This window comes from Schistocerca gregaria, chromosome X, assembly GCF_023897955.1.
Source record: "Schistocerca gregaria isolate iqSchGreg1 chromosome X, iqSchGreg1.2, whole genome shotgun sequence".
Lineage (NCBI taxonomy): Eukaryota > Metazoa > Arthropoda > Insecta > Orthoptera > Acrididae > Schistocerca > Schistocerca gregaria.
The window spans coordinates 559,181,459-559,325,637 of record NC_064931.1 but is presented as its reverse complement, the minus strand read 5'-3'; the positions used below and the strand labels follow the sequence as shown (position 1 = coordinate 559,325,637).

At 38.9% G+C, this 144,179-nt stretch overlaps 2 protein-coding genes across 2 annotated transcripts; one reads left to right on the top strand and one right to left on the bottom strand.

Annotated features, from left to right (window-relative positions):
- Positions 1-29,224: 29,224 nt before the first annotated feature.
- Positions 29,225-30,180, bottom strand: LOC126298199 (cytadherence high molecular weight protein 3-like). Its single transcript, XM_049989506.1, has 3 exons — positions 30,065-30,180; positions 29,938-30,002; positions 29,225-29,721 (listed from the first exon to the last, which is right to left on the bottom strand). The coding sequence occupies exons 1-3, from the start codon at positions 30,178-30,180 to the stop codon at positions 29,225-29,227; spliced, it is 678 nt and encodes a 225-aa protein (XP_049845463.1).
- Positions 30,181-103,526: 73,346 nt separating this feature from the next.
- Positions 103,527-122,629, top strand: LOC126298829 (protein CDV3 homolog). Its single transcript, XM_049990306.1, has 5 exons — positions 103,527-103,963; positions 114,120-114,351; positions 119,676-119,765; positions 121,321-121,423; positions 122,064-122,629. The coding sequence occupies exons 1-5, from the start codon at positions 103,778-103,780 to the stop codon at positions 122,206-122,208; spliced, it is 756 nt and encodes a 251-aa protein (XP_049846263.1). The 5' UTR covers positions 103,527-103,777; the 3' UTR covers positions 122,209-122,629.
- Positions 122,630-144,179: the final 21,550 nt, after the last annotated feature.

The following is a 144,179-nucleotide window of genomic DNA, read 5'->3' as shown; positions in this document are numbered from 1 at the left end:
TACAGTTTTTGTGGTATTTAGTCCGAGGCTGGATTAATGCAGCTCTCCATATTACATCTTCAACTCTACCTGCTTGGCTTCAAGCCAATGTGCAACTACCTTTCCTATTCAGATATACGCCACACTCCTATTACTGCTTCCTGTCAAGGAAACAGAAAGAAGATCAAGTTATTTTTACACCTCTCTCGTTACATAATCAGTTTCTTAGTCACTGATGCCCTGAGTGCCTCTGCTCGCATATTAAATACTTACCATCATTCCCCCACTTGCAATACCAGAGAGGCTATGCTGTCATCTTGGCTCTGCTTTGCCTAACACTAAGTCTTTCATGTGTTCGTAGATTTTCCCTGCGAATGAGGTGCTTGAAGGTCTCTCGGGCATCATCAGGTTACTCCTGTTGACTGACGTCCTAGGCCGGCGGGTGGTGTGGTATATATGCTTGTCGCCTCTCCTCTCCACTAACTCCACGTATGGACCGAGGGATGTGCAGGCCGCGTTCTTGGGGGTAGCTTGCGCTGACGAAATGACTGATGGGCGTCAGTACGCGTGCCACCTTCGGCGGGTGTAGTGCCCCATTTCCGCTGCTCCTGCAGAATTTTTATTGCTGGAATCCAGAAAATTCGTAAAACAACGACCAGTCAACCCGGCTGCATGCCCGAGAGACCTTCAAGCACTAAGTCTTTCCTCAGTTACTCCATTTTAGCCAAACAACTCTGGAACGAATTATGCTGTAACCTGTGTCGAAGGCAAAAGCACTCCACATTCAAGTGGGCAGTAAAGCGTTATTTATTCATCTACATGCATTATGTAAATTTCTCCTCTCAAATAAATATCTTTTGGAGAAGAGTTCAAGTTTGAGAAAACAAAATTTGTTCTACATTTTCACCAATTCAGATTTCAGTAAAGATTGACTGTCAGAAGTGAGTTCATTTCAGTTTCTCTCATTCAAAGAACAAAATTCCCAGCTGAAATACTTAAAACAGGATAATGGGTTGTGGAACTGAAGCAAGTTATCCTCCTAGACTACTTGACCAATTTTAACTAAACTTGGTATGCATATCATTTACTGTCTTGATAGAATTGCTGTGGGGGGTATGAAGCACCTACCTATCAAAAGGGTGGTGATGAGTTGAAAAAGAAGTGTAGCCCACGCAGCATGAATGCTGAGACATTATTCATCCAGTATTTTGGAGTGACAGCACGTATTGTCTTAACCATATATTTTACACATAATAGCAAACCTATATGAAACAGCCATTAAAGGTATTCTATGCTGCAAATGTAAAGTTGTTTACCACTATAATTGTGTAAATGCAAACACTAAACAAAAGATCTGGATATGCAGTGAATGTATAAAAATCAACTCTAAAGTGTGCAAGGAAGAAATAATTCCAATGTTGTTAGAAGAGTTAGTGAATATGAAATCCTAGGTGCGAGAAACACTTAGAACCAGCCTAAAAACAAGGTAAAAAATCTGTTTTCTCAGCAATTAAAGCAGACGATTACAAACAATCGTTTTAGTGCCTTACTGGGTGAAATTAGTAAACAGAAAGGTCGTCCCCAGTGACGTAAGAAGACAATCATACTAAAAATACGACAAAAAGACCTCTAAATAGTCAGCCTACAAAAAAATCTATTGCTTTCGGACAGTCACGGCAGAAAATGCGCATTCTTGCTAAATTACTTAGTAAAACCTAAGTACTGTGCAGCTACAGTTTGTAAACCATGTGTGCCTTGGGAATGTAGTGGAAGGGCATTGGAACTAACTAGGGACCTCAAACATGACGATGCAGTTACTATTCTTGCAGGAACGAACGACAGATGTAAGAAAACCAACTTTTTCCGTGATTTAGATAAGGTGATCTCAAAACTTGATAACACAAACTTATTAGTGTGTACCATTCCTTACTGTTACGATATATCATAAATCAACAACACAGTGTATAATTTTAGAAGAATTATAGTGAACATATCATCAATGTTTGCTAATTTGAAGGTAATTGACACCAATTCGTTTTTGCAAAGAAGTGACTACACTAAAGATGGGCTACACCTAAACAGCACTGAGAAGTTCAAACTATGCAAAAATATTGCATCAGTAATAACAAAACGTCGAACCGGACTGAAATACTAAAAACTCTCTCAACCTGCTGTGCCAGAAAAGGCGCTTCTTGTGCTGCAGAAGGTGCTCCATACCAGTCTATCAAGAAAAAATATAAGACTGCTGAGGACACGCAAATATATGCATCTCAGCCTAATATTGCTAAATTTAGAGATAAAAGCTTACTTCCTCTACACATGGTAAAGACTTTTTCATGGCCTAAGAAGAACAATAATATAAATTCAATGTCATCTGATGCTTCATCCAATGGACGTTAAGAACTTCAAAGTATTTCTGCTGCTGTGTATGGATGAGAAAAACTACACCACGAGTCTCAACAAGAGTAAGACGAGTTCCAAAGACAAGGAGTAATTTTTTATGGCTGGAACCTTCACAACCACAGAGACATGAGTGGAAAAACTGTTGGTTGTGACATTGGTCACACCAGGGATAAATCAGTTCTAAGTGAAAAAGTTAAATGTTGTGTGTACATACAAAGGGACCCACAACATGACAGTGAAGGTAGTTCTAACAATGTCATTATCTTTCAACGAAATGTCAGAGGTCTCAAAAATTAATTAGACTTCGTATCTGTAGATCTAGGTGATATGCATTTTGTTCATCATTCACGTTTTATGCCTTACTGGGCATCATATGACAAATGGAATTGAAGAACTGCAACTTGAGAGGTATAATTTAGCTGCTTATTATTATAGAACAAGTAGAGAGAAAGGTGGTGATGTAATTTATATTGACAAAAATTACTTATATAATTTTATATCTAAACAAATATTCTTCAGATCAACATTTTGAAGCCTGTGGGATTGAAATAACTGCAGAGAACCTGTCACTTACAGTGTTTACAATTTATAGAGCTCCAGCAGGGAATTTTTTTTTATTTTTATGAAGAAGTTAGAAACGCTTTTGGGCAAACTTTTCCCTAGTTTTAGAAATTTAATAGCTGCTGGGGACTTTAATGTCAATATCTTAACTGATAGTTATAATACGACGGACCTGATACATTTAATGAATTCTTACAACTTGGCTGCTATGGTTAACTTCCCCACTAGAGTTACAGAAAACTACAAAAGTCTGATAGACAACTATTTCATTAGCAAGAACAGAATCAACAAACCAAGTATAAGCCAAGTCATAAACTGTCTTTCTGATCATAATTGCCAATTGCTTAATGTAAATAACAGGAGTTTGTGCAGCAAAGTCTCCCACACCAACCAGTCCTTTAGATGTATTAAACAATGGAACTCTTTCCAACTTTAATTAAAATTTGTTACATTTGAATTCGGCCCCAGTTTATAGGATAAGTGATGTAAATGATAAATTCAACATTTTCTTAAAGGAATTTATTATTACTCTGTTTGAATTCTCTTTTTCAAAAGTAACTGTCAGGAAGAACAGTGAGGCTACTTCTAGTAAACCATGGATTACAGAAGGAATAAAAATTTATTGCAGGACTAAGAGGGTATTGCATGCCTCATTAATATCGTCAAATTATTTCCTTAAAATATCTTATTATAAACTGTACTGCAAAGTTTTAAAAAAGGTGATAAATCCAAAAGTTTATATATTAAATCTGAATTGATAAATACAAAAAAAACAAAATTAAAACCATTTGGAAGGTCATAAAGAGAACCGCTGGCAAAAAAGAATGATAACACCATAGAGATAAACCATAATGACAAGGTTGTACATAATCCTGTAGCAATTTCTAACATATTTAACAGTCATTTCATAACTGCAGCAGATCACATTGGTTGTAAGGGTTAATTGAATATGACCATAAATTTACTACAAACAGTTGATCACAACATGCATGACAAAAATTCTATAGCTCCAGTCACCACTAGTGAAGACAAAAATATAATCAAATTCTTAAAAAACAAAAACTCTACAGGTTTGACAACATTTCTTCAAAACCCATAATGCACTGTAGTGATTATATATGTCAAGTTCTGTGCCACATTTTTAATAAATCTTTGCAGCAAGGTATTGTCCTAAAGAAAGTGAAGATTGCTATTGTGGAACCACTTTTTAAGGGTGGTGACAAAACTAATTTAATCAACTACCATGCAATATCTCTGCTAAGTTGCTTCTCAAAAATATTAGAGAAAGTAATGTACAAAAGAATTGCAGAGCACCTCACCATTCATAACATTCTCAACAAAAATCAGTTTGCTTCCAAAAATCAGATCAACATAGCAGGCTATATTTTCTCTCACGAATGAAATTCTTGAGTCACTAAATAACAAAATGTCACCTATAGGAATTTTCTGTGACTTGTCAAAGGTCTTTGACTGTGTTGACCACAACAGTCTCTTAAAGAAGGCCAATTTTTATGGTTTGAATGGTAACAGGTAGATGGATTGAACCATGTCTACACAACAGGAAGCAGAGGGTAATAAAATTGTTTTGATGGCTGTCCTGTCTCATCTGACAGGGCACATTAAAGTGGTGAGTGCCACAAGGATCAATTTTTGGGCATTTACTGTTTCTTGTCATTGTCAATGATCTGCCACTCTGTACAAACACTGAGAGAAAATTTATTCTTTTGCTGATGACATTACTTTTATTCCTGAAAGGCAGTCTATCACTGAACTAGTAAATAAATGCAATACTGTACTTATAGATGTCCTACTCTGGTTTAAGTTTAATGGATTAACACTAAATATTCAAAAAAACGCAACATGTTGAATTTCATGCATCACTGCAAGAAAATGAAGCAATCAACTTATGCTGTTACTGTCAAAACATACTACAGTGTGGCACCTCCAGGTTTCTGGACATTGTAATTGATGACAAGTTGAACTGGTCTGGACATATTCTAGATCTTCATAAAAGACTAAGTGTAGCAACTTTTGCTCTGCGTGTAATTACCCAAGTTGGTGATATGGAAGCTATCATAGCAACCTACTGTGGCTGTTTTCACCCCATCATGTCAAATGGTGTAATTTTTTGGGGTAATCAATCTTTAGCCAAAAAGATCTTTACTGCACAAAAGAGAGCAATTAGAATCATGAAAGGTTTTCATCCAAGATGTTCTTCCAGAAACCTGTTCCATAAGCCACAAATATTAACCATCACATGACACTACTTATTTTATTTGATGATTTTTGTCTTGAGTAACCATTCTCTTTTTACATCCAATAATGGATACATTGATCACAATACTAGGTCTAAAAATGATTTACACAGAGATCTAAAATAGCTAAGTATTATACAAAAATGAGTTCATTATTCTGCTACAAAACTCTTCGACTCTCTTCCATCTGATATCAAAGTCCACATTAATTCACCATCCACATTTGAATGTAAGAAAGAAAAAGTCCTTCGACTCTCTGGGAGAGTACCTGCATACTAGGCCAATCAGTGACTGTCTCTGTAATTTTTATTGTATTTCCTATTTTTCTGTTTATATTATGTTAGTTGTAATTCGTCTTTGCTGCCAAGATGATGAATTTATGAACTTTCTATTTTCTGTACTAAAAGTTATTTTTTGAGAAGTTTTGTCTTGTTTATTTGAAATTTATCTATTTCATTTTAGTTCACCCTTTAAACTTATATCAACAGATTGATACATTCTTGTCATTGTAATAACATTTGTAGTATATCTATAAAAATGTAGACCTGATTCATTACACATCCTTGTGATTCATCATTATATGGATTCATGGAATGTGAAATAAATAAATAAAATTATATTGCTGATAATCCCTACAAAATGATGAGAGGAAGAAAGCTGATTGGTTATTGCATTTTCACTGTTCATGCAATAGAATTGCTGCATCACACATGACGTTTTAATTAACTACTTCTTTGCTACTAACTACTTTTTGGCATAGTTTGCGGATAGTATTCACATAGACCACTTAATGTACCAAAAAAATTACATCATTGTATGACACTTAGTTCAGAAGATTCAATATCATAAACACTGAATGTGTAAAGCACTACCATGACACGCATAATTTTTTTATTTGTTGCTTCATTCCTAATGTAAAGGGTCTATGGATTGCGCACAGCCGTACGGTATGTAATATGCGCTCGCCACCCGTCGTGTCTGGAATGCTGACAAATTGCTTGGTCATTACACGTGTGTCCAGCCAGAGTGTGATGCAGCGAGTACGCCACCGGCCTCCGTCGGCAGAGCGCATTATTAACTAGCGCGGCCTTGGGCGCGAATATGTCTCTTTTCTTAGCCTTTCGAGCTGACCGAAGTGACCAAACGGTTCTAGGCGCTAAAGTCTGGAACTGCGCGACCGCTACGGTCGCAGGTTCGAATCCTGCCTTGGGCATGGATGTGTGTGATGTCCTTAGGTTACTTAGGTTTAAGTAGTTATAAGTTCTAGGGGACTGATGACCTCTGAAGTTAAGTCCCATAGTGCTCAGAGCCATTTGAACCATTTTTGAGCCTTTCGATACCACCATAATTAGCAGCTGTTAGGATGTCAGACACAGTGATGTTGGGTGCGCGTAGTGTGCGTGTTTTATAATCAGCTTTGTTAATATAACTGTTTAAACTTACTTCTCAGTGTTCGTACATTGCCGTACCTCAAGGACGCATCGCTTACAAATCCTGGAAAAATATTCGTGTAACCATCATCCAGGGCAACAACACAGACTACCCTCTTATTGAAGCGATGTCACCATGGGGATAGTTATGGAAAATCTACAGTCCTGAAGAGGTGCAGAACAACGTGAACTTCGAGCAGCAGCAGCATGAATATCTTCTGACTACGCGGGGACATCCAACGCTGGAATTCAGGTTGGCCTACTCCAGTTTGGCTAGAATACGAAAGGCAGTGATGGATTTTTATTTTACATTTGAGTGTCTCATTGGCGTTAAATTATACGAAATGTCGCAATCCAGTCAGAGTAACGTTGTCGATCTACAAACTGTTATTAATGAACTGCATGAAGAGATTCGGCAGTTAAAAGTAGAAAGAAGCAAGCTTAACATTCCGAAAGACTTGTCAAATGATAGTTCATGCAGTGCAGATACAACTGCAATAAAGAATTTTACATTATTGCCATCAGTACAAGTCTTTAGCGGGAAACCCGAAGATGATGTGGAAGTTTTTTTTTCGTAAACCCGAAGATGCAGCCCTGTTAGGATCATGGACAGATTCCGATAAGCTAGTGGTTGCCAAATTAAGAATTCAGGGAGCAACACAAGATTTCATTAGAGCGGATTCTAATTGTGTGAAAACAGAACATTATAATGAGTTTAGAACGATTGTTGTTCAGAGATCTAAACGTAAAAACGCGATCAGATTTCACAGAGAGCAGGTTCACAGTTTGCGAATGCAACGAGACGAATTTGTCGAGCAGTTCGTCGTGAGAATTCGAATCATCGACGCTCAAACGTACGAGTTAGTAGAAGGTGAGAATGGAAATCGTATTCAGTTGTTCGAAGATGACCAGAGAGCCTTGGACACATTCATTCATAGGTTACACGGAGAGGAAGTAAGCAAAGCTGTTCGATTGGCGCGATGTAAAACGGTTCAGGAAGCAGTAGAATCAGCTGTTGGTTTCGTTGAATCACTAAGACGGACCGAACGAGATACAGAAACAAGAACGCAGAGTTTTCAACACAACAGTACAATGCCACAGATGCAATAAGCTGCATCACAAGCTTAAGGATTGTAAAGAGAATCGAATCTGTTATCGTTGCGGCGTGCAGGGTCATGTTTCGAGAGAATGTCGCAACAAGCAGAAAGGTAATTCGAACAACAGACAATCTGCCAGATCTTTAAACGAGTACAGGGACGTACGGGCCACCACTCCGTCCGCCCCTTGCCTGAAACAGTGATTCCTGTTACTTCCAGCGAAAATCAGACCGAAACTGACTTCGTGATAGGTGATGTATATCGCGTGGGAAACATTAAAATATTTATTGACACAGGAGCACAGACCTCATTAATGTGGTGTTGCATCGATAAATGGGATAAACTGAAACCGCCGCCATTAAAAGTGCGAGGGTTAAACGGAGGAAAGCTACGTAACTGTGGAGAATTTGCATAGAATTAATTACTGGCCAAGGCCAAGATGAAGGTGAAAATAAAGATAAATACATAGCAAGGGAGCAAGTAGTTTCAAATAACGAAACGCGTTATGATAGTGTAGAAAGAAAGATCAGACTAAGCCGTAGTAACTACAACCTAGGACATCGTTCTTCAGATCGTAATGTCGAGCCTAAGTAATAATGACGTAATACACATTCCAGATGAGGAAACAAATGCTGCTGTTATAAACACAGATTTTTGTAACAGTAACGCAAAATTGTAAAGAGGAGACGAAGTTAATAATGAACTGAAGCGCAAGATTTGGGAAAAGAAAGAACATTTGACAGTTGATGAACAGAAAATTTTAGCGCCTGTTTTGCTGGAGTATGCAAATTTACCTGTCACCCATTTAGTTCAGCATCGTACACTTACAGGGAGTGCTGCCCCAATCACGCAGAAGCCTTACCGAATACCATTTAATTATAGTGAGTTGTTAGAAGACATGGTTAAATAACAATTAGAAGCCACAATGATAAAACTAAGAGCCCCTTCAGACTCACCGTGATGTTCACCTGGTGTAATTGTAAAAAAGAAATCATTTTCTGGAGAACCACAGTTCCGTTTTTGTGTTGATTACCGATCTTTGAATGCTGTGACCACACCCGACATTTACCCCTTACCAAAATTAGTGGAAACCTAGGATTACTTGGGCAGATGTCGAATTTTTCAGTATGTGATTTAAGAAGTGGTTATCACCAGTTAAGAGTGCATCCAGATGATCAAGCAAAAACTTCATTTGTAACAGCAACAGGAGTATACAAATATCTTCGTATGCCATTTGGACTTCGTAATGCTCCAGCTACATTTCAGCGCCTGATGGATTCAATTTTACGAGGGCTCACCCGAACACAAGCACTTTTTTACCTTGATGATGTAATAATTTTTGGTGAAAACATGAAGCAGCGTACTGAGAGACTACAAGCTGTTTTGAGCGTATAAGAAGCGCAACCCTGTCTTTACCAATAGATAAACGACATTTTACACAAAGTAAAGTTAACTATATTGGTCATGTTACAACGTGTGAAGGTGTTTGACCTGATCCAAAAATAATTGAAGATGTAAAGAATTTTCCTGAACCACAGAATTTCAAAGAACTACAATCATTCTTGGGATCGTAAAATTTCTACAGACGATTTATAGCCAGTTACTCGAATATAGCACGTCCAATGACACAGCAACTGAAGAAAGGAGCCACATTTAATTGGTAAACAGAATGCAAATGGCAATGGAAGGACTTAAAACTGCTCTAATCCCAGCCCCAGTGTTAGCTTATCCGGATTTCAGTAAACCTTTTATTCTTTCAACAGATTCATCCAATTTTGCCATAGGTGCAACCTTGTCTCAAGAAGTTGATGGTCATGAACATCCAATCTCATTTGATTCCAGACAATTAAACGAAACAGAATGTAATTATGCTACTACTGAGAAGGAGCTTTGTGCTTTGATTTTTGGTGTAACACGTAACAGGTGTTTCTTAACAGGAAGAGAATTTACGGTTATTACAGATCATGCCGCACTTAAATGGTTATTGAGCTTAAAGGATCCAAGTTCCATATTAAAAAGATGGGCATACACACTGAGTGAGTGCCTATTTAAGTATATTCAACATGTGAATGCTCATGCAATGAGTCGAAAAGTCAATGTTTGTGTTATAATAAGTCTAGAAGAAGAGTTAAAGGCAGCTCAAGAGGAAGATCAACAATGCAAATTATGGAAAAATGGTGAACGTTTTGTCGAAATAGATGGATTATTGTACTAAATCACTAGTAAAGGAAAATGTCTAGTTATTCCAGAAAGCATGATAGGGCAAATCATGAGAGACAACATGATTCTTTATTATCAGGGCATTGCAGTAAAAAAGCAACAAACATTAAAATAGCTAAAATGTTTTGGTGGCCAAGCCGCAAAGCTGACGTTTTCGGGTTTGTTTCAAAATGTGATTCCTGTAACAGACGGAATAATGCAGGAAAAAGTAGAGCACCACTGCTAGAACTGCCAGAGACAAGTGAACCATTTGAACGAGTAGGACTAGATGTCATAGGACTGTTGCCTAAGACTAAAGATGGAAACAAATACATATTGGTAATGTTAGATCATTTCTCTAGATACCTTCTCATGATACAGCTATAGTTTTTGTAAAAGAATGGAAACTTAAGTTTGGATCACCGTTAAGTATAATTAGTGATCAAGGAACGAATTTTATGACTGAATTACTTAAACAGACTTGTAAGCTCATACAAATAACTCAGTTAAGGACTACACCAATGTATCCTGAAGGAAATGGAAGAGTAGATCAAGTTCACAGAACAATTATTATAATGGTTAGCCATCATGTGAGCAGCAAACACGACAATTAGGGTGTCTGTTTACCGTACTTGGTAAGTTATTACAATGCCAAAATGCACTCTTCAACTGGCCTACGTCCATATGAGATCGTCTATGGAAGAAGAATGCATTCGCCTTTGGACTTTGCACGATCGACTGCCGGAATCAGCAATGAACACATAAGGAATCTAGCACGCAAGCTAAAGGAAGCATGGAGGGGACTGAAACAGCGAAATCATCAATCCTTTCTTCAGCAAGCAAGACAACACGACCGCCAAGTGGCAGTGCCACAGCATCGAGGTGGAGATCTTGTGTATCTGAGCAACGTGGTGTTAAAGAAGAGTCAAGTCAAAAAGTTTAAGAAGCTTTGGAAAGGACCATATCTAATCTTGGAGGTGTTGTCGCCAGCCACTCTGAAGCTCCAACTACCCTTTCGTTCGATTGTCGTTCATGTCAATCCTGTAAAGCCATTTCTGGGTAGATTTCCTGTAGTATCGTAAGATGACGAGGACTGACCAAGAGGCAGACCTGCTGTTCTCAAACTCAGGAAAAGAGAATCGTGAGCTTGCAGTCCAGACTTCGAGGCCGAGGCATTGGCACGTTCAGAGCGATCCTGTTCCCAGACACCCCTAACAATCTGCGTAAACGTATGTAGTGTGTGAGAGTGCAATGCGTGTGTTTATTTCAGCTATGTGCTTATGTGAATGTGTTGTGAAAATTTAGTACTGAAGCTACTGCATGTGAGTGCAGAGGTGAAACTAAACCTTTCATTCCACAGGTTACCACAAGAAACTCATTTATTTTATGTTTATTGTTAACTCTAGTATTTAGAACTAATTAACCATGTTATTTTTATGCTAATGTTTGTTGTGATAGCGTATTCTACTAATGCTGTAGTAATAGTACCACAGAGTACGAGTGTTTTGTTTGAACCACGATCAGGCATGTTAGTTTCAACAACTACCCCAAAACCTGTCCTCAAGTACAATGTGAGTGACATCAAGCAACAGTTCAGTTCTGTAAAGAAGCAGATTGATCTAATTCGTTCTGTTAAGGGGAAAGAATCAATTATGGAAATGGGTACATCTTGGTATAATACCTGGATCACAACTTAAAAGGAAGTAGAGTCTACATTTGCTAATTATGAACGAGAGCTTTACTGTTTTTTAAAGCTTTTGGCACACAAAACTTTAATTAGGCGTAAAAGTCCCTGGCTTGATTTTTGAGGGAGGGAGTGTCCTTAACTAGTCGAGATCTACTGGAACTTAAAGGGAAAGTATTAGCTCTTGAACAACAGTCTGGTACAGATACAACTAACCTGTCTAATGAAATTATCATATTGAAGAATATACAAAGAACCATTAGTAACCACACGGTTCTCATTGAACAGATTGTAAAGCAATTTATCTCACATTTCCACGTAATTCGCAATGAAACGAACGCAAATATCCAAGGAGAAGGGTTAAATGCTGTGAGTGCACACTTAGATCTAAACACTCTTTTGTTAAGGATGACTGATAGTATATCAAATGCTAGAATTGATGTCCTTAACTTAAGAACAGCCTTAGAAAGTAGTTCAAATGATTGTTTGAGCAGTATACAACTATATCGAGAACAATTTTTACAGATCCTACTATCAATTGAACGAAAGCTAGATGAAACATATACTATGATTTACCCTGTTAACTCTTACAATTTGTACAATTACTATAAGTTAACCACTGTGTCCGTGTGCGTTTGTTTTTCTGTCATTCTGTGCAACAGATTAATATGAGATGTACCCTTTACATTGTGGCTCCTGCAAGATGCAATTTCCACCCCCACACTGCTACAGAAGTCAGACGCTCCTAGCGTCTAAGGAGAAATGCCTGAAAAACTTTCAGCAATAAATATATTCTGGAGTTGTCCACTGTAAGGAAATGAGACAAAAAGTCACAAAATTTCTTACGTAACTAGTGGGATCCCTGGGTACTGGAGTAGTGCTAGTTAGTGTAAGAAAAACATGAAGCTTACAAAAATTATTATTTATTTTGCAATACTTCTGAGAAATCACAATGGCACTTTTAGTTATGAACTGAACACGTTACTTCCCGGTTCTTTTCGGAATGTGAAGTTACCTCTCAAGGACAGGATTCGCTAATGAAGTTTCTGTACAAAGTTTAAGATTGCTATTGATTTGGCAGAATGGCTGAGAGGCGCACCTACTCAACTTGAATAATTATCCGTTAGAATGTTGCTAGGTACGGTCGAGGCTGTCGCATGTGAAATGCACTGAAGTGTACTGTTGTGGAGGAAATATGGGGCATGCAAGAGCTGTAGTGCACAATACCATAAGCTGCAATGACTGCTGTCTGCCACTCTCGCTGCTGACAAATAATATAACTCTCATTCTATCTGGATTGGCCTTCGCCAATCAAACTCTCCCTACGCCTTGATGAAGTTAAGGAGTCCTATTCGCCCCTAGTCTAACTATTGGCGTGGTACACCAGTCAGATAATCAGTCCACCACGATGCCACTCAAAAATTCGTTCGCAGGCGTTTAGCTATAACTCTGTCCATTCACATTGCACAATAAGTGTGGCGGCCAACACAGTGAACAACGCTTAATCGCAAGGACTCAATACAGAGTCGCATTCGATTCGGTCTTTACAGAGATGCTCCCCCAGTGAAGTACTGAGGAGAGACTTGTTCCTCGCTCTTTGAGTACACGTACGAGCGCTCACGCTCTTGTTACGTATTCTCGCTCCAAGAGCGATAACAGAACGGCCCCTCTCCATGCAGGACGTGAAGTGGTATATCTTTCGGTCTCTTCCATTACTCCTTCAGCTCAAGGCGTCAGGAATATCGCCTGCCAATCAGCATTGCTCTTCTAAAACGGGAGAATGACGTTTCGTTTAAGGCGACCAATCCGGAAATCTGTAGTATTGGCGTATGGCGTTTGCTGTCTCCCTGTGAAAATCTCTGACACTGCGTGCTATATGTAAAGGAAGCGTAGGCTGGCCACCCCCACACAATGTAGCGGAATTTGCTTTTAAGCCGAAGACGGGCTGTCTGCTCTACGGGCGGTCACTGGCCGACGTAGATGGGTTGGGACCGGCCTCCTGGCGTGCAGTTGCCTCTCTTGAACTAAAAGCTCCTGCGACCGTCGTGTCTGGAATGTATGTGTGTACACCAACCTTGAGTATTTCAACCACAGTGCCCTTACTTGTTATTTGCATATTGTTTACATGAATTCATACAACATTGACTTTATCTTATCGAGTTTGGGCTCGAATGAAGCATCTTGATGTGCGGAATATGATTGTGAGGGCGGAATATGTAAGCAATGATGGTCAGGAGACCACGACGTCTTACATCACCACACACTCTTTAATGGATGAAGATGAATTAACTGTTATGTTTCTATACCTTTTGCTAGATCAAAGCATAATTTTGAAATCTATAAGATTTATAATTGCCCTGTGAAATGGAGACAGGCAGGTATTCATGTAAAGTATGTACTGAATGATTATCTACTGATCAGTAGGGATCAAAAATATTTTGTGACCCTAAATGAAGCGCTTATTTCAATACTGGTACAAGTCCATTTTTGTTCATTCTGAGATACAGTGTCCTAAAGTTAAAAGAGCGTTGAAAAATCTGTAGTTGAGATACCAAAAATATTCAAGTATATATTCAAGTGCATATATTTGAATATTTTTGGTACCTCAACTGCAGCGCTCCCTTAACTTTAGGACTCTGTATCTCAGAATGAACAAAAATGGACTTGTACCACTACTGAAATAAGCCCTTCAAATGAAGATGATTTGCATATATGTAAACTTTGTCATATGTTAATTTGCCCTGAATTTGCAGTATTCTTAGATAGTTGAGTGTACAGCTGTGAGAAAGAATTGTTTATTAATCATCCACCAAGAGATGATTGCCCTAGAATTTTAACGCGTCTTTATCGTGCCTTTCTTAAATGATGTTCTGAAGGTATAATTTTCTTATTTAACTCCACCCTTGATGTCAGATTTACATATAAAAATTATGATACACCTGAGCTACCCTTTACACTCAAATTGAATAACAGTGGATTAATCTTAAATGCCATGCATTGTGATTTATCATTTGAACTGTTTGATATGCCTAGTGTATTGCCAACTACATTTCATGCAACTGGACATTTGCCATTAACAAGGATGTTATCTGTTTATTACAATGATTCAGACATATTAACATACAGAAAGCATTCCTTATCAAGTTTTCCTGAAGACAATGATTTTATTAAGGACACCCAAGAAAATGTAATCTCTTCCCATAATGAGTTAAACTTCTTTGAAACAGCAAATAGAATTAAGTCCCTAGATTAATCCAGTAATGTTAATGCATACTTTATTGTCAGTATTGTGTTTTTATTGCTTTTATTAATTTGTATTTTGTCAATAGCATTTGTCATGTATGAAATGTTTGTCCTGTACCGAACGTTACTGTGCCTGCAAATGAAATATATGTTGCAATGTCTTCTGATGCCACAAATGGCGAAATAGATTCATAACGCCCAAGAGGTCGTCTTAAGCCACCTATGGTTGCTAATTTTCTCTGGGGAGAGTGATGTAAGGGTCTACAGACTGCGAGCAGCCATACGGTATGTAACACGCCACGTACTCGCCAGCCGACCTGTCTGCAATGCTGACAATTTGCTTGGTCAGTACACGTGTGTCCGGCCAGAGTACGCCACTGGCTGCCATCTACAGCGCACAGTATTAACTATCGCGGCCTTGGGCGCGAATGTGTCTCTTTTCTTAGCTCACCATGGAGCCTTTCGATATGACCGTAATTAGCCGTTGTTAGGATGTCAGAAACAGTAATGATGGGTGCGCGTAGCGTGCGTGTTTTACAATCAGATTTGTTAATAAAACTGTTTAAACTTACTTCTCGGTGTTCAAGTATTGCTGTATCTCAAGGACCCACAGCTTACAAACTCTGACAAAATATTTGTGTAACCATCATCTGGGACAACAACACAGACTACTCCCTTATACTAATAACTCTGTTGACAAAAAATTTTGTGAACAGTAGGCACATATGCACTGGAAGTACATGCAAAATTATAACGTTGTACAGGGTATTCAGAAGGAGATATGACGTCAAAAACATTAAGATGCATTAAAATGAAATTGCAGGATGCAATTTGCTCAACATCTAGGTGAGAAATGTGCACAAATACACATGAAATATGTTAAAATGTGGGAAATACATTTCACATGTGCATATGCGAGTTAGTCATGGGATAGAAGTTCGTCATAAGCCTCTGGAATCATTTCAATCATTTGCTACACCTATTAGTCACAACCTGAAAAGAAATACTGCTGGGAGAAGAACCACCAGCCTCCTGTTGAGGTATGTGTGATAATGTGGAGAGAAAAGGGAGGATGAAAATATGGACAGCCAGAGAGGAACAAGGAGGAGACAGACACAGATAGGAGCAGGAGATAGAGATAGGGTTGGGGGAAATAGACAGACAGTGGGGAGAAGCAGTGATGGACAGAGAGAGGGGAGAGGCAGAGGCAGAGGCAGGCAGAGAGACAGATAAGAAGGAGCTGAATAGATAGAGGGGGAGGAGGGTGTGGATAGAGAACAGAAGAGAAGGAGATGGACAGAGAGAGGAGCGCAGGAGATGGACACAGAAAGGAAAAGGGATGAGATGGACAGGGAGAGGAGGGGAAGAATAGGAGGAGATTGACAAGGACTGGGTAAAGGAGCAGATGGACAGAAGGGTGGCGGGGGGGGGGGGGGGGGAGGGCAGGAGGAGCAGATTGGTGGAGGGAGAGGCAGGAGGAGATGTTCAGAGAGTGCAGAGGTGGAGGAGGCAGGCAGAGAGAGGCGTTGGTGGAGATAGACAGAGACAGGGGAAGGAGGAGTTGGACTAATGGAATAAATACATACATGGGCAACGTCTAGTATGTCATGAACAGTTGTAAGCTTACTGGCCTCGTTCTGCACCTAGAAACTAACATATTTTTCACAGCCCTGATAGTCCAAATGGTTTCACAATTTAAACGGTCAAGTGGTACAAGATACGAAATGTGCGACAGTTTTATAAAGACATCTCAGTTTGGAAACCATAGAAATTCATTACAAACAAATCACATACATCGTCTCTCACCCTCCTTCCCTCCTACTCGAATAAACCTTCAGATGGACATAGGCTACATATATTTTAATGTATATGGTATATAAGCATATCTATAATACTATATAAAGAGGAAACAGCGAAACTTTCGAAACGTTTTTGACAAATTTACTTCATATTTTTACGCAATAGTCTAGGGAACATACAGACACACACAGGCTATATATTTTAATATATGTATCAGGTGTCCCTCCTACAAGTCGTCAGGTGCATTTTCTCTCGTGTTTCAACAGGTGTTTGCAGTTTTGTTTTTGCATTAGGCAGCTGGAATCTTCTCAAATAGTTACTGCTGATCATGTCTTTCATGCGACGTCCAGTGTCAAATGAAAGTATCATTTTGTTTCCCATTACTACCAAAATGATTTTTAAAGTGGAATTTTTGTGCCCATTCGATACAGTGAACCCACATTAGTCTGGTGTGATAAATGATTCATCGATGTGTAGAAAGAGTGAATTGTGGAGAATAAACAGCATTGTGATGGACCTCTTTTTTTATTGTAGTGCAGCAACTTGATGTGGCATGGACTCAACAAGTGGCTCTAAGTCCTCTGCAGAAATGTTGAACCATGCTGCCACTATAGCTGTCCATAACTGCGAAAATGTTGCAGTGCAGGATTTTGTGCATGAATTGACCTCACAATTGTGTCGCACCCATGTTGAATGCGTGGCCAGATCATTTGCTTGACTTGTCCAGAATGTCCTTCAAACCAGTCGTGAGCAGTTGTGTCCTGGTTACATGGCGTTTTGTCATCCATAAGAATTTCATGTTGTTTAGGAACATGAACTCCATGAATGGCTACAAATGGTCTCCAAGTAGCAGAACATAACCATTTCCAGTCAAACATTAGGTCAGTTGGATCAGAGGATCTATTCCATTCCATGTAAGCACTGCCACACCATTATGGAGTCTGTTGGCACTGACAATTCTATCAAACGTCACTGCTCTCACTGTCAGTCATTAAGTGAAGGCCATCAGCCGCTGTGTTGTTCATGGTGAGAGGTAATGCCTAAAATTTGATATTCTCTGCACACTCTTGATACTGTGGATCTCGGAATGGAATGTCCCATGCGTCTAGCTCCAAGTACCATTCCGCGTTCAGAGTCTGTTAATTCCTGTCTTGCAGCCATAATTCCACCGGAAATCTCTTCACATGAACCACCTGAATACAAATGACAGCTTCGCCAATTGTACTGCCCTTGTATACCTTGTGTATGCAATACTACCAGGAAAACATCGTTACCAATGACCTAAAAAAGTTCATGGACGATTTACTTCAATTTTTTCATGATACTCTAATAAAGAATCATACAGACATAGCCTGTATTTTTTTAATACACACAATACATAAATATATGTATAATATACTATGGGAAAACTTCTTTACGAGAAATCTTGAAAAGTTTTTGACCGATTCACATCAGATTGTTACACAACACTAATGAACATTGAGCTGTAAATAGGTTATATATATTTTTAATATACGAATGAACCATGAACCATGGACCTTGCCGTTGGTGGAGAGGCTTGCTTGCCTCAGCAATACAGATAGCCGTACCATAGGTGCGACCACAACAGAAGGGTACCTGTTGAGAGGCAAGTCATACGTGTGGTTCCTGAAGAGGGGCAGCAGCCTTTTCAGGAGTTGCAGGGGCAACACTCTGGATGGTTGACTGATCTGGACTTGCAACAATAACCAAAACGTCCTCTCTGTGCTGGTACTGCAAACGGTTAAAAGCAAGGGGAAACTACAGCCGTAATTTTTCCCGAGGGCATGCAGCTTTACTGTATGGTTATATAATGCTGGCGTCCTCTTTGGTAAAATATTTAGGAGGTAAAATAGTCCCCATTCGGATCTCCGGGCGGGGACTACTCAGGAGGACATCGTTATCAGAAGAAAGAAAACTGGCATTCTACGGATCGGAGCGTGGAATGTCAGATCCTGTAATTGGGCAGGTAAGTTCGAAAATTTAAAAAGGGAAATGGATAGGTTAAAGTTAGATATAATGGGAATTAATTAAGTTCGGTGGTAGGAGCAACAAGACTTCTGGTCAGGTGAAGACAGGGTTATAAATACAAAATCCAATAGGGGTAATGCAGGAGAAGGTATAATAGTGAATAAAAAAATAGGAGTGTGGGTAAGCTACTACAAACAACATAGGGGACGCATTATTGTGGCCAAGATAGGCATGAAGCCCACGCCTACCACAGTAGTACAAGTTTATATGCCAACTAGCTCTGCAGATGATGAAGAGATTAATGAAATGTATGATGAGATAAAAGACATTATTCAGATAGTGAAGGGAGACGAAAATTTAATAGTCATGGGTGACTGCAATTCGACAGTAGGAAAAGGAAAAGAAAGAAACGTAGTAGGTGAATATGGATGGGGGTATGAAACGAAAGAGGAAACCGACTGGTAGAATTTTGCACAGAGCATAACTTAATCACAGCTAACACTTGGTTCAAGACTCATAACAGAAGTTTGTATACGTGGAAGAGGCCCAGAGACACACGAAGGTTTCAGATAGATTATATGATGGTAAGACAGAGATTTAGGAACCAGGTTTTAAATTGTAAGACATTTCCAGGGGCAGATGTGGACTCTGACCACAATCTATTGGCTATGAATTGTAGATTAAAACTGAAGAAACTGTTAAAAGTTAGGTATTTAAGGAGATGGGATCTCGATAAACTGACTAAACCAGAGGTTGTAGAGAGTTTCAGAGAGAGCATTAGTGAACGATTGACAGGAATGGGGGAAAGAAATATAGTAGAAGAAGAATGGATAGCTTTGAGGGATGAAATAGTGAAGGCAGCAGATGACCAAGTAGGTAAAAAGACGAATGTAGTAGACATCCTTGGGCAACAGAAGATATATTGAATTTAGTTGATGCAAGGAGAAAATATAAAAACGCAGTAAATGAAGCAGGCAAAAAGGAATACAAACGTCTCAAAAATGAGAGCAACAGGAAGGGCAAAATGGCTAAGCTGGGGTGGCTAGAGGACAAATGTAAGGACAAGGAGGCGTATCTCACTAGGGGTAAGATAGATACTGCCTACAGGAAAATTAAAGAGACTTTTGACGAAAAGTCTTGTATTAGTACCAAGAGCTCAGATGGAAACCCAGTTCTAAGCAAAGAAGAGAAAGCAGAAAGGTGGAAGGAGTATATAGAGGGTCTGTACAAGGGTGATGTTCTTGAAGACAATATTATGGAAATGGAAGAGGATGTAGATGAAGATGAAATGGGAAATATGATACTGCGTGAAGACTTTGACAGAGCACTGAAAGACCTAAACCGAAACAAGGCTCCAGGAGTAGACAACATTCCATTAGAACTATTGATAGCCTTGGGAGAGTCAGCCCTGACAAAACTCTACCATGTATGAGACAGGCGAAATACCCTCAAACTTCATGAAGAATATACTAATTCCAATCCCAAAGAAAGCAGGTGTTGACAGATGTGAAAATTACCGAACCATCAGTATAATAAGCCACGGCTGAAAAGTACTAACACAAATTCTTTACAGACGAATGGGAAAACTAGTAGAAGCCGACCTCAGGGAAGATCAGTTTGGATTCCGTAGAAATACTGGAACACGTGAGGCAATACTGACCTTACGCCTTATCTTAGAAGAAAGATTAAGGAAAGGCAAATTTGTAGGCTTAGAGAAAGCTTTTGACAATGTTGACTGGAATACTCTCTTTCAAATTCTAAAGGTGGCAGGGGTAAAATACAGGGAGCGAAAGGCTATTTACAATTTGTACAGAAACCAGATGGCAGTTATTAGAGTCGAGGGACATGAAAGGGAAGCAGTGAGACAGGGTTGTAGCCTCTTCCCAATGTTATTCAATCTGCATATTGAGCAAGCAGTAAAGGAAACAAAAGAAACATTTGGAGTAGGAATTAAAGTCCAGGGAGAAAAAATAAAAATTTTGAGCTTCGCCGATGACATTGTAATCCTGTCAGAGACAGCAAAGGACCTGGAAGAGCAGTTGAACAGAATGGAGAGTGTCTTGAAAGGAGAATATAAGATGAACATCAATAAAAGCAAAACGAAGATAATGGTGTGTAGTCGAATTAAATCGAATGATGCTGGGGGTATTAGATTAGGAAATTAGACGCTTAAAGTAGTAAAGGAGTTTTGCTATTTGGGGAGCAAAGTAATTGATGATGGTCGAACTAGAGAGGATATAAAATTTAGACTGGCAATGGCAAGGATAGAGTTTCTGAAGAAGAGAAGTTTGTTAACGTCCAGTATAGACTTAAGCTTCAGGAAGTCGTTTCTGAAAGTATTTGTATGGAGTGTGGCCATGTATAGAAGTGAAACGTGGACGATAAATAGTTTGAACAAGAAGAGGATAGAAGCTTTCGAAATGTGGTGCTACAGAATAATGTTGAAGATTAGATGGGTAGATCACGTAACTAATGAGGAAGTATTGAATCGGATTGGGGAGAGGAGAAGTTTGTGGCACAACTTGACCAGAAGAAGGGATCGGTTGGTAGGACATGTTCTGAGGCATCAAGGGATCACCAATTTAGTATTGGAGGGCAGCATGGAGGGTAAAAATCGTAGAGGGAGACCAAGAGATGACTACACTAAGCAGATTCAGAAGGATGTAGGTTGCAGTAGGTACTGGGAGATGAAGAAGCTTGCACAGGATAGAGTAGCATGGAGAGCTGCATCAAACAAGTCTCTGGACTGAAGACCACAACAACAACACGAATATACATGTCATACACATAAGGAGTCATTGGTGCTAAAATTCTTGAAATGTTGTTGGACAATTTACTTTAAATTTTAAATGATACTGTAATAGACAAATGGATGGACATATGTTCATATTTTTGCAACTGATATGTACAGATTCTGTGTAAAACAGATTCTGATAAAGAAAATCCTTTGCTGTGTTCTGCTGCGAAAATATGCAGTTTTATTTTCTTTTTCACAGCCAGACAAATTGTTTCTCCTGTATAAAATCTTTCTCATTTGATATATTTTTTAAAAATTGTACACACAACAATGTGTTCTTTTTTCCTTGATGCAATCAGTTTTCACAGACAAGAGAAAATTTGTGAATATGCCATATCGGCTTATAATGAGATCAGTATTATAGAATACAATTTTTCAGTAGCAATAAATTAGGCTCAAGGTCAGACAGAGAAGGGAAGAGGAGAGTGACATGGAGAGAAGAATATGGGCATAGAGAGGGGGGAGACATGCACATAGAGAAGGGGTGGAGGAGATGGACTGAGAGAGGTGAGAGACAGGGACAGGAGGAGATGAATCAAGAGAGTGTGAGGAGAAGACAGACAGAGAGAGGGAGGAGAAGGAAATTCCCATACATATTTAGCAATTGCAAAGCATTGCTGATTTTGCTAATATACAAATAATTTTAGTAAGATAATAGAATAGTGACAAATTGCAAAGTAACTGGAACACCAGTATTTTCATTTTAGGCCTAGTATATTCCTTGAATGTAAGTAATGTAGATCCCCCACCCCCATATAGAGAGGTACTGATTAGCAGCTGATGTCGAACTGTATCAGAAATGTGAGCTGCACTAGAGTTAGACAGCTACAGTATGCACAGTTAGATATATATTTTGTTAAATGCCTAAATATAGTAAAATAACCATAACCCAGCAAAGTATATCTTGTTATGTTTGTTTTTAGCTATTATTCTACACACAGTACAATGGTCACATTGATGGTGTGAAACTTCGCCAAAACATGAATGGCTGATAAAAGAGAGAATCTGTGTTTGTTAAAGACAGAATCCTCCTCAAAAGCATCATCCTCTATCGTTGGCATAGCCTACTTCTCCACATATTGCAGCTACCTTTCTTCTGTCCGACAGGAAACCAGTATTCCTGACATTCTGTGAACTAGCTGCACTTTTCATATTCCTTTCTATTTCTGTTTTCTTCCTTTCATTCCATCTGTAGATCTTAAGCCGTTATTTCTCACTCCTCCTCTGAGAAGTCAGTTTCTTCTTTTCATTGTTCCTTCTGTACTGCTCACACACATTCGACAGGAATATGATGTGGAAATTGCTTAACACAATGTTAATAAGACAGACATTGTTGAATTCTGAATAAGTATTCGTTGTTGTGGTCTTCAGTCTTAAGACTGGTTTGATGCAGCTCTCCATGCTACTGTATCTTGTGCAATCCTCTTCATATCCGAATAGCTACTACAATTTGTATCCTTCTGAATCTGTATTCATCTCTTGGTCTCCTCTATGGTTTTCACCCTCCACACTTCACTCCAGTACTAAATTGGTGATCCCTTTATATTTCAGAATGTGTACTACCAAGCGATCCCTTCTTCTACGTATTTAAGTTGTACGACATAATTTTTATTTTGCCCTCCCCAGTCCCATTGAGTACCTCCTCACCTCGTCATTAGTCATGTGAGCTACACACCTGATCTTAAGTATTCATCTACAGCACAACATTTCAAAAGCTCTTGTTCTCTTCTTCTCTTAACTGTTTATCATCTATGTTTCAATCCCAAACATGACTACAATCCACAGAAAAGACTTCCTATCACTTAAGTCTGTATTCTATGTTAACATTTTTTCTTCCTAAGAAACACTTTCCTTGCCACTGCCAGTCTACATTTTAATTCGTTTCTGCTACAGCCATCATCAGTTATTTTGTTTCTCAAATAGCAAAATTCATATACTACTTGAAGAGTTTCATTTCCTGATGTAATTCCCTCAGCATCACTTGATTCCATTCTCTTTATTTTGCTTTTGTTGATGTTCATCTTATATCATCCTTTCAAGACAGCTGCTCTTGCAAGTCCTTTCCTTTGTCTGACATAATTACAATGTCATTGTTAAACACCAAAGTTTTTATTCCTTCTCCCTGAACTTTAATGCCTACTCCAAGTTTTTCTTTGGTTTGTCTTTACTAAACGCTCAATGTAGCGATTGAATAACATACTACAACAATGTCTCACTCTCTTATCAACCATTGCTTCCTTTTCATATTCTTTGAATTCAATTCATTTCAGATCAATTTATTATCATCCATTTTATCACATACATGGTATAGGAATTGTCATACAGAAAGACAGAGAGAGAGTGAACATGATTTATATTTTTAACAATTAAGGGAAATAACACTTTCTTAATTACACTTTAACATTTACTTAATTACACTTTATGTATTTTGTCTTCTATTTACATGAAAGTTGAAAAAATAAGGTTTATACAGAAAAATCAAAAGATGAGCACATATTGTTTAGATAGCAAAGAGATTCATCAACATTATAGAAACTTTGACCTAATAGTAGCCACTTTAATTCTTTTTTAAATATATGTAAGTTTTTTTTTTCCTTTGGTAAGGTATTGAACATTGTTTTGGGTAGATACATCACGCTATTTTGCTACAGGTCTTTTAAATGTATGTTTCTATGAAAATCATGCCTGTTTCTGGTTTGATAATTGTGTACTTCACTGTTTAGAGAAGGGAATTCTTGATTAGACTTCAGGAAACATATTTATTCATAGATGAATAAACTAGGGAAGGTCAAAATTGTCAATGTCTTAAAGAATACCCTACATGGATCTCTGTAGACAATAAGCTTCAGAATACGAACAGCTTGCTTTTGGAGCTACAAAGAACTTTTTCTGAAACCTGTATTCCCCCAAAATATAATACCATATCTTAGATTACTATGTATGTAAGTGTAGTAGCCACATAGTACTGTTTCAAAATTGCAGTTTTATTTAAGTTTTATGAGTATATTACAGTATATCCACAGGACATTTCATTTTTCGGCTTATAAACTGCATTTCTTACTTCTGAATGCTTAACTGGGTACAAAAACATTATCTTTTCACTTGTGGGAACTTTTGATTTACTACCTTTTGAGTTCCCCAGATTCTTGATAAGATTTTGAGCAGTGTTAATGTAGTAGTCATTGAACATATTGGCAATGCATAGAGGGCCTTCAACAACTTTTCCTCCCTTTTTTTGGTAAGATTATTGTTTGTCACTTTGACTTTACCAATGATGTGGCTTATGATATTCCAAACTGATCTGGTTTTAATGCCGCCTTTTCTGATAATTAAAGCATTGACATCTTTGATATTCGGGAATCCAGCCATATATCCGCGTCGTTCTCGCACGATATTTCAACAGCGTGCTTCGCTGTCTTCTTCAGATACTACCTGAGACTGGTCCTTGGGTCGATCGAGTCCAGTATTTATGCGTGAGAAGAGCTGGGTGTTCCCTAATCGTTCCGCGCCGAGTCGAGCGTTCCGTCTGTGGTCCGCGCCCGCCAGACTCGGCTTCAATGGACCCCTCCAGTCGCGGATGTTCCGACTGCCGTCCGCGCCCGTTTTGGCCATCCTCAAAGGTTGTGGTCGTCATCTGAGGTGTGTCAGACCCGATCTGAGATGTCGTATAATTGTTACTATGATTTCCACTTCTGCTTCGTGCTGGGCGCTCCATAATCGGTCCGCGCCGCGTAGTGTATTCCATCTGTGGTCCGCGTCCGCCAGACGGGGCTACGCACACTGACTTGTACCTACAAGCCAGCAGTTGCCATCATCCGCCAAAGAATAATGGCTGGCTCAAAACACTGGTCCACAGAGCACAAACTCTGTCAGATCCCGATAGTCTGGCCGCAGAAATAGAACACTTACGATCAGTGTTCAGCAGGAATGGGTACTCCTCTATAGATATACAGAAGGCATTTCAACCTGCCAATCAGCCAAAGGATCCAGAAGAAGAACCAGAAGAGGCAAAGAAATGGCATACCTGCCATACACTGGACCTATCTCTGCCAAAATCAGCAGGATTCTCCAGAAATATGACATCAAGAGCACATTTTGCCCACCCACCAAAATTGGGACTATGCTGAGGAATGTAAAAGATGACCTGGGGCTACACAAGCCAGGTATTTACAACATACCATGCCAGTGTGGGATGTTGTACATTGGCCAGACCACCAGAACTGTGGACATCAGGTGTAATGAACACCAGAGACACACCAGAGTCAGACAGGCAACCAAATCAGCCATAGCAGAGCATTGTCTGGTACTTGGTCATTCAATTGATTACAATGACACCAAGATTGTGACATAGACCTCAAGATTTTGGGACAGTGTCATTAAAGAAGCCATTCAGATTAAGGCCACAGGTAATCTAATCAACCGTGACTCGGGATGCCAAATCAGCGCTGCTGGGAATCCAGCGCTTGAGCTTGTGAAAACTCAATGCAGGACACTCTGGGATTCTACAAGAAATAGAAGTGGAGACTGAGAGAACAGCTGTGAGACAAGGTGTCGAACATTAGAGACCAGATTTGACACACCCCAGATCATGAACTCGACTTCAAAAGACGGCCAGGCCAGGCGTGGAAGGCGGTGGAAACACCGGCGACCAGAGAGGGACAATGTAGCCGCATCTGACGGGAGCGGACCACAGGCGGAACACACGACGCGGCGAGAACCGATTATAGAGCGCCCAGCACTGGGCTGGCGGACTGAGCGCGCAGGCACGTTGCACACGAGGTAGCAGAAGCCGGCGCGCAAGCACCTCCACACGCTGACGCAACCGACATGGCCGGACGCAGGAAGGGAAGCAAGATTGTGGCCGCGCTTGAATTCCTGGCTGAAGTGATCGGCAAGGACCACGGAAACAGACGGCGCCCCAAGAAGAAACAGCGCACTGAACAGCAATGCTTTGAGTGCCAAAGGATGGGGCACATTGCAAAATTGTGCAGGGGCACTTTAGTGTGTCTGAAGTGCGCTGAAGCACACGACACACGGAACTGCACCAAGCCTCGCAGCGTGGCTGCTAAGTGCCTGAATTTCGGCGGTGCCCGCAAACTCGCGCAGCTGCGCCTCCTGATTTAGGTTTTCCGTGATTTCCCTAACTCGCTCCAGGCAAATGACGGAATAGTGCCTTTGAAAGGGCACGGCCGACTTCCTTCCCCATCCTTCCCTAATCCAATGAGGCTGATGACCTCGCAGTTTGCTCCCTTCCCCCAAACAACCCCCTCCCCTCCAACCCCATAATGTTTTGGCTGTTGGGTGTATGTTTTTAGAGTTTGGTAGACCTTAGTACCTAGGGCTTTTATTCTATGGGTTTTGATAGTATTAGTTAACTCTGTCTCTAGACCAGCAGACTTAACATCTATTTTTGTAATTAAATCAGCAAACTTTGTTTCTTCTCCATATTTAAGTTTCCCTCAGACATTTAAACGATTTCTATATAATCGTATCTCTTGTGACTACTGGCAAACCACAACAACATGAATACATTTATACTTAAATGTAGGCAACTACTAACAGCACCAGGCGACATCGGAAGGCGCCAGACCGCCGAGAAGTCGAAGACGCCACAGTGGAAGAATGTGGCTCACGAGAGGACAGCAGCAGAGAAGAACCGCACGCATAGATCGAAACCGCGCTGAAAGAAGCGGAAACGCGCTTCAAGATCGCGCTGCATGCGGAGATGGAAGCTGCCTGCCTCATGCTACGGGAGGGTCCGCAGCTTGTGGTCGTGCGGTAGCGTTCTCACTTCCCGCGCCCGGGTTGGATTTCCGGCGGGGTCACGGATTTTCTCTGCCTCGTGATGACTGAGTGTTGTGTGATGTTAGGTTTAAGTAGTTCTAGGTTCTAGGGGAATGATGACCATAGATGTTAAGTCACATAGTGCTCAGAGCCATTTGAACCGTTTGCTACGGGAGGCATTCGAGAGCAGGCCGCGAACGGCAGCAGCGGCGACGCAAACGAAATCACAACCGTTTGCTGCAGGCGACCAAGCTGTGCAAACAAACCGCGCCACGCTGATCGACAAAGAAGTGATGACGAGAGAAATTATTACAGATAGCAGATATATAGTTAACCTCGAGGCGGTGGAAGAAGCGTGCAAAAATCCTGCAGAGCGATGTAGGGATCAACGCAGCTGCCTGGAGTGCCGTGCGGAAAGGGAGAGACAAGAAGGAGATGCTCGCCTCCAGGAAGAAGAGGAGAAACGACGGCGAAGACAAGGATGCTATTCCAACTACCGGCGCTACAACCGATACTGACTGGCAGAGGGTGCAATGAACGAGAAGAAACAAGATGAAACAACAAACAACAACCAAAGGTGGCAACACCAGCATCTCTGGCTGGGTTTTTGCAGGTTTTCCTCAGGCCGTGAGGTGAATACTGGAGCTGCACCCCGAACTTCCTGCAAATAAATTCCGATATGGGAGGTATAAGTACCCCCCCCCCCCCACATTCCCATTAGTACATATGCAAACGAATAAAATAAAATAACCAGATGGTGTCCCATGAACACCCTCGTCCGAAAAAGAGCAAGGCACACTCTAGTAAGGCTAAGTAAGTGCTAAAAAAAAGAGCCAAGTACCAGTCTCAGGTAGCACCTGTAGATGACAGCGAGGCACACTGTTGAAATATAGTGCCAGAACGACGCGAATATCCTGCTGGATTCCCGAATATCCAAGATGTCAACAGATTGTGCGGAAAGCATGAACAATTACAATTAAATCATTGTTCAGTTTGTTTGCTACATTTTCTTAGACTTTTCTGTAGCATCTAAGATATGGCTTTAATGATGCATTATGCTGTGAATGCCAACCCAGATTTCTAAGACTGTCTGCAGATTTCTTAATTCCCACAGTTAACCATGAATTAGATTTGAGAGAGTTTTTTACTTTTCTAAGGGGGAAAGTGACATTGAAGGAGTATTTATAATCAGAGAAAAATGACTCATATTTAGAGTCTACAGCTTTGTTTGGGTTTCTGTCTCATTCAACACTATGCAATATGCTATGAAAATTCCAAGAGCTACTTTCATTAATGTATCTTGTTTCTATGTAGTTTCCACTGCTATGTTTTTTTCCTAACTATATTTTTTAGTAAGATCTGGATTGCCATGTGGTCAGAGAAACCAGTATCTGCTACTTCAGCCTTATAACTACAGGTCTCTTTGTTAATAAACACCAGATCAATTGTCTCACACCCGTCTCCATACCTGGTGGTATCAGTTGCTGTGGCTTCTAAATTATATGAGGTGAAGAGATTTAGCAATTGATCTTTGTGTGCATTATCATTAGCTCTAAAACTGATGTTGAAATCACCAAGTACAACGGCTGACTTTGACCTAAGTCTCAATTCATTCATTAGATCGTCAAGATTTTTTAAAAACAAAGGAATATTCCCAGAAGGTGACCTACATGTGCAGGTAATTACCAAACCACAGTCAGTCAGTTCACAGACACAGAATTCAAATTTTTTTCTATACACTTTACATTGCTTAACTTTACTTCTTTAGAATTACGATTGTCTCTAACATAAATACATACACCTCCACATCTGTATTTTTCTCCGCAAAAACGTCTTATGAATTTAAATTTGGGAAGGGCTGCTGTACATTTTTGAGAGTTTTGTAACCAGTTTCCACTGACACATACAACAGATATTTGTTTAAAACGTATTACATAAACCTTGTACATTTTGATATAGGACTGAAAACTGATTATGAGACGCAACATTAGATAAATTATTACTTATCTCAACGCTGCTTTCTTGGAGCTCTTAGACACTAAAAAATCCTTGAGGTGATTTGGCTGCCTCACACTTCTTCTAATTGGTAGCCAAGAAATTATTGCCGCTGTTGGCTCTGATGAAGTGGTTATTGAAGCTGGTTGTGCTGTTGGTTGGGCTTCTGGTATTGTTGCTAAGACTGTTGTAATAGTTCCTCGAGCACTCATTGTTGATACTATTGGTGGTGCTGCAGATGAAGCTGATTGTGATGTTTGTTGGGCTTCTGCTGTTACTGGACTAATTGGTAGCCCATAAATTGTTGCTGCTGCTGTTGTTGGTTCTGGTGAAGTGGTTACTGAAGCTGGTTGTGGTGTTGGTTTGGCTTCTGCTGTTTTTACTAAGACGGTTGTGGTGGTTCCTTGATTACTCATTGCTGACACTTTTGGTGGTACTGTAGATGAAGCTGGTTGTAGTGTTGGTTGGGATTCTGCTGTTTGTGCTGTTACTGTACTGGGTACTGCTGCTCATGTTGGAGTACCCACTATAACAACGATCTCTTTATTCTTTTTTTATCTAGCAATTGTACAATTTTATGTCCAAGGAGTGACTTTCCACTTGCATGCAAACGCAAACCATGTTCAGTAAAGTCTTCTCTCTGTAAGAAATCAACAAATAAGTAATGTTGAGGAATGTTTTACATATTTTTTAACTGTCTGTTTGCCTTAGCAATTTCTACATTCACGCAAGAACTTTCTATCAGGTCGTGTGTGTGGAATTCCAACGACAACTACTGATGCATTCCTGTTGAAAGTCAGGGTTTCTTTCAAGTTATTTGTGGCTTTAATTAATTCATTTTTATATACGTCATTGGCACACTAATTATTACAGAACATCGATTGGAATTAGGCGTTTTTGCATCTTTTATGTTTCTTGTTACTTCAGCCATTGGTGAATCTGGTTTTACAAGAAGAGGTAGCATTTATTCCATGTTCAATATGTAAAATCCTCGCTAGGCCATGTCCATGACTGTCTGTATGTGTATTCACTGTGATTTTAGTACTTTGCGATTTTAGGCCTGTTGTTTTGTCTTTCTGCACATATTTGTTTACATTGTTTACACTCATTTCTGTACATATTTCTTCGTCAAGCACATTGAATCGATTATATTCTCAAACTCATGACTGATTTCGTGAATAATCGTGTTTGAAATATGTGTTACACTTTTCATGGCTTTTTAAGTACATGTAAATACTGCTCACACGTCTACATATCATGTTGAAGAGAAGTCGACACACTTTAACTCATTTCAGCGGCGTACATTTCTACTGCAGATTGACAGCAACCGCCACATCACAGCATGTACGTACTCCACACTCACAAAACGAGTTAAGAAAATTTGTAACACCAAAGCACCCTGTGTGATACCATTTTTGAAAAATGGAAGATATCCTTATTCCGTTTTCAACTATTTGGCTACATAATACACACTTTACCGACGTTGCAAAACTAATTTTCACTAGGCGATTCATCAACACTTTTGTATTCGACGCCATCTGCAAACGTTTAATATCTTTATTTCTGCTGTATATCACCCTTACACTATACATATTTTAATGTTGATTCTCTAGAGGTATCTGATTATATGTAAGATATGCTTTGAAACTCCTAATCTTGATATGTGAAATAAGGGAATAAATATATAAATAATGAATTATTTGTGTTGTATCCATTTGATTTGGAAGCTTTGAAGCAGGAATGGACCAAAGATGGCTGGGATGAGGCTCAGATTGGTCATCACACTGTTGAGAGGAACCTGGGTACTTAATCACCCTCAGTTTAATCGAGTATTGTATAAAATGTTAAAGGTGTCTGAGAATGCAGCTGTGGAGGAAGATGAGGTTCACACCAGAACACAGCCATCTGAACGGCGCAAATTGGAGATAGAGTAGCTGGGAATCTTGTATTTTCATGTATTTTATTGCATTCCTGACACACTGTCAACTACCTGCACTTTAGGTAGCCCTTTCTGTTTCTGTTTTCCTCCTTCCATGCCATCTGCAAATCTTAAATTGTTATTTCTCACTCCTCCTCTGACAAGTAGCTTCTTCTCTTCATTCTTCATTATGTACTGCTGACACACACTTGATGGGAATATAATGTGGAAATTGCTTAACACATTGTTAATAAAATGGACCTTTTTTAAATTCTATGTAAACTTTTGTGAATACACAATCATTATTATTATTATTTTTGTTGTCCTCAGTCTGGAGACTCATTGGATGCAGTGCTCCATGCTAGTCTGTCCTGTGCTAGCCTCTTCATCTCTGCAGCTTTACAGTCTTGTTTCTTCTCGGGCAAAATCCCGAAACTTGGCTCCGAATCAGTTCTGTTGGGTTCATATTGTATAGGTTTAGTAACAAAAGTAAAAATGCAGCATTTTTATTATGTGCTCGGTGCTGTGAAAATGATATGATTGTTTTTCATGTTTCTACGATGCTTATCTACCTCTGTGGTATAAAACAATGGACATAAATAAAGAGGATTTGGTTTCTCATTTTTACCCTTAAAAATTAAAATGTTATGTTTTCTTAATTTAAGCAACTTTTGTAACGATGATTAGCTTTGTAATAACGAGATGTAGGTATTTCAAACTGAACGACGAAAAAAGATACTGGTACTGTGCTGGCTGAATTGATAAATCAAACTGTATTATATACAGACGCTGTGAAAACTTCAAAGCCGATTATCTACGTAAATTTATGAAAAACAATAAGAGTTGTCTATTTTTCGGCACTTTTAAACCGTATTCCACACGCGTGTTTCGCTATGGTACAGAATGCATCCTTACCGATTTTCATACTGCTCATTAACAGCGCGATAATCAGAGCACAACGCTGCAGAATTGCAGTGGCTGTGACTGTATACGATTCTTGAAATAAAAACTACGTAGCTAAAGCGTGATTAAGAAAAACGTTGATGGCTGTTAACACATTTGGGTATCTTAAGTTTCATGTAACGTAACTTAGTAATAATATATCAAATACATATGTAGGACATCCTTCCAAGAACATAACAGCATCAGTGTACGTGTGCTACGGCTTCTGACCAATCATCGCGTTTGTGTTTATTTACAGCAGGTTTATTCTAATGATGAACGGATTATAGCTACGTTTGTTCGTACGATGTCCATAACGGGTCGTTCTGTGGTAATTTATCCTCGCAACAACATTTGCGGTTCGTGTAATGTGATTTATTACAGAATTACATTCTGGAAACATCCCACAGGCTGTGGCTAAGCCATGTCTCCGCTATATCCTTTCTTTCAGGAGTTCTATTTCTGCAAGGTTCGCAGAACAGCTTCTCTAAAGTTTGGAAGGTAGGAGACGAGATACTGGCAGAAGTAAAGCTGTGAGTACCGCGCGTGAGTCGTGCTACGGTAGCTCAGATGGTAGAGCACTTGCCCGCGAAAGGCAAAGGTCCCGAGTTCGAGTCTCGGTCGGGCACACAGTTTTAATCTTCCAGGAAGTTTCATATCAGCGCACACTCCGCTGCAGAGTGAAAATCTCATTCTGGAAACATCCCCCAGGCTGTGGCTAAGCCATGTCTCCGCTATATCGTTTCTTTCAGGAGTGCTAGTTCTGCAAGGTTCGCAGAAGAGCTTCTGTAAAGTTTGGAAGGTAGGAGACGGATACTGGCAGAAGTAAAGCTGTGAGTACGGGGCGTGAGTCGTGCTTCGGTAGCTCAGATGGTAGAGCACTTGCCCGCGAAAGGCAAAGGTCCCGAGTTCGAGTCTCGGTCGGGCACACAGTTGTAATCTTGCAGGAAGATTCATATCAGCGCACACTCCGCTGCAGGGTGAAAATCTCATTCTGGAAACATCCCCCAGGCTGTGGCTAAGCCATGTCTCCGCTATATCGTTTCTTTCAGGAGTGCTAGTTCTGCAAGGTTCGCAGAAGAGCTTCTGTAAAGTTTGGAAGGTAGGAGACGGATACTGGCAGAAGTAAAGCTGTGAGTACGGGGCGTGAGTCGTGCTTCGGTAGCTCAGATGGTAGAGCACTTGCCCGCGAAAGGCAAAGGTCCCGAGTTCGAGTCTCGGTCGGGCACACAGTTGTAATCTTGCAGGAAGATTCATATCAGCGCACACTCCGCTGCAGGGTGAAAATCTCATTCTGGAAACATCCCCCAGGCTGTGGCTAAGCCATGTCTCCGCTATATCCTTTCTTTCAGGAGTGCTAGTTCTGCAAGGTTCGCAGAAGAGCTTCTGTAAAGTTTGGAAGGTAGGAGACGGATACTGACAGAAGTAAAGCTGTGAGTACCGGCCGTGAGTCGTCCTTCGGTAGCTCAGATGGTAGAGCACTTGCCCGCGAAAGGCAAAGGTCCCGAGTTCGAGTCTCGGTCGGGCACACAGTTTTAATCTGCCAGGAAGTTTCATGATTTATTACGTCTGTTAGAAATTTCATTGTGCATCAATTTTTCTTCTCGTTTTATCTGAATGTCATCATCTTGTTCTAATGCTGATTACAAGATGGTAACGGTTTTCTCCGGAATTCTAGCACGCCTATAGCGGCCGAATTTCTCATTTGCAACCCACTTGGTAGAGCATATGACCTATTAAAATACTGACCTGGCTTCAAAATAAATTAATGATTTTTGAATGACAGGTTTTTCGCCTTTGAATAATACCTTTACTTAAAAAGCAGCGTAAATGTATGTAGCGGTACACTAGTATGGGAACTTGTATTGCAGACCTGTTCAAATGCAAGAAAAGTTTGTAACTTGATAGAATTTAATGTTATTACCTCCTGTGTTTCACAAAATATTAAATTGTTGTAATGGCTAGTTCATAGTTTCTCGCGTATCCCTTGCACTAGTGCCACGAGTCAAATTCGAGAAAGGTAGATACCGTATCGAACTCATCGACGTATCGGGATATCTCGAGTTAATTTGAACATAAGTATTGTTTGATATGCCCTACCCTTCGGAATTGTTCAAAATCAATTTTGTGAAACCTCAGTAGCCAAAGCTACATCTGTAAATGTAAGAAGAATCCGATATTAACCTATTAAACAAAGTAAAAACGACCACAGCAGCAATAGTTTAACATGCAAATTTAAAATGATGCCGTATTTTTCGTTTGACGAATTTGGGAAAAAACCTCGTCTTATTAACGTGTAAATACGCTACACGATGGGGTTGCATTGTTTATGTCTTTATTTTCTGTGCTAAATCCTTTGTTCTTTCATCTTCTGTCTATAAATCTATCAATGTCATCTTTTTCTATTCATACCACCCTCTAACATTTGAAAAATAGTGTTAGCAATTTGATTTTTGTTGTGTGAATCCTTTTTCATTCAGTAACATTATCAATAGTTCCAATACGTTGTTTTTTGAACAAACATTTGTGTGGTCACATAAAGATTAGCTGATATTTCTACCATTTATATGATAACAAGCACTGGTGTTTGTTTTCGTTTCTGTATGTACATCCACATTTTATATGAGCACTTGAAATGTTCCATATTGCACTTACCAGTTAGCTATGTAAAGAATTTTTCGGTCACCTTTATTTCTTGGTTTTATTTGTCTTTGTATGTGCTGTAGTACATTGGCAGGATGACGTTTTTTTCATAATTGAAGACTCTGTCATCAGTAGAACTTCTTTTGTGCTAGCTGTAACGTTATTCCAGAAGGACGGGCTTCAATATAACTACATCCACGTCCTCTTCTTCAGATATGTAGCCTATATATTGCGTTTCGTATGTACAATTCGACACTCTTCAATTACAGTCCATTTACAGACTCTTATGGTGAATGCTAGTCTTTACAATCCCATCAACACTCTTCCAATTCTAGCTAACGAATGACTGTTTGTAAGACGCCTGAGAGTGTAAACTATTAAGTATAACTGGTTCTTCTCGCTTTGTATACTGCTCAGAGTCACATAAACACAACGACAAGGGTTAAAAATTTTACGACTGTGTGCCTAAACCTAATGTACCTGGTTTTCCTGTGATTGACGTTCTCCTGTTTTCCTCGCTGCCAGCTAAATATTTGATTCAGTAACGTTACTTAATTGTTGCATATTGGGGAAACCCACAATAATGTCCAAGTTTATCTGACAAGATTCAAATATATTCTGCTAAACAAATGCTTTAAATTTTGGGCTGCGCTCCTCTCAACTAATATTTCAAATGACTGATATAATCGTTCATCTGCACTTCAGCCATGTAGTCAGCTGAAGCAGAGCACAGTCAGTTGTTGTCACATTAACCCTTAACTCACGAGGTGTGGTCTCTCTGACTGCGCGAAAATGTTGGAACTCATCCTCCTAGGCCAGTTTTGGTGGAATGTTTCTATACTCCCACTATCCTCCTTAAATTGTCAAGCCTACGATGTTTTGTTGGTTGCGTTATCGCCTTGTGTGTTTATTGTTGACACATGTTATTGATAGGTGTTGGAGTCTCCTAGAACGTGCCTCGTGAACTACGTACCTTTTTTCTTCAGTACGCTACCATATAGCTCAAAATGCGTTCACACTAATTTGTCAATTTTAACTTTCCTGTGTGTGTGTGTGTGTGTGTGTGAGAGAGAGTGTGTCTGTGTGTCCAACTTTTAATGTTTACACAAATAATTTTTTCAGTACATGTGTTACTTGTCCTGTAACCATCCTGATGTGCTTGATCATTATTTGCGTGACAAGACACAAGTTTTTGGAATTATTATTCTCAAATAAATCATCATTATTGAACCATAACACTGACACAAATGGCTCACTTCCATGGGAAGAATTTTAATTACTTTTAAAAACAATAGTAAACTGTCTTCTACAGCCACAGCGTCAACACTGCAGGATATATATGCCACTGCAGCGAAGCCACCATTCCCTTACAAACATCCTCTGTGCTCTCCAGAGCATGATACTACAATATACTCACATGCTGACTTCATTTATCATGACATCATAACTTGCTCACTGTTGTCCTAATCTTCTGGCCCACAGCACAGTTCAGAGCTGGGACGACAATGGCACAGAATAGCAGACAAAGTAGCAGGATACACTACATACTGAATGACTGCCCTTGTTGTCCCTCTTGCATGTACTCTGCGTCCATACAAATTCAGCCACATACACAAAAGAAACTAACAACTTCAGTAATGAGAAAACACTTGCCAACGTTCTAGCCATCACTTGTTGATTAGAGAAAGACATGGGGAAACGTCACTTTCCCAAAGTGATATGTTAAACCACATATTCCCCCATCGATACGAATGTTGTCATTAACACTTTATCACTTAACTAAACAAGATGTATTCTTAACTGTTAACAACTTGTATTTTTCTTACAACTGTGAATAGCGACAACATCCCCTTCTCATGTGATATTCACTTTCTGTTTCATGAATGTACCCAACATTTTATTAACTTCGGTCTGTGTGCTACCCCTAGTATATGTTATATGGAAATATAAAGGAACAGAACCAACAACTTTTGTTTGGATATCATCTGAGCTTGTGTCCGCCCCCGGTAGCTGAGTGGTCAGCGTGACACACTGTCAATCCTAAGGGCCCGGGTTTGATTCCTGGCTGGGTCGGAGATTTTCTCCGCTCAGGGACTGGGTGTTGTGTTGTCCTAATCATCATCATTTCATCCTCATCGACGCGCAGGTCGCCGAAGTGGCGTCAACTCGAAAGACCTGCACCAAGCAAATGGTCTATCTGGCTGGAGGCCCTAGCCACACGACATTTCATGTGAGCTTGTAATAAAACTATAGCCTGTACGCCATACCTCTTACTCACTCTGCAATACCTTTCAGAAAGCCAGGTTACAGGGTAGATTTGCTACTCCATCTAAGTTAAGCTGAGCTCTCTACCCAGCCATGTTGACTGAAATAGTTCAAAAAAGAATACTAATTCCCTTGGTATAAATGGTTAATAAATAAGTATTTTAGTTTTTATTCAAAAAACTTACAGTACGGTAAAAAACCACATGAAAGTGTACTTGCATACTATGCCCTCACAATGCATTCTAGAAAACCAGGTTCTTCTTGTTGTTAAACTCTGTCTTCTCCAGACCATCTTTAAGATACACTAAAGCACAGAAAGGCGGGAATGTAATATCTTATTTTGGTACAGCCCTGTCATTAAACCAGAGGAGTGGCATATTCACTGAATTAGCATCTTTTCCTTGCCTTGAGCACTATAATTATTTACTCATTATTCATTTATTTAAAATGATATATAAAATGGACAACAAACTTCAGACAGATTCATCTACTTTGCAGCTTTGGAGTAAGCCTCAAAACCAATGATATCCTCCCTCTGTAGGCATTTTCAAATACATCTTATTACGCAGACACAGGCTTCTTACGCCACCATTTACTATTTACAGCGATAGTGACCTTGTATATATTCTCTTACTCCAATTTTTGGTATGGGTCATCCTGCCTTGGGTACATCCAGAATAATAATCACACAAATTTATATATACTTGGGTACAGAGTCCTTTTTAACATTACAAACTTCCAATTCTAATATAGTTACAATACATTATGAATGACTCACTCCTCACGCCTGTAGACTCAGTCCCTGATTGCTGAGCATACTCATCAGATATGTTGTGTGAACTCCTCAGTATGTGAGACTTTTTTCACATTATGATGTTGATTTTGCTGCACATATCCATGTTTATATTACATCTGTGTCTATGTTAGATGTTAGCTCACCAATTTCCATATAGACACATTTTCCTTTTCTATTCCTTCCCCACATTCAGTGTGATGTCGCTAACATTCAAAATCATCAGAAAACATTTGCTTACAGCAATGTGCTCTTTTTCCACAGTCTCATAGCTTACATGTTTGTCATAGTTAACTTATATATAAAAGGAAACTTTTGCGTTTGTGTCATCACTGAAACTGTCGAATTATCGGTAAAATACACTCCTGGAAATTGAAATAAGAACACCGTGAATTCATTGTCCCAGGAAGGGGAAACTTTATTGACACATTCCTGGGGTCAGATACATCACATGATCACACTGACAGAACCACAGGCACATAGACACAGGCAACAGAGCATGCACAATGTCGGCACTAGTATAGTGTATATCCACCTTTCGCAGCAATGCAGGCTGCTATTCTCCCATGGAGACGATTGTAGAGATGCTGGATGTAGTCCTGTGGAACGGCTTGCCATGCCATTTCCACCTGGCGCCTCAGTTGGACCAGCGTTCGTGCTGGACGTGCAGACCGCGTGAGACGACGCTTCATCCAGTCCCAAACATGCTCAATGGGGGACAGATCCGGAGATCTTGTTGGCCAGGGTAGTTGACTTACACCTTCTAGAGCACGTTTGGTGGCACGGGATACATGCGGACGTGCATTGTTCTGTTGGAACAGCAAGTTCCCTTGCCGGTCTAGGAATGGTAGAACGATGGGTTCGATGACGGTTTGGATGTACCGTGCACTATTCAGTGTCCCCTCGACGATCACCAGAGGTGTACGGCCAGTGTAGGAGATCGCTCCCCACACCATAATGCCGGGTGTTGGGCCTGTGTGGCTCGGTCGTATGCAGTCCTGATTGTGGTGCTCACCTGCACGGCGCCAAACACGCATACGACCATCATTGGCACCAAGGCAGAAGCGACTCTCATCGCTGAAGACGACACGTCTCCATTCGTCCCTCCATTCACGCCTGTCGCGACACCACTGGAGGCGGGCTGCACGATGTTGGGGCGTGAGCGGTAGACGGCCTAACGGTGTGCGGGACCATAGCCCAGCTTCATGGAGACGGTTGCGAATGGTCCTCGCCGATACCCCAGGAGCAACAGTGTCCCTAATTTGCTGGGAAGTGGCGGTGCGGTCCCCTACGGCACTGCGTAGGATCCTACGGTCTTGGCGTGCATCCGTGCGTCGCTGCGGTCCGGTCCCAGGTCGACGGGCACGTGTACCTTCCGCCCACCATTGGCGACAACATCGATGTACTGTGGAGACCTCACGCCCCACGTGTTGAGCAATTCGGCAGTACGTCCACCCGGCCTCCCGTATGCCCACTATACGCCTTCGCTCAAAGTCCGTCAACTACACATACGGTTCACGTCCACGCTGTCGCGGCATGCTACCAGTGTTAAAGACTGCGATGGAGCTCCGTATGCCACGGCAAACTGGCTGACACTGACGGCGGCGGTGCACAAATGCTGCGCAGCTAGCGCCATTCGACGGCCAACACCGTGGTTCCTGGTGTGTCCGCTGTGCCGTGCGTGTGATCATTGCTTGTACAGGCCTCTCGCAGTGTTCGGAGCAAGTATGGTGGGTCTGACACACCGGTGTCAATGTGTTCTTTTTTCCATTTCCAGGAGTGTAGAAAATCTTAATTTGCAGTTAACTTGGTATTAGTATTGATAACATACTTTTTTTGTTCTCATCCATTGTTAACGTAGCATGACTATGAACAGTAACTATGTTAATTATATTAGTTATGGTATTTATTATTTTTCGCAACAAATGCATAATTCTATTTCTAAGTTTGATTGTGGGTGGCAGTTTACTTATATGCCATGCCTGACCCGTTTACCATGGAGAGAGACGAAAGTTGGTTAACTTACCATTACACCACACCTTCACTTTAAAGAGAATAGGGTCTTTTGCAGTTCCTTGTAAAGTGATAACAACATATAGAACAAGTTCTATAGAGATAAGAAATATTAACTACAACACCTTAAACAATCGTCAAATGAATAAAGTAAGGTTTAAACATACATCTGCTTTTGAGCATCGTATCACCACCGTTTAATCGAAAATTTATTAATATATGCTATTTAAACTCGCCACAAATAGCTTCACCATTTCATTCTTTTTATCCCTTCAGGACAATATTACTGCTGACCAGGTATTTGTCCACTATGAGTTTCACTAATTCCAGAAAATGCCTGCGTAAGAGGGCATGCATCACCACTTCATCATCAGAATATCTTAGATAGGAAAGTCGAAGGAAAACTCATTTATAGAAAACAGGATAGGAGGAAGAAAAGAACTACTATATTGAAGACTGGAGTATAATTTAATATAGTAGCTAACTCTGAGCCCAATGGCAGTTACCACACTTAGCCCTTAAAGAACGTACTAGCTTGCTAAAATGTTGAATGAAAACTCCTTCAGCCAAATAAATTTGCAGTTGTTATTTTGTTTGAGCAACCAGTTTCTGCACTACATTACACCATCTTCAGGCCCCTTCTCTGGCACATAGGAAGAATCACAACTCTGGCCTAGTCAAAGTAAAGACCAGCATTCAGTGACTGGTACCTGTACATTTTTAATACAGTGATCCCTTTGATCGTCATTTGCCAACTGGACCAGAGTTGTGATTCTTCCATCACACCTGACACGGGACTTCAAGATGGCGTAATGTAGCACTGAAACTGTTTGCTCAAATAAAATAACAACTGGAAATTTAGATGGGTGAAAGCATTTTGATTCGACATTTTATACTGAACAGCCGAGGCCCCACAATGATCTGGACTTCCAGATGTTCTGTTGAGGTTAATGGCACTTAACTATCATTCCTCAGTGCCAGTGGCGTCGGAAGTGTACCCCCAGGATGCACTTGTGGATACATCAGTTGACCCACACATCTCAATTTGCTTAATATATGCAGAAGGTCATCACACACCACTTCAAAGATGTCTTTTCATGTTCTTTTAACTTCACTTAAATGTTGAAAAGTTCTGTTTAACTTAATATAAAGTTTAAATAAAAATGTTTATTTACCACTATTCATAAGTAGCTACTGTACTACCTATTAAACTTAATTACCCATTCATGCTTAGTTTTATGAATGTATCAGTGTAAAATTGTATGTATATACTAGCCACTCCAGAAAGCTAAACACCTAAGTAAAACACATATACGAGTACTCATTCTTATAATGGTGACTAATTCCTGTTGTATATGTACCCTTTCATTTCAGCCGAAACTGAGTGTTCAGATTTAGTAGTCTTTCCCCTCTCAATTGATTAAGGGGACATTATATGTCATATGCTGCCATCATTAAATTATCGAATTTTGTGACACATTACTTTGGAAACTTTTTAAGACACAGACTTACAATTTTCCATAATTATTGAATGCATCTTTCTAGATACACTGAACTAGAATTTCAATTGCTCGCTTTTCTGAGAGAATTTTTAAATAAATGAACATAAAAACAGAGTAACTTAAGATATTTTAATTATTATAGGTCCATATGTGTTGAATCTCACACTTGGTGCGCTGTGAAAATTTCATGTCTCTACCATCAGAACATTTCTGAAAATTGGTCATTTATTGAAAAAATGTAGTTCCTAGATAATGAGGTTTAAAACTTTTTTATTACAAATTCTTATACAAACTTAAATTTCTGCGTCTTTTATGCACTAGAATTGCCCTGGCCCATAGTCTGTGTCTTCTTCAGTGTCACAACAGCCTAGTGCTTGTCTCCTTTCCTTCTTGCTTCTTTTTTCATTTGCTGAGGAGCTAACACTGCTTCACATACACGAAGCTCATCCAGTTCCTGCAGTCCTTTAGCTATGTTCTGTCCAAATCTTACCCCTAACTTCTACAAAACCTGAAGTCGTTTATAGGTCCCACCATGAAAAGTTATTACCAACATTAGACACTGCTTCCTATAGAGCCATAAGGCCAACAAGTATATTTTTAGGTACACGTCACAACACATCATTATTCAAGGACTCATTCACATTCTGGGTATTCCCATGTAAACAGTTCTTTAGTAGTTCAGTATTTGTCAAATCTCTATAAATCGGTTTGATTGCCTCCATTACTGCCAAAGGAAGAGAATGTTTATGTGCAAATTCATGCAGGATGACAGAAAATTAAGCTTGCCTACATTTACACCAAGTGGCGAAGGCTGACACAAAGGATGACATGACCTTTCATCGGTTGATATTCGATTAAAGATAGTGCTCTAGACAGCTGTTTTCATCTTCTCTAAATTGTCACAGTTATCTCTAACGACAATCGCATACTACTCCTGTAATTAATCAATTACTTTGTCCGTTAGTCATCCAGCACATTTTATTGTCTTGCCATCAGAGAGTTTTGTGTTATCCAGCTTGGTTTTAAGGTTTATTCCTAATGCAGTAGGCACAAAACAAAGCAACTCACAGCCTTATAGACTGTATAACTCCCCAGATATCCCTGCTCAACTGTGGCAGTATATGTGTAGCCGCAAAATTAGACAGTCACAAGTCAACATTCAAAATATTATTTGAGGGTATCACAATTGTCTGATTTTAATGTATTATATACCAAAACGTTCAGGAAAGTTTAAAGTACATTATGGAATACAAAACAGAAAATATCAAATTTCAACGAATTTCACATACAATGTCCCCTGCAACACCTCACAAAGGAAGGGTATTGGAGGCTACGTTGTTTTCAGCTAATATTTGTATCACAAGTAGCATACAAATCAAGATCACAAGTTAAGAAAGATAAAAATCTAGACAATGCTTTAGCAACTGTTGACCAAACGCCATTAAATATTTATCCCAACAATTGTAATCTTGTATTAAAATCGGATAATCATTTCCAAATATATTTATTCGATACAACATCTGGCAAAACAGGTATATTAACAGCTAATACAACCTCTAATTGAAGTTTTAAGTCAGATTTTATTTCTTGATCTGATTCCAAAGAACATTTGAACACAACAAAATAAAAACTATAGTCTAACATTGGTTATAGAGAATTTCACACTATACGAGTCCAGTGTCCAACAACCAGGGTTATTTGCTGCAAACAAGTCTTCCATGTCAGAAGATTCATTCAGGTTACTGCAGACCAACAAGTGTTCAGAGACCTGCCTCACTCCACATTCACAACATTCATACTCCACATCTTCACAATAGACTTGCACCTTGTTACCTCTGTTCGCAACCTTTTGAGGGTTTTCTATGTCCTGTTGTGGAGATGGCAGCCTCATGGTTGCTCTCTTCCCCCAAACAATCCTCTCCCCTCCAACCCCATAATGTTTTGGCTGTTGGGTTTATGTTTTTAGAGTTTGGTAGACCTTAGTACCCAGGGATTTTATTCTATGGGTTTTGATAGTATTAGTTAACTCTGTCTCTAGACCAGCAGACTTCACATCTATTTTTGTACTTAAATCAGCAAACTTTGTTTCTTACTCCATATAAGTTTCCCTCAGACATTTAAACGATTTCTATATAATCGCATCTCTTGTGACTACTGGCAAACCACAACAACATGAATACATTTATACTTAAATGTAGGCAACTACTAACAGTACCAGTAGGCATACACCTTCTGCAAACAAAACTCGTTTTTTGGATTGTCAAAGCACTTATAATACCACAACACAAATGGTTCAAATGGCTCTGAGCACTATGGGACCTAACTTTTGAGGTCATCAGTCCTCTAGAACTTAGAAATAGTTAAACCTAACTAACCTAAGGACATCACACACATCCATGTCCTAGGCAGGATTCCAACCTGTGACCATATCGGTCGCGCTGTCCCAGATTGCTGCGCCTAGAACCGCTCGGCCACTACAGCTGGCGTCGCAACACACCACCATAGCAACCAACTACTAATAAAATTTAATTTGAAGAGAGTGCAGCATACCAAATCACATATTTAGCTTTCGGTATTACAATGCTGACACATAGCTAGAACGATGTGAAACACTAATTACTGCACAGGAGTCACGTATGTGGTTGCAGCTGCTACTGGTATAGACAGACGAGCCAGATGTCAACCAGCTGTCAGCCCCCTGGATGTAGACAATGTACTGCTGACACAGGTGATGTCCTCAGCCACTGGAGTCGATGATCTTCCAGCTATCGGACTTTAAGAGTGTTGTTGTTGTTGCGGTCTTCAGTCCAGAGACTGGTTTGATACAGCTCTCCATGCTACTCTGTCATGTGCAAGCTTCTTCATCTCCCAGTACCTACTGCAACCTTCATCCTTCTGAATCTGATTAGTGTATTCATCTCTTGGTCTCCCCCTACGATTTTTACCCCCCACACTGCCCTCCAAAACTAAATTGGTGATCCCTTGATCCCTCAGAATATGTCCTACTAACCGATCCCTTCTTTTAGTCAAGTAGTGCCACAAAATTCTCTTCTCCCCAATTTTATTCAATACCTCCTCATTAGTTATGTGATCTACCCATCTAATCTTCAGCATTCTTCTGTAGCACCACATTTCAAAATCTTCTAATCTCTTCTTGTCTAAAATATTTACTGTCCACATTTCACTTCCATACATGGCTACACTCCATACAAATACTTTCAGAAACGACTTCCTGACACTTAAATCTATACTCGATGTTAACAATCTTCTCTTCTTCAGAAGCACTTTCCTTTCCATTGCCAGTCTACATTTTATATCCTCTCTACTTCGACCGTCATGAGTTATTTTACTCCCCAAGTAGCAAAACGCATTTACTACTGTAAGCGTCTCATTTCATAATCTAATTCCCGCAGCACCATCCGATTTAATTCTACTACATTCCATTATCCTTGTTTTGCTTTTGTTGATATTCATCTTATATCCTCCTTTCAAGACGCTGTCCATTCCGTTCAGCTGCTCTTCCAGGTCCTTTGCTGTCTCTGACAGAATTACAGTTTCATCGGCGAAGCTCAAAGAATTTATTTCTTCTCCGGGGATTTTAATTCCTACTCCGAATTTATTTTTTGTTTCCTTTACTGCTTGCTCAATATACAGATTGAATAACACAGAAAAAAATTCTTTTGTTAGTCCGCGCAACCACTCATGCACCGCATGGCGTACCTCTTTATCAGAACGGAACTTCTTTCCCCCCATTGCGTCTTTGAGTGGTCCAAACATGTGGAATTCACTTGGGGCAAGGTCTGGTGAGTATGGTGGATGAGGAAGACACTCAACATGCAGGTCTGTGATTGTTGCAACTGTTGTACAGGTAGTGTGGGGCCTTGCATTGTTATGTTGCAAAAGGACACCTGCTTACAGCAATCCATGTCGCTTTGATTTGATTGCAGGCAGCAGATGATTTTTTTAGGAGATCTGCGTATGATGCACTGGTGACAGTGGTCTCTCTAGGAATGTAATGTTCCAAAATGACGCTTGTTTCGCCCCAAACGAGAGTCAGCATAACCTTCCCTGCTGATGGTTCTGTTCGAAACTTCTTTCTTTTTGGTGATACGGAATGGCGCCATACCTTACTCGCTCTCTTCGTTTCCATTTGGTGGAAGTGAACGCAGGTTTCGTCCCCAGTAACGATTCTTGTAAGGAAGCGATCGCCTTCTCGTTCAAAGCGCCGAAGAAGTTCTACACAAGCATCAACACGGGCGCGAAATTTCGATTTGTTATTACAAATTTAATGTTTTCACCCTCGTACTAATTCAGCATTTAACATATTTTTCATTTGTTGTGCCAAAAGGTTTTCCTGCATTTAGAAGTTTCTCTTTTAAACTGAAATCCTTCAACATATTGTAGTAGTGAAATGATGGGACATGATCTAGTTACTCTGCTGCTTTCTTAGTGTTACTGAGTGCTGGTAAAATTATATATGCAGTGAATAACGTTGAGAATAACAAATTACCTTATTCAAAGAGTAGTTTGTTTTGGTCAGTTATTAGTTTACAAAAGTATTTTATTTTGACTGAAACAAATATGAAAAAAATAACCTGATCAGTTTCATACACTGTGCTATGATTCGTCATGCAAACCGAAGGACATAAAGGGTGGCTAAAATAAAACTAGACTGGAAAATGGTGAGCCCAGTTCCATCCATTTGTTTGTGGGTGATGTTAGTCTGATATGGGATTTAATATTCCATGCTACTAAACTTTTTTGAGCTTGTTTTTTTTTTTTGCCTTGACAGTGAGCTATTTTAATGCCATTAGATATTGGCTATGGAGTTGTTTCCATTCTGAAATTGATAGTTCATTGTGTTGTCCATGATTTGAAAGGTAATTTTTGTGTGTTGCATTTGGGATTATGTAAGTATCTTACAATGGAAGATATTAGTCGTTCGCTGATTGCTGCTGTGGGTGGCAATATGGCGTCTACCAGTAAATTTCTGCCATTAGATGGCCTTTTGGCAAAATGTGCGAAGTCTCAGCAGTGTGTAGATTTTATGAAATTGAGCAAAATCTCTGCTTATCAAACCAGGGATCAGCGCATGGTATGATGTTTTCTGTGGGTTTCATAATGGCTATTTATGTTTTTTGGTGTGTGTGTGTGTGTGTGTGTGTGTGTGTGTGTGTTGTGTGTGTGTGTGTGTGTGCACCAGCCTAAATTTATTAACTGATGTACTGTAGCAAGTGCGTTTTTATTTATGTTTGGTCTTTATTGTTATAAGTGTTGTCTCCTTCTTTACATTCATAATTTTCTTTGAGATGGGGTATTGCTATTTATGTTGGAGTAGTTTCTTTATGATTTTGTGGTTTATGTTGGTAATCGTCCATGTTTAGTAGCTTATAGTGGTAGGTATCGTAGAATTTGTCATAGTTATTTTAATCTTGTTAGGTTTCCATAATAGTTCCATTAATTGTGAGTTCTTGGTATCACTGTCGTCATTTGAGCTATGTAGATCAAATGAAACATTAGATTTCAGTTGTTTGTTTCCTTTTTTGTATTTTTTGTTTGGTTTACTCTCGATATTTCGTATTAATTTTCGGTTTTGCTTGTTTTGGAATGGTGATGTTATTCTTATTGTTTTGTATTTAGCTACCCCCCACCTTAAGCCCTCTACATTTTGTGGATTCCTGTTAGTTTCATCTTACAGATGAAGTGAAATATTTCACATCATTTACATCGTTGTTCAGGAGTGAATTTAATGACATTATGGTCGCCATATTGTATTTGCTGAAAATTGGAGTGTTCACCATCTTGATGATGTCATGGGCCAAAACAGATGTGTCGAATCAGAATTGTTGGTATTGCCCGAATGTTTGAGGCTGAAACAGAATATATTGTCTTCTTTAGTGAAATTAACTGCATGTCAAAGTATATGCTGGAAATGTCTACTGTTCATGCCAAATGCCTGTCTCAGTACATTTTTAGTTTACTCACCCTGCAGTAATTAGGTGTTGTTGCCACTTCAGTTTTGCCCCACCTGTTGTACTTCTGTTCCATGCTATGTTACACTATAGCAAATTAAATGTACAAAGACTTGCATATTGGAATAAAATCATAATTTGTGACAAAGAGTTTTTTTGTTTTGTTTTGTTATGAAAGTAATAGTCATGGCAGCAACACTGACAACAATAGACTAAAATTAAATATGCTAATCCAGTCTCATATGTTCTTAGTATATGTGCATTATTACAGAGTGCTGTTTTGCCAGTGTACACATAGTACCAGTATAGTGCCAGTGGCACTCAAACACATAGATACTGCCTGAATCCCTTACAAATTTAAAGCAAAAACACAAATACAGTTAAGTTTAGTGAAAGATATAATTTCTATATACTTGAATTGAAATGATTGTTTCTGTGATCCTTGATGAACTACAGTAAGCTGCATAACTTGCAACAAAGATATACAGGGTGTACATAAATTCAGGGAACACTTTCAATTATTTATTGCACAAGAACTAAACACGTACAGATGTCATACATATTGCATTTTGAAGAGAAACTCTGAAAGTTTTTTTACAAACATTCGATATGTGAACTATGAGTACTCCCGTCAGATGTCAATACGGCAATCTAATTATTCCCATACCCGTCCCAGCATGACATCATTGACTGTAGCAGTCGCTTCTCATATTCTCTCCCAGAGCTCTGCTACATCGCGTAGTAGAGGCGGTACATATATCAGATCTTTAATGTTTCCCCACAGAAAAAAGTCACACTGAGTGAAATCTGGTGATCGGTGAAGCCATTTCATGAAACAGCTGTTCCCTTCTGTAGCACGGCCGATCGATCGATGCGGCAGCTCCGTGTTCAGGTACTCACGAACTTCACGATGAAAATGGGATGGAGACCCATCCTGCTGAAAGATGAACAGAGAGTCCGATTGCATTTGAGGCATCAGCCATTGCTGCAACATGTCCAAGTAGAAATATCCAGTAGGAATCTCATAAGGGCTCCACATTCACTTCACTCACACTAGGATGTCCACTTCTCATTTGTTGTGCCAGTGGTAAATGGCCTCCCTTGTTGGGGGTTTCTTACCGACTTGGTTCTAATCACCCACTGAACAGCTGCAGCATGTTTGTTTTGATCGAACTCCAACACAGAAAGCTCGCTCCACTCCTGAACTCGCCATGTTTGCGACTAGCACTGACTATCGGCAAATTACCAAACTATGCTGTGCCAGTATACATGAAAAAAACTTTCAGGGTTTCTCTTCAAAATGACATGTGTATGATATCTGACCAATGTTTGGTTCTTGTGCAATAAATATTTGAAAATGTTCCTGGACTTTATGTACACCCTGTATTGTGGTAACTGTTGAGTCGTTTACTGTCCCCCAGGATTTGTCCTGACAGAATTACATAATCATTGAAACATTTTTATAGATAATAGTATTTTTAGTGATATGTTTCTAGTTTTATTAACGGTAGAAATGTCATATGTAAAATAGCAGAAGATGTGACATTCTGAAGAATCTTAGATGACATGATGGATTCTATCCATTCTGAGGAGAGACTGTACCTTCTTACTTGGAAGGATCTCCATAGTATGAATAGAGAATTTGGAATTGATACTAGTACTAGTGATGAAACAGGTGTAACCATTATTTTAGAAAACATGAGACTGCAGTCTAATGCACAAAAATGTGGACAATTTATGAAATGAAAATGTAATGATAATGTTGGTGGTGGTTTTGCAAAGCAAATTGATGTGCACAAATTATTAGTGACAACATTGTTATTTATCAGCAGAGTTTGGGAATGGTATCCCAGTAGCATTTTGTACTTTAAACAAAAGAAAATAGGGCTCTAATGGCACAATTTTTAGATCTGACAAAGAGAAAGCAGAGGTAATAAAACCAACTGTCTTTTTTTCGGATGACACAAACACTTTTCGATGCACATGGGCATGTGTAGTGGGCATGGCAGAAAATAATTTGCTGTCTGCATAGCACGTTGACTTCAGCTGGAGGAACAGTTTAAGGAAGGTGTGTAGCGGCTCAAATAAGCAAACCCAGATACATATAGTCTTGCATAAAGTGCTATAAGAACAAGATGTAGAAAAATTTGGTGAGCTGCTAGAGTTATTCGAGAGAGAACAACAAGAGGATGAAGACACAAGAGAATTTGGAGTACAATTCTCAAATCATTATGGGGCCAGGCCTCAACACTGGGCTTATGGTTATTCTGACAATTTAAACATTGACACAACGATGCACCTGGAAGACATTCATCGAGCACTGAAGTGTTGTTAACTTGCTGACAAGACTAATAATAGACTGTAAAAGTTGCTGGTGATACTTGTGAAGTTAACAAATTATAATTGTTTTGAAAGGATTGTGAAACTCATCAAGGGTGGTCATTCTAATATAATACAACAAATTTAAGAAAGGCCATACTGAATCGAAAACATCGACAAATACCAGATTATGCCCAATAGTGATGGCAAACAATTTTATGTGAAACCCCATTCGATAACTAGAATCATGTACACTATCCCTCTACAAACCCAGGAATGGGTTTTCTTGTTTCACTTGTGACATATGCATTCACAGTTTCTCCTTCTGTCGCCTGTACAATTTAATCAACTTGAATATATGTAACCATATTTGTGTCACAACGATGATATGTGCATTACATTCCACTAAAATGACCAAATAGATGGAAACCACTTTGATGGAAGAGGCATCTGCCATTTTCTCCTCGAAGAAAAGAAACTGCAAGAAGGAAACTGCTTCTCAGGGCACACAATTAAAAGCTAAATTGAAGGTCCTACTAAGTCATATAGATTCATTGGATATGGAAAGAGTAAGTATAGTGGAAAAAGAAGTTGTCTGTTCGTTATCACTCATTAACTTTGCCTTCAATGGGGAAGGCCCATGTTGTCGCAGAAACGAAAAGGTGAAAGTACAACCAATACCTGATGCAGCAACGAAAAGGTGAAAGTACAACCAATACCTGGTAAGCATAATATCCATTCAAAGAGCATTTTTGGAAAACCTACTTTTACCGAGATGTCGAATGTTGCAGGTGAACTGAAGCAGTATGAAAGCGAAGTGTTGACTATGCATGTTGGTTTTGATAACACGTACTTTGATAATGAACTTGATCTTTCGTGTGCTCCGTGATTTACAGACCTACTGCGGAAACTCGCCATGTAAAAAACGAGTAACACATCAAGTTTAGTACCTCTATGGTGATGCTAAAATTGAAGTGTTGTTAATAAAGAAATTAATTCAGTGGGTATCTGTTTCTTTTGATTCCTTTATCTTATTGCATGTAGTTAAAAAATGTAATTGAAATATTCAGTTGATAATTTCAACATGAACTGGACTATGTGTGCAGTCGCTTCTAATGGCTTTAGTGCTTTTCGTGGGCAAAGTACACTGTGTTATCAAAAGTATCCAGACACCCCCAAAAACATAAGTTTTTCATATTTGGTGCATTGTGCTGCCACCTACTGCCAGGTACTCCATATCAGCGACCTCAGTAGTCATTAGACATCGTGAGAGAGCAGAATGGAGTGCTCAGCGAAACTCACGGACTTCAAACGTGGTCAGATGATTGGGTGTCACTTGAGTCGTACGTTTGTACGCGTCATTTCCACACTCCTAAACATCCCTAGGTCCTTTGTTTCGAATGTGATAATGAACTGGAAAAGTGAAGGGACACGTACAGCACAAAAGCGTACAGTCTGACCTCGTCTGTTGACTGACAAAGACCACCGACAGTTGAAGAGGGTTGTAATGTGTAATAGGCAGACATCTATCCAGACCATCACACAGGAATTCGAAACTGCATCAGGATCCACTGAAAGTACTATGAAAATTAGGCGGGAGGTAAGAAAACTTGGATTTCATGGTCGAGCGGCTGCTCACAAGCCACACATCACGCCGATAAATGACAAACGTCGCCTCGCTTGGTGTAAGGAACGAAAACATTGGACGATTGAACAGTGGAGAAACGTTGTGTGGAGTGACGAATCGCGATACACAATGTGGCGATTCGATGGTAGGGTATTGGTACGGCGAATGCCCGGTGAACGTCATCTGCCAGCATGTGTAGTGCCAACAGTAAAATTCGGAGGTTGTGGTGTTATAGTGTCGTCGTTTTCATGGAGGGGGCCTGCATCCCTTGTTGTTTTGCGTGGCACTATCAGAGCACAGGCCTACATTGACGTTTCAATCACTTTCTTGCTTCCCACTGTTGAAGAGCAATTCGGGGTGGCGATTGCATCTTTCAACGAGATCGAGCACCTGTTCACAATGCACAGCCTTTGGCGGAGTGGTTACACGATAATAATATCCCAGTAATGGGCTGGCCTGCACAGAGTCCCGATCTGAATCCTACATAACACCTTTGGGAAGTTTTGGAACGCCGACTTCGTGCCAGGCCTCACCGACCGACATCGATACCTCTCCTCAGTGCAGCACTCCGTGAACAATGGTCTGCCATTTCCCAAGAAACCTTCCAGGACCTGGCTGAACGTATGCCTGTGAGAGTGGGAGCTGCCATCAAGGCTAAGGGTGGTCCAACACCATACTGAATTCCAGCATTACCGACGGAGAGCGCCACGAACTTTTAAGTAATTTTCAGCCAGGCGTCTGGATACTTTTTATCACATAGTGTATGAGCGTTCATCAATGTCCCCAGTATACATATTTACTAGTCAGTTGTAGCAAAAGAAATCACTGACTCAAAAAGCCACATTTGTTTGACAGATATAATTAAAAATTACTTATTCATGTGAAGTTTAACTTTTTAGAGTACCGTATTCCCTAAGATTTCATTTTGCTGGCTTTCTTGACCTTAATTTCCTACACTGACATGACAAAAGTCATGGGGTAGCAACATGCACATATACAGAAGGCGGTAGTGTCGTGTGTTCAAGGTATAAGAGGGCAGCGCATTGCTGGATCTGTCACTTGCACTCAGGTGGTTCATGTGAATAGGTTTCTGACGTGAGTATGGTTACACATGTAAAAAGATTTCGGACGTGATGATGACCACACAACAGAAATTAACAGACTTTGAACGTGGAATGGTAGTTTCAGCAAGACATGTTTGATATTACATTTTGGAAATCACTAGGGAATTAATATTCTGATTTCCATAGTGTCAAGAGTGTGCTGAAAATACCAAATTTCAGACAGTACCTCTCACTGTGGCAACCCAGTGGTCGACAACGTTCACTTAATGATCGAGATCAGTGATGTTTGTGTAGAGTTGTCAGTGCTAACAAACAAGCAACACTGTATAAAATAGCTGCAGAAATCAATGTCGTTTGTACGGCAAATGGTTTGGTGCCCCAGTTCGCCCGACGTAAATCCCATCGAGCATTTATGGGACACATTTGAGAGATCAGTTCACGCACAAAATAGTGCACCAGCAACACATCTGCGTGCTCTAAATGGCTGTAGAGGCAGTAGGGCTCAATATCTCTGCAGGGGACTTCCAATGACTTGTCGAGTCCACACTATAGCGAGTTACTGCACTACAGTGAGCAAAAAGATGTCCAACACAATATGTTTAATACATTGATTGACATATGCCTAGTGGCAGATCGTCCATCACCATGCCAGACACATAGCGTTAGTCTGATAGTTGCTTAACACGCTAACTACCACAAGGCCGCTGCCGACCACAGCAGAGCTGTCTGTTTGGCTGCAGACAACTTTGCGCCAGTCGTGGGGTTGATTCACAGAAGTGGGCAGTATAAGACTTGGTCCCAAATTTTTGTTGTTGAAACAATTAAAATTAAATTTCTTAAGTTTGCTGGAACCATTTTATAAATTCTACCCGTATTTCCTCAGTACGATTTCAAAATTTTACATTGAAATGGCACTGAATTGTACATAATATATTTTATAAAATAGAACAGATAATTAAAAACTGACATGGAAACATATTTGTTGAAACCCTTCAGAATCAAACCTGATACTTGTAAGAAGTAGGGCAAGGCCAGTATCAGGACAATTGTCTACATTCATGGGCAAGCATACATTTAGGGGAAAAGCTATTGCCCTCTTTTGATTGACAGGTCCTTAACCTAATGTTCTTCTAAGAGGACTATGAATACCTGGGAATAATCCGTCCTTTTAATAGACAATTCCATTACCTCTTGTTCCCCCACTCATTCCCCTCCTCCTCCTCCTCCTCCTCCTCCTCCTCCTCCTCCTCCTCCTCCTCCTCCTCCTCCTACCACTCCCTCTCTTCTTCCCCAACCCCTCCTCATACCCCTCCCCCTCCTCCTCCCTCATCCCACTGGAAAGTCCCATTGCCAGTGCAAGCACATTTTATATTTCAATTTGATTGACTAATTTATTAAATTGATCGATTAATTAACCTCTCTCCCTCAGAGGCAACCCCCCAGTCCTAGCCCTCAACTCCCCCACATGGAAACTGGCAGGAAAAAGGCAGTCTGTTGGCAAATCGATTGCAGTGTGTGGAATATTGTTTAAACAACTTAGACAGTGTGTGGAATATTGTTCATTTAAGCAATTTATGGCTTACAAGCCGGTGGATGAAATATGGTTTATTTATTTAGTTAAGTAATTTGTCAGGAAATCGATTGTGTATGTGGAATTTTGTTCAAACAATTTAGAAAATGTTTTATGTATTGTTTATTAAAACAATTTACGTGATAGAAGGCAGTGTTCAGTATGTAGTTTATTTATTAACTTAAATAATTTGTCCAGAAATTGACTGCTGAGTATGGATTTATTTAAACAACTTACAGGATACAAGGTGGTGTGTGGAATAGAGTTTATTTAACGAATTTGTCATGAAATAGATTGCAGTATAGAATATTTAAACAATTGCAGTTCATTTTTGTTCTCAATGCTGAGTAGGCTCAGTTTATATTTGCTGTCGGAGTCAGGCACGTTAAAGGTCTTAGTTTTTATTTTCCTCACCTTTTGAAGCACACTGATGTCTAAGCACACACAGAAAAATTTGAACAATTACATATCTAAACGTTCATGGTATATTTCGAACCTCACGGTCACTCTCTGCAAGTGGACAAATTACTAGAAGCTCAGTGGCACACTATTTCGTACAGGTCGAGAAACATAGAGCAGTCATATTGCACTGACAGTTAAACCCTCCAAAAGAGGTCTGCAGATCACGAATGGAATGAAGCACGGTATAGTAGCCACTGTTTGGGGACTCCTGTGTGTATGTCTGTCATCAGGGCACCGCCACGGAGGACAAAACCACCCAATGACCCAATTACAGATCACATTACTGAATATCACAGACCGTGGACCACATATCGGCCTCCTTAGATCTTACAGCCCCCAAAGAAAGCATCAAGTGGCGGCATTCCATTGACCAGGAAATTCCAGACTCGCTTCCTGTCTCTGTCTTTCTCTAGAGGTCACATCCAGAAACATGTAGATGGAATTTTCCTTATCTCCTCAGAATACAGTGTTCCTGTAGGCTAATGCTGGAGAAAAATGGAGAGCTGACGCAATTTCGATATCAAAAACAGAGTGAAAATAAGCCATTTGCACTGCCCTATCAAATTAATTGTTTAGCAATTTACGGAAGCCAAATAAATCGCTTAAAATACTACCTCCACCTTACGATGATCCTTCTTCGTAATAAAACATATTTTGAACGTTTGAGTATCACACACAAACAATATGGAAATATGTTAATAGAGTTTCCACCACAAATAGATCGAAAAATTAAATATATCAGAGGTTTTGTACACACAAGCATTTGAGACAACAAACACCCTCCTCGACAACGACATTCCTCTAAATGTACCTGGTCGAAAAAAATCCTACCGATCACATTAATTACTGATCGTGAGGCGATCGCCATCGCCGTCTATAGGGTAGCCACCGTCTGCACTGGCCATGAGAGTGCTCACAACCATGCAGGCTATGCCCACCTGTACTGAACGCATAGCTGCACACAGTACAAGTATCGGAAGTAATAAATTGATCAATCGGGAATGTGACATCCTAAATGGGTTCTTAAAAGTTCTATAGAATTCTAAATTGGTTCTCTCCATTACATTCTGAAGGAGGAAGGAGGTTCTACTGTGTGACAGAATAGAGACAACAGCAAATACCACTGCAAGGCAGAGTCCACTGTGACTAATTAGAAGCACTAAACATGACACACTTAAACCACGATCCAGTCCTTGGCAATAAGTTGTCATCGCCAGATGTCAGAGATCACCATCAATCGGGAATCTAATGTCGCGATTGAGTTTTTCAAGCACTATAAAATTCCTTAATTGGTTCTCTCCACAACATTCAGAAAGAGGAATGTCTGCTGCATGATCGGATAGGCCAATAGCGAATACCACTGCAAGATGGAGTCCACTGCAGTGTATTGAGAAGCACTTAAATGACACACTAAAACCACAATCCACTCCACAGCAGTAGTTGTCATGGCTAGATGTTGGAGACAATTGAAAATACTACCACATACCGTGTGCTCATGTCCTGAGGTTCACATATAGTGCACCTATCCTCTCATACATCACTATCGACAACGTTCAAAGGTCGGTGAAAATTACCACCACGATCGCAACCGCGGTCATGGACACACGTGTATGCCAGAGTGAACCACACCTGGCTATAGAGGGTGTTTCGGGATGCTTGGAGTGGTAGGAACTCGGATGTTATCAATACATCTACTGCAAACACGCATAATTTTGAATATTCTCTCACGCAGCACACACACGTCCTCTTCTGTCACACTCACCCACCTCACTGGTCACTTCGCCAGCCCTTGCTGCTGAGAGCAAGATTAGACAGGTCGGTGCATACGTTGTACACGTCATAGGCTGAGCTCGTCCGTTGCTTCCGGTCGTTGGAGCCTTGTGACCGCCCTTGCACCCAGCCGTGGCTCACTGCGAAACAAGCAGCTGTAGCTGGGCTGTATACAGTAGTTCTAAACAATTCCACCCCGGCGTAGACCCACCAGTTTCAAACATCTGCTTTACACAATTCGAGGCAGCCGTGTTGTTGGCCACACACCTCAGATTTCTCAAGATAAATTTAGATTCCTCCCTTTTGTGTGAGTTATTTTTGAAGATACAAGAAAGCAGACCACGCACGCGTTTTCACATCGCTAAAGTATTGTTAATTGTGAAAATCCTGTACTGGACTATGGCATCTACATCTACATCTTTACTCCGCAAGCTACCTGACTGTGTGTGGCGGAGGGTACCTTGAGTACCTCTATCGGTTCTCTCTTCTACTCCAGTCTCGTATTGTTTGTTGAAAGAATGATTGTCGGTATGCTTCTCTGTGGGCTCTAATCTATCTGATTTTATCCTCATGGTCTCATCGCGAGATATAAGTAGGAGGGAGCAATATACTGCTTGACTCTTCGGTGAAGATATGTTCTCGAAACTTTAACAAAAGCCCGTACCGAGCGTCTCTCCTGCAGAGTCTTCCACTGGAGTTTATCTATCATCTCCGTAACGCTTTCGCGATTACTGAATGATCCTGTAACGAAGCGCGCTGCTCTCCGTTGGATCTTCTCTATCTCTTCTATCAACCCTATCTGGTACGGATCCCACACTGCTGAGCAGTATTCAAGCAGTGGACGAACAAGCGTACTGTAACCAACATCCTTTGTTTTCGGATTGCATTTCCTTAGGATTCTTTCAATGAATCTCACTCTGGCATCTGCTTTAGCCACGATCAACTTTATATGATCATTTCATTTCAAATCACTCCTAATGCGTACTCCCAGATAATTTATGGAATTAACTGCTTCCACTTGCTGACCTGCTATTTTGTAGTTAAAGAATAAGGGATCTATCTTTCTATGCATTCGCAGCACATTACACTAGTCTACATTGAGATTCAATTGCCATTCCCTGCACCATGCGTCAATTCGCTGCAGATCCTCCTGCATTTCAGTACAATTTTCCATTGTTATAACTTCTCGATACACCACAGCATCATCTGCAAAAAGCCTCAGTGAACTTCGATGTCATCCACAAGGCCATTTATGTATATTGTGAATAGCAACGGTCCTATGACACTCCCCTGTAGCACACCTGAAATCACTCTTACTTCGGAAGACTTCTCTCCATTGAGAATGACATGCTGCGTTCCTGTATTCCCTGTGTTATCTCATCAGGTAGAAAAATATCTTTTCTTATCGATCAAGTCCGGCATCACCGGACTAGTACATTAAAGTCATTTTTGACTCATGATGGAATGTTAAGGTCTACCACTGTCGCAGGATACCTCCTAGTTTTCGGACTCTCTCTTAAGGTAGCAGCACAGACAAGTTGTAAATATAAGTTTTATACTACGTATCACTTTATAAATTCGGTAATACGTCTGATTTTATTACAATGGTCGTCTCTCCCTGAGTAGGTGAGAGATTCAAATATCATGTCACTGACACCAAATTGATACGCTAATTAATTTAATTGGTCACAAGAGTCACTTCGCATGGCGAGTAATTTTCCTTTTTCAGTAGTAGGAAATACACACACCAGGTAGTTAAAATGGGAATCCGTGAAGGGAAGACAAATGATCTTTTCGAGGAACACTATTGAGAACCGCGATTTGAAACTGACCACAGAAGGATTCTACCGCTGCAGCATTCATTTTGCGTAAGGACCGCGCTATAAAGAACACGATTACAATGACGAGGTTACCGTCGTTCTGCACAAAATGTGGTCTAGGTTCTACAGGCACACACAAGGGTCGTTGATAGTGTTACGCTTACTGGTAGAAGCGCTGTCTGCGAATTGGAATCAAGTCTTTCCACTCACATTCGGTTCCTATGGAGATGTCTTTGATTGATTACAGCCACTAGTGAATGATATTCGTGCCACTCTCTTATCCCCAAACGAGTCACCTTTTTCGAACCTATCTGCTTCTGCAAGACTCGATCGTGACTTTAGACTGTCCCTCTGCATCTTGTTTCTGCCCCGCATCCCTGCAGCTTTGTGCATGTGATTTTCCCACTTTAAGTCGAAACTGAACAGAAGTTGGAGAGCGTTATCATTATCTGAAACAGATTGGCCTGAGTTAATGTGAGGGGACTGTCTTTTTTGACTACTCGATGGAAATGGAACATGTTATCGTAGCTCCACATATGGTGCACGATGTGGAAGATCAGCACCTAAATGAAGCTTTTTCCTGCAACACGAGGTGGTATAAAGCACAGAACGGGAACTGGAAGAAGGACTGGAAGAAGGACGTGGGTTTCGCTGCTACTACATCGGTGTGTGTCTCCAAACTATATACAGGTACTGCACTCTGAAGGAGATCTGCGTCCCTCAGGGTGCATTCGCGTCTGTCACCCAAACATTCCACCCGCGTTATTTTATACCATCCAGTATGTTTCATCAAAATATATGAGGTATTAGAGATAAAGTTAGTGAACTGCTTCTAGATGTCGACTATGAAATTATTGGTATATTGCAACACCACTTAAATACTTTGACAGTTCAGGGGCTTCCTTTACCAGGGTACTGATTAGCTCGTAGTTTTTCAAGGCTTCCTCGTAGAGTGGGGGTGTGACCATGTATGTAAAAAACAGTATTTCATCTGCGTCCATAGACATATCACCGCATTGCACTGAACAGATATCTGAACATTGTGCAGGGGCAGTTGAATTTAGTGAAACTAAACTTCTAATTGTTTTCTATATGGGTCTCCCAACTCTGACTTCAGCTCATTTCGGCTCAAGCTACAGATGGTTTGAGATTCATTTCATAGTAAGTACCAGAAATTAGTTATACATGGGAACTTCAATATTAATTTTGTATATGAATGTGCAAGATAAACGATGTTGGTAGATCTCCTTAATTCATATGATCTGATGTAGACTGTATTTTTCCCAACCAGGGTGCAGGGGAACAGTAGCGCAGCCATAGACAATATTTTTATTCATTCTTCATTACTAGATGGGTATTTTGTTAGTAAAAGGGTGAATGGCTTTTCAGACCATGATGCACAAATTTTAACATTAAAAGTCTTTTGTACTCAAACAAATGTTACATATAATTACAAACTGTATAGAACAGTTAACCCAATGGCAGTAGACAGTGTTTTAAACCTCGTCAGGGAACAAGAGTGGCAGGATGTTTACAGTGCCAATTATGTAGATGACAAATATAATGCTTACCTTTATGCATTTCTAATGCTCTTTGAGAGTTGCTTTCCATTAGAACGTTCTGAACGGAGTACTAACAGTAAAAGGCAGCCTGGGTGGCTGTCTAGTGAGATAAGGATATCACGTACAACAAAGTGGGAATTATATCAAAATGTTAGAAGTAGTCACAATCAAGCTACAGTAGCCCATTACAAACAGTACTTTAAGGTGCTTAAAACGTTATCAGGAAGGCAAAGAGTATGTGTCACGCAAATAGAATAGCTAATTCACAAGATAAAATTAAAATCATATGGTCAGTTGCGAAGGAAGTGTCTGCTCAGCAGCACAAGTTCGATGATATAAAGTCAGTTCGTAGTAAAAAAATTTCTGTTACTGATAAGTCAGATATATGTACAGTATTTAACAATAATTTTCTGAGCATTGATAGTAAATTAAATAAAAATTTAGTTTCTACAGGAAATCTTATACCTCTCTTGGCAAATGCCTTTCTGAGATTGATGTGTGAAATGTTCTCCTGCGATACAGATAAGGGGAAGACTGAGTCAATAATTAAATCAGTGAAGAACAAGGACTCTCATCGATATGATGGAATGCCTAGCAGAATATTAAAGTACTGTGCTGCACATGCTAGTCCTGTATTTAGCCACATTCGTAATTTTTCCGTTAGGAGTGGTCAGTTTCCTGAACGATGAAAGTATTCAGTAGTAAGGCGCTTTATAAAAAGGGAGAAAGAGACAATGTAGACAATTTTAGACCTGAAACTTCCTGGCAGATTAAAATTGTGTGCCAGACCGAGACTCGAACTCGGGACCTTTGCCTTTTGCAGGCAAGTGCTATACCAACTGAGCTACCCAAGCACGACTCACGCCCCGTCCTCACAACTCTAATTCCTCCAGTACCTCGCCTCCTACCTTCCAAACTTTACAGAAGCTCTCCTGCGAACCTTGCAGAACTAGCACTCCTGAAAGAAAGGATAATGTGGAGACATGGCTTAGCCACAGCTTGGGGGTTGTTTCTAGAATGAAATTTAATTCTAATTTTAGACCTGTTTCTATGCCATCAGCGTTTGCTCAAGTTATTCAAAATGCTGTGTATGTAAGGATAATTGACCATTTCATATCACATAATTTGCTGTCAATGTACAGTTCGGCTTTAGAATTCGTTTAACAACTGTAAATGCTATATTCTCTTTTCTCTGTGAGGTACTGGATGCGTTAAACAAAAGGTTTTGAACGTTAGGTATATTTTTTTATTTAACTAAGGCGTTTGATTGTGTTGTTCACAAAACATTGCTTTAGAAGTTGGTCCATTACAGAATACGGGGAGTAGCTCACATTTGGTTCACCTCTTTCTTTAACAACAGACAGCAAAAGGTCGTCATTCACAGTGTTGAGAATGGCTGTGCTGTGGGGTCTGAGTTGGGTATGGTCAAATGGGGGGTGCACCAGAGATCAGTGTTGGGGCCACTCCTGTTCCTTATTTATATAAATGATATGCCCTCTAGTATCATGGGTAACTCTAAAATATTTATGTTTGCCAATGATACCAGCTTGCTAGTAAAGTATGTTGTGTGCAACACTGGCTTGGTTTCAAATAGTGCACTTCATGTCATAATTTCATGGCTTGTAGCAAATAAACAACACTACATCAAGTAGTGACTAGTAAGACTCAGTTTTTACAGTTTCTAACACACAATTCAACAAAACCCGACGTTTTAATTTCACAGATTGGGAATATGATTAGTGTAACTGAAAATTTCAAATTTGTAGGTGTTCTCATAGATAGTAAACTGTCGTGGAAAGCCACATTCGGGATCTTGCTCAAAGACTTAATGCTGCCATTTCTATTATTTAAATGTTATCTGAAGTAAGTGATCGTTCGATAGGAATATTAGCCTACTTTGCTTATTTTCATTTGCTTAAGTCGTATGGCATTATATTTTGTGATAACTCTCGCCATTCTAAAAGGATATTTTTGGCTCAGAAATGAGTGATTTGTGCAATAAGTGCTGTAAGTTCACGAACATCTTGTCGATCCCTGTCCACTAGTCTAGGTATTTTGACATTGGCCTGTCAATATATATATATTCTTTATGGTCATTTCTTGTTAATAATATCAGCTTATTCCCAAGAATAAGCAGCTTTGACTCAGTTAATACTCGGCAGAAATCCAGTCTGCATTTGGATCAGACTTCCTTAACTCTTGTACAGAAAGGTGTGCAGTATACTGCTGCATCCATTTTCAATAAGCTACGACAAGAATTCAAAAATCTTAGCAGTAATTCACACTCTTTCAAATCGAAACTGAAGAGTTTCCTCATGTATCACTACTTCTGTTCTGTTAAGGAATTCCTTGAAAAATTAAGCTGGTTCTTATGTCATATTGTCCAATATCTTTACTTAAACTTATAGATATACTTTTTTGGGATCATAAACATTCTATTTTTTTCTATTATTACTTTTATGTTGTAATTTCATGTACTGACACATTACATGATCTTGTAGATTTACTTCTCTATTTGGTCCTATGGGACTCGACATGTGAATAAATAAATACATAAACATAAAAAACTATGAACTATGAAAGCTCTGCTATCTTCATCTGACAGAGAACTTGATATAAATGTCGAAAAAAAAGTACCGTCTGTGTGCTGGCATCGAGACTATATGGTGATCCTATTAATTTATACAGGTATTAATCCATTGGAGCAGGTGGCCAGTGACTGAAGTTGCTTACAGAGACCAGTGTAAAGTTTCATTGCCTTTACTGAAGGAGGACCATGTCCCACAGACTATCAGTCGTAAGAGACGGTTCCTGTTTTGTTGTCTGATATATTGTTGTTTTTTTCTGCTGTAACACCTCCAAACAGTGTATTACTACAGCTTTGTAGACCACCATACGTTTTGTTTTTTCCACGATGACTTTCAGATCTGTGTCAGGCTCTAAACTGACATTAACACATTTTGATCGATTGGCTCTCACAGAAAACTGGACATTGTGCAGTGTGAATTACACAACACAACACACACACTGCATGACTGAAATAAAATACAGTCACAATATAGGGAAACTGGATGAGTTTTCTGGCATTGTGAAGCATTTCCAAACAGCTGTCCAAAGGAGTCTGATTTCTTCATTTAAACTCATATTTCACAGTGACAGGGCAGCAGATGGCTCAGTGTTCTATTTCGACAGATTCCTAATATTGCAGTCTTATATGCGATCACTGTTTCGGTGCTATCCATCTGCAGAAGGTGATGCCCTTCCACCAAGACTCTTTCTCTATCTCAAACAAGTGATGTCAGTCAATTATTATGTGGTAATCAACAACGTACCAGTGGGTGGATGGGATGAAAACGACACCATGAATGTACTGCAATAAGCATTACAGTTGATACTATAATTCATTTTAGGAATTTTACCAGTTTTTCAGTGCGGACCAGAGATGCAGCAGTTTGCTTCCCAGTTTCTGTATCATCGCTGAACCACCCCTCCACTATTTTGCTAGTATCGTATACTAGATTGCGAATATAGATAGATGACTGTGCAGTACGTCCATTCATATTTAATTCTCGATCATATTATACACCAAAGTATACCAGACAACAATGTAGATATATCTAACACCTCGATCATAGGGTGTAATTTACAATTACGACTGCCCATCTTTCCCTGTACAGATGGAAGTCACACAGAATTATCGCATTCTTGGGATAATCACTGATTTCATTTGCAGCTGACCAGAAGCAGACCGATTTATTTCATATCTCGTAAAGGAACAGAGCATGCCAAGTCCATAACTGCCGTTCAGCGAACACTGTTCTGCACCAGTCATGCTCATGGCACTCATCCAAGTGCGCAAGATCTCTCCAGATGCATGTCAAGGAGATTAGCGCCTGTTATTGGTGTATAGTAGATATAAGAGTGGTTATGAAGAATAAACGCGTGGCTTATGCATGATGGAGCTCCAGACGAACGGAGTTTGAAGCATTTTACGTAAATCAACTGCGCTATCAATTCAGAAGTATTGTTCTAGTGTCTGAAGTCAGTACCAAGAAGGTATTGGTAAGGGGAAATGATCGTGGAACGTGCATTCCTAAGGCTACACGGTTCTTCACTTAAAAAACACGCTATAATGCTGGAGCGGTGCGGCTTCCGACCTACTAGTCGTGCGGAATGCAGCGCTGTTACTAATCCAATGTAGCAAATATATCCTCATTCTTCATGCGAGTTTCTTTACGATAAACTATGGTGACAAACTGTGAAGCGATAAAACTACTACTTTCCACACCAAAGAAAACTTCGATTCTTTGTAGCACAAACGCTAAATGATTTCCAGAGATGTACGACACCTGCTGTTTTCTAAGTTCATGCCAAATTGCGCTTCAGAAATTATGATGTGTTCACAGCACCCCTAGGAAATGATCGTCGACAGCCGAAAATGCATACAAAAATAAACAGTCATATATCACAAGGAAATAAATACTAAGATCAGTAGCCACAGGAGATGTGACAGTCTTACTGTAGTTTACCACCGTCTCTGGTAACCTTCCTCCTGCACACAGAAGTCATGGTCCGAAATTAGGCTGTATTGCTCATGTGCGAGATAATATTGCCATTTCGCCTTGACGTCACGTCTCTACAATGCCTCCTCTCTCCACTATTAGGATGTGTATGTGTAGCTTCAGTCTACTCTCCTCCTCCAGATCATGCAATTTTTTTTATTTTGCTCACTACTCTTTTCACGGTATTTGTCTTCGATTTTATGTATTCTCAGTCAGTTTCCGTAATTTTACTAGGTTTTCGCGATTTTACATATTTTATGGTATTTCCCTGTTTTTTACGTATCTCACACAAATTTTTCGTGATTATACCAGGTTTTTCTCGAATTTTACCGATTTTATGTCATCTTCCATATTTTGCCACAGTTTTCGATATGTATATGGTCATGTTGCTACATACCCATGTGCTGTCTGATTTTCTACGAGAATATCTATGCTTCTTGTATACAAACTTACTTAAAAATCCTGAGACTTGTCCTCTCCCCGATGTTCCACTGGCATATGTTTAGGACAGGACGGAGCTGAAAAGTATAGTAACTGTGGTTTCGTACCTATATAAAACTGAAGACTCGATTTACATCCAATGTGGCAGAAAAATGGGCTACTTCTCATACATCTTCATTCGCTCATTCGTCTAGAGAAGTGTACTGGACCAGGTTTTCCATCGATGGACACGTTTCATCACATATGATTTGAAAGTCCGCTGATGACTGAGGTTTGGAGAGGTTTGCTGTTAACCATCGAAGATAGATAGTGCTCTAAGTCGCACACAGGAAACACAATTGTATGTGAGTCGATTGCAGGTTGTACCAAACAACTGATGCGCGTCTAGAGAATAACGGAAAAAATGGTTAAATGTATGATAAATGACGTGCAGAAACATCTCCCTGTTTCCCTCTCAATCGATCACTCCATCTACTTCCTATCGTCCTTGTAAGTTTAGAGGATATCCAGGAAAGCATCAAAGACGGCAGTCCACGTGCATGTATCGCTATTACCTCTATAGGCATACAGTAGAATGTTGCCATACAGTAACTGTTTGTTAGCTGACGCCACAAGGTTGTGACTGGCGTAGAGTACAGAGAAGTACATTCTAAATACTGTTTGTTAGGGTTTAAAACACCTAAACAGTCCTGCACAGGGCCAACACATGATTCATTCTGTAGCTGTATACTGCAATCACTCTAGCCAGTAATATGACGTCTTTAGTTTTTATAAAAATTAATAAGACGATTGCCGATAACTTTGGGGTCACGCCTGGGCTTGTGATCTGATATATATAAATTTATTACTCTACATTTAGCGATCATCCGAGTTAAGCATTCTGTTCCATCCGTCTTATCGCTATCGACAAAGAATGACTGTTTCCCTGGTTCCCGTGCTTTCATGTCAATGTTTTCTCGTATTCCTCTTGCTGTGGCATACTCGTTCCTATGTACAATAACTTTCCTGCACATAGCAAAAGACATGCAAGTACCCCCCTCAACATCCCATATTTTCATTGTATTTTCCCTCAATTATGCGTATTTTTCGTCATATTCCGTAATTTTGTCGGTTTTATGTCACTTCTACAAATACGATCTTGACATCACTTCTCGCTCCATATTGCAAAATACTTGTAAATGTTGTATAGCTGTCAACATCTAGCGCAAATGTACTATCTTTCTGGTCGGACAACTTAGTATAGCACTGTACTCGAATGCATCCAGTCACCTCCAACCACATATTCTACAGTTGCGGTGAGTTTGCTCAGTTTCATGTATGTCTGTGTCTGTGCATGTGTCGCAGATGGCTTCCATGACCAGGTCCTCCCGCTGGTGGATCCAACTTCAAACACAGAACACATCTCTGGACGTACCTTCAAGCCCTAGCCCAGATGTGACATGTTTTGGATATGCCTCTGAACATTGCTCTGGATACAACATGTGGCAGATCGACCTTTACCCTGTCCTAGATGTGGTATGTTGTGGATCTGCATCCCAACATCACTTCAAATGTAACGCACAGTGGATCCACTTCAAATCTATCCTGGACGATCCTCATTGTGGATTCGCAGCCCACCATCGCTCAAGATATAATGCATGGCTGATTAACACTTAAACACTAACTTAGGTCTATTCTGCATCATGGGAGCTGATGGTGGAATGTTTGGGTGACAGATGTGAATGCATCCAGAAGGACGCAGATCTCTTTCAGAGTGCAATACCTATATGTAGTTTGGAGACACACACCAATGTAGTAGCAACGTCCTCGTTCTTCTTCCAGTCCTTCTACCAGTTTCTGTACTGTCTTTTATACCACCTTGTTTTGCAGGAAAATGCTTCGTTTTGGTGATGACCTTACACATCATACATCATTGGTGGTGCCACAACATGTTCCCATTTCCGTCGAGTGATCAAAAAAGACAGTGCCCTCACATTAACTGAGGTCAACCTGTTTCTCCACAGTTTGCAAATGTTGATAGATATAGCACTCACCGATTCCTGTTCAGTTCCGACTTAAAGTGGGACGGTCACATGCAAAAAGCTGCAGGGATGGTGGGGCAGAGACTGAGAAATAGTTACAAGATGCAGAGGGACAGTCTAAAGACACGTTGGAGTCTTGCAGAAGCAGATAGGTTCGATAAAGATGAATCGTTTGGGGCTCGAATACCATTCACTAGTGGCTGTAATCAATCAAAGACATCTCCATAGGATACGATGCCAATACGTGGTTGAATGGAAAGACTTGATTCCAATTCGCAGACAGAATTTCTATCAGAAAGCGTAACACTAAATCAGTCACTGTTGTATATACCTGTAGAACCTAGACCGCTTTTTCTGCAGGGTGACAGTAACATAGTCGTTGTGGTCGTGTTTTTTATAGCGCAGTCCTTACGCGAAATGAATCTCCAGCAGTAGAATCTTTCCGTGGTCAGTTTCAAATCTCGGTTCTCAATAGTGTTACTCAAAAGGATCATCGTCTCCCTTCCACGGATTCCCATTTCAACTACTGGGTGTGTGTATTTCCTACTACTGAACAGGAAAAATTACTCGCCATGCAAAGTGACTCTCGTAATCAATTAAATTAATTAGCTTATCAATTTGATATCAGTGATAAGATATTTGAATCTGTCACCCACTCAGGGAGAGACGACCATTGTAATAAAATCAAATGTATTACCGAATTTATAAAGTGATACATAGTAATACATAATATTTACAACTTGTCTGTGCTGTTACCTTAAGAGAGAGTCCGAAAACGTGGAGGTGTCCTGCGACAGTAGTAGATCTTAACATTCCATCATGAGCCAAAAATGAGTTTAATATTCTAGTCCTGTGATGCTGGACGTGACAGATATGAAAGGATATTTTTCTACCTGATGAGAGAATACTTACACAGAACATAGCCTATGCCACAGTCCTGTGCAGGATTTTCACAAGTAACACTACTTTAGCGATGTGAAAACGCGTGCGTGGTCTGCTTTCTTCTATCTTCAAAAATAACTCATAAAAAAGGTGGAAATCTAAATTTAGCTTGAGAAATCTGAGGTGTGTGGCCAACAACAGCGCTGCCTCGAATTGGGTTAAGCGGATGTTTGAAACTGGTGGGTATTTGTCGGGGTGGAATTGTTTAGAACTGCAGCTGCTTGTTTCACAGTGAGCCACGGCTGGGTGCAAGGGCGGTCACAAGGCTTCAACGACCGGAAGCGACGGAAGAGCTCAGCCTATGACGTGTACAACGTATGCACCGACCTGTCTAATCTTGCTCTCAGCAGCAAGAGCTGGTGAAGTGACCAGTGTGGTGGGTGAGTGTGACAGAAGAGGACGTGTGTGTGTTGCATGATAGAATATTCAAAATGATGAGTGTTTGCAGTAAATGTATTGATAACATCCGAGTTCCTACCACTCCAAGCATCCCGAAACACCCTCTATAGCCAGGTGTGGTTCACTCTGGCATACACGCGTGTCCATGACCGCGGTTGCGATCGTGGTGGTAATTTTCACCGACCTTTGAACGTTGTAGATTGTGATGTATGAGGGGATAAGTGCATTGTGTGTGAACCTCAGGACATGAGCACACGGTATGTGCTGGTGTTTTCAATTGTCTCCAACATCTAGCCATGACAACTACTGCTGTGGAGTGGATTGTGGTTTTAGTGTGTCATTTAAGTGCTTCTCAATACACTGCAGTGGACTCCATCTTGCAGTGGTATTCACTATTGGCCTATCCGATCATGCAGCAGACATTCCTCTTTCTGAATGTAGTGGAGAGAACCAATTAAGGAATTTTATAGTGCTTGAAAAACTCAATCGCGACATTAGATTCCCGATTGATGGTGATCTCTGACATCTGGCGATGACAACTTATTGCTAGGGACTTGATTGTGGTTTAAGTGTGTCATGTTTAGTGCTTCTAATTAGTCACAGTGGACTCTGCCTTGCAATGGTATTTGGTGTTGTCTCTATTCTGTCACACAGTAGAACCTCCTCCCTCCTTCAGAATGTAGTGAAGAGAACCAATTTAGAATCTATAGAACTTTTAAGAACCCATTTAGGATGTCAAATTCCCGATTGACCAATTTATTGCTTCCAATATTTGTATTGTGTGTAGCTATGTGTTCAGTACAGGTCGGCATAGCCAGCATGGGTGTGGGCACTCTAATGGCCAGTGCAGACGGAGGCTACCCTGTAGACGGCGATGGCGATCGCCTCACGATCAGTAGTTAATGTGATCGGTAGGATTTTTTTCGACCAGGTACATTTAGAGGAATGTCGTTGTCGAGGAGGGTGTTTGAGCTCTCAAATGCTTGTGTGTACAAAACCTCTGATATATTTACTGTTGTGATCTATTTGTGGTGGAAACTCCATTACCCAATTGGCATATTGTTTGTGTGTGATACTCAAACGTTCAAAATATGTTTTATTACGAAGAAGGATCATCATAAGGTGGAGGTAGTATTTTAAGCGATTTATTTGACTTCTGTAGATTGTTAAACAATTAATTTGATAGGGTTGTGCAAATGGCTTTTTTCAATCTATTTTTGATATCGAAATTGCATCAGTTCTCCATTTTTCTCCAACGTTAGCCCACAGGAACACTGTATTCTGAGGAGAGAAGGGAAATTCCATCTGCATGTTTCTGGATGTGACCTCTTGAGAAAGATAGAGACAGGAAGCGGTACTGGAATTTCCTGGTCAATAGAACGCCGCCGCTTGATGCTTTCTTTGGGGGCTGTAAGATCTAAGAAGGCCGATATGTTGTCCATGGTTGGTGATGTTTAGTAATGTGATCTGTAATTGGGCCCTTGGGTGGTTTGGACCTTCGTGGCGGTGCCCTGATGGCAGACATACGCACAGGAGTCCCCAAACAGTGGTTACTATACTGCACTTCATTCGATTCATGGTCTGCAGACCTCTTTTGCAGGGTTTAAGTGTCAGTGCAATATGGCTGCTGTATGTTTATCGACCTGTAAAAAATAGTTTGCCGCTGAGATTCTAGTAATTTGTCCATCTGCAGAAAGTGACCTTGAGGTTCGAAATATGCCATTAGCTTTTATATAGGTAATTGTTCAAATTTTTCCGTCTGTGCTTAGACACCAGTGTGCTTCCAAAGGTGAGGAAAATAAAAACCTAGAGCCTATACATCCCTGACTATGACAGGAAATAAAAACTAAGTATACTCAGAATTTCCATGTGTGATCAGAATTAAAAAATGTCACCATTGTTTAAATATTCCATACACTCAATCGATTTCCTGAAAAATTCCTTAACTAAGTAAATAAGTTATATTCCATACACCACTTTGTATCCCATACATTATTTAAATAAACAGTATTCTACTCACTTTCTGAATTGTTGAAACAATATTCCATCCATAGCAATCGATTGCCCGCTAAATGGATAAACAACTGAGTCTTTTTCTTGCCAATTTCCAGGTGGGGGATGTGAGGGGTATGGCAGGGGGTTTCCCAGAGGATGAGGGGTAATTAATTGATCGATTTAATAAATTTATCAATCAAATTAATATGAAAAGTGTGCTTGTATTAGCGAGGAGATTTCTCTGAGGGATTGTGGAGGAGGAGGGGGAGGGGAGGAGGATGGAGTGGGGGGGTGGGTGGCGTGGGTGCACAATAGATTAAGAACATATCAGTCAAAAGGATGAATTATCCTACAGAGTCATAATCCTCTTAGCAGAACAGTAAGTTAAAGTCTTGTCAATCCAAAGAGAATAATAAATTGGCCCCTGAATGTATGCTTGACCCTGAACGTAGGCAGCCTGCCTAACAAATTGTCCTGATATTGCCTTTGCCCCGCTACTGTTGTATTGACACAAACAAGTTAACCCATCTGAATGGTACGCTAGGTTATACAAGCATTAGCTGTGGTTATAGAATAAGTAATTTATTCAGAAAACTGTTTGTAGAAATTTTATTATAAAATGTACTATAGTTAAGAAAAATATGCAGAGCATAGATAAGATAAACTTGTACAGGCAAGAACTGGTTTCACTCAGATATATCGACAATGAACTGTAGTGTTATATTGACATATTTCGTGCAGTTTACTTGATCCCAACAATTGTCTGAGGTGCAAATGTCTGGGAAAGGACAGATTATATTCAACCTGTAATGCAGGGGTGGGCAAATGCGCAGGTGCCCATGAGTGCCCACACTGCTTGCCCATGGGGCTGGCAGCCAGCAATTCCTCCTCCACCTGTCTGCTAACATCACCCCTTTGTTACCAGCTCACCTGTGGCGAGGTGTCCCTGACCTGAACTTAACGCTTTTCAGTAAGACTGAATATATTAAGTTAATAGATGTTTTATAAAAAAAAGCGTATGCTCTTTGCTAATTATTTTCAATGTTGTATTTGTGACCAGGAAATTAAGTCGACGAGAATGACACTTTATCCTCGTCTTTTTAGTGTCATAACCGATTTCCCCCAACCGGGTTCTCCACCAATGAGATCCACAGAATTTAGAAAAAAATGTTCAAATGTGTGTGAAATCTTATAGGACTTAACTGCTGAGGTCATCAGTCACTAAGCTTACACACTATTTAACCTAAACCACCCGAAGGACAAACACACACACACACACACACACACACACACACACACACACACACACCCATGCCCGAGGGAGGACTCGAACCTCCGCTGGGACCAGCCACATAGTCCATGACTGCAGAATTTAGAAATTCGCAACTTATCGTACTACTTGTACCTGTTATCAGTCTATGCAATGTCTTATTTTGTGACACTGCTGTGCTCATTACGGCATTAAGAAGTGAAAAGATTATTCTTTATTTGTTTCGTTGTCGCTGTGTTGTGCTTCTACCGAACTGCAGACGGTCAGTCGCTTTTCTATCGACTGTTTGTGTCATCTGAAAGTGTACTTGAATTTAGCTTTTTCGAAAGAATCGAGGATGGTACATCTGAGTTCAGAGGAAGGTGGAACATGAAATGCGACCTGGTCGTACAGGAAAAAAAAAAGTTAAACCCAAAGTCTGCCTCACTGACAAACATAGAAAAACAATGCTACTATTTTAGAACCTAATAATTGACGTGAAAAGCCTTATGGAACGAGCTGACACATACAAACGTGCACCCTAGCATAAATTCATCTGCTTTTTTTATGAGAGGATTGTTATAAGCTGACTGTTGTTACGTTTTCATGCAACGGCACATCTGTGTAACGCTAGGGTGCCACACTTACACAAATACTATGCACATGTTTCCAGAATGAAATTTTCGCTCTGCAGCGAAATGTGCGCTGATATGAAACTTTCTGGCAGATTAAAACTGTACGGCAGACCGTGACTTGAACTCGGGGGCTTTGTCTTTCACCAACAAGTTCTCTACAGACTGAGCTACCCAGCACAACTTAGAAGCCGTCCTCACAGATTTAATCTGACAAGAAGTTTCATACCAGCGCACAATTCGCTGCAGAGTGAAAATTTCATCCTGGAAACATCCCCCAGGCTGTGGCTAAATCATGTCTCCGCAATATCCTTTATTCCAGGAGTGCTAGACCTGCAAATTTCGCAGGTGGACTTCCGTGAAGTTTGTAAGAGGTACTGGCAGAAGGAAAGTTGTGAGGAGGGGTCGGGAGTCGTGCTTGGGTAGCTCAGTCGCTAGTGAACCTGCTTCCACAAGGTAAACGTCCCGAGTTCGAGACTTAGTCCAGCACACAGATTTAATTTGCCAGGAAGTTTGTTATGCACATGCTATATTTGCTTTGTCCTCATATAATAATCACAATGAAAAGAATATTGTACTTCCAATGTGACTACAAACTTGAGCGTCTGCTGTCGACCGTGTATTGCCAGCAGCCTTTGCTTCTGGTTGCGAATAAAGCCGTGTGCACACGAGGACACATCTTGCGCCACTAATGGCGCAGTAAGATGGTACAACTTCCTGTTCCAAGACCTTGCATGCCATCTGGTAGCTGCGTTTCTACACACAATGACTGTACATGGTGCAACATTATTTTACACAACTGGCAACACCAAGAATAAATGCAGATAATAAACAGGTATTCGTTGGACAAATATATTATACTAGAACTGATATGTGATTACATTTTCACCCACTTTGGGTGCATACATCCTGAGAAATCAGTACCCAGAACAACCACCTCTGGCCATAATAACAGCCTTGATACGCCTGGGCATTGAGTCAAACAGAGCTTGGATGGCGTGTACAGCTACAGCTGCCATGCCGATTCAACAGGATACCACAGTTCATCAAGAGTAGTGACTGGCGTATTGTGATGAGCCAGTTGCTCAGCCACCATTGACCAGACGTTTTCAATTGGTGAAAGATCTGGAGAATGTGCTGGCCAGGGCAGCAGTCGAATATTTTCTGTATCCAGAAAGGACCATACAGGACCTCAACATGCGGTTGTGCATTATCCTGCTGAAATGTAGGGTTTCGCAAGGATACAATGAAGGGTAGAGCCACGGGTCGTAACACATCTGAAGTGTAACGCCCACTGTTGAAAGTGCCGTCAATGCGAACGAGAAGTCACCGAGACGTGTAACCAATGGCACCCCATACCATCACACCGAGTGATACGCCAGTATGGCGATGACGAATACACGCCTCCAATGTGCATTTACTGCGATGTCGCCAAACACGGTTGAGACCAAACAAATGATTCAAATGGCTCTGAGCACTATGGGTCTCAAGTTCTGAGGTCATTAGTCCCCTCGTTCTATATGAACTAGTTAAACCTAACCAACCTAAGGACATCACACACATCCATGCCCGAGGCAGGATTCGAACCTGCGACCGTAGCGGTCTCGCGGTTCCTAGAACTGCACGGCCACTTCGCCCGCCACGGACGAGACCATCATGATCCTGTAAACAGTACCTGGACTCATCCGAAAAAATGACGTTTTGCTATTCATGGTCCCAGGTTTGTCGTTGAGTACACCATCGCAGGCACTCCTGTGTGTGATGCAGCGTCAAGGGTAACTGCAGTCACGGTCTCCGAGCTGATAGTCCATGCTGCTGCAAACGTATTCCAACTGTTAGTGCAAATGGTTGTTGTCTTGCAAACGTCCACATCTGTTGACTCAGGGATAGAGACGTGGCTCCACGATCCGTTACAGCCATGGAGATAAGAAGCCTGTCATGTCGACTGCTAGTGATGCGAGGTCGTTGGGATCCAGCACGGCGTTCCGTATTACCCTTCTGAACCCTCCGAGTCCATATTCTGTTAACAGTCATTGGATCTCGACCAACGCGAGCAGCAATGTCACGATACGATAAACTGCAATCGCGATAGGCTACAATCCGACCTTTATCAAAATCGGAAACGTGATGTTACGCATTTCTCCTCCTTACGCGAGGCATCATAGCAACGTTTCACCAGGTAACGCCGGTCAACTGCTGTTTGCGTGTGAGAAATCGGTTGGAAACTTTCCTCATGTCAGCACTTTGTAGGTGTCGCCCCCGGCGCCAACCTTGTGTGAATGCACTGAAAAGCTAAACATTTGGATATCACAGCATCTTCTTCCTGTCGGTTAAATTTCGCGTCTGTAGCACGTCATCTTTGTGGTGTAGCAATTTTAATGGCCAGTAGTGTATAAAATGGCTGATGACGAACTGAATGTGCCAGCTGCTGCTTATGCAGCCATTACTGCAGTAATATTTGGGCGACATCGACGAAGAAGTTTACGTTGGAGTAATAGAAGGTGATGGAGTAGACCTTGGAGTTCAAGATGTGACGACGGCGGTCGGGAACTACACAGTTTATTACATGACGAACTGAGGTTAGAGTGCAGAGAATCATCAAAAAAATTTCTGAGAATGGGCGACACAGAATTCTTGACATTGTTTCGTTTAGTATGTCCAAGAATAACGAAGCAAAACACGGTTATGCGAGAATGTATATCAGCTTCAAAGAGGTGAGTAGGTACGGTACCTTTATATAAGCCTAGTGTTACTAGTCTTCTGTATGTACGGTGCACACTTATAAGATGCAACTAATTCCATAATTTTCTGTAGTTCTAACACTGAGGTTTATAGCTACTGGAGAAAGCCACAGAAGCCTAATGTTTTCATTCAGAATACCTGTAAGCATGATATCCTCAATTATTCCTGAAAATGGTGGCGCAATTTACCAGTATTTGAAGGATTCACACATGAAGGTACGTTGATTTTGTTAAATTTCATGAGAACGTGACCAAAATAAGTTAGTGTAATAACACATTCAAATTAGCTGAAAAGTAAAATAAAGAAACCATTTTTGTTCAGATGTGTTACTCTTAGTAGGAAACATATTTAAGGGTGGGGTGTATTCTGCGTGCATTTGCCACAACTTTTTTATGAAATTTTATTTGTTGCTTTTAGTTAGTTGGCAGTCTCCTAGCATTCCCTTTATTCTACTAAATTCATTAGAAATAGCAACAAATTCTTTAAAGTGTCATTCTTAACAATTTTAAAAAAAATATTTTTTTGGGGGAAGGATGTATCTCTGATCCAACCTTCAGCTATGCCTGTGTCCAGGTATTATCACATATTTTTTTACTTTGGCAATTATATTCAAAATGTATCCCTACATTGTAAAAGTATATGTAAAGAACTGAACCTTACAATTTATAGTCCAAAACTGTTTCTCCCCTACCTGTGGGATTTTCAGACAGAATAAGTGCACTTCATAATTCACCATTTTCAGTTATTAGGGGAAAATGTGTCTGATACGTAGTGATTCCAGACTGTAAGATCATACTTGTTTTTCAGTCCATGCGTATGAAAGTCACTTTGACATATTCACACCACATTTTCTGTCTTTCAGATGCCATCAACAGAAAGTGAATGGAATCATATAACAAAATATTTCCAAGACATGTGGAACTTTCCAAAGAGTCTTGGAGCTTTAGAGTGGCAGCATTTGGAATTCCGACCTCCAAGTTGTAGCTCAATTGCAAATGATATAACAGCATTGTGTTACTAGCAATTGTTGATACACAGTATAAAATTACATTTGTGGGAGTAGGTTGTAATGGGAGGATTAGTGATGAAGGAGTGTTCTAGAATGGTCCACACTGCGAAATTCTTGCTGGTGCTGAAAATGCAGGAACTCAAACTGCAGCGCCTTTTATAGTTGTAGCTTATGATGCTTTTCCCTTACCAGATCGTGTTTGAGGCCATATTAGGGAAATCTCACACAAGAACAGAAAATATTTAATTAGCGTTTGAGCAGGGCAAGAAGAACTTCTGAAAATGCTTTTGGAATACTGAGCAACAAGTTCAGAATTCTCCTGAAGAAAATGGAGTTACCTGTTGAAACTGTATAGAAAATCACACTGGCTGCTTGTGACCCACATAATTTTTACTGGATACATGTGGGAAGAGTTATGTTGGAAAAACGGAAAATAAAGAGCCCCAAATCACTGTTATCATTCCAGGAGAATGGCAGCAAAATAATCTGAGAGGCATAGGAATATTAGGTCAATAGATGCCAGTTAAAGAAGTTAGGAAAGTAAGGGACACTCTACAGGAAAATTTCAACACTACTGGGTATGTACAGTGGCAGTGGGAATCTGTAAAAAGAAATCAGTTTTGATACAGTGCCAAATCTTGAAAATAAGTAATGTAAATTATGACTGATAAATTAATATGGTATGCAGGAGAGTGTATGATGTTCATAAATTAACTTAGTTGGTATTAGCAATAAATCTTGTAATTTGAATTTGCTATAATTACAATCCACATTGAAGATCAAACAGTGCTTTCAGTTTGTATTTTACAGATATTAAGAAATTACATTTTAGTGAAAATAAACAAATAAATAGTCTTGTAACTCAAAATGAAGAACTAAACAGCCGTATAGTCGTTATTGCCCAGGTCTCCCTCTTGTACAGTACAATGTATATTAAATATCTTTCTCTTAGCTTTTATTGCCAGAGCTTTATTTTTATTTGCTGTAGAGAAGCATATACATATGAACCAAATACTTCGTTAGCTGGAGCAGTTTTTCGTTTATTTTTGCTGATCAGTATATTGTCAGCTCTTTTCAACATAGCATTTTCCTCTTCACTGTAAGCACTCTTCCTTTTTGTCCCCTTGATCGTACCCCTTCCACGAGGATTGCTGTATGATGATAACGATGATGCTGTTTGAAATGGCTGGCCATCATGTGCAACTTCACATTCCTCTATAATTAAGAAATCCTGATCAACATCAGTGGGAGACTCTGGGTTTCCACTGACAAGACAGTCATCCTGAAAAATAATGATAATAATTGTACACAGCTTGCAGTGTGTGCTTTATACTTTCTGTGATTGTATATTTATGGCCAGTACAAAACACTGTGCAAGATCATGGGCCACGAACTCGGCTTCACAACGTATTTAATGTTAAGTTACTAACGAAAAAAATAGGGACACTAATAGGGTTCAAACCCAAAATCTTAGAATTGTAAACTAAACGCATCAGACAACTGAGCTATTCATATACATTGCATATTTGTTAGTATAATGTATCTTGTGAAGTTCGCAAAGACAGACCAGTTATCAGCTTAGTTTTTTTTTTACTTACTGTACTAACTACAGAGGAAACTGAACTGCGAAAAATTACTTACTATTACGTTACTGTTTTTAGCGTAGTCCACGCTTTCTTGCGCGAATTTTGCTCTGCAAGTTCCTGTCCTTGCCTCAACATGGTCTCGCAAAAACAAATTTCTTAAAATGCCACACTGTGGGCTCATACAATCAGCGGATCCTTTACCACTCTTTGTGGAAACCTTTATTATGTTAAGATCTGATACAAACGTCGTGTGCAAACTTTTCGTCTTCGCTATAATTTCAGCTTGAGAAGAAAACCTAACCTCCTTCAATGAATCAACTATTTTGTCGAGTGAGTACCTCTTAGCGTGTTCTTGCTATGGTATATGGCTGATTTTGAGTCATAAAGACATGTTTTGTGTCTGTATGCCTCAAGAAAAATTTCTACAGCTTTCTTAGACCACTCCATTATCACATGGTGCAAAAAAATGGTTCAAATGGCTCTGAGCACTATGGAACTCAACTGCTGTGGTCATTATTCCCCTAGAACTTAGAACTACTTAAACCTAACTAACCTAAGGACATCACACACATCCATGCCCGAGGCAGGATTCGAACCTGCGACCGTAGCAGTCGCACGGTTCCGGACTGCGCGCCTAGAGCCGCGAGACCACCGCGGCCGGCCACATGGTGCACTATCAATAGCAAAATCAGACGTATACACAGTTACACACAAATGGCAGCCATATGCTGCGGAATATAGCTTCGTTTGGTTGCATGCCATTTAGTAGCAATGCGGCGGCACGCCAATAGATGGCAGGCAAGGTAACCGTTCACACGAAGCAATTTACTCACTACGCCGGTCATGCCGTAATAAATGTCTCCGTCTGTACAAGGCTTAACAGAATGTAAGCTGTGCGCACATCCTACCCGCATAGCGATAAAAATGCCCACGGGCAACCTCGCGAGCAGCTCACGTGCCCAGACCTGCTGTGATGTGTATGATGCAATTTTTGTTGCGCTACTGGGATGGTGTTGTCATCAGAATGTAGAAAGTAGAGGAATAGAAATAAAACCCACATAATCAGTTTTAATATTTATTAATACATCAGGATGAACACATTAACAATTAAAGCTGAACTAGGACTATCCCATGAATTTCAATCATTTTCTCGTTTACACGTTCACTGCAGGTGACGCTTATAAGCACTGGGTTAGTGGCTTGTGTTGACATTTATAAGTGTCAGCCGCAACAAACATGCTAAAGATTTTAACGTAACGATGCAATTGTTATATAAAAGTTTCTCAGGCTTCCAGCCGCGTGAAGTGGTTTAAAATCCACGAGCTTTTGGCCGAGGACTCCTCGACAAGTGTCAAGTGGTGACTGTGTTCTAGTTGCTGCTGCCGTCCTTATATAGCCACGCTGCCTTCCGTGATGTCACTGGTAGTCGATCAGGCACCAAATACGGTAATGTCTGCTTCAACCTGCCGATGGCCGAGTCCCACGCTGTGCTTAGCTGCAGGCCACCGTCTCCATTGAGTGTGTTGCCACAAATGTTTATTTCGATCTCTTCTTTTATTATGCTATCCCAAAAACTGTTAGTCCATGTGATAATAGATGTCTCGTCAAATGCAATACGATGACCGTTTTCTAATACATGTTCTGCTACCACTGATTTCCCTGGGTCCTGTAGACGAAAACATCTCTAGTGTTCTACACAGTGCTGTTCAATGGTATGCACAGTCTGTCCGATACAGAACTGTCCACACCCACATGGTATTTGATATACTCCTGGCGTTCTGAGGCCTACGTCGTCTTTCACAGGCGTCACGAGTTGTCTAATTTTTGCTGGAGCCCTGAAGACCGAATCGATTTAAACCTCTTTAGGAGCCGGCTTATCTTTCCTGTTATTGAGCCACAGAACGGCAAGAACGTAAACTTCTTCGCGTCCTCCTCGGAGTCTTTCTGTTTACGTATTTTCGGAAAGATAGATTGTGAAACCTGGTGGTTGTTGTAGCCGTTTTCCTTGAATACTTTCCGTAGGTGGCTCTGTTCCTTCGGCGAGTTTTCAGAATCTGAGACTGTTTTGGCTCGATGCACTAAGGTCCTCAGAACAGAGCGTTTCTGGGACGGATGGTGATAGCTGTTAGCATGCATAAATCGTTCTTTGTGGGTGGGTTTCTGGTAAACACTGTGGCTGGGACACCCATTTGCTCTGCGCCAGGTGAGGACATCAAAGAACGACAAGACACCATCTGTCTCTATCTCCATCGTGATCTTGTTGTTGTCATGGATGTTGTTGATGCGGTCCAAGAATTCTCCCAGCTTTTCACGTCCATGAGACGAGACAACGAACGTGTCGTCCACGTAACGATAAAAGCAACCAGGCTTTTCAAGAGCCGTGTCCAGGGCCATGTTTTCAAAGTACTCCATGAACAGATTGGCTACAACTGGAACTAATGGGCTTCCCATCGTAACGCCGTCCGTCTGGTTGAAATATTCTCCATCATACAAGAAATACGATCACTTCAGCGTGTGCTTGAATAAATCCACAACACTGTCGTCAAATAACTGGGAGATTTTCTTCACTCTGAGACAGGGTGTCTTGTTGTCCTCACGTTCGTATCATCATAATTGGCATTACACCCGCGAGATGGGTGTATAGTCACGTCCCAAAAGCCAATTACTTAAAAAGGTTTTGTTTGTAAATATGAGAATTCTGGCCAACACACTTCCAACTCTCGGTTCTCTACGATTAGAGAAGCAGTAGAAACGGGACTGCAGACTCACAACTTCAATAGTTACTGGTAATGCACTTATCAATTTATTTCCTTACTATTTTATAGTCTATTATCTAGATACAAGTACAGACCAAATGTTGCACATGAGCTAGTAACAGTATACAGTATACAGTATATGAATATAATACATAATATTTTGACTAATTTTGAATGAGTTAGTATAACTAAAGTAATTCATGGAAGCATGCACTTGAGAAAGAAAAGTCACAGAGTAAAACTTAACATCTAGATACATACTCCGCAAGCCACGGAATGGTGCGTGGTGGGGCGTACCTTGTAGCACTACTACTCATTCCCTTTCCTGTTCCACTCGCAAGTAGAGTGAGGGGAAAATGACTATCTATGTGCCTCCGAATGAGCCCTAATTTCTCTCATCTTAATTCGTACCCCTTACTCGAAACATACATTGGTGGCAACAAAATCGGTCTGCAGTCAGCTTCAGATGCTAGTTGTCTAAATTTTATCAATAGAATTCCTCAAATAGAACGTCGCTTTACCTCCAGCTATTCCCATCTGAGTTCCCGAAGCATCTCTGTAATATCTGAGTGTTGTGCGAACCTACTGATAACATATGTAGCAACCCGCCTCTGAATTGCTTCGATTTGTTCCTTTAATCCGATATAGATCGGACCCATAACACTCGAGCGGTACTAAACAATGGGTCACATAGTGACTCTCAAGCGATCTCCTATAGAGATGAACCACACTTTCCCAAAATTCTACCAATAAATGGAAGTCGACTATTCGTCTTCCCTGCTACGGTCCTTACATGCTCGTTCTATCTCATATCACTTTGCAACATTACACCAAGATAGGCCTATTTAAATGTCGTGACTGTGTCAAACAGCACACTGCTAATGCTGTTACGGGATGGTTTTCCTACTCATCTGCATTGACGTACATTATTCTGCTAGTCATCACACCAACTAGAAATTTTGTCTAAGTCATCTTTTATCCTCCTGCAGTCACTCAAGGACGACACCTTCCTGTACACGTGTAGCATCATCAACAAAAAGACGCAGACTGCTGCTCACCCTGTCGGCCAGATCATTTATGTATGTAGAGAACAATAGCCGTCCCTATAACACTTCCACAGACCGAAGTGGTTAACACACTGGACTCGCGAGGACAACAGTTGAAACCTGCATGCGGCAATCCAGATTTAGGTACCCCGTGATTTCCTTAAATCGCTCCTGGAAAATGCTGGGATGGTACCTTTGAAAGGGGACGGCCGGTGTTCGTCCCCCATCCTTGACATAATTCGAGTTTGTCCTCCGTCTCTGATGACTTCGATGTCGACGGGACGTTAAATCCAATCTTCTTTCCTTCCTATAACACTTCCCTGGGGCACTCCTGGCAATACTCTTGCCTCTGACGAACGGTCGCTGTCGAGAATTCTTCAAGACACTCACATTCTGTGAATCTATTCCCTATGAAATACGACATCTGATATTAGTGACGACGCTGCAAGCTACGCTGGACAGCTGGCACAAATGTAACATATGGACACAGAGTGTGTCACCTTAGCATACGCCATCTCCATGACATCATCATGATGTAATTTAGATAATCAGATGGTGTGCACTCGGCATGAAAGTGTGAGCCTCACCAGTTTTGCGGCAGTCCGACTTAGCCCCTGGTGAGATGATGGAGAAGCTATGAGAAGCTTGGATTTTGTCACAGTTTGATTTGACAAGTTAATGGATAACTTTTGTCAATGTGAGTAAGATTATTGTGTACAACTAATAGTTGAACATATACTATGCATCCCAGCCTAGTACCGAATTTTACATTCTGATGCAAAAGTCTTTAACAGGTTGCTGCTAGACACCTAGCAGAAAACAGGAAATCCCAAATATCTTATGAGAACGAGAATCCATCAGAGACAAGGGTATTATCAGGGCTACCACAGGTGTATCTGATCAGTCATGTTCATATTACAGAGATTTTTAACTTTACCATTACATATACAGCTGATGGTGCTCTTTGCAAAATTATAAAATGCTTTATATGAAGTATCAGAAAAAACAGCAGTTGAGCAAAAAACTATTTCTAGCTTTCTGGATTCTTAATTCTTTCCTCTGGCAAAATGGATAGGGTGGAGAGGATTGAGAATGAGGGACGGTCACTTAGACCACATCTTCAAAGAAACCTACCTGAATAGAGCCCTAGTGTGACCCATTCTCCAGTACTGCTCAAGTGTGTGGGATCCCTGCCAGATTGGATTAAATGAACACATCGAAACAGTTCAGAACTACTAGACTGTTAAAGGTAGGTTCAGTCAATATATGAGTATTATGGAGATGCTTTGTGAACTTGTATGAGAATCCCTGAAGGGAAGACAACATTCTTTTCGTGGAATTGCTGCTGAGAAAATTTAGAGAATAAGCATTTGAAACTTGCTTTAGAGCGATTCTACTGCCACCAACGTATATTTCACATAAGGAACACAAAGATAAGAGAAATTGGGGATTGTTAGGAGGCATATAGACAGTCACTTCTCCATCTGTCTATTTGTCAGAGGAAAATGAAAGGACATGTTTAGCAGTGGTACGAGGTACCTCATACCATGTACCATATGGTAGCTTGCAGGGAATGTATGTACATATGTATAGGTAGATTTCGAATTTTGGGAAAAATTGTGGTTGCCTACTACATCAAAAAATATTAGTTGATACTAGATAGTCTAAAACTTCTTGATTTATTCCAAATGCTGTGTTCCACACTAAACAGTACCTGGTACATTGTGATAATCAGTGACTTGCATCTATGACAGTCTTACAGTTTGGAGATGTGTTTATTGTCGAGATCTGTTAATAACTCTTCATTCCGCTCTGTTTATCAAAATGCCACATACAAATGAACTGGAGTCTGAAAAACTACGTACAGGAAGATACGACTGCTGTATAGCTGTCTGTTTACACAATAACAACAACCACAATATAAGCATAAGACATATTTGGGCTATAAAATGAAATTGGAAACCCCCTGACCCCTTCTCCCTCCCTCGCCCCCTCTCCCTCCCCATCCCCATCCCACCGGAAATCTTGGTTGGGGTGAAAGACTTATCTGTAGCGTAGCCCGAGTTCTGCATTAGGTTGTCAGGTGGTAACCTTGTTGTCGGTTGTGGAACTTAATGAACGTGAAATAAAGACTGTGTTAACAGAATGATGTGTGACGCAGCCTAATATTTACGTTTGTGTCATATTTAAATGCACTTTGTCACATTTAACGCACTCTCCATAACAAAAACAAAAACTATGTATGTAAAGTCCGAAAACATATATTAGACAGTGAACACACTTCCGACGAGTATTTTGATGCATTGACACAAAATCTGGCAGGCAGATGGCTGCCGCAAAGTCTAACACTGCGACGATCGCGCCACTGAACAAATAAATTGCTAATACAGGTAATTCTCCACGTCCAACTATCTGCAGAATCTGGCAACAGTGCAGGTGTCAGTACCTGGAGGAAATTGTAGCGACTGCGGCCGCCACCAGTGCAGTTCCATGTAGTAACGGCAATGACTGGCGCATGTGTCGTGCCTCAAGTGTTTTATTTTGTGACATCAGTTCAGTTCCCATGCCCGCAGCCAGGAGTGTTGTGTTTTCCCATTCCTACTGCGCTTGTTTGTGTTTTGCAATGCACTTGTTATTTTTCCTCTGTGTCTTTACTGTTAGAAATCTGTCATTCACGTTTTTCATTGTATGGCTTGCTTACGGATAAAACAATGAAGCTTATTTTCTCTCTCTGTGTCTGGCGCACTACACTTTCACTACGTTTAAGAATGTGCTCTAGCACGTTGTCGACTGGGAGAATAAAGTTCCTTCCAGTTTCCCCAACCTATGGTACTTTTGATGATAGAAGCTACCGGCAGAGAGGATGCCTTATTGGTTTGAGATTTCCCAGCACTGATAAGACCACCAGGTATACTTAAAAATGGGTAGAATAACACTGTGCACTATGGAAAGTCTACTGAGGGATCCTTGTTATCTTGTAGGCCATGAAGTTTGCTCCGGATCACTTAGAAACTGCAAAGGTGGCAGTTGACAACACAATTAAATATGGCATAATGCAACTGTCCAGTTTACTTGGTCTTCACTGCAGCATCAAACGCTAAAGAAGTGTGGTACACGGTGCCTGTGCAGTGTGCCTAATACCCATATGGTTCTCGCCTGTGTAGCACTTTGGATTGTGCCAAGGCATATACACACAGACAGGTGGCCAAGGAACATATCCCGAAGATGTTCATCATTACACCGTTTGGCCTCTTTGAGAGCAATTTCATGATCTTTGGCCTCAGGAACAGCATGCAGACATGGCAGAGATTTATTGACTCCGTGTTACAAGGCCTCCCATTGTGCTTCGTCTACCTTGGTGACATCTTGGTATTCTTCACCTCACCAAATGAACATTCCCAACAGCTCCCTGAAGCCTTCAAGCAGCTGGATGAGTATGGTATAACGCTGAACACAGAAAAGTGCATATTCGGTCAGCAAAAACTCGATTTTATTAGCCACCACATTAACCCATCAAGCTCCATACAGTTGCATGAAAACGTGGAAGCCATTTCGACAATCCTTTGGCTTTCCACAATTAAGGAGCCAGGGCGATTTATAGGAATGCTAAACTTTTTTTGTTGGTATCTGCCAGAAGAGCAGAAATTCAAGCCCCTTTAATGGTTCTAATCGCAGGTCCAAATGTAAAAGGAATGCAGCAATAACTCTGAAAGATTGTATGAGTGCTGTGTTCAAAGAAGCGATAGTGGACACTGCATTGTTGGCACATTCTGAGCCAAGCAAGCCATTAGCATTGGTGGTAGATATGAGCCACACTGTGGTGGGCGCTGTGTTGCAGCAATGCAAAAAATAACGTGTGATGTCCTCTAGCATTTTTCAAACAGAAACTGTCAACATCTCAACAGATGTGGAACACTTACGACTGCAAACTTTTAGCAATATACGATGCAGCCAAGTGCTTTCGATCTCGGATGGATGCCCATAAATTTACAGTCTTCACTGACCACAAGCCACTCATATATGCATTTCAGCAAAGCAACATCAACTGTTCGCTGTGGCAGCACAACCACCTTATGTTTATTGCACAGTTAAGTGTAGACATCGAACACATATCCCAGATCGAAAATGCAGTAGCAGACTGCCTCTCCCAAGTTACTAGCATCTCCAATATTAACTATGCACAGCTTGCAGAAGCACAATGTATCGACCAGGAACTGCGAGAGGTGATGTGGGAAACAACATTGTCATTAGACTTGCAATTAGTCAATATTTCTGGAACTGGCATCAAGTTACTCTGCAATGTTAAAAGAGCTAAACAACAGGTGTTTTCACCAGATGGATTTGGGAAGAATGACTTCAAATATTTAAACAACCTGTGTTATCCCGGCACACGATCTATGTTATGCCTCATCACAGATCGGTTTGTGTGGATAGGAATGAAGAAAGACTGCTGTGAATAGACACAATGACTTTCTGGTTTGATCATTTCTAAATTAAATTTTTTTAAAAAACTTTAAATAGAAAATAGAAATCAACAAAAACGAAAGCTATCAGTTTTATTCTTTTCCAGTTACTGTAAAAATATTCCTAAGAGAAATATAGTAATTAATACAAATATTGGAGATGGCTGGGTTCTGCTTAATTATATATGAACTTTAATATCGTTCAAACTTATTTATCAGATTATGCTACGTATGATGCAAAATCTAATAAAAATTTAACTTATAATTATGTGCAAAATTATTTAATTTTGAAGCTATAAAAAAGGTAAATATTTTTATGAAAAATAGAATTTATGTGGTAGGACATATACTTAACAATGGTAAAATAAAGTATAAAGAAAAGAAGTTTTTCCCCTTAGAAGTGTTTGGCAGTTTTCTAAAGATTATAAACAATTATGTGAGAAGGAGATTTAACTGTTTTTTTTTTCACTTTAAGTTCTAGTTGATTTTCGTTATGTAGTTCTGTTTTTACTGGATTATTAATTATATAATTTTTTAATGATTGTCTAATTTTTCTTTGATTTTGGAATATCATAAACATGCATGACAAAAAATTTCAAATCATTATGTTTTGAGTTTTGATTTTAAACAACTTGACTAAATTCTTTTATCCAACAGATGTGTGAGCTATTGTCCCTTTAAAAAATATAATAAATCAATATGAATTTCTTTCTAAGAACATGCCATTTCCATGTATATCAATCTTAGTGTGAAATTGAAAAAAAATGAAATATTTCTTGGTCAATATTGCACCTAAAATTTTTCTATTAAATAACTCATTTTGTTTTTTATTTTTATTTCCAAAATCAAATAACCCTGACTTTAACAAGACAAAAAAATCGTTCTGTTTTCCTTTTTACAAGCCCAGTTTTCTTTTATTTTTCTGGTAACTCAGTACAAGATGAACCTCTTTGGTACATAACTTTTAGTTGATAACTGCAGTCGGATAATTCTGTTTACTGTCTGTGGTGTGCGTACTGTAAGACCTTCGGTGCACACACCATCAGATTATTTGACTTGTCGCTCTAGCGAAATAGGCAAGGGTCAGCAATATGTCTCGTGGTCTTACTGTGGCGTGTTTATCTTCTGCCGTTAGGTCTGATGATAGAAATACCAATTGCACGCTTAGAGTAGCAGATTGACGGTGACCAACTTTAAACAGAACTTGATTAATTTTGACACATGTTTATTAAAATAATAAAAAGTGTAGACATTACGTAACTTGATTCTGGATGCTGTTTACAATTGACAATCTGATGTTCCTTTGGTCTTGGTATGTTAATCTTATTCTCACATATCTCTGATACTTGACAAAGTGTCTATTCATTTATCTTCATGGCTATGTACAGGAATATGATAATCTTATTAGGTGCAGACTGAAACTTGACTATATACTGGTACAGACAAATGCAGACTCGTACATACTAATGCAGACTGACGAATCGGAGGTCTGTATACTCGTTATAATACCTCACGCATTCAGGTATCACTGCGTGAGTGTGATCCTTGAGGAGAAAAGGTTCTACATTAGCAGCAATCTCATAGGTTGCGTTACATATTAATTGGCGGATTGGCGGAAGCAGAATTTGGTCCGTCCTTAAGGCAGCACCATCTTGTAGTGCGGAGACTGACGAGCGCTGCGCCTGTGCTGTTGTGCTTAGCGGGGCGTGCTCTAGTGGGAAAGTTGTGTACTCGCAGACTATGTGCAACTATGTACACAACACTGACCATCATAAACCTTGAGTTTAAAAATAAGTTTTTTTGTTAAAATATTTTGTTTTTAATCTGTTAAATATATCCTTTATTGTAAGAATCATATAATCTTGTTCTTCATTAGTTGCCTGCAGTTTATAATCTCAAAATAAATTAAAATTAATTTGATAAGTATTTAAATTTTCTGTAAGTCTTTTCTTAATTTGTCATTTCATGGCATTCAAGAAATTATTAGGAAAATTAGGTTAATCTGATTATCGAAACCTATAGTTTTTAAGCCCTTTTTAAATGCTTCGTTGATTAAATAATGATTAACAGTTTTTTATATTATTGTTTCCACAAAAGTAAATTATGATGAAAGGAAAATATTTTATGTAATGGTTTAGATGGCTTAGGTTCGTCCTTTTTAAAAATTTTGGAATCATTGTCAGTTCGTGATTTGCTTCTTGAAAATAATTAAAATATCTGTCAATTAATTTCTTAAACCTCTTTGACAAAATAGTTTTTATTTTACTATTGAGTAGCAAACAAATTTGTTCATCATATCTAATATTTAAATGGTCACAGTTAGTAATACTATATAAAAATTTAATACAAGTTTACTCATTTCTTAACAAATTGAAATTCTTAGCATTGTTGAGTTTGTTAAGAAAGTGCGTCCATTTTTATAGAAAATAATAAGTAACTATTGCCCCAACCTATCAATCTAAAATCTGACAAATAAAATTCCTTTAACATCAACTGGGTCAGATTTAACATTACTTTCAGGTACTATAGATAGAAAGGAAAGTTTTTATTAATTTATGTTGACAGTTTAGCAGTAGTTATTTTGTAAAGATTATCAAAAACAAACAATCAAATTATTTAAAAATGAACCATTAAAAGAAATATCGTCTCTTAAACTTTCATTAACATAAAAAAATTTTAACACTAAAATTATATTTGTCAAGTTTTGAATCTTTTTTTCTTTTTCAGTTATAAATATAAATTAAACTACTTTCAATCTCATATTTTACCTTTAAATAACTTAATTGGTTTAAGTATTAAGTGAAACATTTTTTGAAGATTTTCGGATGAGCTGTTTCTTTTTCTTTTAGTGTATAATAATAATTGCTTGTATAGTAGAAAATTATTTAATTTTTTATATGCTTTTGTGCTCAACCTTTGTGGTCAGGAGTTTGGATCGCCCAGTTTTACTTATGTTCTGTTGTTAAAAATAACATAAGTGTTAGTATGCTGGAAAATTTTAATCCTATCATTCTGATTTTCTTTATTTAAATTACCAATTACATTTTGTTCTTTCTCCTTATTCATTTTTGTCACCTCTGCATCAGTTGTTGACTCTAGTTTTTTTAAATGTGATGCTGATTGTGTATTTTATTTTTAATTCATTTTCAGTAGAATCTTCGTTACCATTTTCTATAGTTTTTAATAACTTTTAATGTAATTTTCTATTTCATTTCTATTTTTCCGTTTAATTTTCATAAAATGTTTATTAATCACTTTTCTAATACTAATTAATTTTATTCAAAATTTAAATTTCATTTTTTTCTTTTTTCTAATTCATCTTAAATCGTTCTTGTATTCATTTTTTATTCTGATTGCTTAAATTTGATTGTGATTGTTTATTATTCATTTTAGATGCAAATTTTCATTTTCAATATTTATTTTATTGCACAAAATACGCAATTATTCTACTTCTATTATCTTGAAATTAATAATTATCTGATAATCACCATAAATAAAAATATCAAAAATTTGTCTTCATTCCACATTATACTGTAAATCCTTTTTCCCCAAATAGTTAATTATTTTGTTTTAATATATTGCCACAAACATAATCAAAAACTAGTGTTATTTTTTACAGTAGCAAATAGAATGAGTAATTACATTATTAGACATTTCCAGATTAAATATAACAGGTACCAAATTTTCGATTTACTCGGAAATTAATCAATCATAAATACAAACCTGGAATGTTTCATTTTTTATTCTTCAGTAAGACATTCTAAATAAGAATTTAACAATGGTTTATTATTTTTGGAAATTTTTTAACCAGTTCTTTGCTTTTCCATTGCTAAGTTATATGTTTTTAGTTCTTCTAATTCTCTATCATATTTTTATTTAGTGTCATCAGAAGATTGAAAAAATGCTGCACCACTATCTAATGAACAATGTGTACCTAATGCTGTTAATGAAAATAGTAAATAACCGCCTTACTGTTTTGTTAAAATATAAACATTTTTCCTTTTCTTGTAAGATAATCAAAAGTTCTTGTCAAAATTGGAATACCTAATACGATAAATAAATTTCGACCAGTTTTTTATCTTCTTCTCTTTCCAGCATCATTTAAAAATTATTAAAATATCGAATTTTTCATTGTTAATTTTAGCTTTAATTGCTATATGTTTAGTTGTAGCACTAGGAAATTCTTTATTCATATAAATAAATAGTTTGTATAGTTCTAATAAAATTATTGTTAAGAAATTTATATAATTTATGTTTTAAAACTTTAGTATTTCGTTTCTAAAATTTTTGTTACAATTGCGGCATTCGAATAAACAGAATCATTATTTTCATAAGTTATATTTATCTCTAAATCCTTACATTTATTATGAATAGAAAAAAGATGGAAAATTTGACTTATAGTTTATGGTAGCACTAAATATTAATTCTTGTTTAAGTGAAGCAATAAAACTGGTCTCCCAATGAGGATAATCGATGTATTTCATAAACATTCCATCAGCTAAATTAAAATGAATATTAATTAAATAGAAAAATATTTAATTTTGATAAATCATTAGCAATAATTTTTTCTTTAGGTAGAATAGTTTGATTATCAAGGCCTAAAATCGCCTATACCAAAATTATATTCATCTATAACTTAACATCGCTTCATAAATAACTTTATTTTAAATTGATCTTCTACAATATGTATATTACATTTCTGATTATGCATAATTTTTTCTAAATTTTTAATATTATATTCATAAACAGGTATTTGTATTGTTTCTCCATCACAATATTATTTATTATTTTTTGATGTAATACTTGGAGTTAAAAAAGTTGTATAAAACCAATTAAAGCAATTAAGTTATAATTAACTTCTAGAGGTACACTTAATGACATTTTGAGAGGTGATGAACCAATAATTTCCTTACTTATTTCTTATTAACAAATTTTTGTTGGAATAAATGAGATGCTTTCAAGTTCGTTTCAGCTGTCAATATCAAAAGTCATATTGTCACCAAAAATAAGAAGTTTTCAGTAAAAAATTAACATAGTAAGCTTTTACATACTTCTATTCGATGTGTAATAACTGGACCAAGCAGATGTAGTAAAAGAACATTAGTGATTGATAGTTAAATTTTATCTCCAGATTTATTAAACTGACATAAAACATATCATTTTATATTTATTCACAATGTTTGGATCACTAAACACTCGGAATTTATAAAAGATGTGAAAAGATTAAAAATATAAATAAAAAATTGCTACTTTTATCGAAAAAATGATTAATTTAACACTTTAGATGTATGTGAAACTAATTCGATTGTTATAGTTGATGCTTGTATTATTGAAAATCGAGATAAACTTAAATAATATCTTACTAGAGGACGGCATAAAGAAGTACATTGTTTTTATTTAACTCAATCATATTCAAAAGTATCAAAACAATAAGTAGGAGATAATTCAATTTTTTAAAATATTTTTAGAAAAATTGATTCAAATTGAAATAATATCTCTCATGAATTTGATTATTTTAAAGCAATGTGTTGGAAATGTTTGACTGGTCTTAAATTTGGATATTCCAATGAATATCACAAGAAAATTAAACAATTAAAAATGCAGAAATTATATTACAGATTTGTAGAAACATCAAAATTAATGTAAAATATACAATTTTATTGTTAAAAATAAATTACTATTTCCTATATCCTTAATAAATGTTTGCCAAATACGATCGTTGAAAGGGAGTTAGTATACATTGAGTGTACAGTCCAGAGGCTGTTATAAAAGCTAAGTGAAATAGGAAAATAAGAGGACAATGAAAGAAACATTTAAAAATTAACAAAAACAGCCTACAACTAAACATGTAAAATATCAAAAAAGGAGGTCAGTCTGTTATTGATTACAATCGGACATACAGCCAACAAGGTTTTAAAAACAATGCAATAATATTAAGAAGTTGAAAAACAAATTTTTTTATCATCATCAACAACAATATTATTTAGAAGAATTTAATAGCATACGAACAATTACCAATATGTTAGAGATTACACTTTATATAAATGAGGAATTCAACATTTATGGAATACTATAAATTACCATTCAAAAACCATCTTCCTGGTTACAATTATTGTGGTCCAGGAACAAAATTCAATGAAGGTTGTCAAAAACCTGATATTGTACAGAGCGATAATAAAGATTTAGAAAAAAGACGTGAAGCAGATCAAGAACTTCAATTAATGGCAAAAAAAGAATGGGTACCGTAGACGCTTCGTTTGGTGATGAATTAGCACCAGTGACAGCTAGATGATTGATGTATGGAAAACGAAAATTAGGAATTGGCTTCGATGATAATGGTTGGGGATCATAAATGTTTTGAAAAATGTTTTTACTACTTTAAATGGTATTAAAAGTTTTAATTATATTCAATAGGAACAGGAAGGGCAAGAGGGGCCCGGCACCACCAGAAATTTTGTGACACGCCTTTATTTTGTGTATACTTTTGAATCATATCGAAGTGTTTGAGTATGTCATGGTTTTGGTGTAGTACAAGTGACAGAGACCAAGAGGTAATCGGGTCCAGTTTCCACTGCTCCATTGCACAGGCGCAATGTTGCAGTGAACTGCCATTAGCCGGCCTGGGTTTTGGCACTACACCCCTCAGCGTATGCTTCCACAGTGACAAACCAATTTCTCTTTCCCTAGTGCATAAAGTCAACACTGGAAGCCATCGTCAAATGTCCACCTACTCCCTCCACAACCTCTCATCCAAAGATGTCAGTCACACAGTTGTGTCCCCCCCCCCCTTGTCCACTTGCCCGAGCACCTACACAATGTTTGGGGCCAGCCGGCTTGGGTCCATAGCGAGAGCTATACCAAGATAATCCAGCGCTCTTGGCAAAACCACCAAAGCTGCACTCTTTCTCTCCCATTTCTGAATGGTGTGCAGTAAATGCGGAAACGTAAACTATTGTTGTTATTGTTGTTCTTGTTGTTGTTGTTGTTGTGGTCTTCAGTCTACAGACTGGTTTGATGCAGCTCTCCATGCTACTCTATCCTGTACAATCCTCTTTATCTCAGAATAACTACTGCAACCTACATCCTTCTGAATCTGCTTAGTGTATTCATGCACTGTTTATTGACCATGTTTCACTTCCATACATGGCTACACTCCATAAAAATACATTCAGAAAAGACTTCCTGACACTTAAATCTATACTCGACATTAACAAGTTCCTCTTCTTCAGAAATGCTTTCCTAGCCATTGCCAGTCTATATTTTATATCCTCTCTACTTTGACCACCATCAGTTATTTTGCTCCCCAAATAGCAAAACTCATTTAATCCTTTAATTGTTTCAATTCCTAATCTAATACCCTCAGTATCACGTGATTTAATTCGACTACCTTCCACTATCTTCATTTTCAAGTTCAAGTGGCTCTGAGAACTATGGGACTTAACATCTGTGGTCATCAGTCCCCTATAACTTAGAACTACTTAAACCTAACTAACCTAAGGACATCACACACATCCATGCCCGAGGCAGAATTCGAACCTGCGACCGTAGCGGTCATGCGGTTCCGGACTGAGCACCTTAACCGCGAGACCACCGTGGCCGGCTATCTTCATTTTGCTTTTGTTGATGTTCATATTATAACCTCCTTTCAAGACACTGACCATTCAGCTCAACTTATCTTCCAGGTCCTTTGCTACCTGTGACAGAATTACATGCAATGTTTTTATTTCTTCTCCATGGATTTTAATTCCTACTCCAAATTTTTCTTTTGTTTCCTTGACTGCTTGCTCAATATACAGATTGAATAACATTGAAGATAGGCTACAACCCTGCCTCAGCCCCTTCTCAAACACTGCTTCCCTTTCATGCTCCTCGACCCTTATGACTGCCATCTGGTTACTGTACAAATTGTAAATAGCCTTTCGCTCCCTGTGTTTTACACCTGCCACATTCAGAATTTCAAAGATAGTATTCCAGACGAATGTCAGCCGAAGAACCTGAGACAGAAGCCAATAGACAGTTTGTCAAAAAGTGGCCACAAAAGCCTCAATAATTTTGTATTCCAGTCAACATTGTCAAAAAAGCTTTTTCCAAGTCTACAAATGCCAGAAACATAGGTTAGCTTTCCCTTAACCTATTTTCTAAGATAAGTCGTAGGGTCAGTATTGCCTCATGTGTTTCAACATTTCTGTGAAATCCAAACTGATCATTAAACTGATAGTTCAGTAATTTTTACACCTATCAACAGCTGCTTTCTTTGGGATTGGAATTATTATATTCTTCTTGAAGTTTGAAGCTATTTCGCATGTGTCATACATCTTTGTCACCAGATGGAAGAGTTTTGTCATGGCTGGCTCTCCCAAGGCTATCACTAGTTCTAATGGAATGTTGTCTACTCCTGGGGCCTTGTTTCGACTTAGGTCTTTCTGTGCTCTGTCAAATTCTTCACGCAGTATCATGTCTCCCATTTCATCTTCATCTACATTCACTTACATTTCCTTCCGTTTCCATAATATTGCCCTCAAGTACATCGCCCTTGAATAGACCCTCTATGTACTACTTCCACCTTTCTGCTTTCCCTTCTTTGCTTAGTTCCGGTTTTCCATCTGAACTCTTGATATTCATACAGGTGGTTCTCTTTTCTACAAAGATCTCTTTAATTTTCCTCTAGGCAGTATCTATCTTACCCCTAGTGATATATGCTTCTTCATCCTTACATTTGTCCTCTAACCATCCCTGCTTAGCCATTTGGCAGTTCCTGCCGATCTCATTTTTTAGACGTTTCTATTCCTTTTCTTCTACTTCATTTACTGCACTTTTATATTTTCTTCTTTCATCAGTTAAAGTCAGTATCTCTTCTGTTACCCAAGGATTTCTACTACCCCTCGTCTTTTCACCTACTTGATCCTCTGCTGCCTTTACTATTTCATACCTCAAAGCTACCCGTTCTTCTTCTACTGTATTTCTTTCCCCTGTTCTTGTCAATCGTTCCGTGTTTCTTTCTTTGAAACACTCTACAACCTCTGGTTCTTTCACATTATTCAGGTCCCATCTCCTTAAGTTTCTACCATTTTGCAGTTTCTTCAGTTTTAATCTACAGTTCATAACCAATACATTGTAGTCAGAGTCTACATCTGCCTCTGGAAATGTCTTACAATTTAAAACCTGGTTCCTAAGTCTCTGTCTTACCATTATATAATCTATATGAGATCTTCCAGTGTCTCCAGGCCTCTTCAACATATAGAACGTTCTTCCATAATTCTTAAACCAAGTGTTAGCTATGATTAAGTTATGCTCCATGCAAAATTCTACCAGACGGCTTTCTATTTCATTTCTTACTCCCAATCCATATTCACCTACTACGTCTCCTGCTCTCCCCTTTCCTACAATCGATTTCCAGACCCCCATGACTATCCAGTTTTCGTCTCCCTTAACTATCTGAATAATTTCTTTTATCGCATCATACATTTCTTCAATCTCTTCATCATCTGCAGGGCTAGTTGGCATATAAACTTGTACTACTGTGCTAGGTGTGGCTTCATGTCTGTCTTGGCTACAATAATGCATTCACTATGCTGTACATAGTAGCTCATCCGAGTTCCTGTTTTTGTTCATTATTCAGCCTGTTCCTGTGTTACCCATATTTTATTTTGTATTTACGAGAGCCCTATATGCACCTGCCCAGAAGTCTTGTTCCTTCTGCCATCGAACTTCAGTAATTCCCATTGTATCTAGCTTTAATCTACCCCTTTCCCTTTTTCAATTTTCTAACCTATCTTCCCGATTAAGGGATCTGAGATTCCTTGCTCCGGTCCATAGAACGCCAGTTTTATTTCTCGTGGTAACGACATCCTCCTGAATAGTCCCCATCTGGAGATCTGAATGGGGGACTATTTTTCCTCCAGAATATTTTACACAAGAGGACGCCATCATCATGCAACCATACAGTAGCACTACATGCCCTCAGGAAAAATTACGGCTGTAGTTACCCCTTGCTTTCAGCAATTGCAATTCCAGCACAGCAAGGCCGTTTTGGTTGATCCATCCAGATTGTTGCCCCTGCAACTTTTAAAAAGGCTGCTGCCCCTATTCAGGAACAACACTTTGTCTGACCTTTCAACAGATACCCCTCTGCTGTGGTTGCACCTATGGTTTGGCTATCTGTATACCTGAGGCGTGCAAGCCTCCCCACCAATGGCAAAGTCCATGGTCCATGGGCGACAATATTACCAAATGCATCCAAACAGCACCAAGGCAGGGGCGCCCATACCCCTGGACAAGGGGGGAGGGGAGGAGCGACGCTGCACCCCCTCCCTCAGCTCTCAAGGAAGGAAAAAAATATAATGTAGTCAGGTTTTTTTTTCAAGAAAATGATTTAAAAGTCGGTTTTATGCATGTTATTATGGCTACTTACAAGTCGCCATCCGTCTTTCAAAATGCTAAAAATACTCTGTACCTACAGATCCATGTCCATCCCTACGACCTATCATATGGGTGCCCTTGGACCAATGTACTGTTATTCTTTTCTTGGCTGCTGAAGGACAGACACCGGGCGAATGAAGAATGTGTATGGAGCAGCATGTCTGTCGATTGTGGAATGGTGTGTCAAGTTCTGTGCTGGTAGTACGTCCCCATATCGCAAATGTCGTAATACAAAAGCTATGCCAACTCGATTGGGAGACACTCGAGCACCATACCTACAGTGCTCATCTCTGCCAATGTGATTATCATGCCTCCAGTCCCTTAAGAAAGGCCTTGAAGGGTCGACGACTCCTGTCAGTCAAGGATGTGCAGCAGACAGTAATGGACTTCTTCACGCAGCTGGACACAGTGTTTTACCAAATACTTATCTCCAATCTGGTGCATTGGTGGGAAGATTGCCTCAATGCTCATGGCAGTTTTACCTGTTTGGCATGTTGATTATAGACCCCACAGCATTCAAATGGAAACTTTTTGATCGCCATTTACTTTAAGTATGGAAGAGAAGCTAAAAATAAAGTGGCTAGGCGCACATCAACCAACAACAATACTGCACACACAACAGCAACAAAAAGTTGAGTTCACTTCTTTATATACTTTATTGTTAGCTGTGGTATTCATGGATAACTGTCATATTGAGTTTCACTTAATGCTCTCTTTCAACAGCATTGTATATTATCTGCATTTGTCGTAAATTTCTGCTACTTTAAAACGTTTTACATGATGTCATTAGTGAGCATCGACAAAAAAGTACTGAAGCAGTAAATTTTATCCCAGAAATTTTATAACAGAAATGTCTATGTTGGTATTTAATCAGTTCAGTTCTTGGAGTGAATTTGTATTTCTTGTTACATAATAAGTCCAGAAATTAATCTAAAATCGTCAGACTTACATTCAAGTTATTAGCTCTCTGTCCCGGAAAAAAAGAAGGAAAAAGATTGGAATCTGCTGTGAATGGGTGTGGTTGGGAGGACTACCACCATACATAAAAGATAGCTCAAGTACTATCCTATGCCTTGGATGTTATCGCCTCTACAAGAGGTACAGGATTCATCACCACTCGTCCACTTGACTGTGACTGTCATGTCAGTGGTACGTTTAAAGGCAATGCACATGTGATACAGGAACCAGAAAAAACTCAGGTGATAGCACCCATCCTATTATCAAACAAGTCCGAGATGCTGTCTTGTACTGATGGGAAGCCTTTTGCATCTTGCATCAGGCAGAATCAATCGAAAAAAGCTAAGGGGCTATAAATGTCGGCAGTTCAAATGTAAGGCGAATAATGGAACCGCTTATGCAAATGTCAGCAAGCGATGGGAGGGGTCACATTGTTCACCATGTGTGTGTGCTTGGAGGCCTCACTGAAGACGTTGAAGAGTACATTCAACTGCAGACAGGACACACATTGGAATGAATTGTGCCTGTCATCTGAGCTTCAAGGTCATACTTGGATCAGTCCAGTGACTGGCAGAGAAGCCTAAATTTCAGCGAAGGTATTATCAATAAAAATTAATAGTGGTGTCCTATTTCTTAGTCAAGTGGAAGGAGGAGACTTTGAAAGTTCTGTGAAAAGTATGGATGTGATATCCTACACTTACACCATATAGATGAGAGCTGTAGGGTCCTCCTAAATAGTTCAGCGTTGCACTACACATCATGGGCTGCTACCCAGGTAGTTAACTATGCGTGCGGTGTGCTCAGGTGTCTCCTAAATTAAGAAACTCTTCAACCAGTACAGATAATGATAGCTGAAGGAGACCCCAAAATACTTCTGTCAGAGCCAAAAGCTGAGTGTACAGATGGGACTACTAAAATCCTAATGCTCAGCTGCCAAAGCACTTGCAATAAACTGCCAGAATACAAAGAGCCCCTAAAATGCAGTGAAGCTCACGTAATGCTGCGTACAAAAATCAGGGTAAAACCTTAATTTGGCAGCAGTGAAAGTTTTTGTGTGAATCTAAAAGCATATCAACAGGATAGCCTAATGGGAAATGAAAATTGTGTAGTTATTGCTGTAGACAAGTAATACAAATCTGTCAAGACAGGAATTGAAGCTATATGTAAGTATTTTGTACAGGATTAATTATCAGAGTTGGGAACAAATTTATAATTGGATCCTTTCATTCTGTCTTTATTGTATGAAACATTAATCATCAAACAATCAACTGGGATAGATACAGTGAAACAACATGAAATGATTTCTCTGAAAACTACCTAGAACAGGTAGTATGGAAGGTCGCTTCTTACTGAAATAGATAATGCCAACAAAATTACCTCACCACTTTGAGAATGTGATATTGAAACTAGTATTAGTGACCAACAGGCAGCTGTAGCAACAATGACTACCGCAGCACAAAGGGCAACTGAAACAAGTAGAAAGAGATAAATTTCAGTAAACCAGATAAATAGGTAATAGTGTCATATCTCAGTGAGGAACTTGAAACATATAGCTTCGAACAGGACAAAGTAGTGGAACTATGGTTCAAGTTTAGGTGAATACCTGACCAAACTCTGGATATGAGGGCCATACTGAAGGTAATGAGCAACATTTATTAAATTTTTTAATACGTATGTTTCAGACAAACCAGTTACATCACCTTAATCTATACACTTTCTATCACTTTTCCACATAGACTCCATTTCTTTGCACACATTTTTCTCACCATTCTGAAAGTTTTAAAATACCCTTACAACTGAACATGCCCCAGCTTCCCAAAGACACTGATGCTCTACTTTCTGAACATTTTTCACCATCTCGAAGCACTGGCCTCACATCGTTTCCTTGACACAAGAGAAAAGATTGTAGTTGGACGATGTTGACTCCGGATTTTAAGGAGATTATGGAAGAGTTTCCCACTTAAATGCCCAGATCTTCTCCATAGTGACATGAGCTGTGTGAGGACGCTTATTATCCTGTTACAGACTAATTTTCTTCCCATGGCATTTATTGCACAATGCACAATGGAGTTTCAGAAATGACTGAATGTAGTGGGTAACATTTAAAATTTGTCCAGGCTCAATAAATTCAATCAGAATGAAACTCAGTGCATCCCAAAAGACAGTGCCCATTACTTTCCAGCAGATGCCACTATCTGCACTTTCTTGTTCGATGGCGAGTCCAATTGGTGGCATTCTATATTCTGGCGTTTTGTCTCAGGTACCTAATGATGGAACCAGCTTTCATAACGTGTCACAATATTCATGAAAAAATCATCATCTTCATTTTGAAATCTCTGAGGAAAGTTTTGTGTGATGGGTCTTCTCTGAAGTTTACTGTCTTTAGTCACTAAATATGGGGGCCAACGTGCACAAAATTTTGGGCAGCATAAACTTTGAATCATTTCTTGCATACATTGTATCCTACAGCATCTTTAGCATCGACTTAATTCACTATGACACGATTGTCTAATCTAATGAGCTAATCAACTCTTTCCTTGTTGCATTTCGTGGAGACAGTTCGAGGGTGTCTGCTATGAGGCTCATCTAGAACAATCGTATTTACATCTTTGAAATGTTTCACTCATCTCCAAACACTGCTGGCGCCCATACAGCCATTTCCATAGGCATACTGAAGTCTTCAGTGAATTTCAGCAGTATATTTTCCCTCTTTAACGAGAAATTCAATGAAATTAGGCTATCGAAACGAAATATTTATGTCGGTCATATTCCAAATACTGCTTATAATCACGTGACAGACATTAGTGACGTCACAGTACGGCAATATGTGGTGTCAATCAAGTATGTGTATTACGAGCCTGCAGTAGTTTTTGTTACGCTATTGGAATTGGGACTTTACCAATGTGTTCCTGACAACTTCCGATATGGCTGTCACAGGTAAGTACGTAGTAGAGCAGTTCATGATGAAGGAGCCCCTCCATGTTACCAGTAAACAGACTGTACAGCAATGTATGCAGAAACAGTGACTACTGCACAATAAGTTTAAAACACAGTAGAAGGCTACAGACAGAGAAATACAAACAGAGACGTGTACATCTGTTAAAAGACCAATGTGTGAATCCTTCAGTGTCTGCCACACCAAAATGTTGTTAACGATCTCTCACAAAATCCAAAGAAATTCTTGCCATATGTAAAGTCTGCCATGACATACCGTTTGTGTTTCAGACATTCGTGAGTGGTACAATAGCTGAAATTGAAACAGCATATTGAAAGAGAGAAACTGAACTCTGTTTACGAAGGAAAATACAGCAATACTGTCCCAGTTTAATTCTACACCACTACAAAGGTGAGTGGTATAAACTATTCATATCAATTCCATGAGAACCATTTGAGATATTTAAAATTAACAAAGGTCGAGGGCCTGATTAAAAATTCCATACATGTGCCTGAGTTATCTGGTCTTTTACCCATAATATTGAGTAGATCACTCAAACAAAAAGTTTTACCTGGTAGTTGGAAGAAAGCATAGGTAATACTCATCCACAAGAAAGTGGCAGAAGTAATCGATAAAATACCATCCAATACTTCTGACGTTCTAACCTCTCATGCCTTCAATACCTCTTAAAGATTTTTATGAAGCAACTTGCATTATCATAAAATTCTGCTGTAACAACATGCAAATAAAATTTTTGCTTGAAACATGAGGAGTAGTTAGAACAGATGATAAGTATTTAATCGAGATAAGTGTAAAGTCTTCTACTTAATGGTAAAAGCTGGTGGTTCCTTCTGCATATACTGTTCCTGATGTCTGAGTGTTCTAGGGGATAATTCCTTATTCTAATAAGTTCTTATGCTGTAATAACATGATAGAAATGCAATGTTTCATGTTGTCCTTATCCCCATGGATTGTATTCTAATAAATGAAAAGTACCAGTTTGCTTTTGTTCTAGTCTTTTCTATTCTGTTCTATAGTTTTTTATTCTCCTTAAAACAGTTTCCACACCATTCAACTATTTCACCCAGTTTCATTTTCTACACAGCACAGGCAAACATAACCTAACCCTTTTGTCTGCATGGATTCCAGAATGGAATTGCTACAAAAAATACAAATGGTAACAGGTAACTATTGGAGCTCTTGAATATTTAAGAGTTCTACAACATTTCAATTTTTTATATAACTTGCTATCACTCATAATTAATGTAAGCGTATTAACTTGTTGCAGTCAGATAATTTTAATAAAAGTAACATTAAATGAATAAGTAATAATTTTGATTTGGATGGCGCTATCACCAACTTTCTCCAAACTAAAGCACAAAAATATTTCAGCTTTAATTACGCCATATTACTGACAACAGTGAGCTATAATTTCTTCTGTTATCGATAAAGAATGATAGTAATAAAATTATACTTTATAGTTGTACAATAGCTGTTAGCTTGTTCAGATTGTATATTAGTGATCTGACAGATGATATTTATATTAACCTCACATTTTTTGCAAATGATGCAATTGTCTGTAATGAAGTACTGAAAATAAAGGCAGTATAAATATTCAGTTAGCTATTGACATTGTTTCAAAAAGATGCAAAGATTAGTACTTGCTTTAAATTTTTAGAAATACTGGGAAAATGCCATAAGACTATAAAGAAGAGTGCTTACAAAACACTTGCACAACACATCATAAAATATTGCTCAAATGTGTGGGAATCATGCCAAGTAGGGTTGACGTGTTATTGAACAAGTACAAAGAAGGACAATACACATAGTCACAGGTTTGTCTGAGTCACGGGACAGGACCACGGAGGTTCTGAAAGATCTGAATTGGCAGATACTGTCTCACAAAGGTCTACATACAAAGTTTCAAAAACCAGTATTAATAAAATACAAACCTCTAAGTACCGCTCCAGTATGGATGGCGATGGCAAGGTTAGTCTTATTACAGCACTCACAAGGCATTTAAGAAATCATTCTTCCTACATTCCATACATAAATGGAAGGAGCACAAATTTTGGCACCGGTGTGCAGTATGATGGGAAGTACCCTCTGCCATCTTCCTCACACTGGTTTGCGGAAAATAGATGTAAATGTAGATGTGGAAGGTTCACGATTTTGTTTGGTGATCGGCTCGATATGGCCTTCCTTCCATATACTACACAACTGGGTTAAGACATTTTTGTTTCTTCATGTTTGTGACTTAGTGCCGAGTAGGCGCAAAACAGAGGAGGTAGAGGAAGCCTGCTGTTTCGATCTTGCATGGCTGTGGATCTACATCAACATCTGTACTCAACGAACCGCCATGAAGTGCATGGCAGAGGGTATGTCCATTGTATCAATTATTAGAGCCTTTTCCTGTTACATTCACGTATTGGGAACAGAAAAAGTGATTGTTTAAATGTCTCTGTGAGTACTGTAATTAACCTAATCTTTTTCTCACAATCCCAATTGGAGCGATATGTAGGGTTTTTTTGTATCTTCCTAAAGTCATCATTTAAAGCTGATTCTTGAAACTTTGTTAGTAGGCTTTCTTGGGATAGCTTCCGTCTGTCTTCAAGAGTCTGTCAATTCAGTTCTTTCAACATGTCTGTGAGAGTCTCCCGTGGGTACAACAAACCTGTGATCATTGGTGCTGCCCTTCTCTGTTTACATTCAATATCCCCTGTTAGTTGTATTTGATTTGGTCCATAACACTTGAGCAAAATTCTAGGTTGCGTCACACAAGTGATTTGTGAGCTATCTCCTTTGTAGCTTAATTGCATTTACTTAGTATTGTAACAGTACAATGAAGTCTGCTTCACCCATGACTGAATCTATGTCATCATTCCCTTTCATGGCCCTACTGTTACTGTTTGCATGAGTTTTGCTGTGACATAATAATATTAATATGATACTATGCATTTTTTTAAATTGTGTGCCCGATTTTACATTTGTAACTATTTAAAAGGAAGTTGCCAATCTTTGCACTACTTTGAAATCCTATCAAGATCAGACTGAATATTTGTGCAGTTTCGTTCAGACTGTAGGTCTGCTTCATTGTAGATAACTCCATCCGTGAAAAATCTATGGTTACTATTAATATTATTAATATTGCCAGCAAGGATGTTAATATACAAAATGAGCCCAAGGGTCTCAACATGCTTCCCAAGGGTACACTGGAAGTTACTTCTACATATGTCGACGACTCTCCATTCAAGATAAAGTGCTGCGTCCTCCCTACCAAAGGAAATCTTCAGTCCAGTCACAAATTTCGCCTGATTCCCCATACGATCGTTTATTTAATAATAAGCATAGGTATCGTACTGAGACAAATGCTTTTCTTAAATCGAGAAATATTCCATCTAGCTTACTGCCTTTCTGGTCACCATGTGGGAAAAGTGCGAGTTGGGTTTTCGAAATCCATTCTGGTTGCCATGGGGCAGCCATTCTGTTCGAGTTCACTCATTATGTTTGAGCTCAGAATATGTTCTAAGATGGGATTTGCTGCGCAACTACTTGAGCAACAAAAGACTTAACCATTTTTGTCTTAATGGGATGAGAAACTGTCTCTCACTAGAGGATATGATGACTAACACAGAATCACTAGCCCCATCCAATTAATTTTAATGTTTTGGTGTGTAGCAATTCGGTAACTACATGGAAAAGCAAGTCCTTTTTATTCTTATTATAAGTAAATTAGCAACTTATGGAAATTTCTTAGGAGTCCATTTTTTTAGAACGTTAGTACTAAATTGAGCAAGATTTCCCCCCTTGATTTATCATCAGGCTCACGATATGTACTGCAGTTCTAGCTAGTAGCGGCCTCTAGAGTTTGTCCATTTCAGTGACCTAGACGTAAATATATTTTGTATTGATGGATTAGTCTTGTAATAATTGTCCGTAAAAGCTGCCAATACAGTATTAATAGTTCAGTTTTTAAAGTCAGTACTGTTAACCGAACACGGGTTTGCTATAGCAAATAATGTTATGTTTTGCTGGCTTCTTTATTAATTCCTGAGACTGAAACTACTACATGCGTGTATCATCTGTGCAGAAAGTCCTAAAAGGTTCTGTGCTTCAGTGCTTGTGAGACCAGTACGGGTTGTTAGAGAATAGGCTTAGGATTAAAATGGCTGATTTAGATGATTTCTTTGCGAAAAAGGACCGAAAGAAAAGTAAAGGTAAAAAGTTTACGACAACAGACGAAATAGCGAAGAAACTTGAAGATGCGGGTAAAAAATCTGAAAAGGTAAAAAAACCCATGCCGTTACAGCAGATTGGCACGGATGGAGATGAAAATATTCACCAGACGCAGGTAAGAATACCTTGTAGTTAAGGACTTGCAAGTAGAATGAATGAATGTTTCGGTGAACCTCGTCAAATTTTAGTTATTGATAATGCTACAGGTTTAGTTCGTACGTGGTGTATAGGGCCGTGTACATTGGAAAGGCATTATTCTGGATTGCCTGGTTTATGAGAATACTTCTCTGAAGTTAGAAGAAAATTGAAGACTTCTTTTTAATTCAGAAACATTTGGGCATTAAAGAAATGGCATCTTAAATTTCTAGCATCATGATCTGCCACATTCATGTCACGTGCTGAGCTAGTGGAAGGAGGTCGTAACCAGAGTGCTTTCGAGTTGAGGTTTCTAGAATTATGTTCTCGAAAGGAATTTTAGGTTAAGCTGCCCAGGGTATGCGAGATAGTTTGTGTAATTTCTTGGTCCGCCGACATCTAATACTACTCGTCCTCGTGCATTTGGAAAACTTCCATTTGTTGGTATTTCCCATCTTATACGGTTAGTAAAGCTTGTAAAAAGCACAAATGTATTATCTGCTTTTTTCTTTTTTTAAAAAAAATAATAAATGCGCACACTTTTGAATTCCTGTTTTGATCGGAGAGTGAGTGCCAGGAAGCAGGTTATGGTGCTTCTGGTATGTGGAAAGAAAACGAAATTTACGCCACAAAATTAAGTTTCTGAAATGTAATTGGTTACATTATCTACTTCTGTTTACTACTGCAGCATAACCACTTGCCATATGGGGGGGGGGGTCTTAGGTTTACTGGTTGGTCAGTGTATTTCGTTTATTTAACTTGTATCATTGCTTGTGAACTGTTGTTTGACTTGGAGACCGAATATTTGGTATTACAAATAATTTAATTCAGGTCTTGAAAAAGTGAATGTCGTGCACAATGTGTAGGCCTATTGTTTTCTGATCTCAGAGCGCAGTTGGGTTTCAATAGTGTGTGAAATTGAGGGGCAACACTGCACCTAATTTGGTTGTAGGCAACGTAACAGTTATCTGAATTTTTCAAGGTTATAGAGGATAGTGTCATTATTCCTCCCCCCCCCCCCCCCCCTCCACAAACAAATATATAGTGGGCATACACAGAATGTACTTCAGAGTAATTAAAACTGTTTTTGTATGTCTCTTTAAATTGTAGCATCCATTTACGTTCACTCAACCTTTCTTGACACATGTGCAACCATTGTGCCTTCGAACGAAACTGTGACTCTGTGGTAGAATTCTGAACAGTTAGTACAAGTTTTTCAACACCTTGATACACAAGCATTGACAAAATTGGTAGTCCCATCATTAGTGATTTCTTGAATGGTTCCTGAATGTGTGATAAATAGGTTTCCAGGCACAGTAAAGGGGAAATTTGTGTAAATTGTCATTTAGAAAGACAGAGAGAGAGTGAGAGTGAGAGGACAATCTCATTGTTAAAGTACTTCGGGACCTATTGCTACTTAGTATCAAAAATCTAAAGATACTAAAATAAGTTTTGGCTTTGTTAGTGGCCTACCTCAAGGCATGGGCTAAGGAAAGTGGTCAGTGCAACACAAAGAAAATGTTGGGTATTTGAGTGTTTCAATTACTTAGAGATGCAGAAATTGATCCAGGAAGATTTTAATGGGAGAGTTCACTATATTTTTTTAAGTGTCAAAGAAATTGGTAGGTGATTTTGTGATATGAACAGAGGCTTTGAATTCTTTGTGTCTAGGTAAAACAGTCTTTGTAAGTGCCCTGTTGTGCATTGAAATTTACGTTACACCCACATAGGTAGTTCTAAATGATGATACTCAGGTTAGCATCAACCATTTTTAACACTATTTTAGAAAACTTGGTCACTTTGTGATCTTGAGTACTGGTATTGCCCATAAGAAATACGCCATTACAATTAGTTCAGCATTTGATTTTATCCTAAAATAATAAAGGTGAATACTGGAATGGGTCCTTTGAAATGGACAGAGCTGAATTCCTTCCCTAACCTTGTCCTACCTTAGTTTGTACACTTTGTCTGTAGGCTATTAAATCCAGTATGTCTTCCTGGAGTTAAGACCTACATTGCTCGGAATACCTTCCAGTCTATCAACTACAGTCAGACATAAAACTGATGTATGCAGATAATCAAAAAATCATTTAATTTGAACCATTGTGTGCTAACACAGTTAAAACCTTGTTTCTGTTATGAACACGCGAAAAGAAAACTGAGTGTTGGCTTTTATACTTACTGGATTGACTATTAAATACTTCTAAAATGTTCTTGCATAAAATATTTATCGATTTGAAACTGTTCCCGGTGTAAACAAAATTATTAGTTGCTCACTTTTATATCTAGTGGGCTGTGGCAGATAACCAGTACTTGATGCACGTATGGAAGAGAAGGGAGAAAATAAAAGTAGTGGAAAACATAAGCAACAGTGAAGTAATGGAAAGGTTATTGCAATTAATTTCTTAAAGGTGGTTAACCCCTTAATACCTGAATAAATATCTATATGTAAGATAAAGATAAAAATTCTCAGCACTTTAGAGGCATCTGAAACACTCGGTAGAATGCAGCACTCGTCAGAAGCGTTGGTAGCTTCATTCAGAATCAGCATCTACTGTCACTGTCGTTTAAAAACACAATTATTAACACAACAGTGGTACAATGTGAATTCGCGACATTTGGCATTAAGGTGCCAAGAAAAGAAAAGTAAACTGTATGGGCCATATACTGAAAGAAAAATAATTTTAATTGAGAAAGAACAGAATAAAATATGAAGGAGAAGGGTGGAAAAATTGAGGATGAAGTGGTGAGAGGAACATATCGGACTACAAAGTAGTTGCCATGGGGCAGAATCAGATGGAGACAGCAGTGATGTCTGAAACCTGTCAGTAGAAATAAGATATTATGATGATTGTTGTTTTTTTATTACTATTATTATTTCAGACATTCTCTTTGTATCATGTTTTATTTATGCACAATGTTAATGAATCACAACAATTAGATTATCAGCTGCAAGTGGCATTTGCAGCTGATTGATAACTACCACCTAATGTAGCAAAGCTGTATGGCTTTGGACGAAAAGAAGTGTGGCAAAGCTCATGGTAGCTACTCGGTACATACACGGCTATAAATCACTTATCTAATTCTGGTCCAAGTGTATGGTTCATATTGGCTGGATTTGCCAATTGCCAGCATAACTGTCACTTTCTTATGAACATAATTTAGAGCTCAGGGTAGCCTGTTGATCAGCATGACACACACACACACACACACACACACACCTCTTGAGTGTGGTGATAGTGATGAGACTTGTGAATGCAGCCTGAAGTCTAGGTTGTTGGAAGATGACAGACTTCCAGCCCCTAACGAGTTCTGGATTAGATGAAATAAGAATGTGAAATGTCATAACAAATTCGTTACTTGTTAATTCTGTTAGTATGGTAAACAGGATTACATCCAATTTTGCATTAAATGAAACTGCCAAAAGCACATACTAAAAGGAATGACAATCTGTGAAGCTCTCCAGCACTTGAGTTTAACCAAATAGGTATCACATCCACAACCTTCCCCAGTTCTTGAAATGAGCTGTGACTGTTAACGAGAAATAAATGTGGTGTATTTGCTGATTAACTGTCTCCTTTATCAATCTGGATGAATGTGTTGAGTTAGCTTCATTTGGGTTGATGGGAAGACCAAAACGATGAGTTGTTCTCAATTTGATTTAAGCTAATCTGGAAGGTACACTTGTACATAAAACTCCATTTTCATTGTGGCCCAATTTGAAGTGCATGCGAATACTTTGCTGTACATTCACTCGTTTCTGGTGTTAAAAAGTAGGTCATTGTAAATCCACATCTTGAATTATTCGGTTGTGGAAGAAATCTTGCTTAATAGTTTGGCAGTGTGTGTCATCTGTTAGATTGCCATGTATAGTTTTACATTTCAGTGTATAAATGTATAATGTATAAAACTTTTTGTTGTAGAGTGGTATTACTACTTGTATGATTGAGGACTTCCCAAGTTTTTTAACTGCATTTGAATTGATACATTTAGAAATATTTTTGAGACCTCTGCATTAATTTCATTTTATGTGCATTTTTTATAATTTAATGAGAGATTTTATCATGTAAAGGTTAATTAGATGTGAATGTCGTGAACATTTTGGTATGAACAATTATGGAATATGTCAGATGTTCTAAAATGAACATAGCAGAAAGTAACTAAGGGCTTTGTATTCGTTTTAATTTACTGTTTCACTCCACAAATGTAGTCAGCATTATTAGTACAAACTAAGGTCAGAAAAATCCAATGAAAACCAGTTATAAAATTGACTACATTGTTGAGTGCAGCTTTGAGGATGATATTGGCTTTTTAAGAACCACACTGACAATCTAAAATATTGTGACTTCACCAGTTTGCATATTGATCTCTTTGTTAAACTAGTCAGTGTGTTTTATGAGACACATCTAAACTGGTACAAATATCTTAAATAAAACCGAACCATGACGCTTCTGTAAGAACTGGTGATCTTGTGGTTGGAGATGCAATTTATGAGTTAGGAGCACCTATTTTTCAGGTTGTTTAGTTCTCATTCATGCTACACAGATATTAGGTATGTCAGCATCAAACTACCATGGTGTATTAAGAACTGTTCTTGGAGTTTTCAATGAAAGAATATAATTGTTTCTGTTTATACAGGCTATCCTATGGGGAAGTGGTCAGTATACGGGAATGTGACAGGAATGATAATTCGAAGTAGTAAAGCCTAGTAAGCATGGACCTTAAAATGAATACCTTAAGAGCTACAAGTGCTTAGTTTTAGATACTGTGAAACAGCCCTTCTACAGAACTTGGGCTCATAGAGTTAAGGTATGCCTTTGTTTACTAGCCTTTTCAGCTTCAAATGATTCTTCTGGTCATATCCCTGAATACTGATAATTCTTCCTGGGACACCATGTATACACTAGTTTCTTTATTTGTAAGTTAAAGGCAGCCGAGATGTGAATCCATTTCAAATCCTTAAATTTCACCTTGGAAGTTTTGAGGGAGTCAACAAAGCATGTCAAGCTACATGTGACGTAGATTTGGCTCACGTTCTAATAACATTTGTTGTACTTCTGGTACTTTCCTTATTTTTTCCTACCTTTAAAATTCATGTATTCCGTGCGCATCTCGATTGTTCAGACAACTGCATGACATTTTAGTTTGCGCTTGGCTGAATCGGTCACAACTAGATTTTAGCGTTTGTTTCAGCTACCTGCTTATGATTGACACAGCTGCTTGTACATGCATATAGTGTACTTTAGGATACATATGAATTGAAGTTTACATTGGCACGTACCATATCTAGATTAGTCCAGCTGTCTAATAAGCCTACAGTGTAAATAATGTTGCTACATGAAGAAATGTCTTCTTGTATACACATTTTTCTCTAACCTAATATGTGCACCATCTCAAACATCTGTGTTGAGTTGTGATATCGAAACTGACTGATAAGGTGCGTATTCACCCCTTCAGCACTTGTTTAGTAGCTATTCTCTTCTATTGAATGCTGTTCTTTGTCCTGAAGTTCTTCTAATGATGTAGTTGAGAACAGGTTTATCTGACCCCTGACTTAAATTTCTCCAGTATTTTTCCTCTGCTGCTGGGAGCAAGTGCAGTAGTAATGTTTTGTACTTACCCATCCAACTGCAAACTTTAGTATTTGTAAACATTAATAGCTACAATAACATTGCTTTGCAAAAGATGTAAGTTGCAGGTTATACATGCTATCGCCATGGGACTGGTAAACTAACATAAATAAATCTTGTGGTTTGAACATATTGCTGTTTCTTCTGAGCATGTATCACGTAATTATAACATGTAATTAATTAAACTATTCTTAAGTTAATACTGTTTCTAGGATCCTAGCTTTTAAAATATTTCTCACATTTACAGTTGATTATGTATAGGGAATTTTATTCATCAGTTTTCGGTTAAACAGGTGCTGTGTTTAGCAGTGCTTTCATGAGCTTTGAACACTTAAATAGTAGACATTGTTAGTATGTCAGTGTAGCCCGTTAAATTCAGTGCTTTCATAAAAATTTCAATCCAAAATATGAGAGGTCAGTCTGGTATACTTGGTGCAACACTGTTTCTGGTATTGTGTTTGTGTAGTTATATTCCCAAGCTTTTATATCGAATCTTTTGAACTGAGGTAGATCCGCTGCAGTTTAATTACTGTACACATTTTACTGTCAGGCTATTTGAGTTGTAACACTACACTTGTTCTAAGGGGTGTGATTGATTTTAACTGCCATTACAACTTTGATAATATACCTTCAGTGACTGGAGACTTGAAACGGACACGAATGTGTAATAATTATAAACAGCAGTTAGTTCTCAGATAGCTACTTAATCCATACGCTTGATTTAGTACGTATGTGAAAAGTCTGAATGATATTACAGCCAGATGCATACTTTCATTGTTACATTTTGTGTATGGTTGGCACTGTATTTATTTTATGTACAGGAATGGAAGGTTAAGGAAAAGCTTGAGATGAACAAAACTTGTGCGAGCCCAACTTAACATATTGTTGCACTCTGCAGTCTGCAATCTCCTCGTCTTAACGGTACGGGTTTCAGTTTCTGATACTGCACAATTTCTCAGTCACATCAATTGCACCATTTTAGTAGAAGTGCTCTTCCAGCTCACTTCCTATTGCCATTGGCTGTGTTTACTGGAATGGCTACACTGCTAGACCAGTTTAAAGATCTATACTGCTGTTAATGGTAAATTGTTACGCTATTGACATGGCAGAAAAAGAAAAGCTGTGTGTGTGTGTGTGTGTGTGTGTGTGTGTGTGTGTGTGTGTGTGTGTGTGTCCACATTCATGTTTGTCTGCGTATTCGTTCAGTTCACTTGCAGTTGGTTTGCATGAGATCTAAAGTGCTTGCATGTGTTTTCCCTATCTGAATATTATACGGCTTACAGATTAATTTTTCTTAGCAGGACCCCTTCCATTAAGATTTTATGTTCTTATATTCCATCTGCATGGGTGCTAATGTGTTTAAAATGATAAACTTACATGGATCAGTTAACTGCATGTTCGTTATCATTGTAGCACTTAACTGTTTGTGAGCAAATATGAGTGAGCAAAACATGCATATGTGTAGCATGAACTTCTTAGTTTTCTTATTTCTCATAAAACTGTACGCAGATTGTTTTAAACAAATGTGCATCTCTTTGATACAACTAGCAGAAATAGTCAGCATGCAGGCATTTTGTGTGACTGCTTGAGCCAGACATATTATGGAATACATGCAGTTTCTCACTGTTATGTCAGTGTTTGATGTTTGACACTGTATATAGTATCAGTAAAGCCCTTCTTGAAAGTATGAAATCTTTCATGGGGTTGCTAATTGTTTGCAGTGGAAACATTGCTATATAAGTTGACTGTATTAGTTTCTACATGCATTGAACTAGTTCAGTTATTGTCGGTGTTAATGTTTGTCCGTTGGTGAGCCACATTTTTGCTATCAGCTTTTAACATTCTAATTAAATTCAATTTTCTCCAAATTAATCCATCTAGACCACTAAATTTCCTGTACTGAGTAGATAACAAAAATTTGACAAGTGTGTTGTCATAATTGTTTCATATGTGGTTTGGGTATACTGGAGCCTTTTCTAATTTGTATCATCTACTTATCAGTTGCTAAAAAACAAACTGAAATTAGTGGAAGACCCAGATGAAGAAAAAGGAATTTAATCTTACTTTGTATTTGTTTACACTAATCCTTTAGCCTTTGCTCAGTATATACTTCACTTCTTTTGCATATAGTGTCAGTGTCCAATTATGTATTGGCCACAGCAGATAATTTACTGTGAAAATATGGAACCAATGTGATGTTACTGTTGGTGCCAGTGTGTACTTGTTGTTAATAGGTGTTATAGATGTAACTGCCTTACAGATTAAAATTGTATGTGAGACTGAGATTTGAAACCAGGCTGTCATCTTTTTTTGGGTAATGCTCTTTGGAGCAGAATATCAAGCTTTCATATGTCAGCACCTTCTCCCTTGTTGAGAGGTAGGTGGGCTGTAAGATGTGCCTAAATTCAAAGTTGGTAAGAGTGTTGGATGCCAAACACCAGGGTCTGGTTTTGTCACAGTCCAGCACACATGTTTAAACTGTTAAGAAGTTAAGTAAACTTGCACACTGTGCCCTACTGGCACTGTTGTGCATTGAAGACTGCGACCATATGGAACCTCTGTGCCACTATTAAATTTGTTTGCTGAAAGGTGAGTTTAACTTCGATCTGTGCATTTCATAGGAAAATGAAAAGGGAAAAAATTGGTTGTACTTCAGTGCTTGATTTTAGTTTTTGATGGTTGCCATTATAGCAGCCTGTCATCTGCTGTTTCCATTAATTTTGTTTGTGTACTGTGAATATCGTTGATGGCTTCTGAGTTGTACGTTTTACAGAAATACTTTAGACCAACAGACTGTATGTAGATAAGTGAAAACAAGCTTAGTGTTTCTATTATGAAGTTGGATAGATTACGTATTTAGATTTACTTGTGGACTGAGGTCATAATCTGCTGTGAGAAAAGTGGTATACATACTAATAGCACTGCCTTGAGAATATATTGCCCAACATACAAATATTGATTATTCAGTAATTAAATACAGTAGGAAAATATTCCTGTATGGTACGTGGCAATTTTCAGTAACCCAGTTTGGCATTCAGTGATTTCTGTCTCTCACTCCTGAGACTGCATTCCTACAACAAAGAGAATATAAGTAGAATTACTGAATGTTTTTGTGCAGCTGTAGTGGTGTTACTGTGCTGTGCCATAGAATGTTGTAAAGTGTGCAGACTCTATTAATGTAGGGAAATGTGCTATTAATAAGTTGAATTATGAAAATCTAGAATGTTGAGAATTTTCGTCATTTAATATTATCGGTAATGGGCAAGAGCAAGTGGAATATGCCATGCTCGATCAGTAGGAACTGTCGTGGCATTTGCCTAAAAAAAACTTTCATGGCAATAAGGAAAATTGTAATAAATGAGACCAGAGCATAAATCTATTCCTGTGAGAGATTCTATGTAAGATGGATCGATTAGGTCTAAACTCGAAGACGGGAAGAGGCTTTGAGAAAAGTTCTTATAGGTTAACATTGGAATTGCAGAAAAAGGAATGGGACATCTTATGTAATCGTTGAAATCCACCTTTGGGCACCTTGGACTTGCTAGAATATTCTGCTGTCTTCGAAGATTATGATTGTGAATGAAGTATGCAAAAGTAAAATCTTTTAATTCAGCTGATATCCACTATAAATGATTGTTGAAGATCTGCAACAATGTCATTGACTTGAAAGAACAAGGTAAACTGTACCAGCTACAGTTTCGTGTGCGTGTGCGCACACCCTTTTGGTCTTAATGGCATGTACAATGTACCTGTCATAGATGGTATAAAATAAATGACACACAGTCTTTGCTAACTCAAGTGCATCATATTGTTCATGATTTTGTTTTGTTAAAGCTGTACTTCCTATATGCTGTTGTAGTGTTAATTTTGACATCATTATTTGCACTTTAAGTATTTACTTGTTTATTACTGTATCCAATTTTGTTCATTCATGCATTCATAGACTTTGACCCCCCCCCCCCCCCCCACTTTTTTTCTGCTGATTATTTGTAGTTTTGAGAGTTACAGCTCAATCCAATGTCATAATGTTGTGTACATTTGCAGTTTCCCTAAATGTTAAAAAAGCAATATAGCCTAAATTGTCATCTGTACACTGTACTTAATTAGAAATGCCACTTTCTGCAGATAATAAACTGCTTACATTACTTCAGCATATTGGAAGTAAGAGCTTAGAAATTCCGCATTTTTTAAAATTAAACTGTAGGCCTCTAAAATTGACTTGTTAAGTTGATGAACGTGATAGTAACAGGAGCATAGTGCCACAGACAGGATAAGGGATAGCAAGGCACTGTTGTGTTCAAACCAGTCTCTGGTTTAACCTATTTAGTTAATAATACAAACAGCAAATTATTTAATTGGTGAAGCTAAAGCTTACATGTACTACAGAAGAAAGGATTTTGTCGAGCAGTGTGTTGCTTTATCAGCTGCAGAAGTGACAGTTTGTGTTTATTTTGTGATTGCTTTGTATCAGTGCTGTCATCTGAAAGTTTAATGTACCTTTTACAGGACGAAGATGATGAATGGAAGGAATTTGAAGAAGAAAAGAAGGATTACTCTGGACTCCGTATTGGAAACTTAACCATAACAGAAGGTGATAGCGAGGGAGGTGGTTGTGATGGTGAAGAACAGGATATTATGGAGGAAAATGAAGCCGGTGAACTAGTTCCTCGGCGCAAGGTTCAGTCTGGGCCGTGGAAAATCGTTGCTCCACAATCCCAACCTGAACCAGAACAGCCAGGTATAACAGCCGAATTAATAAAAGATAGTAAAAATATAATAAGTGTTAATAATCTAGTTTCAACTTTGATTTTTTTAACTATGTAGATATGAGAATGTTCACTATTTGGCTTGTTCATGCCAAAAAATTATATTGAAAGTACATGTGTGTAAACAGTAGTCAGTGTTTCTGACTTTAAGCTTCACTCTAGATGAATTATTGTGCTGACACCCATGTACTGGACAGGTCAGTCACCTCAGTATATACATTGTTGGGGAAAAAAATTAGTACAACTTTTGACAGGTTTCCATTTGACTCAAGATTTATTGTTGCAACAGTACATATGGAGTACACAACAGTTACATTTACAGATCAGTAGCGCAAGTGGTTCTGAGGTACCAGGTATCAACCCATGCTGACACTCCCATGTTAGTATGTCATGTAGCTCGCTACAGACGGCAAGTATGTGCCAACTCTGGCATCCAATCACTCGTACGGATGGTGAAAACTGTCATCGGATACATAATGTCACACCTGCTCGACCTGTTCCCATAGTTCTGTAAGGGCTTCTCGTTTCCTCCTATCCTGTACGCATGATCCGCATCACTTCATCCAGGGGGTTACCTTCATAGTTTAGGATGTTATTTAATTTAGCATATTTTAAAATAGAGGAATAAGTAAGAAACAATCCCCCCTCTCCATAAAAATTTCTGCCTCGAGATACAGGCCTCTAAAGATGACACTGCGAACACCATTTTTTGCAGATTGGATTTTTGGAAAAAATTTTAAGATGCTGTATCTCAGTAACGGTTCTAGATATTTTGTTACAGTTTTTATGTGGAAAATAACTGCTTTATGACTGTGTGGTTATCCTGCATTTGGACGTGTGTTAAAGTTGTTTTACTGTTGCCTTTTGAATTTTTTATAATTTACAGAAAAAAGATTTTTCAAAAAGCCAATCCAGAAAAGTTCGATCTTATTCTATTGATCGGTACCATGTAGTACTATAATATCTGTAAAGGAGAGCTTCTGCTTTGAAGTTGGACAGGTTTTATTTTTTAAAAAATTAACTTTCAAGGCTACTGTATGTCTTAACTGAAGTTGTTTTTTTACTAATTTCTTTTTGACAATGTTTATTTCTATTGTTTTTGTTACAGTTATTTCTTTTTGCTTTAGTTGCTGCAGATATTTCTTAAACTTTGTTGTAATTTCATGCCAGTTTCATTGTCTTGGTTGTTCATTGCAGGTTTCTGTATTACAGTTCTTCAGTGCTAATTTGTTTCCTGAAAAGGCTTCTAAGAAATCTGAGACCCTCCAGTGAGGTCTGTTTTTTCTTGAGGCCTTTACCAGTTGACACAGTTGCAGTGTGTTTCATGAAAAGGACTGCTTGAAATGTCTTTTGACTGGGGCCACAGGAAGTCTGCTGACTATTTGCACATCCATAAAGAGTGACACATAAAACCTACAAAAAACAGACTTTGTTCAGTTTGGGAATAAGTGTTTTCATTTGAAGACTGTTTCAAAGTGAAGATGTTTGCAGTGACGACTTTCTGTGTTCTAAATGTTTTGACAGAATAGCAACGATAGTATCTGAACAAGTGTCCCATAGTGCAGATGGTGCAGATTTTGCATCAATAGAGGAAGAATTAAATACCCTGAATCAGACAACTACAGAGGTAGGTGTTAGTCTTGTTAAGACACTGTGGGTCAGTAAAGTTGAGTCATAAGCTCTATGCATCGAGAAAGCACAAAAATTACTAAAGCTGTGGATGAATACACTACAGCAAAACTGACCACTCTTCAAAGTAGAAATTTCATCTTCAGAAGGAAATGAACCAAAGCACACTTGCACCTCTGCCAGGAATTTTTCACAAATATCAATTCAGATCTTAAGTATTTTGCATCCTACAGTGAAAAGGTGCAAGTTTTAACTATCATTCCAGAGACATTTTCAAAGAAAACAATTTTGAACCACATTCCATCTGTTTCAAAATACATGGTAGACAAATAAAGATATGAGTTCTGTATGTAAAAGGAGTCTTTGGAAGACCAGATCCCTGTTATGGCCATCCTGTAGAAAGGGATCAAGTCTAAATAGTGCAGTCATTTTATCTCGAAGCTAAATGGGACTGTTCTCGCCAGAGTGCCAGCAAAAGGCACTGTCAGTGTAACAGTTGAAGGTCAAAAAGTTGTGAAAGTGAAGAGGTACATGAATCGCACTATTAAAGAAAGCTGTTGCCTTTGACAGTTTCATTGATGAACTTGGTCAATGAAAGTAGTTACACAACAGCATCTGAAGAAATGGCAACACATTGCAGAAGTGGAAGGTGTGTACAGGCTGAAGAACTATGTTTAGTGCTTCACTGGGATTTTGCTGAGAACTGCTCTGTCGTTCTCCCACTCGAAGTAGGAGGATATCATTGGCATAATGACCAGATTTAAATTTTTACAGGAGTGATATATTTTCAAAAAGAGACCATAAGTGTTGCAGTTAGAAGTGATAACACAGGACATGACTCTGCACACACTTTGCTAGCAATGTGAAAAATTCAACTGCAGACAGGGCCAGAAAAGATCATTATTTTTGATGGTGCTCCTAGTCATTTTAAAAAGTATTACCAGCTTTTTGAATTAAGTCGATTGTGCCAACTGACTCGGTATACAGTGCTGTTCGTCACGGGAAGGGGCCTTGTGATGGTGTAGGCGGCCTGCTGAAGCACCATGCAACAAAACATAATCTTTCCAGACCAAATACAGCTGTGACTGTGAATGCTGAGGATTTTAAGACAGGCGTGAAATCTTACACATCCACAGCCCTCATTCTTTTGTCCAAAGGGAAATCTGAGAATTCTGTGAGCAGAAAAAAAGAATGGTCCAAAAAACTACTTCTGTGAAAGGATTTCAGAAGACACATTTTTGGACTCAAAGTGATTGGCAAACTCAAATTGCAAGCACTTTAAAGAGCAAGAAAGAAGAAATTTCGTTCATTCGGCCAACACTTCGGAAACAGCAGGATAACATTCAGATTCAAACCTGGGAAGGTAGGGGTGTGTGTGTGTGTGTGTGTGTGTGTGTGTGTGTGTGTGTGTGTGTGTGTGTGTGTGTGTGTGTGTGGTGGATTGCTCCTATTGGTTCAACAGGAAGGCATCACTCTATATCAAAGGAAGATGCTAAAGCAGTGGAACATACTTTTAATTCATTGGCTGGCTAGTTTCAGTATGAAACAGTGTGTGCAGAAGTTGTATAAATTGAAATCTGTAAGTCTATGGACCTTTCACATTTGGGAACCATTTAGAATACTTGAAAAGTGACTCTTACTCATCTTTCAAAACTAAAATTATGTTAAATAAGGCTAGGTTTTGATTTTTATGAGTGTGTTATGTGATAATGTGATAATTTAGGTTTTATGTAAGGCAAAAATTTCAATTGTTTGTAGAACCTGTTCAACCGAAAAGTGGAAGCTCTCCTTTTCAGGAAATTTAGAACTATATGGTACTAATAAACAGGAAAAAATCTAAATTTTTATGGATTGGTGTTTTTGAAGAGAGATTTTTTTTCCTTAAATTATAAAAGTTAAGAACACTATAGTAAAATAACTCTAACAGATAAGTCCAAATGGAGGTTTTCTTTGTAATCGTAAAGCAGTTACCTTTCAAATAAGAAAGACTTTAACAAAATATCTAGAATTGTTACAGAGATACAGCATTTTAAAATTTTTCCAAAATTCATATCTTTGAAATGATATGCAGTGTGTCATCTCTGGAGGGCTGTATCTCTGAGTAGTTTTTTTGAGAAAATACAAAAATATGTTCCTTACTTTGTCCTTCATTTTAACATTTTCTACAGAGAATATGAAGGTAAGATTTTTCTCCTAGCCTGCCTGAACTGATATGAACTATGGGTGTATGTGCTATATTGGAGAAAAGTAGAGTGATTGTGCTGTTCAGGGGAGTTGCTGCTTGTCTTGTGGAGCAAATAGTTTCATGGGCAGTGTGTGGGTGAGCATTATCCTGTTGGAACAACACATCACCTTCCTGTTGTAAGAACTGAAAAAGAATGGATCTGATAATGTACTGGACGTACCGAATGCTGTTTCCCCACTCCAGAAACACCAACGGTGAAAGAGAGTTGAAGCTTATTGCACCACACCGTAAGACCTGGACAGGGGCCAGTGTGTGTCAGACTACTGCACTATAGGAGACAGCACTTGCGAGGTTTGTTGTATGTGCAAACAGGCAGAATCAGTTTTCATCACTGAAGACCACAGCATGCCATTCCATGTGCCAAGTGATCCTCTTTAAACACCAGTCAAGCTGTGTATCTTAATCCTGTGGCACGACTGGAAGAGAGGGTAGAGGTGCACATGCCCATTGTCCCACTGCCAAGAACCAGTTCGTTTGGACATGTCTGGACTGACAAGCTCTTGTATCTATGTGGCCTATACAATTTGATGATCCTGGCAGGCATCTGTGTTGCATGGATGTCCAGAACCTTGTCTCCAGGTGTGAGAATGTTTGTGTGACCACCAATACCAGCATTGTTGCGTGTGATGCAGCATGTCCAGTTTATTTGGCAGTTCTCCAAGAGGACCATCCCACCACTTGGAAGGCCCCAGTCTGACCCCTTTGAAACTGTGTGTGTGTTTGTGGCGTAGTTGCATGGTTGCTTCACATGTTTCACCCCACTGAGCCTTCTGGCTGAGCATTCAGTATTAAAGGATAGACACAGATGGCACTGGCTGCTGTGCCTCTACGCTGTCTGTTGGCAGACTCCGTTGAAACCATTATCGGAACGTCTACTACCCCGAGGCAGCATATACCATCATTGGATCAAAATAAACATTCTTTTTAGATGTTCAAACCTTTTTCTGGCTGTGTATTTTTTATTTGAAATAAATGAATTGAAACCACAACATACTGTGCTAATAAAACAAAACTTGTAAGTAGTCATCTATTTCTGAGAATGAATTATTTGGTTTTGGATATCCACAAGCTACTAATTTCTTGCCATTGAAAGTTGGATAGGTACTTTGTGCATCTGTTTATATACTGTATTATTCAAGTTGTGACATGTTAATTCATTGTAAATTGCTAGGAGCTATTTGCATATGTGTTTAATGCACGCGCACAGACAGACAGACAGACAGACAGACAGACAGACAGACAGACAGACAGACAGACAGACAGACAGACAGAGAGAGAGAGAGAGAGAGAGAGAGAGAGAGAGAGGTTATTCTTAGTCCATTTCATCAGACACCATGATCAATATTTCCAGTTTTGTTGTTGAAAATTACATTTACGATTAGTGTTTGCACAATATTGATGCAGTGTTCTTCCTTTTTTCAGTTGAAGATAAGCCTATTGAGTATATGCCTACAGGTGGTTCTGCATACTTACCACCACACTTGAGGAACCAGCCAAGGGAAATACATTCTAGTAAGTTTACTGATTTATCGGGAAGTGTAAGTAGTGTCTTCTGAATTTTACAGCTGATCAGTATTTCTTCAATTTGTGATAGTTTGCATTAGGTATTAAGGCACGTGGAACATCATTTAAAGAATGTTGGCTTTAAATTGTCAACAAAAATTTATAATATTCGCAAAAAAATCAGTGTTCTGCAAAGTTGAATATTGTGATACTTAGAATAACTGAAGTGTCTAGAGGTTATTTCAATCTATTGAAACTGTGAAATGCATGTGTAATGCTTCTGGGAAAAATCAAATGATGACAAATTATGTAATGTTGTAGTGTTACTCAGTGCACATTTTATTGTCAGAAGTGACCACTGAATATATTTCACAGAAGTTCAAACATCACATAACCAAAATAAAGTAAGCTGTCAAAGGTGTAGGTGTAAATTTTCTGGTTCCCATTATTGTTTGTAATCCAGAGAACATTGATATATCAATGACAGACATTCTTGTAATGTGTTTAATCTCTCTGTGGGTAGCCACAGGACCTTCTATTCCAACAGAATATACACTTTTGTACAAAACCTCTGACTGAATGCCTTTGGGGTGTGCAGATGTACGCTAATTTGACTGCCAAAATAAAATTGAAAATGCGATAAAACCCTGATATTCATTTATAAACACATTGTATTAGGAAAGGTATGGGTTACTTTGGTTTGCATCTAACATGAGGGACTTAAGGCCTGAATTTTCTGCCAAGGTTGTGAAATTTCTAGTCTCTTTAATAAAAGAATAAAATGGAGGAATTACAGTATAACTGTGGGATAATGGCAGATAGTATGAAATCCTATTCCTAGAAATTGAAGCACCTTGAAACATTACTGTGCTTGTGCATTCAATGCAACATCGTAGTACTAGTAATACAAAAAGGATTGCCAGAATGATGTGTAGCCACAGTACGCGCATACATAATGAAACAGTGTACTGCATAGTGACATGGCTGATACAACAGGCCATTTAACAATGAAAAAGCTGAAATGTCTGTAGTCTGAGTATAGAAACCTGAATTGTATTTAAAAAAGTAAAATTTAAAAAAATTCCTGGCCATTCCCCCACCTCTAAAATGCATGTATTTTTATATGTAAGCCTTGGACTGTTAACTCTTCATTTCTAACTTAATTTTTATTAATTTGGTTTCTTTGCATTGTAATTGATTCATTTCATCTCATCTCACTGCCTCACTTGATCCAAGGTTCTATGTAATGTACCTGCTTATCCCCTAGACAGTCTGGTTTCGTCAAACCGATTCCTCTTTTGCCAGAGGAAGAATCACCTGGCTTTGTAAGCCAGTGTTAGTTAGCTCTTGTTTCTTTGTCACGTATTAAAGTAGTCTTGTCTTTTTATTGCAATTTGCCTTCAGCTTTTTTGGACATGATGCAAGTATGAACTCTTAAATTTTTATGTGCTCATAATCTTGTGCTATTGGGAGCAAAATTCAATTATTTGTTGGTTGTCTAATCTGTCAAATGGAGGTTGTTTTAAATCTACTGACACATTAAAATTGTTTGAATGTGTTTTAGGTCCTCGGATGAAGAACAGAAATGCACTAGACATAAATAGTGAAGAATTCTTCCCAACTCTATCTGCTTCAAAGAATGTGGATCCTAGAGCTCAAGGTCGAAAGTAAGTTGTCAGGTTTCATAACTTGAGATTGTTTCCCAATCAAGAGAACTAAGGTACAGTTAAGTCCCAGCCATCTGCACTTTGGCTGTTTGGTGGTTTTTGGAAGACAGGTCTTGAAAGTTGTGTGCTTCCCAGTAACAGTATATTTGTAAGAGATATTTAAATAATGAAATACTTTCTTCCAGTAAACTCACATTGTTCAGTACGTCTCATTTAATCAGATGTGTTGTGAACTGTGAAGGAAGTAATGTGCGCAGGCCTATAACCGAATGGGTGAACCAGCTTGGGGGTTTAAAGCAAGGGGGTTGTACATCCAATAAAATAACTCACGTTACGACAAACTTTGTACTGTTGACTGTGTAACTTCTTGAAAATAGTACTGCTGCTAGAAAAAATTGTAAATTCCCTCATAGCTTTATAATGTTGAAAATTTGTGCTTCATTATAATCATTGTCTTAATAAAAGGTCTGTCACTTGAATGGCGAAATACCCTTTGCTTTAGATGTTGGTCATTCGAATGCCTTTTAGCAAATTACGGTACCATAACATTGCACTTAATTTGTTGTTACCATATAGTAGAAAATATTTGTTGCTGTACTTTCAAAGTGATTCATATGATTTTCATTTGTCATTGTTGCAGGAGAAGAGATGAGGGTGCTTTTGAAGAAGTCCGTAACAGCAGCCGATCCCATTCCAATCGATATGCAGAGAGTGCTATGGCAGCCTCAGGACCACGTCTCAGTTTGGGTAACAAGTATGGTGCCCTGAGTCAAGAACAGAGCTGAGACTGGCCTGACCCCCCTCCCCCTCCTTTACACACACACACACACACACACACACACACACACTCACACTCACACACTTTTATTGCTGTAAATCAGTTGTTGGTATTTTGTATTGATGTGTTGTCATTCATTTTAGTAATTCAATAACTACAAGAGCTTGTTTCCACCATAATTATGGCAGTGTGACTTTCGTGATTCATGAAGAACAAACCTAGTGGATGAAGCCATTTTACATTGGTGGGTGTAATAGCTTCTGGCTGTTGTGAAGTGTCTCATTCTAAAAAAGAAAAAAAATTGAAATACTGTGAAGTGCTTTGTGGCACGAACAAGTTTGAATGAAACTGGTGACTGTTAAAAGAGCTTCATATGTTTATAGAAGATATTTGATGATTTACAATAAAAAGCTCCACATGTGCTAAAATTGTTTTATTGTATAAATTTCTGTGTTCTAACTACTCTAGCATACTTCACCAAAAATTAAGATTCCACTGTAGCAAACATTCCTTTGTTTTTGCTGTTACTATTGTTGTTTGTTGCATTAACCTTTATGCAGGAAAAACTTTCACTGGTATTTGTGATAAAGATGGCTGTTCATCACAAGGAATGAGTAAATAGAAAACTTGAAACAGCTCATTGTTCAAGGATTTGGGTTAGACAACTGTAAAGTGTAAAAATTAACAAAGTATTTGTTTGTGCTTATTTGTTGGTTAAAGGACCAGTTGAAATTCTGGCATTCATTAAAGCAATAAATTACTTTTTTACAAAATTACCAAAGTGTAAATGTGGGTGTTGTATGCAATTGTGAAGAAACATTGCCATTTTAAGCAAGGTCAAAACAACTGAAAGATCTAACCTAGTTGAGATGCCTGATCCCCAAAAAAACAACTACCCTCTCCTCATCCAGTTGCCCCTGTAAACCAAAACAGAAACAACGTATTACCCACTACTTAATGATATAGTGATAAGGACCAAAGTGTGTACTCTTTGGAGCAACTGAGGTAGGGTAGGGGATGGCTGGCCCTTTTATAAAGGGATCATACCAACCAACATTACTGGTCATTTCCATAACACAATCTTTTCAAATCTGGTATATTTTCATTATGTGCAGAGCTAACAGTTCTGAAGTAATTCCATAAAAATACAATTAATTGCAGTTATCATTAGGGCCTAAGGAACAGGCATAAGCAGTAACCATTCTTCTGTTCTTAGTAGTACTCAATTGCTTAACATACCAATTTGCATGCTTAACTGTGTAGAACTTCCTTCTTTTTTCACTTTACATGCTGGGCTTCCACCACTTGCCATGTTAGATATGGTGAGATAAAATAAAACTGATAGACTAAAAAGTGAATAATTTGCACTAATCGCATGTCAAGCATTTGCTATTAGTGTGCACAGCAATACCTTCAGTCATTTTCTGACTCTACAAGGTGACTAGACAATGAAATAATGCTACAGAGTTGACAGCACAAAGAAAACATCTCCAACACTATAGTGGGAATTCTGTAGCACCTACTGTAATCCACATTGTTTGCTTTGGTTTGGGATTCTGGGCAGTTGTTTTCACTGGATTGTCAGAAAGTAACAAACTTTGGATGGCTAGGTCAGCAGATAAAATCAGACTGTAATAATCATAACACAATACTTTTTAAATCATTGCATTAAATCCATCGTGGTTTTCCAAATGACTGTCGCATGGTTATGTAAAGGTGTGGCAACTTTTGGAAATTTGGCATACTCGTTAAGAAATTTTTCATTTTACCCATGTGTGCCTTAATTGGCCACACTGTGAATGTTTGAAGTAATTTGGAGAATAGAAAGATGCAGGAACTCTTGAAGTTAAGAATAATTATATTGTTCAATAAAAATCACCTTTGGTGCAGTGCAACCTTATACATTCAGTAAAATTTTTTGTTACCTCTGTCTATGTTGATAGTTGATGAATCAGTACAAGGACAAGTGTGTTAATACACATTAAAGCCTGCAATTTCCTCCCGGCATCTTACAAAGGCTACAGCTCGTAGTAGTACACAGCTTCCAATGTCTTGTCAACAGGTAGGTATAAACAAAGTATGTTTAATACCATAATACTGTTACTACTGATGGACAAGAACTTCAATTGAGTCCAAAACTTTGTTACACCACTTTTTAGAATCTGATGACATAGAAACCCCCCCCCCCCCCTCTCTCTCTCTCTCTCTCTCTCTCTCTCTCTCTCTCTCTCTCTCTCTCTCTCTCTCTCTCTCTCTCTCTCTCTCTCTCTCTCTCACACACACACACACACACACACACACACACACACACAGTCCAACTTCATGAGTACTACAGATGAAAGACTGTATCACTCTTAGCCCCTTTCTTGCAAGATGAACTAGAGAATGTACAGAGATTAACAGTATCTGTGCAGTTTTTTAAATTAAATTAAGATATACTGTAGATACTTCCGATTTGTGGCATCATATAAAATAGCTCAAAAAGCTTTGTTCAAAAATTAAGTACACTTCTATGTGGTCTAGTATGGGATGGAGGGGGTTGGTCGGTTTAAAAAAGGGGCTAAGGGGCCAAACTAAGAGGTCATCGGTCCCTGATGAAGGAGGGTATTTCATACATAATCTTTCCCATAACCCACAGGACGAAATTAATATGCTGCTGTATGTCTGTGGGATGTAGTGCACTGGTTGTATCATAACTTTTTCAGCAGAACCAGGGCTCAGATCCCTGCATTGAGGTGAATCCCAGGAATGGTTCATTTGAGTAGGACCTGACAGATTTCATTTCTGAATTCTAGTTTATACTCGGTCGTTAGACTGACAGGATATTAAACACAGGTTTTCTTTGTGCACAATCTAATTGGTCCAGTCATTATAATGATGTGACGAATGTAAGTCTTCAGGCGAGCCAACCTGATAAAGACTGAGAATGAAGAAGTACTTTGCTGTTAGCAGTGGGATGACAGCATTCTGTTGTCACAATGTTTTCAGGGTAGTGATGTCAGTGGGCAAAACCTCTGCACGATATTAGATTGAACGTTGCATATGATGCCTCAAGGGAGGCACTACTGAGATTCTCCTGGCCATTTGGCAAGCCAGTTTATCATCTGAAAAACTGTTTAAATTCTCATATTGAAAATATTAGTAGTTTGTAGCTGCCTGAATATTTGTTGTAATATTTAATCGGTTTGCATGGGGAAATAGCATGAAGGAAATTATGAACTGCTGCCTAGTCTTAAAGTTCTTGAATCTGGGAAACCCCTCAGTTTTACTGTGGGTCCACGAGATATTCCACTCCTGATACCTGACCCAGTTGGTGGTGGCTGTGCAATGGGCAGAGTATAGCAGGTACTACTGTAGTGGTGCACACACAAGGTGGGTGGTGAGGCAATGAACAATGGTAAGCAGTAGTGTTCCATGTGCTGCTCCAACCAGTAGGGTCATTCTGCTCACTCTGCCTGTAAGGCTCAAGTCACACAGAAATGGCATGGTGCAGACACCTGGCAGTAGTGAGGCTGGGACACAGCATGGAGGGAAAGTGAGTAATTCACACTGAAGTGATGCTGTCACACATGCATCTTGGTTGTGCTACAAATGGACCAGAATACAAATAAAACAATTTTTTTAGAGATGTCAGAAGACTTCAAAGTAATGCAAATGGCAGTGCACCATTTGGACCCATCTGCCGTGTGTCCCTTTGGTGCACCACTCGTGGCGACAGACCATGAAGTGACGCATCCCCAGCACTTCATCTCTGTGTGAATTGCTTCATTTGTTAACACGGAGGTGGCTCGAAATTGCACATCACCATCTCATTTCTGTGTGAATTGGGCACTTCATGTGTGCATAGAAAATTTAACATAGATAAATCACGTTAGTTTAGGTATGAAGAAGTTACTTAGGTCTGTATTACACTGTAAAAGTGTGTTTGTCAAATATATTTTATAATATCTTTGATGATGTACTGGGCTTGGTACGAATGCATTCGTTTTCTTTATTTCACCAAAGTTGTAGGGCTATGGAGGTGAAATGTTAATACAGAGTGATAATTCTCATGTAACAGTTATTAATTTATTTATGAGGTGTTTTGAATCTTTCCTTGTAACTCTGAACATACATTAATTTTTATTGATGTTTGAAGCTGTACAGGAAATGGGTAGCAGTAAAAACCGTTATATTTTAAATAGTCATACATGTAATTGAACAAATGTAGTAAACATGAAATAGCTCCCAAACAAATTAATAATGTTAGGAAATTGTTAATAAAAATTGACGTGATAAATTTATGCAAGCTTGCAGCAATCGACATGTACAAAGCTTCTGGAAATCAGAATGTTGTTTCTACTGTAGTCTCTCCTGATAAGTTTGAGCTACTTGTCAGTGAACATTAGAAATCCTCTCCTACCGCTAATTGGAGCACTCAGTAATTTCATAATATTAGTAACTGTTTCTTTATCTGCTACATTAGGCCAGTAAATTTAAACTGCAGTTTTGTGATGGTCTTAGAAAAATGTCGTATGCTGGCCAACCTTCATCTTCTTGGTTGGCTTACTGAATTTTATCAACATAATGCTTTTCAGCTATCTTCACTTGAAGCTGTATCCAAAAGAAGTCCCCAATCGCTAGAATGCTGTCAGCATCTGAAGACACTGGCACTTTCAGATTCTGTGAGACCCTTAGCACTATCCATTTCATTATCATCACAGGAAGCTTGCTGTCCTCATTGCTACTGTTCATATTCTTGTCTTCCTCTCTTGTCACTTGGCCTGAAGTACGTGCTAAAATAAAATGGTGTGCAAAACTTGGTGTAAGTTACTTTCACATTATGTTTCACTGCCAAGTAACATAGCTTGACAAAACTTGGACTATACGTAGAAGGCTACAGTATAGTACAGAAGGTATCTGAAAGAAGTAAGGAATGAGACAAACAGAAATGACACTTTTATTCAAAGACAACAGTTACACTGAAGTCACTGTGGTCTATGATGGTGTCCTGGACATTACAAAAGGTGGGACATGTTTCTTAATGGGATGTGAAATCACCATGGATGGCAATGCATGCTCTGCAATGAGCTGTTGTGCTAGCCACAAGGTTGGTAAGGAGGGCATTCCATTTCCTCCATCAGGACAGGTGACAACTGCTGGATGTTCTTTGGTGCATTTGACATGTTGCAATGTGACTCCTTGATGCACCTCCACATTTTCAGTGAGATTTAAATTGGGGGAACAGGCAGGCCAGTCCATCCACTGAATATCCTCTAGCTCTGAGAGCTGCTCCACCTGCAGTGCTTGATGTGGTCACACATTGTCATCAATAAAAAGTAAGTCAGGGCCGAATACACCCTGAAAAGACACACAGGGGGAAGGAATACAGTGCCATAATAAAGTTAACCAGTGAGTGTATTGTGTTCAAAGATTTGGGAGATCAGAACCCCCATGAAACATTGTGCCTTCCTGCACCATCAAAGTGGGACCGCCAAAACAATCATGTTTGACAATGTTGTGGGGTGCATCATGTACCCTCACATGGCAAGAAGTGGGAACACAATGCACCCAGGGACATGATTGTTTCAGTGGTCCAGGTTTTACTCATATGAGGAGGCATAATAGTTTATGAGCAAATTGACCTCCAAATATCTGAACACAGTACACTAACCAGTCAACGTCATTTTGACACTGTACTCTTTCCCCATGTCACGTTTTCAGGTGTGCATTGGGCCCTGTCTTTATTTCTGTGGATGACAATGCATGACCACATTGAACTCTGCAGGTGGTTCAGATGGCTCTAAGCACTATGGGACTTAACATCTGAGGCCATCAGTCCCCTAAACTTCGAACTACTTAAACCTAACCAACCTAAGAACATCACACGCATCCACACCCGAGGCAGGGTTCGAACCTGCGACCGTAGCAGCCACGTGGTTTCGGACTGAAGCGCCTAGAACTGCTTCAGCTGCGGCCGGCAAACTCTGCAGGTGGAGGAGCTCTTGGAATGAGAGGATATTTTGGAGAATGGACTGGCCTGTCCGTTCCCCCAACGTAGTACATGTGTGATGTATTGGGGGGGGGGGGGGGGGGAGATTGTAGCATGTCCACATGTGCCAGGACATATCCAGTAGTTATCAACCACACTAGTGGAGGAATGAAAGATCTTACCACAAGAACTCTTTAACAACCTTGTGGCCACATCAAGGGAGCATGTGGCAGAAAATGATCCATTGCCTTCTGTGGTGATCACACACCCTATTAAGAACCATGTCCCACCTTTTGTAATCTCCATTAGACCATCACATATCGTGTAATTATTGTCTTTGAATAAAAATGTCATTTCTGTTCATCACATGTATTATTTTATTACCTTCTGTACTAATCTGTTGCAATTATACATACAGTCCAAGTTTCACTTAGCTATGTTATTTGGCAGACACATCACGTGAAAGTAACTTTTCTCCTTACGATTTGCACACCAGTGTAACTTGTGCACTCTTCCAGGGCATAACATAATTCTCCCCTTCCTCTATCTTTTAACAGGAGCAGCAACTGCTCTCATTGTGTTCAGTAAGCCTCGATTGCGTTCAATTTTTGGTTCAGTTTCAGTAGGAAATGTGGGACCTGGACTTTACTCAGCGACTGGGACTTCTTCTTTAATATGTTGACTGCCACAAGGCTGCTGCTGACCACAGCGGAGCCATGTGCACGACACTATGTGCCAGCTGGTGGCCACAGCAGAGCCTCTTTCCACGGTGTGGCTATTGGTGAAACATCCATCACTGTGTGTGTTCAGCAGTGACCATATTAAAGAGGAATTGCAATGATCCAATATGCTTTGCCTGTGACACTTTAAAAGGCCATAAAAGGTGACATCGTATGGTTGCAGCAAGTGAGTACTATTTGCTGCTAGAGAAGTAAATGCTATCTTATTTTATTATACTAGGTGTAGAATATGTTCACTGAAGTGGTAACTCAGGTTATCGCCGATTAGGACATTTTTCCCTGTAATATTTCTATCATTTGGAACAAATATTGTTTCAAGCCAGTCAATGAAGGTGACAATATCAAACTACCTGCTCTTACTATGGCTATATCTTATGTTTGGTGGACCATCTTCTGGCCAAGTAGACCACATGTGTTTGGCCTTACACACGACATACACTGGCCACATAGCACCTGTGTCTCAACTGTTGTTGTTGTTGTCTTCAGTCCTGAGACTGGTTTGATGCAGCTCTCCATGCTACTCTATCCTGTGCAAGCTGCTTCATCTCCCAGTACCTACTGCAACCTACATCCTTCTGAATCTGCTTAGTGTATTCATCTCTTGGTCTCCCTCTACGATTTTTACCCTCCACGCTGCCCTCCAATGCTAAATTTGTGATCCCTTGATGCCTCAAAACATGTCCTACCAATCGATCCCTTCTTCTAGTCAAGTTGCGCCACAAACTTCTCTTCTCCCCAATCCTATTCAATACCTCCTCATTAGTTACGTGATCTACCCATCTAATCTTCAGCATTCTTCTGTAGCACCACATTTCGAAAGCTTCTATTCTCTTCTTGTCCAAACTAGTTATCGTCCATGTTTCACTTCCATACATGGCTACACTCCAAACAAATACTTTCAGAAACGACTTCCTGACACATAAATCTATATTCGATGTTAACAAATTTCTCTTCTTCAGAAATGCTTTCCTTGCCATTGCCAGTCTACATTTTATATCCTCTCTACTTCGACCATCATCAGTTATTTTACTTCCTAAATAGCAAAACTCCTTTACTACTTTAAGTGTCTCATTTCCTAATCTAATTCCCCCAGCATCACCCGATTTAATTTGACTACATTCCATTATCCTCGTTTTACTTTTGTTGATGTTCATCTTATATCCTCTTTTCAAGACACTGTCCATTCCGTTCAACTGCTCTTCCAAGTCCTTTGCCGTCTCTGACAGAATTACAATGTCATCGGCGAACCTCAAAGTTTTTATTTCTTCTCCATGAATTTTAATACCTACTCCAAATTTTTCTTTTGTTTCCTTTACTGCTTGCTCAATATACAGATTGAATAACATCGGGGAGAGGCTACAACCCTGTCTCACTCCTTTCCCAACCACTGCTTCCCTTTCATGCCCCTCGACTTTTATGACTGCCATCTGGTTTCTGTACAAATTGTAAATAACCTTACGCTCCCTGTATTTTACCCCTGCCACCTTCAGAATTTGAAAGAGAGTATTCCAGTCAACATTGTCAAAAGCTTTCTCTAAGTCTACAAATGCTAGAAACGTAGGTTTGCCTTTTCTTAATCTTTCTTCTAAGATAAGTCGTAAGGTCAGTATTGCCTCACGTGTTCCAACATTTCGACGGAATCCAAACTGATCCTCCCTGAGGTCCGCATCTACCAGTTTTTCCATTCGTCTGTAAAGAATTCGTGTTAGTATTTTGCAGCTGTGACTTATTAAACTGATAGTTCGGTAATTTTCACATCTGTCAGCACCTGCCTTCTTTGGGATAGGAATTATTATATTCTTCTTGAAGTCTGAGGGTATTTCACCTGTCTCATACATCTTGCTCACCATGTGGTAGAGTTTTGTCATGACTGGCTCTCCCAAGGCCGTCAGTAGTTCTAATGGAATGTTGTCTACTCCGGGGGACTTGTTTCGACTCAGGTCTTTCAGTGCCCTGTCAAACTCTTCACGCAGTATCTTACCTCCCATTTCGTCTTCTTCTACGTCCTCTTCCATTTCCATAATATTGTCCTCAAGTACATCGCCCTTGTATAAACCTTCTATATACTCCTTCCACCTTTCCGCCTTCCCTTCTTTGCTTAGAACTGGATTGCCATCTGAGCTCTTGATATTCATACACGTGGTTCTCTTCTCTCCAAAGGTCTCTTTAATTTTCCTGTAGGCAGTATCTATCTTACCCCTAGTGAGATAAGCTTCTACATCCTTACATTTGTCCTCTAGCCACCCCTGCTTAGCCATTTTGCACTTCCTGTCGATCTCATTTTTGAGATGTTTGTATACCTTTTTGCCTGCTTCATTTACTGCATTTTTATATTTTCTCCTTTCATCAATTAAATTCAATATTTCTTCTGTTACCCAAGGATTTCTAGCAACCCTCGTCTTTTTACCTACTTTATCCTCTGCTGCCTTCACTACTTCATCCCTCAGAGCTACCCATTCTTCTTCAACTGTGTTTCTTTCCCCCATTGCTGCCAATTGTTCCCTTATGCTCTCCTTGAAACTCTGTACAACCTCTGGTTCTTTCAGCTTATCCAGATCCCATGTCCTTAAATTCCCACCTTTTTGCAGTTTTTTCAGTTTTAACCTACAGGTCATAACCAATAGATTGTGGTCAGAGTCTACATCTGCCCCTGGAAATGTCCTACAATTTAAAACCTGGTTCCTAAATCTCTGTCTTACCATTATATAATCTATCTGATACCTTTTAGTATCTCCAGGATTCTTCCACGTATACAACCTTCTTTTATGATTCTTGAACCAAGTGTTAGCTATGATTAAGTTATGCTCTGTGCAAAATTCTACCAGACGGCTTCCTCTTTCATTTCTTAGCCCCAATCCATAATCACCTACTATGTTTCCTTCTCTCCCTTGTCCTACTGACGAATTCCAGTCACCCATGACTATTAAATTTTCGTCTCCCTTCACTACCTGAATAATTTCTTTTATCTCATCATACATTTCATCAATTTCTTCATCATCTGCAGAGCTAGTTGGCATATAAACTTGTACTACTGTCGTAGGCATGGGCTTTGTGTCTATCTTGGCCACAATAATGCGTTCACTATGCTGTTTGTAGTAGCTTACCCGCATTCCTATTTTCCTATTCATTATTAAACCTACTCCTGCATTACCCCTATTTGATTTTGTATTTATAACCCTGTATTCACCTGACCAAAAGTCTTGTTCCTCCTGCCACCGAACTTCACTAATTCCCACTATATCTAAATTTAACCTATCCATTTCCCTTTTTAAATTTTCTAACCTACCTGCCCGATTAAGGGATCTGACATTCCACGCTCCGATCCGTAGAATGCCAGTTTTCTTTCTCCTGATAACGACGTCCTCCTGAGTAGTCCCCGCCCGGAGATCCGAATGGGGGACTATTTTACCTCCGGAATATTTTACCCAAGAGGACGTCATCATCATTTAATCATACAGTAAAGCTGCATGTCCTCGGGATAAATTACGGCTGTAGTTTCCCCTTGCTTTCAGCCGTTCGCAGTACCAGCACAGCTAGGCCGTTTTGGTTAATGTTGCAAGGCCAGATCAGTCAATCATCCAGACTGTTGCCCCTGCAACTACTGAAAAGGCTGCTGCCCCTCTTCAGGAACCACATGTTTGTCTGGCCTCTCAACAGATACCCCTCCGTTGTGGTTGCACCTACGGTACGGCCATCTGTATCGCTGAGGCACGCAAGCCTCCCCACCAACGGCAAGGTCCATGGTTCATGTCTCAACTACAGAACATAATTGATTTTGAATTCTTTGTTATAGTGTGGATTCTGTGCGCATATTGAACCTCTCTTGAACATGCATCTCTTCTGGTCACAGTCATGTGATAAGTCAGCCTCATCATAACTGAATAGATCAGCACTGCCATTTTTTTAAATATAAGTTTCAAAATATCAAAGTACTTCTTTATGGTTGCAACAGCTAAAGAAGACCTATTTGGTGCAATATTGTTGAAATATTTGATCTGTGAGGCTTTTACAAAAGCCACAGAGTCAGCACTGGAATATTGCCTTTGAAACTTGGTGCTGTTGGGGCTTCGTTAAGTTAAATAGGCATTAGTTACCATCCTTAAAACTAAGATGTCAAGTGGAAATCCCCAATCAGCTACAGCTAATGAATGATGAAGGAAGTTATTTTCTTTGTCAACAGAAAATGCTAATGGTCATCCAACACTGTTAGTTTTATTTCTTATCTTCTGACTGAGAGTTCCGAGAGGAATATTGTAATGTTTGTTGATTTTTGTTGTCATTTTTCCTTTCCTGACTGTCTTTGCAAATACTTCCAAGCTTTCTGGAGGATTATTATTGTATGGGTATGCATCAGCTCTATGTACAGGATTTCTTGGCATTGCTAGAATTGAAATGAATTATATTTTTATGACCTAAAAATGAATGGGTTGCAGTAGGTGAATGGACACTGACTGTACTTGCATATGAAAGGATGGTAATTTGTGTCTGATGGGGGAGTCTGCCAGGATAGCTGAGACAGTCAAGGCGACTGCTCGCAACAAGTGGGAAATCCAGGTTCGAGTCCTTGTCTGATGCAAATTTTCATCTGTTGTCTTTGGATTTATTTTTCAAAGCCTGTATGTGGCTGATATCATTGGTTTCTCTTAATTCATAAAATATATTACATTCATAAAAATGTTATGAAACCAATCAAGTGTGATAATCTTTGTTTAACTGCTGTAAACAAATGTCTGTAGTAAAGAGCTTTGTTGTCCTGATAATTTTTTAAATTTTTTGCTTTTATTTTAGCCATCCGACTACAAAAATAGTGTTGTAGGCAGGAGGAATGTGCAGACATAAAAAGTTATTCTAAACTTTCTGCTGTTGCATGTAGTTTTTAATTTTCCTGGACATTGACAATTTCAAATAATTTTTGTTGAGCTGCCTGAGCTTCAGTTTTTATAATAAGTTTACCTGTTTGTTACACCTAGAGGACATGATTCCACACTCACTCAAAGTACTTACAATTTGGAAAAGGTGTTAACTGTAGGAGAGGGGAGTGGGGCAGAGAGTCCATGTCTGCTCTGGTTTTACATGCCGTGTATGATGCAACTAGATTATGGATGCACATTTATAAATAGTAGATGCAATCCATTGCAGTTGTATTAGCCTTGCTGTTTTTGCTTGTCAACCATCCCTGTTACCATTACAAGAATTTGTTGGCGGGTAGCAGCCACTGAATATCAGAAAGTGAACCACTATTGTGTGATAAGCATTCTAAAAGTATTAAACATGAGTAACTGCACACAATACTGGTATGTTGATTATTTACTTGCAGAGGAACATGCAAGAGGGAAGCTCCTGTGGCAGCAATGCAAAGTATTTTGTTTATTCAAGTGACAGAAAACATTATTATTGCACTCTGTTATTGGTTTCAGCTATCACAGCAGCCACCTCTAGGTCATATTATTACCATGGCAGGAAGTTAAATTATTGCTTGTTCTTATACAGGCAATGCCCAAAGTGAATCAGTTGTTGACATATGTATCTGAATTTGAATAATTTCTTAATGAAGTATGATGCCATCAAAATTTAGTGATTACAATTGAACAAATAAACAAGAAAACAAAGTTATAGAGAAAGTTAACTTAAAAGACCTTTCTAGAAAACCAAATTAGTGAGCCATATTTGAAATGCCTCCAATTTGTTGATAAAAGAATATGAAAACCATGAAGTTTATTAAATTTTAACACTTAACTTGAATTATGTATATCGTGGATTAGAAAAAGAAGTCAGCACATTAAGTGGTATTTAATTGATTGCAGGTGTTTTTACTGTAGACAGTTTTTAACACAAAATCCACCAAGTCTTAATGATACAGAATGTGTGTTTGCAGTGACACCACGAGAAAGAGAAACAATAGATAAAAGGGAAGGAGGATTTTTTTTAATAGGCCAATAACAATGGAAAAGGCACATTGAGCTACTGAGAGTGAACCCAAACTCTGAAAAATTGCAGAGGTTGTCCAGCCACATTTTCTATGTAATTTTGTATAACTGACCTATGGTCACCTGTGGCTTGTTAGCATAATAATGTACTTATGATTTATTTGGTTTATTATACTAATTACCTTTGCAGCAGTGAAAAATCCTGTAACACACTATCACCAAAAAAAGTACGTGCCTATGCATAGATGCAAAAGTACTGTGATGTGGTTACTGTCACTGTGGGAACAATTCAGTATAGTGCTCTCATTCCTCTCTTCCATTCCATTCAGTGAACCCATGTGGCACAAGGTGCATATAAGCTAACTCATCAATAAACCTGTCCATATTGCTGTGTGTCATTGTAAAAGTACAACTGATACTATTGGAAAAACAAACATTCATTATTATTGCACCTGGGAGTGAGAGCGCTTCATTGGCTTATCGTGAGTTTATTCTGATATTTCACAAGGACATGCTGAACCACTTGATACTATATGCACAACTGTCTTGAAATTATTCACATTGCAATGTGTTTTTGTTAGTCACCAATGTACTTGTTTACTGTAACATCGCCGTGTTTCCAACAATGGTAGCAGAGGCCAAGTGCAATAATATTGTGGTCAGATAATACAGAAATACTTGTTACTCTGTAACAAGTTACCAGAGATAATAAGTGTCTAGTAGCAAAATATTAAGAAAATATCCCTGAACAAACTCTGGAATTCAGCCAGTGGAGTTTAAGTCCACCCTGTAGGGGTGAAGAAAGTGGAAAGATGTTTAACAATATTAGAAAAGACAAAGTAAAGTTTTTGACCTTGTAGTAAGGATTGACAATTATAGATGTTAGGAACAAATTTTCAATTATAGTTACAAGAGTAGAAAAGAAAGGCAATTGTTGAAGCCTTGAATGAATAAAGATGTGGCAGATACTAGTGTAAACAGATAACACAATACACAACAAAAACAGGAACTTTATATAAAATTTAAAGGGCCTTGAGAAGAAGAAAAGGAAAAAAATGACTACTGGGCAAAAGAAGAGAAAAAGTGAAATAATGTAGAGCACTTGGAAAGGAAGTGGAGAACAGACTAAAAAGGGAAAAAAATCATCAAAACTCTTTCATTTCTGGCAATGATTTTTTAATGTGAAAAATGCTAATTTAGCCATGGTTTGAAGTCCACATTAAACTGTAGCCCCCCAGCTGGGTGAGACAGTTCAAATGTTGGAGCAAGGCAAGGGCATACTGCCTCCCATAGGACCATGCCTTGTTGCAGCACTGTGGTGTTCAAACCAACTTTTGAGTAAGGACAGCAATACTACTATTTACGAACAAATGCGTTTTGATTGAGGAAATAATTAATCATATGTAGATATTTCTTAGTACCTTTCAAGCAGTTAATCATATGTACCTACAAGAGAAAATAATCCAGAATTTGCTTCTACTGCTGTAAAAGAGTATGAATGTTTATGGACTCAAAGTACATTCAATAAAGTCATTTTTAAACTGGGGGGGGGGGGGGGGTAGAGTTTTAGTAGCATATTGCCTGATCACTGACATTTTGGGGAGCTTGTGCACCACTAGTACGAAGCAGCCTTTTTTTTTAATACAATTATTCCTGGTGACATGAGTGGAACAAACATTAGGTTCTCTGTAGGAAGTTAGTGAGCCTTAGAGTGCATGTAGGAACAGTGACCCCCACAAGGAGCAGTCAGCAGATAATCAACATTGTTTGTTGATTGATTGATTGATTTTTATTTGGTCCCATTTGATTACATTTTGTACAAAGTGCATGCTTGTAATGTAGGACAAGTCAACTTAAACCTATTTTCTTACAATATTTAACTTATTTATTATAATTTAATACATAAAAGTGGCAATACTTTAATAATGTTGCATACATTTTTCACCCATTTTTTAGGTCCTGAAAATTATTTACATACCGGTACTACATTATACTCATATTTAAATTTTTCTCTCAGTATTCATGTTTTCATGTTATTTACATACCATAATCTGTTCAATTAGATACAGTACCTCTATAACAGTAATAGTAGCATTTTTCATTCACTGATACATATACTCTTCTACACTATGAACCTCTTTTTCGATTAAATAATCCTTTAAAAGTTTTTGGAATGTCTTTTTGCTCACATTGTCCTGCAAAATCTTTGGAAGGCACTTTATGAGTTTGACACCCGAGTATATTTTACTTAACACCTGTTTTGTTTAACCTTTAAATCTAAAGGGAGTGGAAGGGCTGACCCAATAAAGTGAACATTTCAATTCCAATGTGTTTATTAACTACCAAAAACAATCTCACATAAAAACTGACTCAGGCAAGATTATTTACGAAACACTCATTACATAAAATTGTAAGAAAGTTAATAAATCATTAGCCAACACTCTCCCATAAACATAGAGAAACGCCACTCAGGCAAAATATTTAAGAAACCCTCTCACTGCATAAACTAATTAATAAACTAATAAACCATTAGCAACAATCTCATATAAAAATTGACAGAAGCTACTAAGGCTGAATTTGACAACAGCTTTAACAAAAGAACTCTAGCTAAGACATGTTATTTAAGACCCTTCAATTTCAATAATTTAACATTACATGTAAAATAACAATGGACACAGTGCCTCAATTTTAACACGAATATTTAGAACATATTTATTAAAACATATCTTGGGCAATCTTGCAAATTACTAGACTAGAGAACCTTGCAGAGTGAACCCCGAAATTATTCAAATGCCCATTGGCTTGTAAGATGGGCTTTTAGGGCATAGAAAGTTACAACTTTGTACAATCATAAATGTGTAATAACAGAAGTAAGGCGAAAGTTTAGCCACAAATGGTGGAACCAACTGAGGGAAGTAATACTTAACTTCAAACCAAGATGTGGCTCCGTTTGCAACCCCACGTTGAGTTGGCCACAGAAATGTGAACCCAGCAAATGCTACCGAAGGGGAACACATGAGCTCAGGCGAAGTTCACCGCCCATAAGCCAAACTTGTAATCTAAAGGGAAGCTCTGCACTTCGGTTGCCCACTGCCTCAGATCACTGAAACACAGACCACAACCGGCAACAGGAGGGCAAAAAACTTTTCTTAACTTTAACATTCAAGATTGACCAGTAAATTAACACTATAAAATCAAGTAATTTCACTCACAAGTCCATTGCTTAATTGAAACAGTACCTGATAACAAATGCTAAAAGTGGGAAATGAACTGTCTCACGAGAACTGATGCTCACTAGAACTTGACACACATATTGGCCACCTTAAATGGGCCTGCAAAGCTCAACATGGTAACCTTTAGAAATAAAAACTGAGATTGCCTGCAGAGGTCATATTAACATGGATTAACCAATATCGTAAGCAAATTAAGCACCTACTAATAATAGCTAATGAACTAACATTCTGCAAATACATCAATATTATACAAAGCAGAATACATACTTAGCAAGAGGCATCAAATGAAATTGAACACACATAACATCACATGTCCTGCAACATCTTACCGTATGAAGAGTGATCACAATCACAGTTAACTAAGCACTCTTAGTAATTATAGTATTTAACAGGGTGTCTTGGTGCTGGGGCGGTTTGCGAAGACATTAGACCATCACTTCGCAAGATCTTAACAGCATGTCCCTCCAAGGAAGTTGGCATATCCACAGCTCACGAGGTTGCCGGAGAATGCACAGCGCTGGCCAACTGCTGCTGCCTTCAGTATAACCATGCGATAATCGCAGCCGGGCCTTTTGCCCGCCAGCCAATCACCGACTCGTGCACTATTGCCTTCCATTCTCAAAGCATTGTTCCCACTACTCACGGTCGGCACTTGCTTATTCCCGAGCCGGTCCAAGCCCAAAGACAAACCTCTGTACTAGGAAATCAATTGTACACATGTCAGAGATAATACTGGCATGCCCACCACGGCTCACTTTTTCAGCAACTCTTAGTTGGTGTTGTATACTTCTCAGCTGCCCTTTATTTCTTGTTTTATATGCATGAGTGTCTGCATTTCTTTCTATTACTGCATTTCCTTTTATTAATGATATTATTGTTTTGTAAATGTAGAGAGATGGAAATGTCTATATTTTTAGACAATGGAAAACAGTTCTGCATGAGTCTCTTTGTTTCTTGTTCAAGATGGTCCAAACAGCTTTTTTTGACAATGTAAATATTCTTTTTCTATTTTTGCTGCTGGAATTCTTCTGCCATCAAAGCCATTTTAATTCTGGGTTTTCTGCATATTATAACATTATTCAAAGTAGAATAGTAAATGATGAGAAAAAATGTCTGTTGCTTGTACTGAATCATCTGGATGATTCTTATTTGGGAAAAGAAAAATCCTTTAGGTTCAAAGCAGGAGACTGTTATTATCTAAATTCGTTCTTTGAGAAGTCTACAACTGTTGATTAGCATAATTTTTCTCAAGAATTGTTAAATTTTTATAAAAATGTTGGCGGTCTTCATTGCTTTAAAATTGCAGGGAATGAGGAAGACAATGGTAAGTAAATGACCCTTTGACTTAACTTTTTTAATACAGTATTCAGAGCTGATACTGATAGCAGCAGTAGTAAAATGTAGGAGTGCACGTCATATATCCTCTGTTTATGGAATTCGCAGTCAGGGCCAATTCTCATGTATGCCAATGTCTTCTTGCCCTCATCAGTGATCTCACTTGCCCATTATGTGTTGCTGTAACTAGCATTTTTGCCACTTGGAGCAATTTATGTCAAAAGGGCAAAACTGAAGTCTTACATTTTCTGTATGAGTGTGTGCATTATTGAAGCTACAGTGTTCTCTCAACCTATTTTTCTGTCTTAACTCACAGCACACCAGTTTTCTTTCATATTCCAGTCTTCATTTTCTTCTTCTTCAATACATTATTTGCTCTTTTTCAAGCTAAGGCATTGCCATTGATGTATTCTGCCAGTATGCATCCTGATGCTCATAATCTTCTGAGGTCACTGTTTTCAGTTTGTTTCTACTGTAGTTTGAGTTCACCCAATTATTAGAATTAGCTCCATTTACTTACCAATGACATAAAACTTCATTATTTTGTAGGCTCAGGAAAAAATAATATAAAAGGCCCTCAGTTCTCATCAATTCTATTTCCTTATTTAGAAGCTGGTTTCTTACAGATGGAAGAAACTTTTATTTACAAGAAATCAGCAGACTCAAGTACAGACAAAATGTAAGCCAAAAAGCTAGGTTAGAGAAATAAATGCTCATCCAGCAATTTAGAAGAAGGAGTCAATAGCGTGTAAATGTAACAAAGTTGTCCAAGTGACAGGCAGGCAGAAATCAATGATGAAATGATTCTGTGTTGAAGAATAGAATTATTTCTACTATTTCCAGGAGTACATAACCAACTAGAAAAACCAGAAACAAAAGTAACAATAGAAAGAATTGCTCAGCTATTGACTTCCATCAGTTCACCAAAGTAAACAATTGACTTGAAATGTATGTTTTTAAGCCAGTAAATAGTGTTGTTGGAATAGTTGTTGATGATGGGTGGAAACACCTCCACACTAATAACTGCCATCCCTTTCGCTTTACAATATCTCTCCCATGCAGCCTTATACACATGGATGGGACAGCTGCAGTAATGCTCAATCCCTTTTCCAGTACACTGAAGGGCTTACCAAGACACTGTCCCCAATATTGAGTCCAGCAACAGATGTGTTGTGTATCCTCCCATATTCCAGCCAAATACACTAATTGGTTTCGTATACGCTCTTCAGGATGGAACATCTGAACCACATTCTGCACCAGAACTTTGAGTATCTTTTGTTGTGACCTGAAATTAGGGATATAGTCCTCAAAATCCCACCCACTTTTTCCAAAGTGGTATACTTTCTTCCATTCAAACTACAATATACCTCACTCCATCTTTCACAACTCCTAATTTACCTACCCGTACTTTTCTCCTTCCTCGTAGTCCTTTCCCTCGCCTTTCGTATTGGCAACTCATTCCGAAATGTCAAGTTACTAAGCTTTTACAACTGTAGTTTTTCCATCTTCAGCTTCTGAAAAGAAAGTATATTTACGTTAAACAAAATTGGTAATGCTCACAGCATCACTGTGAAGTTTTTCTGAAAAATGTGGCGTTATAACTCTCCTCACATGCTTTACATGCATGGAGAACAAGCATTTGAAGAGTGAGGAAACTTGAAGTAAACTTAATACGTGAAATAAAAAAGCCTTTTTCTCCTTCAACATCAAGCTACAAAATGTTCCATTCTATTTGAGTTAAACTGTAAAATATAAGATACTTAAATTTTAACACTAGAGATGGTAAACGTGTAAAACAGTTTCCAACTGTGTGATTTAATGTGTCATGGAATCTCAAGGCAGTGTTCAGGATGACCTGTGTAAGTGGTTAAGATTTAGTCGGCATCCCAGTGGTGTGGGTGGTTGAAATCAATGAGGTATGGTTCCAAGTTGTAAACTGTCTTCTTTGTCAGCTTTATTGCTAAAAATACAGGACACATCAGAGCCTGGGGAGGCCACTGACAGATTGAATGGACATGGTTTCCAAGAGGGTGTGTGAAATTGGGACGAAAACTGGCTGCCAAGGCAGGATGAGAGTTCCACTCAAATACACTTCCCAGTCTGCTCCAAAGTTCTCATGTGATCTTTTCCAATCCTCTGATTGGCCAACACTATTAATGCTGTTTAGTCACCTCATCAGCAAAGTCAATCATGAGAGCAATGTTTTAACAGGCAGCACATGAACAGGGTGTGGGTAGGTAGTGGTATCCAGTGTCAAGCCAGACTTGGCCCAGCCACAGCACATAATAAAAACTTAGTTACATCAAACAGCGAATAAAGAATCTAATTTAAAATATTTATCTCTCATACAATCTGTCGATTCACCTGTTACAACCCCTCCCCCTTCCACAGGAGCATAGAATCTGATCCAAACAATGGGATAAACTTTCACTAAGGAAAAGTACTCCCTGGGCAAGCAAAGTTGATCAGGGAAGTTACACATTAAGGGTGTGTGAATTCGTTTGATTATTTCACTTTTGTCAAGTGAGGCATGGTACAATCCCGTATTTATCAATATTGTAGTAAAGATGTAATATCTGACAACAATTGTAGGTTGGCTGTTATGATTTGGTTGTACAATGGTAGCCACAAGGCTGGAAAGACAGCCTGATGTGAAGCTATGTAGCAGCATGGTGGCAACTCTGAGCACTATGACAGAGTTCTAGTGCCAGCAGTGACAGCACAGGAGCTGATGAGAGCTGGTGGCACATGTGATAGCCAGGCCTCGCATGTTATGAGAGGCACGACTGTAGCACTCTATCGAGGGAGTGCATCGGCTGGGGTATAGGGAGCAGATTCTGTAAGAGGGAGGAAGGGCCAGTTTAACAACAGTTTTAAAAGTTACATGGATCCCCATTAAAACTGTTTTTCCTTGCATATAACAAACGCTCCTTGAATAGGAAGGCATAATAATTAACAAATTCAGTAAGACGTTAAGCTTCAAGTGTAATTAAAACAGCTTCTAGCTTTCATAAATGGCTTCTAAGCTTTTGAATAGGTAAACTAATTGACTGTGGGTCCAGGCAAGTCTACTAACACACTAATCTCATCTACAGATGACACAACCCTTTGGTGTGTTTTCATTTGAACCACTACTGCTAGTAATCCCATCATAGCACTGATTGTCAGTATGAAACTTTAAATGGCAGACATCATACTCAGTCCTTAAATTATCTCTTTAACTCTTAACAAACTACTTAGATTCAAATTATAGTTTATTGTTCCATATCTTTGACACAAGAAAAGAGTTACATGACTCTGTTACAATATCAGATTTTACAATGAAAACACTAACTTTCTTCATCTCAGTATTAAGTTCTCAAGCATGATATTCAGGATGACAGGATTTGGCAATTTTAATCACTTACCATAACCCTTTTTATATATTATCCACACAATGAGTCCTATGATGCTCAGAGCAGTATACTGCACACCTTTCTGCACAAGAGTCAAAGAAGTGTGATCCAAATGCAGATTGGACTTCTGCCTAGTATTAACTGGGTGAGAGCTGCTAATTCTTGGGAATAAGCTGATATCTGATATTGTTAAGGAGAAGTGAAAGTAAAGGGTGTAAGAGAGAGAGAGAGAGAGAGAGAGAGAGAGAGAGAGAGAGAGAGAGAGGCGCCAATGTCAGAATACCAAGACTAGTGAACAGGTGTCGACAAGAGGTTTGTGAACTTACACCATTTATTATTTATTCCCCGAACTGCTCATTTCTGGACCAAAAATATCCTCTGAGAATGGGAAGAGTTACTCCAAAATATAATACTATACGACATAAGCAAATGAAAGTAAGCAAAGTAGACTACTTTTTGTGTCAAGTGATCACAAACTTCAGATACCGTTCAAATAGTAAAAATGTTAGCATTAGGTCTTAGACCAAGATCCTGAATATGGGCTTACTACACATTTGAACACCTAGAAATTTTAACTGTTCAGTTTCACTAATCATATGCCCATTCTGTGAACTTAACACATCAGATTTTGTTGAACTGTGTGTTAGAAACTGTAAAAACTGAGTCTTACATTGATATAGCATTAGTTTATTTTCTACAAGCCATGAACTTGTGTCATGAACTGAACTATTCGAAACTTAGCCAATGTTGCACACAACATCGTTTACTATCAAGCTAGTGTCATCAGCAAACAGAAATATTTTAGAATTGCCTGTGATACTAGAGGCATATCATTTATATAAACAAAGAACAGGAGTGGCCCCAGCATTGATCCCTGGGGTACCCCTCATATGACTGTGCCCCACTCAGACCCCACATCATAGCGATTCTCAACACTGTGAATAATGACCTTTTTTGTTAAAGGAAGAGGTGAACTAATTGTGAGGTACTCCTCGTATTCTACAATGGTCCAACTGCTGGAGCCATATTTTGTAATCAACACAATCAAACGCCTTAGTTAAATAATAATAAAAATGCCTAGTGTTCAAAACCTCTTGTTTAATTCATTCAGGACCTCACAGAGGAAAGAGAATATAGAAATTTCATAATCAAAATATCCACGGGTGTACTGCCGGTCTAGAGTGTCCAATGGGCACAATATTTCGGCGATCAAACATGTCGCCATCATCAGGTGAACTGACGGACTGAGCTCCTGTGAACGTGCCGGCACGGAGATCCGTACGCTATGGCTGCTCAGGGGGAACTGGGTTCGGTCGCTTTTTTTTTTTTTTTTTTTTTTTTTTTTTTGCACTTTTCATTCCCTTTCCTGAGGGGAAA

What these genes read in the sequence shown, in the direction of transcription:
- LOC126298199 (XM_049989506.1), bottom strand. Translation starts at nt 30,180, where the DNA reads ATGCTACCTCTTCTTGTAAAACCAGATTCACCAATGGCTGAAGTAACA. An exon ending in ATAATTAGTGTGCCAATGAC is followed by an intron (nt 30,003 to 30,064) that starts GTATATAAAAAT and finishes GACTTTCAACAG; the next exon opens with GAATGCATCAGTAGTTGTCG. An exon ending in TAGAAAGTTCTTGCGTGAAT is followed by an intron (nt 29,722 to 29,937) that starts GTAGAAATTGCT and finishes CAACATGAGCAG; the next exon opens with CAGTACCCAGTACAGTAACA.
- LOC126298829 (XM_049990306.1), top strand. Translation starts at nt 103,778, where the DNA reads ATGGCTGATTTAGATGATTTCTTTGCGAAAAAGGACCGAAAGAAAAGT. An exon ending in AAAATATTCACCAGACGCAG is followed by an intron (nt 103,964 to 114,119) that starts GTAAGAATACCT and finishes TACCTTTTACAG; the next exon opens with GACGAAGATGATGAATGGAA. An exon ending in ACCTGAACCAGAACAGCCAG is followed by an intron (nt 114,352 to 119,675) that starts GTATAACAGCCG and finishes TCCTTTTTTCAG; the next exon opens with TTGAAGATAAGCCTATTGAG.